Source organism: Nannobrachium achirus (genome assembly GCF_963921795.1).
Source record: "Nannobrachium achirus genome assembly, chromosome: 13".
Lineage (NCBI taxonomy): Eukaryota > Metazoa > Chordata > Actinopteri > Myctophiformes > Myctophidae > Nannobrachium > Nannobrachium achirus.
In genome coordinates this window covers 53609468-53753646 of record NC_137833.1, presented here as the reverse complement: position 1 = coordinate 53753646, position 144179 = coordinate 53609468, and the positions used below count along the sequence as shown (strand labels likewise).

The following is a 144179-nucleotide window of genomic DNA, read 5'->3' as shown; positions in this document are numbered from 1 at the left end:
TCATAATAAACCGACTCGTTGTCCACTTCCGCTCTCCGCCTTCTGGTGACCTGGAGAAACACAGAGGCAACCAACTTAAAACCACTGGATCACATCTGTTTGTCTGCCTTAAAGTACAATTTAGTTTGTTTTTACAAGGGTTCATATTTTAGATTGAATTAGAGAAAAGAAAAGTATTAGTATTAGTATTTTGATTTCAGTGTGTTATTGTGGTAGACACAATAAGCCGGCAATTTCTTTGTTACTACTTACACCAGCCCCTGAATGGGCTTATTGTGTCTAAAAATACATACTTATTTAGCCACTTGCATGCATGCATGCCCCCAACCTTCCAAACATGCATACAAATCAAAATAGTTAAAATCACTAAAACGATAGAAAGAAGTAAATGAAAACATTTTAACACTCATCTTTTCTTTTCTCTAATGACTATCTAAAATATGAACCCTTGTTGTAAAAAAACAAAGCTGTCCTTTAAATACATTAAAATTCCCTAAATATGGCTGCAGAAGTTATACATTTTAGTCCTTATCTTCATATAATTGGTTCTCACTAATGTTGATTTAAAGATGGGATAATTTCTGTCTCACTCTATCATAGTCTATCTCAGAGGAGAGCAGTGGACAGTTCGGAAACATGGCTACAGTACCATGCTAACTTTCCAGAAAGAGAAAGGTAAGGTTGTAGTTATCTACAAGCTTGCTTGGAATCTCCATCGATGATGTAATTGGCAGACAGGCTTCTGAAGTGTCCATAGCAAACCAATTATTATTATTTGCGTATATCTATGAATATCTATCTATCTATCTATCTATCTATCTATCTATCTATCTATCTATCTATCTACCTACCTACCTACCTACCTACCTACGGTATCTATACCAGTAAGACTCCCTAATCGGGAGATAAGCGACCGTCAGGTGACATTTATACACAAAGAGGGCTGTAAGTGGCATTGGTTCCTGTGGGTAGGGGGACGTGTAGACATAGTGTGTACCGATTTGTGTGATTTTAGGGCAAAATCTGTAGGAGCAGTGTCCAAAAATGTGTTTTGCAAGAATCGGCCTCATGGTGGCGCTAGAAGAGGGGCATGTGAGAAATGAGGGGTGGGGTCTCCGCGTTGCCTTGGCGGACGAATAGGTACCGGCCCCGGCTCTCCCGGACGCTCCTAGCCCGAGTTACGGCATTTTATGTGAGCTGCAGTGGAGGGGGTCCTCCACTGGGGGCGCCACCACTTTTGCATCCGTTCTGGAGCACCAGGAGTCGGTGGTCCCCGGGAATTCCCCGTGAGCAGCCCTGTTGGGGTGGTCATTTGGTCATTTTTGCACATTTGGTCATTTTTTACATCTGGGGGTCCCCCAGGGACCTGGGGGTCCCTGGAGCTCCGGGGGTTGTAGTTTGGCAGGCAAGGAACGTGTGTGCAAAATTTGGCATGGATCGGGGCAACGGTTGCGGAGATATGAGCAGGGCAAGAGTGTGACGTGTGAGGTGTGACAGACAGACGGAGGGACGGACGGAGTTACTTACACTTTGTGGTGGTTTTGATAGTAAGTGCGACCTGACGGTCGCAATAAAGTTGTGTAATTACCCTCCAGTGGCGATAGAGGGCGCAGATGGACAGCATCACCACCAGCAGTGGCACTAAGACGGCTGAGACGATGATGATGATGTTAGACGTCAGAGGTGAGGCTGAGAGAGGAAATAAGAACAGATCAGCAAACATTAGGGAAGGAACGGCTCTACATAAGAAACAAATACAACCAGTAAGACTCCCTAATCGGGAGATAAGCGACCGTAGGTGGCTTATCTCCACAAATAGGGCAAAAATGTGTTTTTCCAAAATCTTCCTGATCCATGTTGATGACATGAGTGTAGACATGCTGTGTAGTGATATTTGTGATTTTAGGGCAAAAACTGTAGGAGCAGTGTCCAAAAATGTGTTTTAAAAATCGGCCTGAAGGTGGCGCTACAATAGGGCCATGTGAGAAATGAGGGGTGGGGTCTCCGCGTTGCCTTGGCGGACGAATAGGTACCGGGCCCGGCTCTCCCGGACGCTCCTAGCCCGAGTTACGGCATTTTATGTGCACTGCAGTGGCAGGGGGTCCTCCACTGGGGGCGCCACCACTTTTGCATCCGTTCTGGAGCACCAGGAGTCGGTGGTCCCCGGGAATTCCCCGTGAGCAGCCCCGTTGGGGTGGTCATTTGGTCATTTTTGCACATTTGGTCATTTTTTACATCTGGGGGTCCCCCAGGGACCTGGGGGTCCCTGGGGCTCCGGGGGTCCTTGGAGGTTGTAGTTTGGCAGGCAAGGAGTGTGTGTGTAAAATCTGCCATGGATCGGGTCAACGGGTGCGGAGATATAAGCAGGGAAATAGTGTGACGTGTGACGTGTGAGCACATTTGGTCAGCCTGTGGAGGTTTTGGTAGTAAATGCGACCTACGGTCGCAATCATTTGATATGATAGGAATAGTCTCTTAAAGGAATACTTCACACCCAAACTGTTTTTGTTGCATAATGCAATATTGAAGTTAGTTAGTAGGAGACCAATCTTTTCTTTTTTTCTTTTTTTTTTTAACTTGAATCATCAGTGATTAACACTGTGATAGTTGTTTGGGAACGAGTATATATTATTATTTTACATTGTTAAACAGTGGTCTCCCACTACGTGCCACAGCAGAGTACTCATTTATTGAAATATTGGGTCAGGAATGAGACAAAAAAATAAATAAAAAAATAAATGTGATCGAAGTGAGTTTATAGATTTTTTTTTCTTTCTATTTCTGCTTAGCAGCAAAATAGATTAGGCCTCCACTAATTTCATTTATAGCAGGACAAATGTAAACGACGCCTGGAGGACTGAAGGAGGCCCACAGCCAAGCTCCCTACAGACCACCTGTGCATCCTGCTGGTCAAAGTCACCTTCAGGCAATGAGACCCACGACTGATTAGACTTCACCTCCACTCTGCCTGAACACAAACCAGTCCCATTCACCAACCTCACAGACTCTGGAAAGAGAGAGAGAGAGAGATAGAGAGATAGAGAGAGAGAGAGAGAGAGAGAGAGAGAGAGAGAGAGTTTAATTTATCTGCTTATTAAGCTGATAAAAGGAAACAAGTGGATATGGTCGACAGACATACAGACAGATATAGCCTCCAGTAGGTGAAATAAGATTGCCGTCATTGTTCAAGTCATTGTTTGTTACCTGAACAGATGACATCCAGTCTGAAAGTGTATGCAATATCAGACCCAATTGTTCCACAGTCCCTCAGTAAAGACTCAGACCCAACACACGAAGATGTAATCCACCATACAGGTTGAAATGGAGAACCAGAAGTCCACTCTTCTGAAACAGCACAGCCACAGTCCAGCTGTCTACACACTACAGATGATGTGTTCAGGGTCCAGTAGTACTTATCACCACCCACTGGTCTCCACTCTCCCTGGTGTTTCATCTCCAGTCTACCATTACAGTTATTGGTTCCTCCCACCAGCCTGACATCAGAATCTGTATAATAAAGTTATAATACTTTAACTATAAATACATTCATAATACTTTAAATAAAAAAATAAAAAATAAATAAAAAACAATCACAATCAAACCAAAAGTGTAGTTTGCCTTTTTTTTTATTATTATCTCAGGCTAGTGAAGTTAGTGTCATATCTTAAATCACTCAACATGTATCCCAATGAGCACGAGTCAAAATAGATTTATTTTCTGTTTTACTTCTACATTTTATCCATATCTACTTTTGCTTTTTGTAATATGCCTTATATTAATCATGTATCTATTCTATTTTATGTTCCTGTAATATTATTTAGTTTTGTAAAGCACAATGTAAGCTAGAATAGTAGTACGTTCATTACTAGTAAGACGCCTCAGGGCGACATGCACGCAAATTCTTGGCCATCTGGCCAGTGATGAGTGTATATCGGACCAGTTACCTATGGAGAACCCTGGTACCCATATTGTATGGAGATCCACTGTATATGGAGATATGCTGTGAGAGCCCAAACATGCTTACTCAGTTATTCATTATGTGAAAGTCCTATGATGTCTATAACATCTGACATCATATGCCCATACATGGCGATCCCTGTCTGTGGAACCAGCCGTTAGTGTGGTATGTGGCCAATGTGGCCTCCATATATGGGCATTCCCATATGTAGTCCCGTTAGATATGTGATGACATCAGGGAACTCCATATATGGGCATAAAAGGGATTCTGTTAGTGTGTCATCACAGTGAAGCCAGAGCGTGATGTCAGATCGGCAAACCCATTCTGTTAAGAGTGGTTCCCCAGACATCACAGTGACATCAGAGCATGATGTCAGAGCGACAAACCCATAGAACAACAGTGTCAGGCTTGACAGAGATACATACATACATACATACATACATACAGACAGACAAGCTGTGACCGTTCATATACTAAACTTGGGACCTACGGTCGCAATTATTACCTGAGCAGATGAGTCCAACATTCTTGTCAGGTGAGCAGGTGTTTCTAGTTGAGTTTGAGGTTCTACAGTCCAGGAGAAAAGACTCATTGCCTTCACACTGGAACTCTTTGGTCCACATTGTGGTTTTCACTTCTCCATAGAGCGCCCCCTGGAGGACTGAAGGAGGCCCACAGCCAAGCTCCCTACAGACCACCTCTGCATCCTGCTGGTCAAAGTCTCCTTCACACACTGAGACCCACAACTGATCAGACTTCACCTCCACTCTGCCTGAACACAAACCAGTCCCATTCACCAACCTCACCCCTGGAGAGAGAGAGAAAGAGAAAGAGAAAGAGAAAGAGAAAGAGAAAGAGAAAGAGAAAGAGAAAGAGAAAGAGAAAGAGAGAGAGAGAGAGAGACCAGTGGTGTGGTGTAAATGAAGGACTTCCCAGACGATTCGACAACAATGGCAGATCTTCAAGCTCACAATTACACTTTTAGCTTTATAACTGCCCAAACAACATTGTTTTCAGTGAGGGAAAAACTCAATAAAGAATGATATTAATTCACAACCAAGCAAAGCTTCCAAACTATTAGATTACTGTCATTGTTGAAGTAATTGTTTGAGTTACCTGAACAGTTAATCTCCAGTCTATAAGTAGAATTAGTCATAGTTACACACTCCCTCAGTGAAGACTCAACACAGACAGATGTAATCGACCATACAGGTTGGTATGGAGAATCAAAACTCATTTCTGTTGAAACAGCAGAGCCACAGTTAATCCGTCTACACACTACAGATGATGTGTTAAGGTCCCAATAACCAGCCACTGGTAGCCACTCTCCTTGGTGTTTCATCTCCAGTATACCAGTACAGTTACTGGTTCCTCCCACCAACCTGACCTCAGGCTCTGTACACAGATAAAAGAGTACACAGCAAAATGGTTATAGGATATTACTTTCTCTTCTTGTCTCTCATATACTTGCTTAGATCTTATGCCTTTTTTTTTGTTCTATTATTTGATACTTCTATATGTAATATTATGTTGTTTTGTAAAGGACAATGTAACTGTGTTTAGAATAGTGATAGTGATAGTGAATAGTGAGAATAGCCAACTTTCATTATTGTCTCTGTGCGTGCGTCTGTCTGTGAACAGCTAATCTCCGGCACTGTTTCACTGTTTGGCTTGATCGCAACAAAACTTTGCACACACACTCCCTGGATGCCAAAGCAGAACCTCTGCCATTTTCACATGGGCCTGTTATAGTGCCACTAGGAGCCCAATCTTTGACAGTACTCCTACAGATTTTGCACGCACATTCCCACTTACTTGGAAGAGGAAGAAATTGCACTTGAAAATCAGCATCATGGTGGCGCTATAACAGGCATATTACCTACAGTAACTGCACTGATCTGTGTAAAAAACCTTTTGTCCAAACATCACAAAATCGGTACACATTATCTCTATAGTCAAGTGATCAAGACGGATCCATACGATTTTATTCCATTCTGATTGGTGAATTCCAAACATTGCTGGCCCCTAATAACCTACCTGACCTGGCAGAGACCTGTGCACAAAGATTACTTTTTCTAGTTATTATTATTATTATTATTACCTGAGCAGGTGAGTCCAACAGTCTTGTCAGGTGAGCAGGTGTTTTTAGTTGAGTCTGAGGTTCTACAGTCCAGGAGAACAGACTCACTGCCTTCACACTGGAACTCCTTGGTCAACATTGGACCTCTCACTTCTCCATAGAGCGCCCCCTGGAGGACCGAAGGAGGCCCACAGCCAAGCTCCCTACAGACCACCTCTGCATCCTGCTGGTCAAAGTCACCTTCACACAACGAGACCCACGACTGATCAGACTTCACCTCCACTCTGCCTGAACACCTACTAGTCCCATCCACCAGCCTCACCCCTGAAGAGAGAGAGAGAGAGAGAGAGAGAGAGAGAGAGAGAGAGAGAGAGAGAGAGAGAGAGAGAGAGAGAGATCATCTAAATAAAGTTACTAAAGGAGGGTGTATTATGGAGACAGCAGACAGACAGACAGACAGACAGACAGACAGACAGACAGACAGACAGACAGACAGACAGACAGACAGACAGACAGACAGATAGATTACATTAAACAATGACAGTAATTGTTAGTCATATTTTTGTCACCTGAACAGACCACCTCCAGTCTGTCAGTGGAAGTTTCAAAGGAGGTTAGTTCACACTCCGCCAGTGAAGATCCAAAACAGTAAAACATCCATACAGGTTGTTCTGTAGAACCAGAACTCCTTTTTGTTGAAACAGCAGAGCCACAGTCCAACTGCCTACACACTTCAGATGATAACTTCATGTTCCAGTAAGCAAAAGAAACCGGTCTCCAGGCTCCCTGGTGTTGCATCTCCAGTATACCAATACAGTTACTGGTTCCTTCCACCAACCTGACATATTGCTCTGTATAGAGACAACGGTAGCAGTACAAATAAATAAATGTTTAGGACTTTATTTGTTAAAATGTAATACTTGTTCTTCCATGTTATATCCTATTATAATATTTTGTTTTGTAAAGTACCATTTACATTTGTTTGGAATAGTCATGTACAACTGAAGCTTATTTTATAAATATTTTTACCTGAGCAGGTGAGTCCAACGGTCTTGTCAGGTGAGCAGATGTTTCTAGTTGAGTCTGAGGTTCTACAGTTCAGGAGAACAGACTCACTGCCTTCACACTGGAACTCTTTGGTCAACATTGGACCTTTCACTTCTCCATAGAGCGCCCCCTGGAGGACTGAAGGAGCCCCACAGTCAAGCTCCCTACAGACCACCTCTGCATCCTGCTGGTCAAAGTCACCTTCACACATTGAGAACCACGACTGATCAGATTTCACCTCCACTCTGCCTGAACACAAACTAGTCCCATTCACCAACCTCACTGACTCTGGAGAGAGAGAGAGAGAGAGAGAGAGAGAGAGAGAGAGAGAGAGAGAGAGAGAGAGAGAGAGAGAGAGAGAGAGAGAGAGAGAGAGAGAGTTATTAGGCCGATACAAAGGAAATGGATTCATATGAAACTCTAACAACATAACAAAGCAATAAGAAAGAAATGAAAATAAACACACACACATGCACGCACGCGCGTGTGCGCACACACACGCACGCACGCACGCACGCACGCACGCACGCACGCACGCACGCACGCACGCACGCACGCACGCACGCACGCACGCACGCACGCACGCACGCACGCACGCACGCACGCACGCACGCACGCACGCACGCACGCACGCACGCACGCACGCACGCACGCACGCACGCACGCACGCACGCACGCACACACACACACACACACACACACACACACACACACACACACACACACACACACACACACACACACACACACACACACACACACACACACACACACACACACACACACACACACACACACACACACACACACACACACACACACACACACACACACAGATATATAGATAGATACAAAAACAAAAAACAAGAGACTTTAACAATTACTACAATTGTTGAAGTCATAGTTTTTGTTACCTGAACAGACCACCATTCGTCTGTCAGTGGAAATATAAAACAAGATTATTCCACACTCTCTCAGTGAAGACTCATTTCCAACACAGGAATGTGCAATCCTGCAAACAAGTTGATGTGGAGAACCAGAACTAATTGTTGTTGAAACAGCAGAGCCACAGTTCAGCAGTCTACAAACTACATCTGCTGACTTCATGTTGTTCAAAGAAGAACCAACCACTGGTCTCCAATCTGCCAGGTGATTTATCTCCAGTATACCAGCACAGTTACTGGTTCCTCCCACCAACCTGATGCCTGGCTCTGTACAGAGACAACAGCAGTAGTAAAAAGAAAAAGAAAAAACACATTACTTTTTATAGAATAAGAATCCAAAGCAAAAGTATAGTTTCTCATTTACCTTTTGATCTCAGGCTAGCAAAGATCTGTCTTGAATTATGTTTTAATGTGATTATTTTGATCATTAATCTATCTCATCCATGTTCCTATGATATTATTTTGTTTTGTAAAGCACTTTGTAACCTTGTTTGGAATAGTCATGTTATGGACAAATGATGCTATTTTTACCTGAGCATGTGAGTCCAACAGTCTTGTCAGGTTTGCAGGTGTTTCTAGTTGATTTTGAGGTTCTACAGTCCAGGAGAACAGACTCACTGCCTTCACACTGGAACCCTTTGGTCAACATTGGACCTTTCACTTCTCCATAGAGCGCCCCCTGGAGGTCTAAAGGAGGCCCACAGCCAAGCTGCCTACAGACCACCTCTGCATCCTGCTGGTCAAAGTCACCTTCACACATTGAGAACCACGACTGATCTGACTTCACCTCCACTCTGCCTGAACACAAACCAGTCCCATTCACCAACCTCACAGACTCTAGAGGGAGGGAGAGAGAGAGAGTTTAAATGATCTATCTGCAGGGACGGACTGGGACTAAAATTCAGGCCTGGCATCTTGGCCAGACCCGCCCCCACAACCAGCACGCGCGCAGATACTCTACCGACTCGTCGGGTCAAGGGTGGCACATATAAATACATAAGCTTTTAATACCACAACTTTTATAAATTGTTAGCATACAGTTCTCACCACCAACAAGCGGAGTATGGACATGATTAGTGCCAAAATGTGTCAGAACTTTGGCTAATTTTGACAGATATTTTTTAGTGATATTTTGACAGATTCTTTACAGATTCTTTTTTTTTTTTTTGGCCACCAGCCCCCCGGACCCCTAGCCTTCCGGCCCACCGGGCAAATGCCCTGTATGCCAGAAGGCCAGCGCCCCCCCCCCCCCCCGTCTATCTGGGCCTGGGCCACAGGGTAGTGGTCGAGGCACCTAGGCTGGTAATCCAGCCCTGCAGGTTCGAGTCCCTTTCCTGACGACCTTTGCTGCGTGTCAGCCCCCCATCTCTCTCCCAGTTTCCTGTCAGCCTACAGCACACCTATCACTAGTAAGACACCTCAGGGTGACATGCGACCTCAGGGTGACATGCAATTCTTGGCCATCTGGCCAGTGGTGTATATGGGACCTGTTACTCATATACGGAGACCCCTGCATGATAGTCAACAATGTTATGTCAAAACATGCCCATATATGGACATTACCAAATATGGGCATTACCAGATATGTCCTTAATATTGATAACATAATATCCTTAATAATGTCCTTAATATTGACAATATAGGAATCTCCATATATGGGCATAACACGTATGTTAATTAGTAAAGCCAAGCAGGGCCTTGGTGAGTTAGGACCTGGGTTTGATGCCTGGGGATCTCCATATATGGGCATAAGGGGGTACCCTAACAGGGCATCATCTGGGAATGCCCATACTGTATATGGACATTTTATTTATTTGATCCTTTATTAATATATATCCTATACATATATGGACTTAATATTAACGTTTTCGGCCTGGGATTGATGACATCAGAAATCTCCATATATGGGCATAAAAGGGATTTTGTTTCTGAGAATGACCATATATGGACTTTTTTATTTTATTTTAATCCTTTATTAATATATGTATCCATATACATACAATATATTTTATACCCATACATGGAGATCCCTATCTGAACCAGCCACACAGATACACGGAGATCCCTGTCTGAACCAGCCACACAGATATGGGCCATGCCTTTGCCATCTGGCCAGTGATATATATTAACTAGAAAATATTGTTCCTTCGAAACAATTGTGGGCTCGCTTCAAGCCAGAAAACAATGGCTATAAAAGTACAAAATGTCAAGATCGCAGGCAGTGCTCTCTTTGACGTTACTGATGTCAAAGATTGGTCCATTTTGTTCCAAAAATGTGTTGTGCAAAAGTTGACCCGCTGGTGGCGCTATAACAGGCCAATGTGAGAAGGGTGGTATCTGTTCCTTGACCTATTGGGAATGTGCTTGCAAGATTTCACGCACATTGCAGGCTGTGTTCATGATTTGAGGTGTTTTTGGCCTTGGCCACTTTATCGCGGCTTGCAGCTATATTTATTATTATTATTACTATTTTTGTGTGTGTGCACTTCATAGGCATATTAGATAAAGGTCCTTAGATTGTGTGTAGAATGGTTCATGCAAATTGCAAAAAAAAATCTTAACGGGTTTAAGCGTTTCACAAACTGCTCAAAATGATATAGCGCCCCCCTTTGTCCAATTGGGGTAAGATTGGTTTCAGTGATATTTGGAATAACACTCTACATCTTTGCCAAATGCCATGAATAATATACTTTGCATACATGATTTAGAGGCAGAATAATAATTTGCATAAAACTGCAATATTCATTGAATTTATTAAAAAAGCATGTTTCAATTTTAAAGAAATCCGATCTGACAGATCTTTAGATATTGGTCCAAAGTTCACGTAAAAAAAGTTTTGTGCACGTGATGCGAAAATTCCAGAATAAAAGCGGGTTTAAGTGTTTTACAAACTGCTCAAAATGGCGGAAAATCTAAGGGCGGAGCTTACTTAACAAAGACACAGATGTCTTCCGCTCGAGTCAAAGCACGCGTGTAAGCAATTTGCATGACTTCAAACGAAACGAGTCATGACTTATGCCCGTTTGAAGTTTGAATTTTCAAATGCTTCGTATAGCGCCCCCCTTTGGCCGATTGGAATAAAATTGGTTTCAGTGATACTTTGACTAACCCTCTACATCTTTGCCAAATGCCATGAACGTGTAACTTTGCATGTATGATTTAGAGGCAGAAGAATAATTTGCATAAAACCGCAATATTGATTGAATTATTAAAAAATTATATTTCACTTTAAAAAAAATCTGGTTGATCAATCTGACCGTATTGGTCCAAAGTTCATGTGAAAAAAGTTTCATGCGCGTAACGAAAAAAACCCAGGAGGAGATAGATTTTTACTGTTTTTCATATAATTCCAAATTCTGGGGGATCTAAAGGTCAGAGGTCAAAAGTCAGAGGGTAAAAGTTGTTCGGCATGAGGAGACGCATACGTGTATACAGGTTTCATGGCTGGACCTCAAACACAGCATGAGCTATACCTGTTCAAAGTTCGCACTTTCGAAGGCTTTCTACAGCGCCACCATTTGGCCGATTGCTGTAAAAAGTAATAGCACACGTCGCCACAGTAAGCTGAACACATTGATGTTTTTATTTTCATTTTCTCACTAAGTATGTAGGAGTTGAAAGCGGACAAAGTATTGAGGAGAACTTGATATGTCTGATAGATAAATAATGACAATATCTAGAGTGTGCTCGCCTTATAGGCGAGCCCACAATGACATCAGGGATACCCATATATGGACTGTCACTGTGATATCACCTGTGATGTCACAGTGACAGTATGAATATCCAGGGTTTGATCTTTGATGAGGTGATGTCACGTGACATCACTTCCTGTATGGAAAGACTCATGACATCACTTCCTGTACTGAAAGACGGACGGATGGACGGACAAGCTACGACATTTCTTATGGTATACTGCGACCTTCGGTCGCAATTAAATGCAGAAAAAGACTCAAAAAATAAAAATAAAATCTACCTGGTTATTAAGTTGAAATAAAACATGGAAAGGATTCATGAATCTCTAAAAACAGACAGACGGACAGACAGACAGACAGACAGACAGACAGACAGACAGACAGACAGACAGACAGACAGACAGACAGATAGATGTAAGCCATTTACCATGAGAGGGAGTGGGTTGTTGGCTGATTTACCACTGTTTCAGGGTTGTGGCACGAGGCGGAGCCGAGTGCCAAACAACCCACGACCCTCGAATGGTAAATTGCTTTTCTACCACTTCTACCATATAATATAAATGAAAGAAAACACAGTTGTAACTTGCAAGGTTATTTAGTTACAATCAACTGCAACACAACAGTGGGCGGGGTCCATGAGCCAGCTCAAGGTTGTTGACTGATTTACCACTGTTTTAAGCCAATCAGAATCCAGTATCTGAACATGTGACCACAAAAAGTGGTAGAAAGATAGATTTACAATTACTGGCAATGTTGAAGTCAAAGTTTGTGTTACCTGAACAGACCACCTTCAGTTTGACAGTGGAAGTAGCAGGTTCTATTGTTCCACACTCCATCAGTGAAGACTCGTTCCCAATACAAGAAGATGTAAAGTTCCATCCTGGTTCTGTAGTAAATTCAGAAATTGTTGTGTCAACAGCGGAGCCACAGTCCAGCTGTCTACACACTACAGATGATGACTTCAGGTTCCACTTCGAATCAACCACTAGTCTCCACTCCCTCTGGTATTTCATCTCAAGTATACCAGTACAGCTACTGGTTCCTCCCAGTCCCACCAACCTGACATCATCTGTCTCTGAGTCTGTACAGAGACAACAGAAGACATAGTTAGAAAAGAAGAAAAAAGCATTACTTTCTTTATAGAATAGAATCCAAACCAAAAGTATAGTTACACTTTTACCTTTTTATCTCAGAGGTTAGCAAAAAGCAATCTGAAAATGAACTTTTAAAGCTTTTTTATTTATCTTTTTTCCTGGTTTATCTCCTACCTACCGCACTGTTTCCCAAAACATGGGTCGGGCCCATTTGTGGCTCTCAGAGTCGCAGACATAATACATAGCAGTACAAAATAAATAAATCAATAAATGTGTAGGACTTTATTTGTTAAAATGTAATACTTGTTTACATTAATCTCTTCCATGTAATGTTCGTATTATAATTAATTTGTAAAGTACCATTTAACTTTGTTTGGAATAGTCAAGTACAACTAAACCTCGCATCACCAGGCTTTCTGCTGGGGGAAAGCCTGGTCTTCGTTTACTAAACGGGCCGTTTGATCCGGTCGGGAGCGGAAGGTCTCCTACGTTTTTCTGTAGTCCAAAACGGACTACACTTTGGCCGGAAACAACGACCGGAAACAGTTTCAACCCAGTTAGCGCATGCGCAAGTAGTTAGCGCATGCGCAAGTACGGGTTAAAACTGTTTCCGGTCGTTGTTTCCGGCCAAAGTGTAGTCCGTTTTGGACTACAGAAAAACATAGGAGCCCTTCCGCTCCCGACCGGATCAAAAGCCCGAAATTGGAAGCCAGCCCAGGCTATGTACAACTGAAGCTTATTTTATAAATATTGTTACCTGAGCAGGTGAGTCCAACGGTCTTGTTAGGTGAGCAGGTGTTTCTAGTTGAGTCTGAGGTTCTACAGTTCAGGAGAACAGACTCACTGCCTTCACACTGGAACTCTTTGGTCAACATTGGACCTTTCACTTCTCCATAGAGCGCTCCCTGGAGGACAGAAGGAGGCCCACAACCAAGCTCCCTACAGACCACCTCTGCATCCTGCTGGTCAAAGTCACCTTCACACATTGAGAACCACGACTGATTAGACTTCACCTCCACTCTGCCTGAGCACAAACCAGTCCCATTCACCAACCTCACTGACTCTGAGAGAGAGCGAGAGAGAGAGAGAGAGAGAGAGAGAGAGAGAGAGAGAGAGAGAGAGAGAGAGGGAGGGAGGGAGGGAGCGAGAGAAATAGAGAGAGAGAGAGAGAGAGAGAGAGAGAGAGAGAGGGAGTTTAATGATCTGGTTGCGACCGTCAGGTTGCACTTACTATCAAAACCTCCACCGGCTGTCTGTCCGTCCGTCCGTCCGTCCGTCACACGTCACACGTCACACTTTTGCCCTGCTCATATCTCCGCAACCGTTGCCCCGATCCATGCCAAATTTTGCACACACACTCCTTGCCTGCCAAACTACAACCTCCACCATCAATTCTCACATGGCCCTCGTCTAGCGCCACCATGAGGCAGATTCTTGCAAAACACATTTTTGGACACTGCTCCTAAAGTTTTTGCCCTAAAATCATGCAAATCGGTACACAGTATGTCTACACTCATCTCATCAACATGGATGTGTCCCATTTAGCGCCACCTTCAGGACGATTTTTTAAAACACATTTTTGGACACTACTCCTACACGTTTGGCCCTAAAATCATGCAAATTGCTACACAGTATGTCTACACTCATGTCATCAACATGGATCTGTCCCATATAGCGCCACTATCAGGCCGATTTTTTCAAACACATTTTTGGACACTGCTCCTACACATTTTGGCCTAAAATCACGCAAATCAGTACACACTTGCTCTACACTGATGTCATCAACATGGATCTGTCCCATTTAGCGCCACCTTCAGGCCGATTTTTAAAAACACATTTTTGGACACTACTCCTACAGATTTTGCCCTAAAATCACGCAAATCGCTACACAGTATGTCTACACTCATGTCATCAAAATGGATCTGTCCCATATAGCGCCACCATCAGGCCGATTTTTTCAAACACATTTTTGGACACTGCTCCTACACATTTTGGCCTAAAATCATGCTGCGACCTGACGGTCGCTTATCTCCCGATTAGGGAGTCTTACTGGTTATTAGGCTGATACAAAGGAAACATGAAGTATGGATTCATATGAAACTAACAACGTAACAAAGCAATAAGTCATGAATGAAAGACATGAAAACACACACACACACACACACACACACACACACACACACACACACACACACACACACACACACACACACACACACACACACACACACACACACACACACACACAGTGTGTAAGTATGTACAGACAGACAGACAGACAGACAGACAGACAGACAGACAGACAGACAGATAGATAGAGATAGATTTTAAAAATTACTGCCATTGTTGAAGTCATAGTTTTGTTACCTGAACAGACCACCTTTAGTCTGTAAGTGGAAATACCAAACAAGATTATTCCACACTCTCTCAGTGAAGACTCATTTCCAACACAGGAATGTGCAATGCATACAGGTTGATGTGGATAACCAGGACTATCTGTTGTTAAAACAGCAGAGCCACAGTTCAGCAGTCTACAAACTACATCTGATGACTTCATGTTCAAAGAAGAACGAACCACTGGTCTCCAATCTGCCAAGTGATTTATCTCCAGTATACCAGCACAGTTACTGGTTCCTCCCACCAACCTGATGCCTGGCTCTGTACAGAAACAACAGCAGTAGTAAAAAAAAATAAAAAAAAATCCAAACCAAAAGTATAGTTTCTTTTACCTTTTTATCTCAGGCTAGCAAAGATCCGTCTTGAAATATGTTTTAATGTAATACTTTTGATAAGTAATCAATCTCATGCTATTATTACCTGAGCAGGTGAGTCCAACAGTCTTGTCAGGTGAGCAGGTGTTTCTAGTTGAGTCTGAGGTTCTACAGTCCAGGAGAACAGACTCACTGCCTTCACACTGGAACTCTTTGGTCAACATTGGACCTTTCACTTCTCCATAGATCGCCCCCTGGAGGACTGAAGGAGACCCACAACCAAGCTCCCTACAGACCACCTGTGCATCCTGCTGGTCAAAGTCACCTTCACAAACTGATAACCACGACTGATCAGACTTCACCTCCACTCTGCCTGAACACAAACCAGTCCCATTCACCAACCTCACTGACTCTGGAGGGAGAGAGAGAGAAAGAGAAAGAGAGAGAGAGAGAGAGAGAGAGAGAGAGAGAGAGAGAGAGAGAGAGAGATATATGTTTAAATGATCTATCTGGTTATTAGGTTGAAAGAAAACATGGAAAGGATTCATGAAACTCTAAAAACAGATAGCCAGACGGACGGACGGACGGACAGACAGACAGACAGACAGACAGACAGACAGACAGACAGACAGACAGACAGACAGACAGACAGACAGACAGACAGACAGACAGACAGACAGACAGACAGACAGACAGATAGATAGATAAATGTACAATTACTGGCATTGTTGAAGTCATAGTTTGTTACCTGAACAGACCACCTTCAGTTTGACAGTGGAAGTAGCAGGCTCTATATTTCCACACTCCATCACTGAAGACTCATTCCCAACACAGGAAGATGTAATGCTCCATCCTGGTTCGGTAGTAAATTCAGGAATTGTGTCAACAGCGGAGCCACAGTCCAGCTGTCTACACACTACAGATGATGACTTCAGGTTCCACTTCGAATCAACCACTAGTCTCCACTCCCTCTGGTATGTCATCTCAAGTATACCATTACAGCTACTGGTTCCTCCCACCAACATGACATCATCTGTATCTGTACAGAGACAACAGAAGGCATAGTTAAAAAAACATTACTTTCTTTATAGAATAGAATCCAAACCAAAAGTATAGTTGCACTTTTACATTTTTATCTCAGAGGCTAGCAAAAAGCAATCCTGAAAATTAACTTTTAAAGCTTTTTTATTTATCTTTTTTCCTGGCTTATCTCCTACTTACCGCACTGTTTCCCAAAAAATGGGTCTGGCCCATTTGTGGCTCGCAGAGTCGCAGACTCGCAGACATATTTTTATGGGTCCTCTTGTTTTTGTCCTCCCTAAATTAAGTTTTTTAATCGTTCATTTTCTGAATATAAAAAACGAAATTAAATTCTATTATTTTCTTCAGTAAAAAACTAGAACACAAATGTTTAAGAAGAAAAATAGACGATCTACTAGCTCAAACTGCGGCGTGAAGTGATGCCTTGTGAGCTTAATTATAGTCAGATCTGCTGTTTTCACTAGTGTGGCTCCCAGGCAAACGTCTAATTTCTCTTTTGGGTCTCGAGGCAAAAGGTTTGGGAACCCCTGTCCTACAGTATACCTTTTTGTATGTCTTCTATTTGTTTTAATGTAATACTTTTGATCATTAATCTCATATGTTATCTTCCTATGATATTATTTTATTTTGTAAAGCACTATGTAACTTTGTTTGGATTTGGAATAGTCATATTGCCTATAATTGAAGCTTATCTCCAGTCTACCAGTAGCATACAGTAAGTTACTGGTTCCTCCCACCAACCAGACATCAGTTTATAATACTTTAACTATAAAATAACAATCAAAACGTGTAGTTTGTCCATTTTATAAAAGGCTACTGAAGTTAGTGTCATACATGTATTCATTTTGCTACAGCTTTTTTTTTTACATCTCAAATGTATCTGTATCTACTTTTATGCTTTTTGTAATATACCTTTCAATCATGTATCTCTTCCATTTTATGTTCCTGTAATATTATTTTGTTTTGTAACGCACAATGTATCCTAGAATAGTAGTACGTTTATTATTATTACCTGAGCAGGTGAGTCCAACGGTCTTGTCAGGTGAGCAGGTGTTTCTAGTTGAGTCTGAGGTTCTACAGTCCAGGAGAACAGACTCACTGCCTTCACACTGGAACTCTTTGGTCAACATTGGACCTCTCACTTCTCCATAGAGCGCCCCCTGGAGGACTGAAGGAGGCCCACAGTCAAGCTCCCTACAGACCACCTCTGCATCCTGCTGGTCAAAGTCACCATCACACATTGAGAACCAAGACTGATTAGACTTCACCTCCACTCTGCCTGAACACTCACTAGTCCCATTCACCAGCCTCACTGACTCTGAGAGAGAGAGAGAGAGAGAGAGAGAGAGAGAGAGAGAGTTGGGGGATGATCGGATTATGCCGATACAAAGGAAACATGCAAGCATGGATTAATAAGACCTCACTCATTCAAACATATACGTGCACAAAGACACGCACGCACGCACGCACGCACGCACGCACACACACACAGAAGTGATCAGACAGACAGACAGACAGACAGACAGACAGATAGATAGAGAGATCAGTATAAGACACTTTAACTATTCTGTCATTGTTGAAGTCATAGTTTGTTACCTGAACAGAACACTATCAGTGTGCCAATGGAAGTAACAGGCTCCATTGATCCACTGCACTCCCTCAGTGAAGACTCATTCCCTACACAGGAAGATGTAAAGCTCCATCCTGGTTGTTCTTTAGGACCAACAGTCCATTGTTTCTCAACAGCAGAGCCACAGTCCAGCTGTCTACACACTACAGATAATGACTTCAGGTTCCAGTTCGAATCAACCACTCGTCTCCACTCTCCCTCGTGTTTCATCCAAAGTATACCATTACAGTTACTGCTTCCCTCAGCCAACATGACATCAGCTGTCTCTGTACACAGACAACAGAAGCATGACAAAAGTATTATAAGATACAAATCCTCTACTAGATAGATAGATAGATAGATAGATAGATAGATAGATTACTGTCATGGTTTGTGTTACCTGAGCAGACCACCTTCAGTGTGACATTGGAAAGAACAGACCTGGTTTTTCCACACTCCATCAGTGAAGACTCATTCCCAACACAGGATGATGTAATTAACCATACAGGTTCATCTGAATAATAAATGACTGTTGAATAAACAGCAGAGCCACAGTCCAGCTGTCTACACACTACAGATGACGAATTCAGGTCCCAGTCAGACAAACCACCCACTGGTCTCCACTCTCCCTGGTGTTCCATCTCCAGTCCACCATTACACTTACTAGATCCATCCACCAACCTGACATCACCGGTCTCTGTACAGAGACGAGAGATTATGTAGTAAGAATTACTTTCAAGAAAATCCTTTAGTCTATAATTATCTGTTCTTTGTTTTTTTTTGTTTGTTTTGTTTACCTGCTGTGTTGAGAGCTGTGAAAAGGAGAAAAAAAAGAAAAAAGATAATGAGCTTTGTTATAACGAATATGGTTTATATGTTGCAGGACATGCTCTGTTTATATAATATATATATATATATATCTTTATTTTAGCCATTCATTGACTTTTAAACCTCAAATGTATGCAAATTTTGTGCTTTTTTTTTGTGAAAACAAAAGGTTTAAAACCTTCAAAGCACTATATTATGATAGTAATCCTTGCTATAGTATTAGTTAATTCACAGGGGTCTCCTGTGTCTCTTTAAGAGGGGTTGTCGCCCCATGTCTTGGCCATCTGGTCTGTGATATTTATTGGACCAGTTACCCATATATGGAGACCCCTGGTACCCATACATATGGAGATCCAAACCATGTACTGTATATGGAGATATGCAGTGAGAGCCCAAACATGCTTACTCAGTTATTCATTATGTAGAAGTCTATGACATCTGACATTATACATATACCTTTATTCCCATTCATGGAGATCCCTGTCTGTAGAACCAGCCACACAGATATGGGCTGTCTTGGCCATATATGGATTCTGGTGTATGTGGCCGATGTGGCCTCCATATCTGGGCTTTCCCATATGAAGTCCTGTTAGATATGGGCTTAATATTGATGACATCTGGGAACTCCATGTGGGCATGAAAGGGATTCTGTTTGTGTGGTTCCCCTGACATCACCCTGACATCACAGTGATGTCAAAGCGTGATGACAGCCCATAGACCGTAAAATGTCCAGCATGTGAGTCAGCATGTGCCGTTTCACATACTAAACTATGACCTTCGGTCGCAATAATCTCTGACATGAACTTTGACATGAACTGATATAAAAATATCGACAGTGATTATGTTGCTAAATTCCAAATATCAGAAAATTGCATGGCACCCCTGAACTGTTGGACTGGTGTCATGACAAACTGATCTGCACCATGGCACTCCCTTTGAATAGTAACACAACAATAACACACCTTAAAAAACAAATAGACTAAGAACATTGGTTTTAACAGTTTGTCCTGTCCTGAATTAGCCTACCTGAAATGTCAGGGTTCACCACATAGAATCAAGCCAGAGATCTATTTAACCCCTAACCTGAACCAAGCAGTTTACCAAATTGAACCATATACCGGTACACTTCGTCAACCGGGGTCCCCCAGGGGTCTATACAAGGCCCCCTCCTTTTTTCCAATCTACACCAAATATATTTGCCAACCTACAAGCTCCCAACCAGTCACATAGTGACGTGTTGGGAGTGGGTGGGCAACTTTGATGATGGAGAGGGCCACAATACAATCAGTCTGCAGTCTGCATAATACCATTGGGCAGAAACATCTTATCTCCCTATTTTAACTTTTTTTTCGTAACTGAATGCCCTACTTTGTCATTCTATGCACAAAAGGAGCAAAGATATCCGACCTACAAGCTCAAAAGGTGTTGCAGTGTGACAGACACACTTGGAACAATTTCTTTATTGGAATCCTGAATATTTTTAATCGGAATCTAAATAGTATTCTTTTAATTTCAAATGCATTTAAGTTATACTTATGTTAACTTTATGAACTTACATAGAAATTGGATTAAAAATATGTAACAAGCTAGTAATGTAGTCTGAAGAAATGAAAGTGTGTCAGCTGAAATAATATATCAGTATTACGTTATTAACCGGTGGGCCACATTAAGTAAAGGTGGGGGCCGCATGTGGCCCCCGGGCCGCTAGTTGCCCATCTATAATTGCCCAATAATTGCTCTTCTAGAGTGTTAGTTCACAGGGGTCTCCCTGTCTCTCCAGCTCTTTAATAAACAGAAAATACATTTTCAGGTGGATTGCACATTTCGAGCCAATCAGGAGAGAGTACCCAAATAAGACAGTTAAGTTTAAATATAGCACCTTACATTTATGTCAAAGAACAAAATCTTTCCCCATGAGACGAGATATGTCACAAACTTGAGGATACGTCCCAGGTGCATCCATGCAATGTTTTTTTCATTATAGTTATTCTATTTATAGTGACTCATAGGAATAGACTACGTGACAACCAGGAATAGTCTGGTGACCACCGGAGAGACGGGTGACAGCCGGAATGTAGACGGCACCCGGGAGCAGGTTGGGTTAGCGCCCCAGCCTGTGTCTTCTGTGAGGAAGAAGCCCAACAAACCCACGGTTAGGCCTTTAGGAGGGCCATTCAAGCCGCAAGCAGAGCCTGCAGCACCGCCGTTGGGCGAGGTGGAGTCTGCAGTACCATTGCGGTTCAAAAATTCACCACTCCTGAGTGAAATGTCTGGGGCTAAAGTCTGGTGCAACGCACATGTCCTGGACCTGGTGAGAGCAGGAGTGGACATGGTGAGACGTAGGAGGGGCCCGGACAGGAGTAAATCCACAGAGCCTAGTCCTTCCAAGTGCCAGACTTCTTTCCCTAGTCTTGGCAGAGTAGTTCTGGAGTGGTGGAGTGAATGGTCCTATCTTTCCCTAGTGGGACTGATCGTGGGTAGCTACTGGGACGTAAGTCGGGACTTGATCAACCCCGGCTGGGTCACCCAAGTGAGGGGTATGATGTTGCGAGACCCGAAACCCCAATGAGCTTGGGCTATATCACTGAGGATATGTCCCAGGTGCATCCATGCAATGTTTTTTTCATTATAGTTATTCTATTGTCTATTTATAGTGACTCATAGGAATAGACTATGTGACAACCAGGAACGGTCTGGTGACCACCGGAGAGACGGGTGACAGCCGGAATGTAGACGGCACCCGGGAGCAGGTTGGGTTAGCGCCCCAGCCTGTGTCTTCTGTGAGGAAGAAGCCCAACAAACCCACTGTTAGGCCTTTAGGAGGGCCATTCAAGCCGCAAGCGGAGCCTGCAGCACCGCCGTTGGGCGAGGTGGAGTCTGCAGTACCATTGCGGTTCAAAAATTCACCACTCCTGAGTGAAATGTCTGGGGCTAAAGTCTGGTGCAACGCACATGTCCTGGACCTGATGATAGCAGGAGTGGACATGGTGAGACGTAGGAGGGGCCCGGACAGGAGTAACTCCACAGAGCCTAGTCCTTCCAAGCGCCAGACTTCTTTCCCTAGTCTTGGCAGAGTAGTTCTGGAGTGGTGGAGTGAATGGTCCTGTCTTTCCCTAGTGGGACTGATCGTGGGTAGCTACTGGGACGTAAGTCGGGACTTGATCAACCCCGGCTGGGTCACCCAAGTGAGGGGTATGATGTTGCAGGACCCGAAACCCCGATAAGCTTGGGCTACATCACTGAGGATACGTCCCAGGTGCATCCATGCGATGTTTTTTCGTTATAGTTATTCTATTTATAGTGACTCATAGGAATAGATTACGTGACAACCAGGAATGGTCTGGTGACCACCGGAGAGACGGGTGACAGCCGGAATGTAGACGGCACCTGGGAGCAGGTTGGGTTAGCGCCCCAGCCTGTGTCTTCTGTGAGGAAGAAGCCCAACAAACCCACGGTTAGGCCTTTAGGAGGGCCATTCAAGCCGCAAGCGGAGCCTGCAGCACCGCCGTTGGGCGAGGTGGAGTCTGCAGTACCATTGCGGTTTAAAAATTCACCACTCCTGAGTGAAATGTCTGGGGCTAAAGTCTGGTGCAACGCACATGTCCTGGACCTGGTGAGAGCAGGAGTGGACATGGTGAGACGTAGGAGGGGCCCGGACAGGAGTAACTCCACAGAGCCTAGTCCTTCCAAGCGCCAGACTTCTTTCCCTAGTCTTGGCAGAGTAGTTCTGGAGTGGTGCAGTGAATGGTCCTGTCTTTCCCTAGTGGGACTGATCGTGGGTAGCTACTGGGACGTAAGTCGGGACTTGATCAACCCCGGCTGGGTCACCCAAGTGAGGGGTATGATGTTGCAAGACCCGAAACCCCGATGAGCTTGGGCTACATCACTGAGGATACGTCCCAGGTGCATCCATGCAATGTTTTTTTTTCGTTATAGTTATTCTACTTATAGTGACTCATAGGAATAGACTACGTGACAACCAGGAATGGTCTGGTGACCACCGGAGAGACGGGTGACAGCCGGAATGTAGACGGCACCCGGGAGCAGGTTGGGTTACCGCCCCAGCCTGTGTCTTCTGTGAGGAAGAAGCCCAACAAACCCACGGTTAGGCCTTTAGGAGGGCCATTCAAGCCGCAAGCGGAGCCTGCAGCACCGCCGTTGGGCGAGGTGGAGTCTGCAGTACCATTGCGGTTCAAAAATTCACCACTCCTGAGTGAAATGTCTGGGGCTAAAGTCTGGTGCAACGCACATGTCCTGGACCTGGTGAGAGCGGGAGTGGACATGGTGAGACATAGCAGGGGCCCGGACAGGAGTAACTCCACAGAGCCTAGTCCTTCCAAGCGCCAGACTTCTTTCCCTAGTCTTGGCAGAGTAGTTCTGGAGTGGTGGAGTGAATGGTCCTGTCTTTCCCTAGTGGAACTGATCGTGGGTAGCTACTGGGACGTATGTCGGGTCACCCAAGTGAGGGGTATGATGTTGCGAGACCCGAAACCCTGATGAGCTTGGGCTACATCACTGAGGATGCGTCCCAGGTGCATCCATGCGATGTTTTTTTCGTTATAGTTATTCTATTTATAGTGACTCATAGGAATAGACTACGTGACAACCAGGAATGGTCTGGTGACCACCGGAGAGACGGGTGACAGCCGTCTCTCCGGCTGAAATGTCTGGGGCTAAAGTCTGGTGCAACGCACATGTCCTGGACCTGGTGAGAGCGGGAGTGGACATGGTGAGACGTAGGAGGGGCCCGGACAGGAGTAACTCCACAGAGCCTAGTCCTTCCAAGCGCCAGACTTCTTTCCCTAGTCTTGGCAGAGTAGTTCTGGAGTGGTGGAGTGAATGGTCCTGTCTTTCCCTAGTGGAACTGATCGTGGGTAGCTACTGGGACGTAAGTCGGGACTTGATCAACCCCGGCTGGGTCACCCAAGTGAGGGGTATGATGTTGCGAGACCCTAAACCCTGATGAGCTTGGGCTACATCACTGAGGATACGTCCCAGGTGCATCCATGCAATGTTTTTTCGTTATAGTTATTCTATTTATAGTGACTCATAGGAATAGACTACGTGACAACCAGGAATGGTCTGGTGACCACCGGAGAGACGGGTGACAGCCGGAATGTAGACGGCACCCGGGAGCAGGTTGGGTTAGCGCCCCAGCCTGTGTCTTCTGTGAGGAAGAAGCCCAACAAACCCACGGTTAGGCCTTTAGGAGGGCCATTCAAGCCGCAAGCGGAGCCTGCAGCACCGCCCTTTGGGCGAGGTGGAGTCTGCAGTACCATTGCGGTTCAAAAATTCACCACTCCTGAGTGAAATGTCTGGGGCTAAAGTCTGGTGCAACGCACATGTCCTGGACCTGGTGAGAGCAGGAGTGGACATGGTGAGACGTAGGAGGGGCCCGGACAGGAGTAAATCCACAGAGCCTAGTCCTTCCAAGCGCCAGACTTCTTTCGGCAGAGTAGTTCTGGAGTGGTGGAGTGAATGGTCCTGTCTTTCCCTAGTGGGACTGATCATGGGTAGCTACTGGGACGTAAGTCAGGACTTGATCAACCCCGGCTGGGTCACCCAAGTGAGGGGTATGATGTTGCGAGACCCGAAACCCCGATGAGCTTGGGCTACATCACTGAGGATACGTCCCAGGTGCATCCATGCGATGTTTTTTCGTTATAGTTATTCTATTTATAGTGACTGATAGGAATAGACTACGTGACAACCAGGAATGGTCTGGTGACCACCGGAGAGACGGGTGACAGCCGGAATGTAGACGGCACCCGGGAGCAGGTTGGGTTAGCGCCCCAGCCTGTGTCTTCTGTGAGGAAGAAGCCCAACAAACCCACGGTTAGGCCTTTAGGAGGGCCATTCAAGCCGCAAGCGGAGCCTGCAGCACCGCCCTTTGGCCGAGGTGGAGTCTGCAGTACCATTGCGGTTCAAAAATTCACCACTCCTGAGTGAAATGTCTGGGGCTAAAGTCTGGTGCAACGCACATGTCCTGGACCTGGTGAGAGCAGGAGTGGACATGGTGAGACGTGGGAGGGGCCCGGACAGGAGTAAATCCACAGAGCCTAGTCCTTCCAAGCGCCAGACTTCTTTCCCTAGTCTTGGCAGTGTAGTTCTGGAGTGGTGGAGTGAATGGTCCTGTCTTTCCCTAGTGGGACTGATCGTGGGTAGCTACTGGGACGTAAGTCGGGACTTACCTAGTCTGGCGTTGCTCATACTAATTCCTCACTGCAGGGGGTGGTGTTGTGCAGTCTGGTTTATTAACCAGGCTACAACAAACCCACGGTTAGGCCTTTAGGAGTGCCATTCAAGACGCAAGCGGAGCCTGCAGCACCGCCGTTGGGCGAGGTGGAGTCTGCAGTACCATTGCGGTTCAAAAATTCACCACTCCTGAGTGAAATGTCTGGGGCTAAAGTCTGGTGCAACGCACATGTCCTGGACCTGGTGAGAGCAGGAGTGGACATGGTGAGACGTGGGAGGGGCCCGGACAGGAGTAAAGGAAGGATAGGACGGATAAAAAATCACTTTTATACTTTAACCACTTAAACCAGCATCAATATACTGGGGGGAACATTCACCAAAAATAGCCCCACAATGTTGTGAGATTTTAGATCGGCTATTTTTGGTGAAAAGACTTGGTGTGCAGTAGACAAAGAAAAAGAACGGACAAAGTAATGTGCAAGTGATCTTGACAAATTCAAAATATTATCTGAGGCACCTGTGGAATTAAAAGCACCAGGCCTATAGGGTGACATGGCAGTCACCCACTTTGAGAAACAATGGCATAGCAAAATGTTGTGATTTTGTAAAGCTGGTATTTTTATTGTATTTATTGTGGGCTCGCCTGGAAGGCGAGCACACGTATGTTATCTTCATTATTTATTTATTTATAGCTATATGTGTATCTCCTCAAAACTTTGGCGCGCTTCATCTCTTAAACGCTTACACCTTTCAACACCATTCAAATTTTTATGTGTTCAGCTTACTGAGGACACGTGTGCTTGTATTTTTGGTTTTGAAATGTTTTGTAGTATAAATATAAAAAAATAAAAATGTTTAACTTTAAGCACCCAATGCATTTCCAATGGGTTTAGTGAGTGGGGACAGAGTGGAGAGAAGGATAATAGACCCATGTTTATGTTAAGGCGCTGTGGCTGCAGTGTTCACACTTCAGATATGCTATCTATATCATTGCGTTCACACAGGTCTGCTCTCTGATTTGATCCAAATATCTAAGCTGTGTGATGTATATATTCTGAGTTAAAACTACAAATATCTATAAATGTCCCTCTCCACTCTACTGATTGAGACAGCTGTGATTAATGTCTGTCATTGGCTGTTCTGTGGTGCTGCAAAGTAACCAAGTACATTTACTCAAGTATATACAAGTACTTGTACCTACAGTACAATTTTGAGGTACTTTTACTCTACTTTCCATTTTTGTTACATATACTCTACTATAAATACAGCATTTGACAGCCTCAGTTACTTGTTACTTTGCAGATTTTATTATTAATAAAAAACATAGATGGACCACTTAATACTGCTATGAAGTTGATCTACAATGTGCACACACGCACGCACGCACGCACGCGCACACACACACACACACACACACACACACACACACACACACACACACACACACACACACACACACACACACACACACACACACACACACACACACAACTGTTACTGTGTTTGTGTTACTGTGGAGACGTTTGCTTGTATTTGTCTTTGAGACATGTTTTGTAGTGTTTTAGAAATTTTACTTAAAAAGAATAAGGTTTTAGGATCCCGGGCAATGGGATTTACAGTATATATCCTAGAACCCGCAGGGACAATCAGCCGTATTAGTGGTTGTTGTTGGTTTTCAGAGAGATATCACAACCAATGCATTTTCAAATCAGATCCACAAACACAATACAAGTCATGCTCCACTCCTCAGTCTGGAGTGGCCACATAGAAGAACGCCTTGGTTATAGACATAGTGGAGGACAGATGTGATCTGGGATTGTTAACCTACAGTATATGCACTCAATATACACCTCTAGAACACATAGAATATGTACAGTAAGGTTCAGTAGAGTACAGTAAAAGTACAGTAAGGTTCAGTAGAGTACAGTAAAGTACAGTAAGGTACAGTAAAGTACAATAAAGTACAGTAAGGTACAGTGGAGTACAGTAAGGTACAGTAGAGTACAGTAAAGTACAGTAGAGTACAGTAAAGTACAGTATAGTAAGGTACAGTAGAGTACAGTACAGTAAGGTACAGTATGGTACAGTAGAGTACAGTATATTATAGTAGAGGAAGGTACAGTACAGTACAGTAAGGTACAGTAGAGTACAGTAAAGTACAGTACAGTAAGGTACAGTACAGTAAGGTACAGTAGAGTACAGTAAAGTACAGTAAGGTACAGTAGAGTACAGTAAAGTACAGTAAGGTACAGTAAAGTACAAAACAATACAGTAAGGTACAGTAGAGTACAGTAAAGTACAGTAGAGTACAGTACAGTACAATAAAGTACAGTAAAGTACAATAAAGTACAGTAAGGTACAGTGGAGTACAGTAAAGTACAGTAGAGTACAGTAAAGTACAGTAGAGTACAGTAAAGTACAGTATAGTAAGGTACAGTAGAGTACAGTACAGTAAGGTACAGTACGGTACAGTAGAGTACAGTATAGTATAGTACAGTAAGGTACAGTAGAGTACAGTAAAGTACAGTACAGTAAGGTACAGTACAGTAAGGTACAGTAGAGTACAGTAAAGTACAGTAAGTTACAGTAGAGTACAGTAAAGTACAGTACAGTAGAATACAGTAAAGTACAGTAAGTTACAGTACAGTACAGTAAGGTGCAGTACAGTATAGTAAGGTACAGTACAATACTGTAAGGTACTGTACCTTACAGTACCTTAAAGTATCCTATTTGTTGGGTTGGAAGCGAGCCCACACTGTTTCGGAGGAACAGTATTTCTAGTTTTGTATTCCAAATGTTCGCTCCAGGATGGGGATCCTAGTGTTCAGGTGTTGGTTCAGGGGGTTAAAATATTTTTTAAATCAGTTTTATGAAGCAATTTGAGGATTTAAGTTCCCTTGCTGTCAGCCATGTTTTGCTGGCATGTTGCTATCTACTGTAGGCCTAACTGTACCCGCTCACCACATACAGTATGTTCATTTTTTTACTGAATTAGCCAGATTTGCTTTTGGCTACTACTAAATAAGTTGTTTTAAATGTATTTTATTTTCATATAATTTAAATGTAACGCTATATTTTAACAGTTTTCATTTTTAATACAAGTAATACATTATATCCCTTTTGGGAACCCTCCGTGTTCTAATGCCGTGTAGCCTTACCCATAGTACGGTGTACCTCAGCAACATTGAAAAAAGATAGATTTCAAATAAATGATGATGATGATGATGATAAAGAAGAAGATGATGAAGTGTCATTAAAACAGATTCCTACCTGAGCTCAGCAACAGAATGAACAACAGTAGTTGATCCATCTGTGGATGATTCAGTCACACTGGATCTGCTCTCAAGATCACCTGGATTCTATCTCTGTTTCACTGGATCTTCACTCAACAACCTGGATTCTATATCTCTGTTTCACATCTAACAGGATCACCTAGATTCTATCTCTGTTCTTCACTATCTAACAGGATCACCTAGATTCTATCTCTGTTTTTCACTATCTAACAGGATCACCTAGATTCTATGTCTGTGTTTCCCTGGTTCGTCACTAAACAACCTGGATTCAATGTCTATGGTTCTGATACAAATCAAATCTTTTCAACATTAACTCAGGTCACATTGAGGGTAGCCTCAGAAACCTGGGCTTTTATTTTGGCGATCGGGGGGAAAAAAACACATTGAGGGCACTAAAAGTGGGCAGTACAAGTTATTTTACTCATTAGAGTAGGATAACTTTTCCACCTGACCTCACGCTGTGGTTTCCCTGTACGCTAACTGTTTCTAACAGCAACATTCTAACAGGAAGCTCTTATCATTCACACATCTATAGTCAATGAAATGGAAAATTAAGTAAACCTACTCCAAATTATAAAATTATAACATTTATTTTGTAATTTATCATGTTTTATCTCCATCCACATGTTTTAAAGTTGCACAGGATAGAATAATTTTTTTTGAATATAGTAACATAATTGCTTTTTTAGTGATACATGTTGTCCCCTGTAGTTGTTTGACCTTCAGATTACCCTGTGGTCTCTGTAGCTGCTCATCAGGGAGGATGACTTGTGTGACGTCTCATTACTCCGACTGCGTGGTTATGCGTGTGGTAAAGGTTAAGGTCAATTCAATTTACCATTTAAACCCTCTATAATTGGTAACACAGACATGGAAATAACATACTTGATACAGTCTTTTTTCCCCTCTTTACCAAATCTCTTTGCCAAAAAAAAAAAAATGCTGATTTACAAGCTTTTTTGGCAAATGTTCCGCCCCAGGATAAGGTATATTGGGGATATTTTGATTATCCCGATAATATCGTAAATCGCAATTTCTTTGGTCACAATAATCGTGATATGACATTTTCATATCGTCCCATCCCCATCACACACCATGGCAAAGAAGGCCAAGGCAACCTCTGCTTCAAGGTTTCACTGAAAGTCCTGAGTGAGCCTTCTACTCCACTAGCAGAGCCCTGAACACATGCAGACATGGGAAAACTAAACAAACTAGAAAAGGAAATGAATGAATGAAAGATCTATCCTTATCTCCCCCTGACCTTTCTGTTGTAAATACCTTTTATTATGCATTGTGTTTTTTTATATTTTCTGCATAGTACTGTCTGTGTTCTATTTGTCTGTCATTCTATGCTATACAAGTTAAAACATGACCCCAATTGAAACAAGCCCAAAAGCTTTTTTGAGGTATCCTTTTACCTTGTATCAGTGAACTGTATTGTCATGAAACTGTACCTTTTCCTATGCAAACCATGCAAGGCACCAACCAGCTCATCGGGAGCAATTAGGGGTTCAGAGTCTTGCTCAGGGACACTTAACTCTGGGGGAGCCTGGGATCGAACTGGGAACCTTACGGTTCCCAAGCCGCCGCTCTACCTCCTGAGCCACTGTGTGTCACTCCAGAGCAGTTTACAGTAAGCAAGGACAACACAAGGTATGGGGGAACAATCCACATTGCAGTCAGAACTGCAGACTCACTCCCAATTTAACACACTTCTTCAGACTCCACTTCACTTGAAGCACTTGACCTGTAGTCTTGACGACCATGCAGGGTACATATGTCAGGTTCATTTGCATCCTATATATTTTGATATTATACTTTTTAGACTGTTAGGTGCTAGGTTATGATCCTAGATTACTCAGGTAGAGGCAGTATAACTGCATATGATGTATTTACCTTGCTTACTGTATTCTGATATTAACCAGCAGGCCGCATTAAGTGAAGGTGGGGGCCGCATGTGGCCCCCGGGCCGCCAGTTGCCCATGTATGCTCTGAATAGAGAGCGTCAGCTAAATGCCTAAATTAAAAACTCGTACGTTTGCAGTGAGTCAGAACACTACTGAACCAAACCCTTCCATCTTCCTCTGTGGTTAAACCGTCTTCTACCAGGCAGAGATGTCACCTGGGGTTCTTTATTAACACCACACACGCACGCACGTACACCCATACACACACACACACGCACACTCATCTTGATCTAGTAGTAAGATAACATCACTATGTGAAATGGGAGCATCAAAATCAGAAAGTGTCACATCATCAGTTTCACAGGTGGAAACCTGATTATATGTCCAAAACCGTGACTTTTCAGGATTCAAATTCAAAAAGGAGCAAAAGTAGCTGATCCACAAGCTCGAGCTAGCTTGTAGATCTGCAACTTTTGCTACTTGTGTGATGCTGAAGTAGTATGATGAAGTCGGGCGTTAATTAATTAATTTTAAAAAAAACTAAAAGTTAGTTTATACGAGAGAAATATGGAGATAAGAGGTTGGTGCCCAACTGGCTGCAACGATATACACAGCACACTCTATAGATTTCATTTCATCATGCTGCCATAATGAATATACTGTATAGCAAGGTTCCCCATTTAGTTTTCCCCAAGGGCCGAATTATGTCTAGGGTACCAAGCCGAGGGCCACAACATTGCAAGGGGCGACGGTGGCGTTCCCGCTACTCCAGCGACAGTATTCGTCGTTGTCGGGTGAAAATCTTGTTTGTCCAAAACCGTTTTGAATTTATCATTTTAAAAATGATTTAAACTAGTGACCGCGAAGCGTTGTGTGCTTGTAGATCGGCTGTTTTCACTACTTTTGTGCGACGGCCTTGTATGATTTGCGAAAGAACGTACACATTTGGAGATGCGAGATTTCCACCCGACAACGACAACGTGTTGTTGCTGCTCTTATACCACCATTATTACTGGGGTTGGTGGGGGCCAGACAGTAGCCCCCCGCGGGCCGCAAATGGCCCGCGGGCCGCCTATTGGGGAACCCTGCTGTATAGTATACCATCAAAATGAAAGAGTCCTTTATCATTACTTTTACTAGTACGGATTCTTCCCGAGCTTCTCCCAAAGGGTCAATTCATACTCCACTTTTAGAGCCTAATTTATTTCGGTTCGGCTCTGTCTAAACTATGATATGGCGTCGTTCAGAGGATCGGGGGGCGGGTAACGTCATTAATTCGGCTCCGAATGACGCCATATCATAGTTTAGACAGAGCCGAACTGAAATACATTAGGCTTTAAAAGTGGAGTATGAATCGACCCTAAGGAGGTAGGAACTCCTTATGTGCCACTGGAAGGAGACCTTCCAGTGGCACATACATGTTTTCTTTAAAAGTCACTTTAAAACAGATTCATTTTAAATAACCACACGCTTCAGATAGGATAAAATATGTTTCTTTTTTTTTCTTTTTTTTACTTAAAAACAATCTTCCTTTTCGTCACAGCCAAGTTAAGAAATGGATGAAGTTCATATTAATAAAAACATTGTCAAAATGCCTAAACTCAGTAATTAAACAGTATCGATCAATCATCAGACGATATGGCACAGAACTAAAGACATGGAATCTCAGAGTGGCAAAAAGAGCCAAAAAGGACTAATAAAGAGCATGTGAAATAATCATTTACTGTTATAATGTCTGCAGGCCTCGAGGGTAAGCATGTAGAATGCTTATAAAGTGCTATCATGTGTGTTAAATAAAGACACAGTAATTAATAACTGCTCTATATTCTGATCTGTTACTCTTGAGATGATTCTTTTGTTTGGAAGCTGATCGAAATCACTTTCATTTATTTTGCTCCTTTCGATTTTCCTCACAAGAATAAGCCACAGTATTTCATATAAATATTATATCAACAGTGTTATCCTTGGTCCTTCGATCCTTCTGTCTTTGAAATGACAAAAAAAGCATTTTTAATGCACAATAATAATTATTGTACAAATCTGGGTGATGGAAAACTGTTCAGTTCCCACCGAGCGCGTTCAGCGGGTCGTCGAATATGCTGCCCGGATCCTCGGCTGCGCTCGTGTCCTGCGACGGCGGGGTTTTCTTGGACTTGCTGGGTGCCTTTGTCGCCGGTTTTACTGAGAAGATGTCATCTTTGGGGACAAAATGAACATGAAATATTCTGTCAAAAAAACTTCCATGACGTATTAAAGGAGCACCCATTTTCAACTTTATCTTCATGTAATATTAGATGGCCCAATTTCCGTTTACTCTCTCTTTGTCTTGTTGGGTGGGCTGTGGACAATTCAGAATCCTGCCTTTTTTTTTGCTATGGCCAGGAGCGTCGCACCAAATTCTGGGCCCTGGGTACAAGGATTCACTGCGGGCCCCCGCACAATTATTTTGTGTTTTAACTATTGAAAATTTGCAGATATACTGCTATTTTTGGAAAATCGTGAACATTTGTGTCTTTGAATATTTCAAATCCTTCTAAGGTTTTTTGAAAAACCTACAGTATGTTTCTATGTCAGTGGTGCTCAAACCTTTTCATGTGAAGGACCCCCAAAATGATATGTATTTGGCCACGGACCCCTATCTCAAAATATTTAGTTCCAGGGACCCCCCAGCAAAATTTGAGTTAAAAATGTCCGGTTAAAAAAATACATCTATTCAAATATTTGCACACTTTTTGCGACTTTTCAAAAAGAACAGATCTACAAGCTTGCAGTGCGGCACTCTGTGCCATGCTGTGAGCTTGTATAATTATCTGCTATTTTTCAATAGCTAAAGTATAAAATAATTAAGGCCCCTCCACCTTGGGCCCTGGTAACTCAGTCCCACTCCCCCACCCCCCACCCCCCCTTGTGATGCCCCTGGCTATGGCAGATTCGTCTGGTTTCCAGGCTATTATTACTTACCCATGTCGTCGTCGAATATGGACTTGGTCTCCATCTTCTTCTTGGCCTTGTCTTTTGGTTTTGAGGTGGGCGTCAGGTCAGCGAAGATGTCCACGTTGTCGTCAAACAGGCTGGCGTCCACCGAGGGCTTCTTGTCAAACAGGCTGCCCTCCGGGGTCTGACCAGAGGGCTTCTTGGAAGCTTTAGGCACAGAGGTGACCTCGTCCTGGGGGACAGAACACACAAGCTTTAGGCACAGAGGTGACCTCGTCCTGGGGGACAGAACACACAAGCTTTAGGCACAGAGGTGACCTCGTCCTGGGGGACAGAACACACTAGCTTTAGGCACAGAGGTGACCTCATCCTGGAGGACAGAACACACAAGCTTTAGGCACAGAGGTGACCTCATCCTGGAGGACAGAACACACAAGCTTTAGGCACAGAGGTGACCTCATCCTGGAGGACAGAACACACAAGCTTTAGGCACAGAGGTGAACTCATCCTGGAGGACAGAACGCACAAGCTTTAGGCACAGAGGTGACCTCATCCTGGAGGACAGAACGCACAAGCTTTAGGCACAGAGGTGACCTCATCCTGGAGGACAGAACGCACAAGCTTTAGGCACAGAGGTGACCTCATCCTGGAGGACAGAACACACAAGCTTTGGGCACAGAGGTGACCTCATCCTGGGGGGCAGAACGCATAAGCTTTAGGCACAGAGGTGACCTCATCCTGGGGGACAGAACGCACAAGCTTTAGGCACAGAGGTGACCTCATCCTGGGGGACAGAACACACAAGCTTTAGGCACAGAGGTGACCTCATCCTGGAGGACAGAACGCACAAGCTTTGGGCACAGAGGTGACCTCATCCTGGGGGGCAGAACGCACAAGCTTTAGGCACAGAGGTGACCTCATCCTGGAGGACAGAACACACAAGCTTTGGGCACAGAGGTGACCTCATCCTGGAGGACAGAACACACAAGCTTTGGGCACAGAGGTGACCTCATCCTGGGGGACAGAACGCACAAGCTTTGGGCACAGAGGTGACCTCATCCTGGGGGCAGAACGCACAAGCTTTAGGCACAGAGGTGACCTCATCCTGGGGGACAGAACGCACAAGCTTTGGGCACAGAGGTGACCTCATCCTGGGGGACAGAACGCACAAGCTTTAGGCACAGAGGTGACCTCATCCTGGGGGCAGAACGCACAAGCTTTAGGCACAGAGGTGACCTCATCCTGGGGGCAGAACGCACAAGCTTTAGGCACAGAGGTGACCTCGTCCTGGGGGGCAGAACACACAAGCTTTAGGCACAGAGGTGACCTCATCCTGGGGGCAGAACGCACAAGCTTTAGGCACAGAGGTGACCTCATCCTGGGGGGCAGAACACACAAGCTTTAGGCACAGAGGTGACCTCATCCTGGAGGACAGAACACACAAGCTTTGGGCACAGAGGTGACCTCATCCTGGGGGACAGAACACACAAGCTTTAGGCACAGAGGTGACCTCGTCCTGGGGGACAGAACGCACAAGCTTTAGGCACAGAGGTGACCTCGTCCTGGGGGACAGAACACACAAGCTTTAGGCACAGAGGTGACCTCATCCTGGGGGCAGAACGCACAAGCTTTAGGCACAGAGGTGACCTCATCCTGGGGGGCAGAACACACAAGCTTTAGGCACAGAGGTGACCTCATCCTGGAGGACAGAACACACAAGCTTTAGGCACAGAGGTGACCTCGTCCTGGGGGACAGAACGCACAAGCTTTAGGCACAGAGGTGACCTCGTCCTGGGGGACAGAACACACAAGCTTTAGGCACAGAGGTGACCTCATCCTGGGGGGCAGAACACACAAGCTTTAGGCACAGAGGTGACCTCATCCTGGGGGCAGAACGCACAAGCTTTAGGCACAGAGGTGACCTCATCCTGGGGGGCAGAACACACAAGCTTTAGGCACAGAGGTGACCTCATCCTGGAGGACAGAACACACAAGCTTTGGGCACAGAGGTGACCTCATCCTGGGGGCAGAACGCACAAGCTTTAGGCACAGAGGTGACCTCATCCTGGGGGGCAGAACACACAAGCTTTAGGCACAGAGGTGACCTCATCCTGGAGGACAGAACACACAAGCTTTGGGCACAGAGGTGACCTCATCCTGGGGGCAGAACGCACAAGCTTTAGGCACAGAGGTGACCTCATCCTGGGGGGCAGAACACACAAGCTTTAGGCACAGAGGTGACCTCATCCTGGAGGACAGAACACACAAGCTTTGGGCACAGAGGTGACCTCATCCTGGGGGCAGAACGCACAAGCTTTGGGCACAGAGGTGACCTCATCCTGGGGGACAGAACACACAAGCTTTAGGCACAGAGGTGACCTCATCCTGGGGGACAGAACGCACAAGCTTTGGGCACAGAGGTGACCTCATCCTGGGGGACAGAACGCACAAGCTTTGGGCACAGAGGTGACCTCATCCTGGGGGCAGAACGCACAAGCTTTAGGCACAGAGGTGACCTCATCCTGGGGGCAGAACGCACAAGCTTTAGGCACAGAGGTGACCTCGTCCTGGGGGGCAGAACACACAAGCTTTAGGCACAGAGGTGACCTCATCCTGGGGGCAGAACGCACAAGCTTTAGGCACAGAGGTGACCTCATCCTGGGGGGCAGAACACACAAGCTTTAGGCACAGAGGTGACCTCATCCTGGAGGACAGAACACACAAGCTTTGGGCACAGAGGTGACCTCATCCTGGGGGACAGAACACACAAGCTTTAGGCACAGAGGTGACCTCGTCCTGGGGGACAGAACGCACAAGCTTTAGGCACAGAGGTGACCTCGTCCTGGGGGACAGAACACACAAGCTTTAGGCACAGAGGTGACCTCATCCTGGGGGCAGAACGCACAAGCTTTAGGCACAGAGGTGACCTCATCCTGGGGGGCAGAACACACAAGCTTTAGGCACAGAGGTGACCTCATCCTGGAGGACAGAACACACAAGCTTTAGGCACAGAGGTGACCTCGTCCTGGGGGACAGAACGCACAAGCTTTAGGCACAGAGGTGACCTCGTCCTGGGGGACAGAACACACAAGCTTTAGGCACAGAGGTGACCTCATCCTGGGGGGCAGAACACACAAGCTTTAGGCACAGAGGTGACCTCATCCTGGGGGCAGAACGCACAAGCTTTAGGCACAGAGGTGACCTCATCCTGGGGGGCAGAACACACAAGCTTTAGGCACAGAGGTGACCTCATCCTGGAGGACAGAACACACAAGCTTTGGGCACAGAGGTGACCTCATCCTGGGGGCAGAACGCACAAGCTTTAGGCACAGAGGTGACCTCATCCTGGGGGCAGAACACACAAGCTTTAGGCACAGAGGTGACCTCATCCTGGAGGACAGAACACACAAGCTTTGGGCACAGAGGTGACCTCATCCTGGGGGCAGAACGCACAAGCTTTAGGCACAGAGGTGACCTCATCCTGGGGGGCAGAACACACAAGCTTTAGGCACAGAGGTGACCTCATCCTGGAGGACAGAACACACAAGCTTTGGGCACAGAGGTGACCTCATCCTGGGGGCAGAACGCACAAGCTTTGGGCACAGAGGTGACCTCATCCTGGGGGACAGAACACACAAGCTTTAGGCACAGAGGTGACCTCATCCTGGGGGACAGAACGCACAAGCTTTGGGCACAGAGGTGACCTCATCCTGGGGGACAGAACGCACAAGCTTTAGGCACAGAGGTGACCTCATCCTGGGGGCAGAACGCACAAGCTTTAGGCACAGAGGTGACCTCATCCTGGGGGCAGAACGCACAAGCTTTAGGCACAGAGGTGACCTCGTCCTGGGGGGCAGAACACACAAGCTTTAGGCACAGAGGTGACCTCATCCTGGGGGGCAGAACACACAAGCTTTAGGCACAGAGGTGACCTCATCCTGGGGGCAGAACGCACAAGCTTTAGGCACAGAGGTGACCTCGTCCTGGGGGGCAGAACACACAAGCTTTAGGCACAGAGGTGACCTCGTCCTGGGGGGCAGAACGCACAAGCTTTAGGCACAGAGGTGACCTCATCCTGGGGGACAGAACGCACAAGAATACAAAACACTTTTAACAACAATAGTGTTCTGCTCCCAAGGGCGTGAGGCCTTGTTAGTTTGGTCAGTTTGGAGGTAGTCTAACATTTTAAACATGTTGCGACAAAAACCATAACATGCTTTCACCCACTTTCTGCCAGTGTGCTCTCAAATATACAATATATTTTTTTCCTTTTTATGAAAATGTATTACTTGTTATAATCGATTAAAGGACAACTCTCAACGAGGGTTCATATTTTAGATAGTCATTAGAGAAAAGAAAAGATGAGTGTTAAAAGGTTTTCATTTACTTCTTTCTATCGTTTTAGTGATTTTAATTTTGATTTGCATGCATGCCATTGCCCCCAGGTTGGGGGCATGCATGCAAGTGGCTAATTGTGTATTTTTAGACACAATAAGCCCATTCCCAAGATGCACCACAATCTTTCATGGGCAGATGTGACTTATGGGGGCTGGTGTAAATAGTAACAAAGAAATTGCCGGCTTATTGTGTCTAAAAAGTCATATTTAGCCACTTGTAAGCATGCCCCCACTCACTGAAATCCAAATACTATGGCTAAAACAATAGATAGGGGGTCCCTAGCTAAATGTTTGATAACTCTGAGAGTGTACAAATGGACTCCCATAACTCTGACAGTGTACAACTGGAACCAAATGGACCCATTAAAGGGATCCCTGGCTAATACGACAAATATGCCTTAATACATTATAATTGTCCTCTATAACTACAATGTAAAATTAAAAACACCTCAATTATTTTATTTCTTCTAGAAATAGCGAATCTTTCAGTCAATAGGGGAAATGCCCATCGCAAGTTGATGATGTCATAAATGTCATGTGTGATCTATCCCTATGGAATTTATGGCATGCATGTGCACATGCATGCCATACATTCCATAGGGATAGATCACACATGCCATTTATGATATCATCAACTTGCGATTTCTCCTATTGAGTGAAAGATTAGCTATTTCTAGAAGAAATAAAATAATGAAGGTGTTTTTAATTTTACATTGTAGTTATAGAGGACAATTATAATGTATTAAGGCATATTTGTCGTATTAGCCAGGGATTCTTTTAAGGGTCCGTGACCAAACGCATAGGAAACTGAGGGTCCTCCTTTTTGAGAATCACTGTCCTTACCTGGAAGATGTCCGGTTTGGCTGGACCACCGCCACTGCTCTTGGCCTCTTTGTTGACGGCGGGCGTGGGGGCGGAGCTCTTGCTCGTCCCGAAGATGTCGTCGTCGTCCTCCTCCAGGAAGGACGGCGAGGCCTTGGCCTTCTTCGCCGCCGTCGACCTGGGCTTGACCTTCTGGAAGAGGTCGTCCTTGCCGATGTTGTCGAAGAGTGACGGAAGTGCGCTTGTCTCCTTCTGCGGCCGCGGCGGGCGTTCCTGCTGTCGCGCGGCGGGCGTCTTCGCCGCGGTCTGGGAAGGGGGCGCGGCGTGTTTGGCGGCAGACTTGGGGCCGAATAGATCGGCGCCGTCGGAGGCGAAGAGGTCGTCTGGGTCGGGCGGAGGCGTTGCCAAGGCCTTGCGGTCGCTCCCCGTGGAAGAGTGTTTCTGTCCAGGGTTTGTGGACGCTGCTGGCAACGTGAGGACAGAGGGTCGGCCTGGAGGTACTGTTGGGACAGTCATGACATTTTAGTTGAACCGCTGAACCATTTTAGCCGGGGACACAGTCCCTCAAAATGGGAGAGGACCTGTGATGTTCTGCCATACTTTTTATTTCTGTTTTATCTATTAGTTTGGTCATTAAGGTCCACAGAATGAGAGGCCTGCTCTGCCGGAAACATCGCGAAAAAAAACGTTATGGCCATGTGTATATTCACTGTCCCATTGACTCCACTACCCAGGAACAGAAAAATATTTAAAAAATAAAAAGAAGCTGCTTTAAGTAGCATGTGAGGGGTCAAACTAGGGATTATTCATGATTCTGAATCCATGGCAAGACCTCTCATTCTGTGGACCTTATTGACCAAACTAATAGATAAAACAGAAATAAAAAGTACGGCAGAACATCACAGGTTCGACCCTATTCCTTAAGCTTTTGGGCATGTGGGTCCCCGACTATTTAGACCTGAGGCCGGTTCTACAAAATGTCTTCTAGATCCTTTTCATGTCAAGGACCCCCCCCAACATTATATGTATTTGGCCGTGGACCCCCCCATCTTATAATATGTTGTTCCAGGGACCCCGGGAACAACATAATTTAAAGATATTATATTCAAAGATTTGCACACATTTTCGATCTACAAGCTCATAGCATGGCACTTGCTATGAGCTTGTAGATCTGCAATTTTTTAATAGCTAAAGTATAAAATAATGGTTAAAGGGTTTAACATCTAAAGTGACACAGATGCGTTCCAGGTCTGAATGGGTTAATTGAACATTTAGAATTTATGTTTGTCTTTTAGCTTTGTGAACACATTGCACAGGGCAGATAATGTGACAAATAACTAGAATATACCAGTAAGACGCCTACAGTAAGGGCGACAAGCGGCCTAGGTCGCACCATGTCTTGGCCATCTGACCTCACCTATATGGAGGCCACATCGGCCACATACCACACTAACAGAATCCATATATGGCCAACACAGATGGCCAAGACATAATTATCTTTGTGGCTGGTTCTACAGACAGGGATCTCCATTATATGGGCATAAAAGGGATTCTGTGATTGTGGTTCCCCTGACATCACAGTGATGTCAGCATGATGTCAGAGCAGCAAACCCATAGACCAGGGATGAATACAAATACATTGGACATAAAAAAAATACATTTTAATACTACTATACTAGTCATTAAGATACTAATATAGACTGATGGAATTAAAGCAGGTCATGTTTGGAATCATAACAGCTGAAATCAATAATATATCCGTATTCCAGTATTAACCTGCGGGCCGCATTAAGTGAAGATGGGGGCCAGTTGCCCATGTATGTCATAGACCATAAAAAAGCGTACACGTCCAGACGGAGACGATGAGAGCCGCTCACCTGGAGGTTGAGACGACAGGACAGGGTCAGGGAGAGTCAGGGGACGGACAGCGGGGTCGTCGCGGCCGGTCTGGAGGACGGGAGGAGACGAGGCGACGGTGGGGGACAGAGCGGGGACACGTCCTCTGTCCCCGTCCGGGGCGTCCTCCTCCTCCGGTCTGTCCTCCCCGGACGCCTGCACAGCCTGCTGCCTCGCCGCTCTGGACTGGGGCCTCCGGCGCACCGAGCCTTTGGCACGACTCTGTGAGAGAGAGAGAAGGAGAGCAATGATGTACAGCAGGAAACAAAGAGTAAACACAGTACAGAGCAGTGTTGTTTCTGACAGCAAATTTTGATTTAGTTTTAGTCATAGTCTTTTAAATAACATGTCATTTAGTTTTAGTCATAGTCTTTTAAATAACATGTCATTTAGTTTTAGTCATAGTCTTTTAAATAACATGTCATTTAGTTTTAGTCATAGTCTTTTAAATAACAAGTCATTTAGTTTTAGTCATAGTCTTTTAAATAACATGTCATTTAGTTTTAGTCACCAGTAAGACTCCCTAATCGGGAGATAAGCGACCGTAGGTCACTTATCTCCACCATTAGGGCAAAAATTTGTTTTTCCAAAATCTTCCTGATCCATGTTGATGTAGACATGCTGTGTAGTGATTTTCGTGATTTTAGGGCAAAATGTGTAGGAGCAGTGTCCAAAAATGTGTTTTTAAAAATCGGCCTGAAGGTGGCGCTATATGGGACAGATTCATGCTGATGGGATGAGTGTAGACATACTGTGTAGCGATTTGCGTGATTTTAGGGCAAAAACTGTAGGAGCAGTGTCCAAAAATGTGTTTTAAAAATCGGCCTCATGGTGGCGCTAGAAGAGGGCCATGTGAGAAATGAGAAGTGGGGTGTCCGCGTTGCCTTGGCGGACGAATAGGTACCGGCCCCGGCTCTCCCGGACCCTCCTAGCCCGAGTTACGGCATTTTATGTGAGCTGCAGTGGAGGGGGTCCTCCACTGGGGGCGCCACCACTTTTGCATCCGTTCTGGAGCACCAGGAGTCGGTGGTCCCCGGGAATTCCCCGTGAGCAGCCCCGTTGGGGTGGTCATTTTTGCACATTTGGTCATTTTTTACATCTGGGGGTCCCCCAGGGACCTGGGGGTCCCTGGAGCTCCGGGGGTCCTTGGAGGTTGTACTTTGGCAGGCAAGGAGCGTGTGTGCAAAATTTGGCATGGATCGGGGCAACGGTTGCGGAGATATGAGCAGGGCAATAGTGTGACGTGTGAGGTGTGACAGACAGACAGACAGACAGACAGACAGACTGACAGTTTGTGCAGATTTTGATAGTAAGTGCGACCTACGGTCGCAATAATTTGGTCACCTGAAAAGTATTAGTTTTAGTCTAATTTTCGGCGACTAAATCTACAGTTGATTTAGTCAACTGAAAAGTATTTTGGCAGGCCTTGATGGCATCGTAATGACTGATTTTACACTTGGTTATGTACTTAAAATAGCAGATCTACAAGCTCACAACGCGTCACAGCGCCATCTTAGTACAATGTTTAAATCAGGCTTCTCTCTTCTCTGCTCCTTTGGCGGGAACCACTTCCTTGTGGTTTAATAAACATCTAGATCTAAATCTACCGCAGATTCAGAATGTTTGAGTCTGTAAAAAGTACAACATTTTGAAATGGAACGTCCCAGTAACAGAGGAGTAAACACCAACACACTGTTGCTCAAAGAGCCCGACACATTTTATAATTGACCTGTTACTACGTACTAGTAAACACCATTATTTTATGCTTTAGCTATTTAAAAAAAATGCAGATCTACAAGCTCGCAGCGCTGCGCAGAGTGCTGCGCTGCGAGCTTGTAGATCTGCTATTTTTGAAAAAAATTGTGCAAGTCTTTGAAAATGTCTTCCAGATCCTTCTAAGGTTTCTATCATCAGTGGTGCTCAAACTTTTTAATATCAAGGACCCCCAAAATGATATGACCGTGGACCCCCATCACAAAATATTATGTTCCAGGGACCCTGGAGAAAACAATGTTGCACATTAAATTATTTGATACTTTAACTATTGAAAAATAGCAGATCTACAAGCTCACAGTGTGGCACCGAGTGCCACGCTGCGAGCTTGTAGATCTGCCATTTTTTGAAAAATCGTGAAAATGTGTTCACATTTTTCTATATATATTTTTCAAAGCATACTTTTGTAACTCAAATATTTGCTTCTGGGGGGGGGGTCCCTGGAACAACATATTTTGAGATGGGGGTCTGCGGCCAAATACCTGTAATCTTGGGGGTCCTTGACATAGAAAAGTTTCAGATCCACTGATTCAGAGGAAGGATTTAGAAGTCGGGGAAAAGATCGGGTCAAAGATATTCAAAGACATTTTCAAGATTTTTCAAAAATAGCAGATCTACACTCGGTGCCGCGCTGCGAGCGTGGATTTTTCAATAGTTAAAGCATAATGGTTCAAATCTAACACGACATGGGCGCGTTCCCGGTCTTAAAAGCTTAAGCTAATCATCTAGGGACCCCCCACCAAAAATAAATAAATGTAGGGACCCCCCTGGAGGGTGGACCCGGCCTCCAGTTTGGGACCCACTGGTCTAAGGCTACGTTCATGCTTGGCCGCAGTCTCACTCCGACCCACCTTGGTGGCGTTCTGCAGCGTAGCGACCTGGACCGGACCCTCGAAGCTGATGCCTCCCTCCCCGCCATCCGTCGGGGTCCTCACGGGGGTGGTAGGGCTGGGGGTCAGACTGGAGCTGGACACCCCGGAGGAAGAACCCGTGGCTGGGCCGCCTGGGAGCGCCCCGCCGCCGGCCCCCGGGACGCGAGGCACGGCGCCAGGCAGCAACGCGGCGGGGTTGATCACCAGGTTGGCCTGGATGAAGGAAAAGGAAAGGAACAGGCTTTGGTAAAGTTAAAGGAGTAGTTCACCCCCAAAATGACTTTTTTTCTATTGATTAGTCACGCCATGGAGACTAGAGTTCAATAATATTTTTAGGTTTTTGTCGCATTCCTAAGACAAAAATGTGATAACAATAAATTTACCCCCATTCATTCCGGATCATCCGGAATCAATGGGGGTAAATTTACTCGAATCAAATTTTTGTCTTAGGAATGTGACAAAAACCACTCTACTCTCCATGGCATGAGTAATCAATAGAAAAAAAGTCATTTTGGGGGTGAACTACTCCTTTAAAGAGGCGGTGCCATAGTTCTTTTTCTGGTTTTCATGGGATTGTTTGTTCCCACCCCAACAAAATACCCCAGTAAAATGTCCACTGTATAAATATAGTATGGTCCATTATCAATACAATAACGCATATAGTACTAGCCCACAAATTCAAAGACAGTCTGGAAAAGTGGAGGCATGCACTGGAGAGAATAGGAATGAAAGTCAGCTTGAGTGAGACAGAATATGTGTGCGTGAAGAGGACAGTGGAACGGTGAGGATGCAAGGAGTAGAGGCGGATGAAGGTGGTGGAGTTTTAAATGCCAGATGTCAACTCTTCAAACTAACGGGGAGTGTGGAAGAGAGTGCAGGCAGGGTGGAACGGAAGGAGGAAAGTGTCAGGAGTGATTTTGGACAGAAGGGTGCCAGCAAGAGTGAGAGGGAAGATGTATAGGATGTACAGCTTGAGACCAGCCGTGCTTTGCGACCGCTCGGAAACGGTGGCACAGTGGCAATTTATGCTGCGGTGAAACAAGAGACTCTTGCACACCTACAAAAGCGACAGGTGCGTTGAGGAGAGTGATTCCCCATTAAATCCCCTTATTTGCATTTGAAGACGGTGTGCGTGGAGTTTTATTCAATGTATGCTAGGTTGACTGAGGAAGAAGACGCAGAGAATAGAAGCAGATGGAAACAGATTCCCTTAATGGGAATTACCCAAAAGACTAAAGGGAAACACACACCGGCGTGTCAAAACACACAGGCCCATTATTTTCAATGTACTACACACCGGCGGCGTCAGACACGCGCAAGCGAGATACACTGCTGTTCTATTTCTAGGCGCTGCCTTGTGGTGAAAATGTTTTTCCCCCACCAGGGGAAATGGATGCGGCGCATCGCCCAGCCCACATATCAAGCCAAGTACAGTGCATACTAAATACATAAATAGATAAATAAAAAGCAATTTTTACTACAGAAGGAAAGCTGCTCTATTCACACAGTTTTGTGTTGTATATCAAATTCTGAGAAAAGTAGTCGAGGATGTGAACTTTTGGAAAAATTGGAACAAAGGAAAAATTGCTTTGAATCTGGTAAAAATCAATAAACAAGCACAGCGTTATGTTAATTAACATAACAGTTAAACAGCCGTACTGTCCTGTAGACTTAAATCATTTAAGTCCACAGAATCTTTGCTTCAACAGAGAGAGAGCTAACAAGGTAAACATGCAGAGGAAACGTAGTGAGAAATACCCAAGTCTTTTCAGAGGATATAAAAGCAGAGAATGCCACAAAATAACTAGAAGTCAACAACGAAAAACAAAAACAGTTACTTGGAGTTTTCCAATCCTTGACGAGGGCTCTTTAGATTTTACAGGACTTGCTGCAGGCTTCTGTGCAGTTAAATAACAACATAACAGTTTCAGAATTAAACTCCAAGGATTTCCTATAACCGTTATAAAACTACTACATTGTCTAGTAACATTATTATTTTGAAGCACATGAAAAATAAATCAAATAAAATCAGTTTCTCTTCGTCAAATTTACAACCATACAAGTTGTGTATCTCTGCTGTCGGGGCGAAACCTCCTAACTCCAAAACTTTCATTTTCAGGAAAATGAGCTCAAGTGTAGTTAGGAGGTTTTGACCGAAGGGCTTTTTACTACTTTTCATTGGTTCAATATTATTTTAACCAACACACAGACGTAAAGGGTGTTCAATAGCACATATTTATGGAAAAAAAGAGAGGGCCAATCGGGTTGTTTGGCAGAAAGTGTGGAGTTAGGAGGTTTTGTCCCAAGCACTTTTTACTACTTTCCATTGGTTCAATATTATTTTAACCAACACTCAGCTGTAAAGGGTGTTCAATAGCCCTGATTTAGGCCAAAAAAAATCTAAAACCTCAAAAATTGAGTTAAGAGGTTTTGGCCAGACAGTGACAATATTGTCACTGTCGGGCAGAAACCAGCTATCTCCATTTTTCAACCTTTTCCCCAATTTTCTAATTAAAAAGTGCTATTGAACACCCTTTACGTCTGTGAGTGGTTTTACAAATACTGAACCAATGAAAAATATTCAAAAAGCTACTAAACCTCATAACTCCATTGGAGTTAACTTGAGCTGTATTTGGGTTAAGTGATAATAATATAAGGACACATTCGAGTAACTGACAATGTATAAAGTCACCATACCGACTTTGACGAGGCACTGTTGTTCTAAAAACATGCTTTTTCCTGAAAAGTAATTTTTTTGGACATGGTTTCTGACCGACAGCAGAGATATACAGTATGTGTGTAAATAATATGGGGTTTAATATGTTGAAATGCATCAATAACAAGGAGGTTTCCGGTATAGATATAATGCAAGCAGTAGTCACACCTCATTCTCTGGCACGGATGCAGGGCTGCTGGCTTTGGGAGGCTCTGGTTCAGTGCTTGCAGGTTTCTGAGGTTGCGGTGCAGGGCTGGTGGGTGTCAGAGGTGCGTCGTCTTTAGGTTTGCTGGGCTTCTCTGCTACCTTCTGCATACGGAAACAGGAGGTGTATTAGAAGCAGTTTACGATTTAAGCACACAATTTACAATTTAAGCATTTAGCAGATTTTGACCGAAAACTTTGATGTTGTTTTAGTCATGGTCTTTTGAATAGAATTCCATTTCTTATTTTAGTCACATTTTGGTCATCTGAAATGTTTTAGTTTTATTCTCGTTACCTACAGTATATACGGTTAATTTAATCGACTAATATGTACTGTATGTCGGCGGGTTTTGATGTGTTTCGTGGCGTCAAAGCGGCTGATTTTACACTTGGTTACATGCTAAAAGTAGCTGATCTACAGGCTCACAACACAACACAACGTGAGCTTGTAAATCTGCTATTTTCAGCGCGCAACAACCGAGTGCGACCAAAGATAAAATGACTTGTCTTTTAGTTCTATTGGATTTCTTCGCCACTAGTCCCTCCCTAACATTTGAGTCTAGTTTTTATTTGTTGATGAAATTGTCAACATATTTAGTCTTAGCTTTTAGTCATCATACAGGCAGGTTAGTTTTTAGTATTAGGTTACCATAACCCAAACAAACAAATAAATACATGCCACTCTCATTTCAATATAAGTACAGGCAGGATGTATGAAGGTTAGTAAAGGGAGATATATGGAATAATCCTGGTAATCACGTATTCAGTAAATCAATCAATAAATCAAAATCATCAACACTGTTATCATCTAGCCGTCTGCTTAGAATGTCAACCTCGGGAGCATCTAATATTGCAATTGGTGGAAAGTAACATAACGTCGTTGTCGGGTGAAAACCTTGAATGTCCAAAACAGTTCGTTTTGTATTCATCACTTTAGAAATGATTTAAACTAGTGAAAACAGACGATCTACAAGCACACAACGCCCGTTGTGTGCTTGTAGATCTGCTGTTTTCACTACTCTTGTGTGACGGCCTTGTACGATGAAGCAGGGCTTTACTTTTCGAAAAAACATACAAATGTGAAACTTGGAGATACAAGGTTTCTGCCTGACAACGACGATAAGTACATTTACTCGAGTACTGTACTTCAGCACACGTTTGAGACATTTTTACTTCATGGGAGTACTTCCAATTTCTTATACTTTTTGTCCACTACATCTCAGAGGCAAGTATTTTACTTTTACTCCACTACAATTGTTTTAGTGACTTGTTACTTTCTTTCTTTTAGATTATTATTACGGTACAAAACGTGAATTAACCACTACCAGCCCTATATATACATTGGCTAAAAAGACAATCTCGTTTTTTTTTTTCTGTTGCCTTTTTCTGTTATCATCTAGCTGTCTGCTCCAAATGTCAACCTCATATTTTTGAAGCGGTGAAAGCCGCTTCCAAGGAGTGGCTTTGTCTGTCCCGTACATGTCCCGTGCATGCAGAATTGAGGATTGGTCAAGCTTCACATGACAATTTGGCCCTCCAGACAAAATCATTCATTCATTCAGAATTCATAAAAAATATAGAACTAAAGCACATAGAAAGTATAGATCTAGAACACAGAATGAAATAAAATTCACCGCTTCACTTCGAACCGAGGTTTGATTATTTTACTTAATTTCCACAGGGAAGTAGCATTTGGTTCCTCAACTATTTGTCGTTTAGCCAGGGACCCCCCGGTTTATCAGGGGACCCCACATTTAGAAGCAGTGAAGTCATGTGTACCGGTGGAGCTTTAGGCTTGATGGAGGTGAAGAGGTCGTCACCGTCATCATCAGCGAACAGACTGGGCGCTGCCGCCTTTTTACTCTGAAAACAAAGACACACACACACACGCACGCGCACGCGCACACGCACACACACACACACACAAACGTTTGCATGACAATACTTTTTTACTTTTTTGCCATTTTAACGCTAATGGTAAAGGTTGAGTTAAGAGCCATTCCCACAAGATAACAAATATCTTTCTCTATTGAGAACACTATTTTGTATCTTTAGCCCGGTGGGAATGACCCTTTATACTACAGTAAGTATAAATAACTCCAGACCCTAAAACTAACCTCTACATGCTTCAACCTAACCCCAACCCCAGTCTGTTCCTAATGATAAGTCTAACGCCACAAATTGTTGTTAACCATTAAACAACCATATTTATTGTGAGAACCAGGAAAGAATTTTGTCCACACAATTGTTTGTTTCTCAAAATTCAACGCACGCACGCACGCACACACACACACAGTGCGGACTGACCACAGCTTTCCCTGAGGTGCTGAAGAGGTCGACGTCGGGGTCGTTGTCCTTCTGCTGTGTTCTGCTGAACAGCAGCTCCTCGTCCATGAACACTCCTGTGGTCTCTGCTGCAGCCTGCAGGGGGGGACAAACACACACCTTGATTTCATTGTTGTCGGGCAGAAAAATAAACTCACGCACAACGTCTGGTTTTAATGGGAAACAGGGCACACGAGCGGAGTGGAGCGGTGACAAAAGCCGCTCCGTGCTCCAGAGGGCTCTTGTCCCACTCGCTCGTCGCTCTAGTCGGCCACCGGGCCGCTCCGCTCCCCGCCGCGCCGTCGCTCACCTTGATTTTCGCATCTCTCGCTACGCACTCGCTCCACGCTCCGCTCAGGGTCGTCAATCAGAGTCAAAAAAGTAGTTTGCTACCATGTCCGAAACACTTTCTCCTTTGCCAGTGTGTTCCCAACACAAATGGCTGCGCTAACGTGAGCCTCGGCTTTGATGGAGACTTGGAGAGCTGTCCACTCGGCACTGTTTTGTTGGAAACATGCGGCGCGCGGCCCCAACAGGATTGGCTCGGAGCGGAGGAGGGTCGGCGCTCAGACCCATTATAAAAGTTGCTCGCTCACGCTCAACTAAAAAACGGCTCGCTCCGCTCCCCGCACCGCACGCGCTCCACTCTGCTCGCATGCCCTGATGGGAAATCCCAATGTTTCTGTGTTTTAGCTTTTTTTGGCTCAGGTCACCTGTGTAAATAACTTTATCGTCCATGGCACTCCTGAATGACAAAGAACCATATGTCATATATATGTGAAACCTTCCCTCTAAGATCCAGTACGTCATGAGGAGAACTTGGACAGCATTAGGACAGCCTTACTTCACGTTTAACCACTTGAACCCCAGCATCCCTATTCTGGGAGGAACATTCGTCAAAAATAGCCGATCGGCAAGTTCACAACGCGCCACAACGCGTTGTGAGCTTGTAGATCAGATTTTTGGTGAAGAGACTTGGTGAAAAAGAACGAAGTGCAACTCATGTCAACTACTAAGTCTAGACGGTCTAAGAGGTTAAACTGAAGTGATATTGATCAATTCCAAAGTATTCTGAGGCATCCCTGGACTTGACGGCACCCACTTTGAGAAACCCCTGTGTTAGACCTTCTCTTTTTTAAAGACCTTTTTTTAGGGCCATGGCATGGGGTCTACAGCACTGCCCTTGTGATCAACTGGTAGGTCTGGCAGATCTGCCGATATACCTTCTGGGCAGCCCTGTTTAGGGATGGGACGATAATAGTTATTGTTTATCGTGAAATTATACTCATGTACTGGGATCACTTCACCTCTTATGTGCCGAGCTGCAAATCTGGTACCCTCTATAATTGCTAAAACGGACCTTATGAACTTGATACGATTTCCACTCTCTAACAAATCTCTTTGACAAAAAATAGCCGATCTACAAGCTCACACCGTGTTGTCGTAAGATCTGCGTTTTTTTGGCAAATGTTCTGCCCCAGGATGACAGACGTTAGGAATATTTTGATTATCGTGATAAAATTATCATTATTGCGATCGTAGGTCGCAGATTAGTATGTAAACGTTTGGTCACAGCTTGTCCGTATGTATGTGTGTATCTCTGTCTATAACGCCTGGCACTGTGGTTCTATTGGTTTGCCGCTCTGACATCATGCTCTGGCTTCACTGTGATGTCACACTAACAAAATCACTTTTAAGCCCATATATATGGCGATGCCCATATATGAGGCCACATCGGCAACATACCACACTAACAGAATCAATATATGGCTAAAGGCTCTTTTCCACTGGCAGCGATAACGATGACGATAACGATTTAAAAAAGTGGGTTTTCAATTGAAGTGGATCAGCAGCATCCACCAAACACCGATACAGACAACGATAGCCGACAACTACATCGTTAGGATCAACAACGATGTGGTTAAGATCACAGTGATATGGAACTGGGTCTCTGACAAACAGCTCGAGGTGTGCTCTGAGCGAGCGGCTGTTAATTAGCGCCTCTTCACACTGATGTCCGATAACTTTATCAGACATCAATGTGAAGGCATAATTATCGCTGTGATATTTTATGGCTATCGTCATCGTTATCGCTGCCGGTGGGAAAGGGCCTTTAGACAGATGCCTAAGACAGCCCATATCTGTGTGGCTGGTTCTACAGACAGGGATCTCCATGATTGGACATAAAAGGGTATGATGTCAGATGTCATAGACATCATATGACTTTCACATAACGAATTACTGAGTAAGCATATTTGGGCTCTCACAGCATATTATCTCCATATACAGTACATGGATCTCCATATATGGGTACCAGGGGTCTTCATATATGGGTAACTGGTCCGATATACATTACTGGCCAGATCGACAGCCAGCCCCATGGCCTCCCCTAAGTAACAAGAAATCTTAAAAATAAAATGTGGCCAACCAATCATCAAGGACGATGATACACGAAAGAAGAAGACTGGCCAGATGGCCAAGAATTGGCACGACCTTGCCCTTTAGGGCGAGGTCGCATGTCGCCCTGAGGCGTCTTACTAGTTATATATCATGACATGAAATTGTCATACGGTCCCATCCCGACCCCCTGTTATATACACACCTTGAGCGTGTTCTTCTTAGCAGGCGGCTTCGGGGCCCAGCTCCCTCCGTCCTCCTCGTCCTGATCCTCGTCCTGGTCAAACAGACTGACCGCCTTCGTTTTGTTGCCTTTCTTCTCTTCCTTCGCAGCGGGGGGAGGCGGGGCAGCTGCTGGAAAGTAACATAACGCCGTTGTCAGGTGAAAACCTTGTATGTCCAAAACGTTTCTTTTTGCATTTTTCATTTTAAAAATGATTTAAAGTAGTGAAAACAGCTGATCTACAAGATCTGCTGTTTTCACTAGTTTTGCGCGACGGCCTTGTATAATGAAGCCAGGGCTTTACTTTACGAAAAAAAAAACATAAACATTTGAAACTTGGAGATACGAGGTTTCTGCTCGACAGTGACGATAAGTACATTTACTCAAGTACTGTACTTCAGTAGATAGATAGATAGATAGATACCTTTATTATCCCAAGGGGGACATTCAGTCACCCAGAGTCACACAGCAGTTAAGGTTACAGGATACAGGACATCTCAGAGGCAAATATTTTACTTTCAATCCACTACAATTGTTTTAATTGTTTTAGCTACTTGTTACTTTCTTTTTTTAGATTAATATTACCAGTAAGACTTCCTAATCGGGAAATAAGCTACCGTCACGTCGCATACACAAACTTTAGAAGGCAATGGTAGCCAATCAGGAGGAAATATGGGAAATGGGAAAAGATCCATGTTGATGACATGACTTTAGAGATACTGTGTACCGCTTTGGCCTCATGGTAGCGCTAGAAGAGGGCCATGTGAGAAATGAGTGTGGTGGAGGTTGTGATTTGCCATCCAAGGAGTGTGTGTGCAAAGTTGGGCATCAAAAGGGCCAACAGTGGCAGAGATAAGAGTAGCGGCAAAAGTGTGACGGAGGGACAGCCGGTGGAGCTTTTCACAGTAACTTGCGACCGTAACAAAACATAAATTAACCACTACCAGCCCTATATATACACACTTTGTGTATATACACTTATACAATTTGAAAATAGCTGATCTAGTTTTTCTTTGTGTGTGTGCTTGAAAAAAAAAGAAAAGAAAAGAAAAAAGTATTTCAGGAAGAGTTATCTAAGATGATCATCCTCTACCAATGCTTGCTATAACGAGTAACGACCCATATTGAGATGAAACTTTGTGGTAGGATGTACACAATTTTCTTAAATAAAGAAATGCAAAAGAAAAAAGAAAATAGCCGATCTCTAAGCTCGGCTTGCAGATAGCTTGTATTGTAGATCTTTCTACATTACAGTGTTGATACTTTAACTTTTTGATTAAAACAAAATGTGAGTACTTCTCCCATGGCTGGCCGGTGGTGGGGGGGCGTCACCTGCGTCGGTCTGGTCTGGCACCAGGCTCTTCTTGGGGGCCAGGACGTCGATGCCCCCGAACAGGCTGACCGCTCCGGGGGGCTTCTTTCTGCTTTCACTGACCGCTGGCAGGCCTGAACCATGGGGGCAACAACAAACAAAACAAAAATCTGAATGGGGTCTTTCAGACTAATTGGGATTCTACATCTACGTATAGGCCTGTCACAATGAATACATAATCGTCTAAATGCAATTATTTTGTCTTAATCGTTTCCATGTTCAAACATTTTCAAATTGTGGAAATAGCAGATCTACAAGCTCACAACGCGATGCGACTCGCGATGAGTTGTGAGCTTGTAGATCGGCTATTTCTAAAACACTAGAATACCTAGTTTAGAAGTCCGTTTTGGACACCTCTCTCTTTCATATAATTAATAGCAGCCTGAACGATTTGGAAATGGACTGATTTCGATTGTTTCTTTTGAATAAGTGCTAAGCCCTACCCCCTGGTGGTGCTGAGGGGAGTCGCGTCTCAGTTCCCTGGGGGACAGCAGACACCTCTTCCTCTGGAGGTTCAGAGTCAAACAGAGAGGGAGGGGCCGGCGTCGGGGGAGGGGAAGCAGCAGAACTCTGGAGAAAAGAGGCAGTAGAGGTCTTTGCTCAACAGGGGAGAAAACAAACAAACAAACACACGGGAAATAGGCCCTATGCAAAGCAGCCATTTTGGAGAGAAGTTGGGTCGCTTCTCACTTCCTTCACAGGTGTAACAAATGATACTAATGAAGGCTCTGTTCCACTCCGGTCTAACAGAGCGAGGGTGCTGATACTGTTCATGTTGGCTCACTGGAAACGAGAGAGTGTTTTCTGCTGGTGATTCAGTCAGAGTGTATCAAAGGGTGCGTTCGTAAATGCGCACCGGGTGTGGTAGAGCGCTCGTTTTATGGTTAGATGTCACAGTTATTGTCCACGACATTGCAAGCAGCCAATCACAAGCCGCGCCTTCTAATTTATGTAACCCGTCTCCTACGGTAGGAATACTCGCCACCTGGTGCGCATTTCCGAACACACCCTTTGATACACTCGGACTGAAACACCAGAGGAAAACACCATCCCCACTGGAAACACTGTTTGAAAGTGTGGTCCAGTTGGGGGTTCCAAATGACCCCTTAAAACTCTGAGAGCATACATACAGTTATGAGTGTCCTTGAAATAAAAGGTTTGAGAACCACTGTGCTACATGAAATGGAACAGAGCCTTCATTAGTATCATTGGTAACAGCTTTGAATGAAGTGAGAAGAGACCCAACTTCTCTCCAAAATGGCTGCTGTGCATATAGCCTATTACGTAACAGTGGCTCGGGAGGTAGAGCAGCGGTCTTGGAATTCGAAAGTTCCAGGTTGGATTCCCGGCTCGTCTTGGCTATGTGTCGAAGTGTTTGAGGCTTGAGCAAGACCCTGAACACCTAACTGCTCCCGTGGTGCCTTGCATGGTTTTCTCCGCCATCGGCGTGTGAATGTGAAGTACGTTGTAAATCACTTTGGAGAAAAACGTCATGTAAAATGCAGTCCATTTAATTTGATATGTAACCCCCATCTGAGAATATTACCCACAAAAATGATTTGTGTAGTTCCAAAAAATGTTTGATTGATTGATTGAAGAATTGGTACAATAGTACACGGTCAACTAAAAGGATAAGCTCAAGTAAACACATGACTTATTTAAAATTAGATGTTTTTTTTTAACTCATATAACATTGAATGACAGACAGATAAAACACAGTACTGTGCAGAGAAAAACTGTGGTAAAAACACAATGCAAAATAAATGGTATTTACAATAGAAAGGTCAGGGGGAGGTAAGGATAGGCTAAGTTTATGAATTTGACCCTTTGTTTGAGTCGAATCTGGGTTGAACGTGAACTGTGGAGCTGCCTCTGGTGTTTGTAATTGTGGACATCCTTGATGTTTTGGAAGTATTTTGCCAGGTACATGGGTATCTTAGTGGTGTAGTGTACAGTATCTTGAACACCAGGCCCATTGCAAGTTGCTGTACTCTGTCATCTACTCTGAGCCACCCCACGCTTTAAAAGTGATTCGCGGTGAGGTGAGTCCAAAAAGGAAGGTTAAGCAGGACACTAATTAGTTGGGCTGTTTGAAGCCTTGTTTTTAGGGCCTTCGTCACATTTCTTTCAAGATCTTTTTCTTGAAAATAGCAGATGAAAGTTTTTCGTCACAGTTTTAGTCGACGAACTGAACACTGCCTCACACCAGTGTTGATTTTGTCGCCTAAAACTATGACGAAAAATGTTTGTCGACTGTTTTTTTCACTGACGAAAACTAAATCAAAACTAAACAAAAACTAAGCTGTGGTGACTAAAACTAAGACTAAATATATTGACAATTTCGTCAACAAAATAAAAACTAGACTAAAACGTTAGGGAGGGACTAGTGGAGAAGAGAGTAATTTTATGTTTGGTTACTCTCAGGTGTTGCGTAGCACACAACCGAGTGTAAAATCAGTCATTACGATGATATTTAGTCGACTAAAATTAGACTAAAACTAATACTTTTCAGGTGACTAAATTATGACTACAACTAAATAAAAATTTGCTGTCAAAAACAACACTGCCTCGCACTCACCTTATTGGCTGGAGCGGCGGGAGCACTGGTGATGTCAGCTGGTGTGGAACCGAACAGAGAGCCTTTACCTTCATCTTCATCATCATCATCATCATCATCATCATCACCTCCCTCATCTTCAAACAACAGAGACACTCTCTGGTGTTTCTTCTGACTGGAGCAAGGACAGCAATGGAGACACGTTAGTTAATACACCATTATTAAACCATTAAGACAGGGGTGGGCAACTTTGATGATGGCGAGGGCCACTATATTTCCACCTTCACTCCAGAGGGCAACATTGCATATTGCTACGTCCTACTTTGTCATTCTAGTATCTCATAGAAAAAAGAAGCAAAAATAGCAGATCTACAAGCTCAAAACGCATCGCGCTGCAATGCGTTTTGAGCTTGTTGATCAGCTATTTTTGCTTCTTTTGAATTGGAATCTCTGAATTATTTTTTGTTATTTTTTAATTGGAATCCTGAAATGTAACATTTTGATGAATTTCAAACGCATTTAATTATATATACTGATGTTAACTTTATGAACCTAAATACTGTACAAATACATTGGACATAAAAATACATTTTAATACTACTATACTAGTCATTAAGCTACTAATATAGACTGACGGAATTAAAGCAGGTCATGTTTGGAATTGTAACAGCTGAAATCAATAATATATCAGTATTCTGGTATTAACCTGCGGGCCGCATTAAGTGAAGGTGGGGGCCGCATGTGGCCCCCGGGCCGCCAGTTGCCCATGTATGCATTAAGACGTTGAGAAGACACCTTCAGGCTTGTGGCAAATTTTGTTGTTTTGTTTGGTTGTTTCGTTTGTTGTTTGTTCATTGTGTTCAGTTTTTTTTATGTAAAGCGTCCTTGAAAGGCACAATATAAAGTCAAGCTATTATTATTATTAGTATAGAGACCACCAGGGACGTGCAGAGAATGTTAAGAGAGGCAGGGGCTGACATTTCTAAAAGGGCCTTTTGGTGGAAATATCAAAATAGCAGACCTCCAAGCTCACAGCGTGTCGCACTGCGACGCATTGTGAGCTTGGAGGTCGGCTATTTTTGGTGCTTGATACCACATTAAACTAAGCATAATCAAGTCAATACTGGAGATGTGGCGTTATGGCATGGATTTCTACACAGTGAGGGCAATTCTTTCAACATAAGATGCTGCATTCAAGTTAAGGAGAGTTTGGACAAGGCAATTCTCTTGAATCCTGCCTTCAGGTATGGCATGGAAAGAGAGCATTTGCATTTCTTTCACCATAGTAAAAACTGCATTCATGTTCTAGAGAGGGCACTTTTTACAGGCCGATAAAAGGGCAGGGGCTTGAGCCCCCTTTGATGTCTATGTGTGCACGTGCCTGATAGCGACCACAGTCTATACAGCCTATGCTGCACTGAGTGAACTATCTGACCTCCTTAAACAGCCTGCTGTTTTCTACACCATAATATACCGGGGCAGTGATATTATAAGGCTGTTATTTACGCATTCACAAAGTTGGCAAAATCTTTTTGTCATGCATTTGGCAGCTGCAACTGGCTTCCCTAATTATGTACAGAAATATTCCCATTTTGTTTAATATTATCATTACGTTAAGGATTTGGTCGGAGGTTATCTCTAAATAATACATTGAATTAACGTAGATGCATTATAATCATTATTATCGATTGTCTTTTATTGGATCACTTGCAACTTCTGGTCCGGATTGCGTTCACACCTACAGTGAACTGAACTATGGAGCACCTGGAAGTGAACTGAGACCCCGTTTGTTTGGTCAGCACCAGAGTTTGTATGACTGTTCACACCAGTGCAAACAAACCGGCAATACACTCCAGGGTTCGTTTTAAACCGAACAAAAGCCCCCATGTGTGAATGCACCCCAATAGAAGTCCATGCCATGTTGCTATGAAGGGAAATGAATCAGTAACACATGTTATTTCAATGTGAAAGCTATGCGTATGTGTTCATCTGAATACCTGGACACTTTAGTGGTAGCAAACAGGTCATCGTCTTCATTGTCAGCAAAGAGACTGCCTTTCTGGGATGTAATGGCGCTGGGGAAACTAGAGGGGGCGCTCACACTGGACTTCATCCCTCCCGTCTTGGTCTCTGAGCCGGCTTTGGAGTTCAACCACTGGTCCTGTCAATCACATGTGTCAATGTCATAACGGCACATAAACACAATAAATGCATGCAATCACATTTCTGTGGAGTGCCGACTTAAATGTGTTTTTTTGTATTTTTTTGTAGCCTGCCATTCAACCACAACCTATTTTATACTTCGGCTAATAGAAAATATCTGGGTAAGAATGCATTGTAAACACATTTATAATGGACACAAGCTATGTACACAGAGCCCTTGAAAATCAGGTAAAAACTAATCACCCCATCATGCTTTTCAAAATATATATTTTAGATAAATATCGGTCCATAATACGGTTTTATACAGGTTCTAGCCTAAACAACCACTCAGATATTTAAATTTCATGTCTCTAATTAAAGTCATTTCAGATGCAATACCAAAATGCCCTTTGTTGGCAACGGGGTGCTGTCTTTGGGCTAAAATTGGAACGATACAGAGAAGATTAGCATGGTACCACGTAGAGTAAATTTTAGTACCACTTTACCTCATGGTTCCACCTCATATATATAGTCTCAATAGAATATAGCCTGCCAAAAAGAACGACCCCCTTCTCTAGGGGGGCCCTTTGTGACATAAACAAGGGCCTGTGACATAAACAAGGGCCTGTGACATAAACAAGGGCCTGTGACATAAACAAGGGCCCGTTTCAAGAGAGTATCGTTCAGACACGCCCATTCAGAAAATCACTGAAATGAAAGGCTAGGCTTAGAGTTAATGAATGTTAAAGAAATGAAAAATTTTAAATTCATGATGGGGCCCATTTAACTAAAACATTTGAGAACTTTTTCCACCACTGGAGCATACAGGCTTACCTCGTCATCACTGAACAGGGAGCTGGCTGCTGTCTTCTTGGGCTGTGGCGTCGTTGCTTTACCTTGGTTCACTTTTGACTTCGATTTAGCCGCCGACGCAAACAGATCCTGTGTGGTTAGAACCAAAGACAGGATGTTATGAAGACAGTTGACTGAAAAAAAGAAAAGAGAAAGAAATACCTGGATGTGCGTGTGGTGTGGAGCGTGTTTCTTCACCTCTTCCTCCTCGTCATCAAACAGGGACAGAGGGGCCTTCTTGCTGGTCTTCCCCTGGCTGCTGGGCTCAGGCTGGGACCGGCTCTTAGGGAGGCTGGGGAATATCTGCATGGACGGGACACACAGAATGAATGAACCCATTTAAGACCTGAGACGGATTCAACAAATGTCTTTTAAATCCTAACAGTTTTCTGAAAATATTTTACCGCTGATCAAAATATTTTTCACAATTTATCAAAAATAGCAGATCTACAAGCTTGCAGCGGCACTGTGGACTCAAAAAAAATAAAAATAAAATACCAATTGTTCTATCATAAGATGAAAATTAAGTTGATAAAACGGCTAGTCCGGAATTCTCCTTCAACGTTGTGGTGAAATGGCCTTTTAGGACATTTTTTTTGAAGTTTCAGTCTGAAATGTTGTCTCAACCTGGTCTCTCAGCCAATCAGAAAGTCCCATCCTGGAATCTCACTCAGTGCAGCTGTGTGGGCTACCACAGCAAGCTAGGGGTTTTAGCCTGCCGTTCAGGCTGGCCAAGGGAGAGAGAGGTGGCCAGGCAGTGTGAAGCATATTTCGTCACTGTCGGGCAGAAACCTCATATCTCCAAGTTTAAAATGTGTACGTTTTTTTCGCGAAGCCCTGCTTCATCAGACAAGGCCATCGCACCAACTGCAGATCTACAAGCTGTTCGGCTTGTAGATCTTACTTTGTAGTAACTGTTTTCACTAGTTTAGTTCATTTTTTTAAGCGGTGAAAACCGCTTCCAATGAATGGCTTTGTGTGTATCACGCCCATATATGGTCATTTCAGTCCAGAATGAACAGGCTTTTTCAAAAACAGAATGTCCGTTTAATTACCATATATGGTGATGTCAGTCCAGAATGAACAGGGTTTTTCAAAAACACAATGTCGGTTACCTCATGTCCATATATGGTCACTCCAGGCCAGAATGAACAGGTTTTTTCTGTCCCGTACGTGCAAAATATCAGTCCAGAATGAATAGGCTTTTTCAAAAAGCAAAATGTGTGTCCCATGTCCATATATGGTCATTTCAGTTCAGAATGAATAGGCTTTATCTGTCCTGTACGTCCAGAATATGTGTGCGGTGTCCCTCCCGGTCAGATGAATGGATACTTTGAGGATTGGTCAAGCTTCACATGATAATTTGGCCTTCAGGGTTTATCTATCAGTTGTACGACACCACCAGAAGGATGTCGGGTAAATGTGGTAGGCCACAAAGACTGATCAGGGATAAAGATCAGGAAAACTGTACACCAGCTGAGAAATAGACATAGAGAGACTACTTGGAAGTTATTGAGACACCATGGAGTGCCCACTAAACTAGTGAACATAATTAAAAACAGTTATACTATAATGAACGATAAAGAGGAGCATTAAGGCAGACAAGAGGACATACATTGACAACCTAGCAATATGCCACCATTCTGTAGTAGACAGAAGCCACTGTGACTAAATCAGAGGAAGCAACAAGACACGGAAACATGAAACAGATGTACGACACCACCAGAAAGATGTCGGGAAAATATAGTAGGTCACAAAGACTGGTCAGGGATAAAGAAAGAAACAGTATTAAAACAAAGGATGGCCAAATACACAGATAGGTAGAACACTTAAAGGAGATTCTACCTAGAAAACCCCTAAAATATCCATATGCTGTTTTTGCTTCCTCTGCTACTAAGATTCACCGCTTCACTTCGAACCGAGGTTTGATTTTTTACTTGATAAAACGAATGGTTTTGGACATACAAGGTTTCCACCCGAAAACGACGATTTGTTGCTATGTTGCTTATGATCTACTGTAACACTGTTCCAACCTAAAATGTTTTCAGATAGTCCGGCAGTCCATTGTTTCCGAAGGCACACTTTATAACTAAGTCTAACCCTAAACCTTAACCCTAATCGTAACAGTACTTTAGTCATAAATTAGACTGCACTTTGGCGAGATGCCAACTTCCGCCTTTTGTTCTCTAGCCCATGTTTACTGTAATTGTGCATCAGCACAGTTTCATTTGAAAGTACTGTAAGTGTGTGGGCAAATTGGTACTTAATTGATCTGACGAAGTAGTGCGTTGTGCAGTTGAGGCCATTAAAGGCATACTTGAATGACACCAAAACGTGCAAGTATTCTAAAACGGTTCTGAAACAGTCGATCGGTTGACAGCGTTTGAACACAAGTAAAGATAAAGTTCTGGGAAATTGCTAGTGTGGTTTCCTATTTATAGTCTGGATAGCGTTGTTGGCTATTTATAGTCTGAATAACCAATTTATTTATAGTCTGGATAGCCTCCAAAGAGGACGCGACATGAAAACTGAAAACAGTACGCCTTGCTTCACTGGCTGGTACAAGTAATTAGCAATTTTTTCCTGTTGACTCTTTGATATATAAAAAAAAGAATGTATTTAAAAACGTGGTTCAAGATTATTTGATGAATTAAAAACAAATGACTATGAAAATAATGGATGAAGCAGTTGCGGCTCTAGTTTCAACATCGATAAAATCTTACTTGTGAATCTTCGTCGTCAGAAAATAGGCCTCTTGTGGCGGGTTTCTGTGTCTGTGCGCTGGGAACCTTCTCCACGTCTGGTGGAGGTCCATTCTGAAAGCAGAGAAATACCTTCATCAATGGAAACAATCTGCAATGAAACTATGTATATATGTATTTTTAAGCAAACATTTAAAACTCAAATTTTGCTTCTGGGGGGTCCCTGGAACTAAATATTTTGAGATGGGGGTCCGTGGCCAAATACATATAATTTTGGGGGTCCTTCACATGAAAAGGTTTGAGCACCACTGACATAGACAACAAGCTCGCAGCGCGGCACTCGGTGCTCTGCAGTGAGCTTGTATATCTGCTATTTTTCAATAGTTAAAGCACAAAATAATGCACTGAATCCTTGTACCCAGGGCCCAGAATTTGGTGCGACACCCCTGAATATAAGGACACATTAGAGTCACTGACTTTGATGAGGCAGTGTTGTGTTTTTCTAGAAACATGTTTTTAGCGATGGGGTTCCCTGAGTCCCTGGGTAGTGTACATTGTGGGTACCTCGTCAGACGGGTCAGAGTCGTCGCTGGTGGACGGCTGTCGTTTCTTCAGGCCCTCAGAGAGGAGGCTCTTGGTCCCGGGGCCAAACATGGAGATGGCCCCTGCAGGCATCTGAACAACAACAACGACAACACCAACGCTTTATCCTCAGCAATCCTTAAAGGATCCTCTACTGTATAGACCATAGACCAGTGGTTCTCAACCACTGGTCTATACAGTTGAAAGCGTATTTTTCGGCTTTATTTTTTCAGAATGTCATTCATAAAGCCACTGGTCTAAACTGTTAATGTCCTAAAAGTATAGTAATACAACCGCTGAACCGTGTGTGTGTGTGTGTGTGTGTGTGTGTGAGAGAGAGTGTGCGCGTGTGTGTGCGCACCTTCTTCTCAGGAGCTTGGGGGCGGGGCTGCTCCTCCACCACCTTGACGCTCTCAGGTGCAGGGGGCGGGGCGCTCGACTTCTCGCTGAATATGTCACCTTCGTCCTCGTCGTCCTCGTCTTCCTCTCCGCCGAAAAGGTCCACCGTCTTCTTCTTGGCTTTGGGTGGAATAAAAGTCATAAGTGGACAAACAAACAAAAAACTGAAAGGGAAATAATCGGTATCGAAAATAATCGATTGTATGTAAACTAAGTATTTGTGCCTTGTATTTAGACATTTTAAGAGGGAAAATGAAAAAGAGGGGTCTAATTAACTTTCCATTCCATATAGCTACTCTTGGTCTATTGATAAATGTGTGTAATCTCTGTGTTCATGTCAAGGTTCGGGTTTGTCCATGTGTTGTAAATATAAAGTCCATGTATTTTCTTAAGAATCACAGTGTTTACTTATTTATATCCATAATAGATTTTCCCCTTAAAAAACTGCTCTAATGACACGTTTCATACAGATGTATTGTCTTTGCTAAATAGTTACTGTATCGATTTTAAATCATTGACTCGAATCATATCGCCATGAATGAACCAACATCGTCCATGTATCGTATCGTCAACCATGCATCGTGATGCGTATCGAATCGTTGTTCAAATGTACCGCTACACCCCTAGTACGTACAGTACTCAATTAAATGCACGTATTTGTGTGTGTACTGTCCACCATCGACAAGAATCAAAGCAAACTGAAGCAGCAGTCATCAGTCATACATACCAGAGTTGGATGTTTTCGAGCTCTTCTTCCCTCTGAAAAAGTCGTCTTCCTCTTCGTCATCGTCAAACAGCCCTCCTCCCCCAGAGACAGGTTTGGGGGCTGAGGCTGAGGAGGGGGTCCTGGGCTTGGCTGGGGTTCCATTCTCTTTGCTCTTTGCTTCTAGCAGCAAAGAGAAAGTCGATAAGTTGTTGTCCACCAAATAGAAAGCCAACATTATGTCTGTTCTGCTATCAGCGGTCAACAGAGGAGAACACTGGTTGACCTCTAAGCCCCTTTTCGACTGCAGCTTTAGCACCACACCACATAAAAATATCTACATTTTCCATTACACAAAAGTACCCCTATCGGTAAGAAACAAACTGACCCTTTTAACTGTGATTATAATACAATATAAATTTGTATTACAACTATCCTAATTATAATACAATATAATGGATTATAACTGTGATTATAATACACTATAAAGTATTAATAGATTACTATGATAACTATAATACACTATAATAAAGTATAATAGTGGTTATAACACAATATAATCTATTACCATGTATTATAACTATATCCTGGTGGTCTAAATGAAAAGTCAGAGAGTGATCAGTCATTATGAAGCGTTTGGCCCAGTTTGGCCTAGCTCAGACCTACTCTAGATTGTATACTTTTTAGTACCACTTTCACACCACTCTACCCAGGTCCTTGTAGTGGGAAAACCTGGCACAAGTGGGCGGTGTGGAGTGGTGTTGGACCATGTAAGTGGAAAAGGGGCTTAATACTAGCACAGGATTCAGATGAGATAAGACTGCCTAGTTTTAGTAAGAGAGTCTGAAAGATACTGTAACAGATTTCCCCTATCCTATAATAACAACAACTATCTACTATATCTACTATAACAACTGCTATATTTATACAGTATGGCACTTTACTCCAAGTCAGAAATCAACTATTAAAAGGCCTAATTCAAGCCAACTAAATTAAAGGCCTTTTACATTTACCAATCCTACCTTACCTTGAGGGTTAGGGTTAGGGCGTATCTGAGACATATAGTATGGATAAATGATGTGTTTGATGTTTATACTGTAAAGGGCTTTGCAGACAGGTGCGGAAAAAAACAGACGATTTCATTTTTTTTTAGAAAATGATTCTCTATGATCGCATGCACAGATTGCACACCTGCTCCGAATTTGCCGTGGGACAAGTGGCTGCGGCAGTGCGTTTTCTCCCAGATCGAACCCAGTTCGATTTGTGCGTCTTTTCGCATGCGGTAAAAACTCATTGACTCCTTTTATGACTCCTCTTCGGCTCCGCAGTGTGGATTCCGCACAGCCTTGCACACCAAATCCAATGCGTTTTAATCATGCAGCAAACGGAAAGAAACGCAACGGTCCTGTGTGCAAAGCCCTTAACTTTCCCTCTCTCTTCCAATAACATATTCTGCATTAGGGAGTAATTAGGCTCAACATTGTGCATTATTTTTGGATAACCATGAAACTTGTCATGGATTATCTCTCACACACTGTAGAGTAGAGTGTGCTACCTGTGGTGTGAGCGCTGCTTTGGGCCTTCTCTTCAGGCCTGGCCGGTTTCGGTGCGTCAGAGAAGAGATCCCCCTGGACAGTGAGAACGGCACCCAGCAACCATGAGATCAAGATCAATAAAAAGATATCAATCACTAATGATGTAATTGTAAGGTTAATGGGTATCAAGGACGGGGTACCTCGTCTTCGTCATCGAACAGGCCTTTCCCTCCACTGAAGAGACCTCCTCTTCCTCCAAAGGGAGAGAAGTCGTCGTCCTCCATCTTGGGTGGCTTGAACATGTCATCGCTGTCGTCTTCTACTGCTGCTAGGGGTGTACAGTGATATTTGTTCGTTAAAATATGTGTTAAATACTAGCTCTATATTCTGATACTAATCATTGCTATAGTGTGTTTGTTCGTTCAAGTGGTTATGACAAAAAAAAGGTAATATAGGTAAATAAATAAAGGCTAATATTGTTGATGACGTCACGGCACGCCTCTACTGCACTTCACTGTACTGTACGGTACTGTCTCTCGGACCGTCCGTCTCCCCTTGCCCGCACTATGAAAACCAGGAAGTCACCTTACGTGAAAATGTATTTTATAGTTTTAGAAACATTGTTCATGTCAAGTAGTTTGTTTATGCTTAATTTGTTAAAATTATGAAAATCGCTATCCCCCCGGAGGTCTGCCACGATTGGATCCAACCCCGGGAGGAGAGGGGAAACGCCGGGTACATATGGCTCTCGCTTACCGCCAGAAATGTGGCCCTGCCGCATTTCTGCATGTAATGAACGAGATTTACGATACAACCCGTTTGCATCGTTGGAACAGAAACTCAAGAGAATGTCAAAATCCATTGCAATGCAAAATGTATATGAAAACATGAAGGTGAACATGTGATCCTACCCGCAGCTCTGGGAGGCTTTTGATCTTTCTTGCTTTTACTTTTCTTCTTAGAGGTCAGCGCTTTGGAGACATGACATGAAGAGAAAGGCATGAGCATGCACACACACACACACACACACACACACACACACACACACACACACACACACACACACACACACACACACACACACACACACACACACACACACACACACACACACACACACACACACACACACACACACACACACACACACACACACACACGAGACCACCCACTTCATCCATTTGCAACCTCATCTTCACATATTTGGTCCTCACTATCGCTCATTCTAAGATGCCACCGTTTCTGTCTACTCACTGTGTCTTACTGGTGGCTTGTGGACAGTTTCAGTGCCCAGGGGCCCTCAGAGGTGTTAATCCTGGCCTGGCCACAGCCCACCAATGAGGCACAGAGTGAGTGTGAGTAGACGTAATGGTACCATCTCATGATGAGCATTCGTAAGGACCATTGATGACGATCAAAGACTGAGGTTGAAAATGGGCGAAATGCTCCTTTATCGTGGTAGGATCGCCTCAAGAGTAAGATGAAATGAGTGAGGAACTAAAAAGTAAAACAATTATAATAAGAACCATAAGAATAAGAATAAATGGAGTGACAATTGGTAAATAATGAGCTAGAAATATGGCTGTCGATTATGACATTTTACATGACAATTAATTGTCACTCAAATAATTGCAATTAACGATTTAATTGTGTTTCTGTCGTTGACAATTACATTCCTGTTTGTCTTGTAGGCTTTGAAGTTGCACATGGCAGATATGACACATAACCTAAATATACAAAGAAATGACTTGTATATTTGACAACTTTATACTTGAAAAAGAACATTGATAGTGGAAATAGCTGATCAAGCTCACAATGTGTCACGTTGTGAGCTTGTAGATCTGCTATTTCTACTATTTTTTGAAAATGTTTGAAAATATGAAAATCTTTCAACATGTAAATGATTATGACAATTATGACAAAATAATTGTGATTATGTCAAATAATTGCGATTAGACGATTATGTAATAATTGTGACAGCCCTAGCTAGAACAGTAAGCAGTCAAGAGGACATACATGTGCGATCAGCCTCCGTCTTGCAGACAGGATCTCCTTTGATCCGTGCAGCCAGCTCGTCCGCAAACGTGGCCTGGTGTCCTGCGGTCTGGATGTGACACAGAGACTTCACGTATAACCACACACACACAGAGACGTCACGTTAACATTCCCTCCTGAAGACAAACTTCGCAGGTAAAAGCTTTCACACACAAAGTCTGACACACTGTTAACAATGCTGCCATAGTTTTGCCGTAACTAATGTAGATTAACTGCCAATTCATTGCACTTTATCACATACAGCAGTCTCTCAACTATCATGGTTATAGCATAAACACATCCTTCTCTGTGTTGCTGTTCCATGTCACCTTTTGGTCGTCCTCTTCGTTATCGTCATCCTCTTTGTCCGACTCTCCAAATATGTCGGAATCTTCGTCCTCCTCCTCGTCATCGTCGTAACTCAACATGGACGACTTCTAAAAAAACGGATACGAGTGGGGGAGGGGTCAGCATGTTCAACGGTTTGCATGTCCTCTCTCATGGATTGAAGCAAAATAAAATCTCACGATTGAAAAGTGTTTGTTAAGCCAAATCCTAAAAATCGGCGATGTATGAAATATTTGAGGATTAGGATTTTCTGGAAGATATATTTAAGATGTATTCTTCAAATACTCTTTAACAAATACCCAGAAATAAGAGATCTACAAGCTTGCAACGCGATGCATTAGAAGCTTGTAGGTGGCCTATTTTCGGGGCATGAAAAGCTTCCACAGGAAGCAGGTATGCAACGGTTGCCACCACATGCTGATAATACTGTGACTACAGTTAGGGGCCGTGTCAGTGCAACAAGATGTTCTTATTTTTTTCCTGAAGTGTTTATGGAGTTTTTGGAAACCCCAGCAGTGTGATGAGGCGCAGAGTATTTATGTTGCTCACGTGCGTTCACATATGGCATTTTCTATCTGCTTGCTGAGTTGAAATATGTTCAACTCGGGCGTTCGGACGCAGTGTTAATTTTGTCGACTAAGACTAAAAGACTACAAGATTTTTATATTTTGTCGATAAGACTAGACTAAAACAATTTCAGAAGACTAAGACTATTATTTGTGTTATTCAAAAGACTAAGACTAAATCTATGTCTAAGACTAATGGCTGTAAAAATTAACACTGGCATGTAACTGCAATGAAATTAAAACCAAATACATCTTTTATGTATGATTTATTTTGACCAAGTAACAGGCAGAAGACATTCAGAATTATGTGGTTATTTTTAGGCTAAAAGGCTATATATGTATCCTAAAAGACGAAAACTAAAAGTCTAAGACTAATCCCAAAAGACTAAGACTAAGACTAAAATGTTTCGATATTTAGTCGACTAAGACTAGACTTGACAAAAATAATTTCAGAAGACTAAGACAGGACTAAGACTGAATGGTGTGTTATTCAAAAGACTAAGACAAAGACTAAATCAAGTGGCACCGAGTGCCGCGCTACAAGCTTGTAGATCTATTTTTGAAAAGTCGTGAAAATTTGTGCAAATCTTTGAATACATTTGTAACTCAAATTTTGCTTCTGGGGGGTCCCTGTAACTAAATATTTTGAGATGGGGGTCCTTCACATGAAAACGTTTGACCACCACTGACATTGAAACATGGATTTGAACCAGGATTTGAAATATTCAAAGACTTGCACACATTTTCAAGATTTTTCAAAAATAGCACTCTGTGCCACAACGTGAGCTTGTATATCTGCTATTTTTCAATAGTTAAAGTACCCAGGGCCCAGAATTTGGTGCGACACCCCTGACTGTGACCTTTGAACTGTTGAGGTTGAAGTGAAAGGTCAGCTCACCTTCTTAATGCTGCCGTTGGCCTCCTGCTCGAAATCCTCCTCCGACTGCTGAGCGACACAAACAGCAATGAGGAAAACACTTTCACCCATGAGATGGGAACTAATTATTTCCTCCTCCAAATATTTTGGGTGGTGTCCCCAAATGATTAGCTTAATGTTCAACGCTGTTTTCTCATTCAACAGTGAACAAACCATCATACTAGTATAACTGTATACAGGATATGCACATTTCTAAAGTTACAATTTACTTACTACCTCGTCTTTTTCATCCTCGCTATCCAGCACACTGTCACGATCGCTGTCCAGGGACATTTCTGAAAAGGTTGGCACAAAAAAAAATAGGGATGGGCGATATGGAATTTCTGGACAATATGATTAAAACACAAACAAAAAGCAATGCCTCTTCAGGGGTTGACACCAATGTCTCAGAGACACTTGCCTGTTGGGCAAGTACAGGTCATGTTCTACTTGCCAAAAGGTCATTCCCACCAGAAAAGTATACATTTTCCGTTATAAAATGATAGGTATCATTTCACCTGTTGCAAAAAATCATGTTAAAATAAACTCGATAACTGCTGAGTGTCGACAGTCATTTTGAAAAACCAGTGCAGAATGCTAGGTAGTTGAAAAAATCTACCATGGTTCTTCATAATTAGCCTATAATATATAATGAAGACGGAATGCACTTGCCCATTAGGCAACCTGAAAGAAAACTCCACTTGCCTGAACTTTTTATTTACTTATCACTTATTTACTTTACTAGTCGGGCAACCGTTAGTGTCAACCCCTGCTTCTTTATTCCAAAACTAGGCATGCACCGTTACTGAAATGTTGGCCCATATCCCTACATAAACAGCTTTAATGTAGAGTTTTATTTTTAAATGTTCCAACTCTTTGACCCCTTTGAAAGCTTCCCCAGAAAACACTGATAGAATCTGCAGCTTTCATCATCCAAAAATACCTTTTCAGGGATTATTTATTTATTTTTCAACATATTTATTATAAAATAAAATATCGTCCAAAACCGATAGAATCTTTGATATCGGTTTCGAAACTAGAGATTGCGATTTTTGGGGCCGATACGATCACCGATCAACTGGAATCAGTATCTGCTGATACTGATATCCCCGATCACAGCGTCAAATCCATAAATTTGTCTATTTATTGTGTTACTGTAGCAGCATTTATATATTTAATGATTCTTCTTACAAAACTTTGACATTGTAAATTAAGTTTAAACATTAGGAGGTTACAGGCTGAGGTCCTTTAGTATCCAATTCAACTTGTAGGAGTTGAAGCTGAGGTTACATTCAGTCAGATTAATCTATCGAATCTCTATTCGATACCGATATTGCATTTAAAGGCCAATGCTGATATGATGACCGATTCATTGCCCATCCCTAAAAAACAATAAAATAAAAACATTTTAATGGTTTAGGGTTGAAACGTTATTGCTTTGAATTACCATCACTCGATAGGTCGCCCAGTCCAACGTCATCTTGTTCCATGAAGGCCTGGGAGCCAATCAGGTATGGCAGGGGTCTGTCCACGTAAAGATCCTGGAAGGTGGGGACAGAAAACAATACGTTATAATTAGGGATGGGACGATATGAAAATGTCATTTCACGATTATTGTGACAAAAGAAATCAAAATTTACGATCATCAAAATCCATTATCCGGGAAGCGTTTTGGCAAAGACATTTGATAGAGAGTGAAAAAATACTGTATCAAGTACGTATATTATAAGTACCTTTAAACAATTATAGAGGGTTTAAGTGGTACCAGATATGCAGCTCGGCCAATAGAAGGTGAATTGATCCCAGTGCATGACGGAGGACAATATCACAATAAATTAAATCTCCACGATACGATCATCGTGAATGTTTTTTTAATCACAATAAACGATAATATCGCTTATCGTCCCATCCCCAGTTATAATATTCATATTTTATTAGTTAGCACTACCCCTTGATTGGGATCCAAGAAGCTTGAGCCGTTAAAGGGTATGGAAGCAAAACTAGTCTCTGTCGGGTGAAAATTATGTCCAAAACGTTCCAAATCTATGAGCTTGAAACGCGGCACAAACTGATCTGCTACTTCTGATGCGTTTGTGTGACGCTGTAGTATGATCAAGTAGGGCGCTAATTCTTCATTAATTATGTTTCCCAGACACTGGTTCGAGACCCATTTGTGGGTCACGGACAGGTTTTTATGGGTCGTGATAAATATCCCTTTTTTGGTTTCCTAATTATATATCTTTTTTGCAATTGTTTGATGAGATTTTACAACAAATCACGTCCTTGGCCTGAGAAGCACTGAAGGCCCCTGGTTAGGGCTGTCACGATTATGACATTTTACATGACGATTAATTGTCACTCAAATAATTGCGATTAACGATTTAATTGTGTATTTGACAATTACATTTCTGTTTGGCTTTTAGGCGTTGAAGTTTCACATGGCAATCATGACACATAACTTAAAAATATACAAAGAAATGACTGACATATTTGCCAATTTTATACTTAAAAATCACACCCGTGTGAACTGAGCGGTGGAGTCTGTGCGCGCGCGCGTGTGTGTCTGTGCGTGCGTGCGTGCGTGCGTGAGTGTGTGAGTGTGAGTGTGACTTGCCTGTTCTGGCCTGGCCTGAACAACAGCGCCCCTCCCTTAACATGTGTGGTCAGAAAAGGTACTACACCACAGGCTTGAGGCTACATACAGACCCACCCACCCACATACATACATACATACATACAAACAAACAAACAAACATACATACCTACACACACGGCCACGCTATGGAGACGGTGTGACCACCGCTCAAAAAAAAAACATTGATAGTGGAAATAGCCGATCTACAAGCTCACAACGCGTCGCGATGCGACGCGTTGTGAGCTTGTAGATCTGCTATTTCCACTACTTTTTGAAAGTGTTTGAAACCATATTATATTTCTCAACATGGAAACGATTATGCAAAATAATTGCGATTACCTCAAATAACTGCGATTAAACGATTATGTAATAATTGTGACAGCCCTACTCCTGGTCTCAACGACGGTAACGCCACTGTACCTTGGGCTCCAGTATGGCGTCCACTCGGTCCGCGGTGTCGTCGTCCTCAGAGTCGGAGTTTCCTGCTTTGATGTCCAGTTGCTCGAAGGCAGAGTCCAGAACCTTCAGACCGTAGTTCACTGCTTCCTGCATCTTAGGGATCAACTCTGCCTCTTTCTGCTCCCGAGTCTTCTCCTACAGGAAAACACACATCTACGTTTATACAATGTACACTAGGTATCCCCATACATACATACAATACATGCATGCGATTCCTGTCTTGGAAATGGATATCATTCTTCAAGTAGTGTTGAATGTACATTCAAACAGATTGAAATAATAAGGAGGATATCTTTGCAAAAGAATGTGGGGGGAAATGGTTAATGTATAAATTGAACAAAAGAGAAGGACAGAAAAGGAGATTTAAAAAAAAAAAAAAATCTATGTACTCCCATAGAGGATTTGTGCAAGAGGATTTGCGTGTTGTTGCCATCCCTATAAGGCAATCAGTCTATGGTTCTTGTCCCCCAAAACCCCAAAGGTCCATTGAGTTGAATGGACTTTTTCTGCTCCTTTTCTGATTGGACAACATAATGTCCAATCAGACAAGATTGGTCAAGCTTCATGTGACATCACTATATTGTCACTGTCGTGCAGAAACCTTGTATCTCCAAGTTTCAAATTTGTACGTTTTTTTTTCTCGCAAAATAAAGCCCTACTTCATTAGACAAGGCTGTCGCACAAAAGTAGTGAAAACAGCAGATCTACAAGCACACAACGCCTCGCACCGCGAGGCGTTGTGTGCTTGTAGATCGGCTGTTTTCACTAGTTTAGTTATTTATTTATTTTATTATAAAAACAAATAGTTTTGGACATTCAAGTTTCCGACCGACAATGACGATATATAAGCAACTACATTTGCAATTTCCCAGAACTGCACCTTTCTAGTTGTTTTTTTGTTCTTGCGATTATTACGACGATTGTAAAATCTCAATAAAGAAAAGAAGAAAAAAAAACAGATGGAATCTGGAAACATCACAGAGAAGTAAATATTAATCATAATTTATATTCATGGAGAGGAAAGGATGAATTATGATGTATTGATACCGGTTCTGGTTGTTTGTCCAGGGCCTCAGCTTTGGGTGCAGGATCTTCGATCTCCTCATCATAAACTCTCTGGTACAGGAGACACAATCACAAGATTCATGTTTAATAAACCATCATTACCCTGAGGACATTTCATGCTTGTGTTCCTTTAATTCTTCTGTGTGTTACTGTATACTACTACAGATCAATCTCAGAAAATTAGAACCTTTTTGTAAAAGTAAATATTCTTGAGGCTTTCATAGATTTCTTGGAACTTTCATATATTCTAGATACATTGCACATTCAGTGAATTATTCCAAACCTTTTTTTTGTTCAAATTTGGAATTTTATGGCATACAGGAGCTCATGATTATCAAAAGTACATATTTCAAAAAAGTCAGTAATGATTTGGGGTTCTATTGCATCTGCAATGCTTTTTTACACAATATTATAATTTTCTGAGATTGATCTGTACATCTTTTCTAATTCATGGAATTTCTTTGATTTCTTTTTTATGCATTAATGACATTCGTGAAGAAAAGAAAATCACAGAATTTGTTTTTTAATTCATTAAAGATTTAGCTTTTCTATTCGTTTTTGAGCATGTTTTGATATAATAATTTAAAGCAAAACGTAGCAGACAAAAAAGGGGATATCTATGTAAGGATGGGACGATAAGCGATATTATCGTTTATCGTGATAAAAAACATTCACGATGATCGTATCGTGGAGATTTAATTTATCGTGATATCTGTCCTCCGTCATGCACTGGGATCAATTCACCTTTTATTTGCCGAGCTGCATATCTGGTACCACTTAAACCCTCTATAATTGGTAAAAGGTACTTATAATATACGTACTTGATACATACTTGATACAGTTTTTTTTCCACACTCTATGAAATGTCTTTGCCAAAAATCTACAAGCTCAAAATGCGTCGCAAACGCGACGCGTTGTGAGCTTGTAGATCTGTTATTTTTTGGCAAATGTTCCGCCCCGGGATAATGAATCTTGAATATCGCAAATAATCGTGATATGATAGTTTCATATCGTCCCATCCCTATATCTATGATGGTGACTAGGGGTGTAACGATATAGTAACTGTATCGAAATTTCGTTTTTAACTTAAAAGGTCGAAGTATATCGAACTGAAAACAGCTAAAATTGAATCGTATCGTTTTATTTTGTATCGTATCGAATCGGCAGTGCAAAGAATCGATTGTATCGATACTACCTACTTGTGCATTGTATTTGGCATTTTTAAGAAGAAAAAACTAAAAGGAGGGGTTTAATTACTTTTCCTTTCCATATAGCTACACTGGTCTATTGATAAATGTGTGTAATCTCTGGGTTCATGTCAAGGTGCAGGTTTGTCAATATACAATGTCCATGTATTTGGCAGGTAATCACTGTGTTTACTTATTTATATCCATAATAATACATGTTTCCCTTAAAAACCTGCACTATCCACACCTTTCACACAGATTTAATTTCTTTGCTAAATAGTTACTATATTGATTTTAAATCATTGAATCGAATCGTATCGTATCGCCATGAATGAACCAATATCGTCCATGTATCGTATCATCAACCATGAATCGTGATATGTATCGAATCATTAAAATGTATCGTTACACCCCTAATGGTGACCCATGAAAATGTGATCCAGCGTTTGGGGAAACAGCGTTTTTTTTAAAAGATCTCACGTTCTCTATGAACTGCGTGTTGGACAGCATGAGGAAGTCGTTGAACACGGAGTGCAGGCAGGCGTCGGTGGCCTTGGTGTCTCTGATCAGGCCGTCCAGCTGCTTCTCCATCTCGTGGGTCTTGGACAACATCCTCTGGGAGAAGTCTTGCAGGAACAGGAACAGCTGTGCACGGGAAGCACGTCAATGCAACGTTAGCCACAGATACAGTGTCGATTTTGACAGCACGTTTCTGAGCAGTTTTAGTCATAGGCTTTGTTGGTATAAAATTACATTTTAATATCAATTATATTTTAAACACCAACTTCAGTGTTACAGTGTCAAAGATATGTCTGTTTTGGAACAATATGATTTATACATTTGCGGAGATGTGCTCCACTGCAGGTCCATGCAAAGATGACCAGAGAAATGTCAAAGATATGTCATAATGTCCCAGGACATTGGATAAAGTGAAGCCAAAACATTCATCATCCTTGGGTATTGAGCTCACAAAGACTCAATCACGACACAAATTCATGATTCATTGTATGTTTTAACTGTCCAATCAGGATGTGATTAATATACCGGTATAACCATTCTGTTCCTCGTACTATATTTGTGAAATGAATATACATTGTATTCAGAAAAAGAGAAGAGAGGAGAAACGTGATTATTGTACCACTGGATATTATTATTATTTTGTATGCCGATTGATTTATTATACAATAAGAGAAAACGGATACAGTACACAGTGTGGACTCTTTTCTTGTGTGGGAGTGATTTGAATCTTTTTGGGAAAACTGTATTTATTCTTGTCTTGTGATGGGAAAAAATACCCATCGGGCTTACACTTGGTTGTATGCTGAAAATAGCACGATGCGTTGTGAGCTTGTAGATCGGCTATTTTCAGAGCGCAATGGCCTGGCGCAACCAAACATAAAGTGACTTTTCTTTTAGTTGTACTGGATCTCTTCTGTAGTAGTCCCTCCCTAACATTTTACTTTACAGTAGTTTCTAAAAGGCAAAAAGTGGGATTAGAATTAGGCGAGTTATGACAAGCTGCCCCTCTTAACGCACAGCCCCAGTTGGTCAATGCAGCCCCCGAGTATTCATGTGGATCAGTGGCGGAAAAAGTAATATACTGTTCTGTCACAAGCAAAAGTCTGGAATTCAAAATTTACTTGAGTAAAAGTACCAACGCATTGGCATCAAAATGTACTTAAAAGTACCAAAAGTAGAAAGTACTAAATATGCAAATGTCCCGATTCACAATCTTTCAAAACATAAAAATCTTTAAAAAGAAAATAGCAAAAATCTACAGTACAAGCTTTGCGACACATTGTGAGCTGAAGTAGAAGTAAAAGTACTGCAGTGCCGCAGCCCCGTTATCACATTCAGATGCGTTAACTGGTTACCATGGTAACCGATAGCCCCCGCGTTGCCGCGGCCGGGAGTGAGCGAAAAAACTCAGTTTCCCCATGACTCCTTGCGGAATACAACTTCCATCTCCCATTGAAATGTATTCCTCCTGGCTTCAGAAACATGCATATCTCTGCTTCTTTTCCCCTTATCGCCCGTTTGGTCAAAACGGCCTGTTTTCTATGGAACATATATCCGCGTGAAAGAAAAGACTTTCGCCGGTCGGAACACCCGCACACACACCGAAAATCTGGTAAATACTACATTAGTTATGGCAAAACTGTGGCAGCATACGTGTTAAGTACTGTACGTGTCTAAATGCACTTAGTTGCTTTACACCACTGCATGTGGATGACGTTAGCTCATACAGTAGCATGCTTAATTTAATTAGGAGCGTTGCAGAGCTCATTACACACAGACCTTTCCAGAAGGGACATTCTTGAAGATGATGGAAGGAAGCAGTTCATGACAAGTTTAAAGTGCTCATGTGGCCTATTATGCTCGCTTCTTTTGGGCTTGTTTTCACAGACCTGGTTGCTTCTTTCCAGTGGTGGAAAAAGTACTCAAATTCTTTACTGAAGTAAAAGTACCAATACTGCAACAATGTAGAAATACTCCATTAGGCTGCGCATACACACCAAAGAACCTATGAGAGCGGAAAGATATTCTATTTATGTGAGTGGATTTCGCCAATGCATTTCAATGGAAATGGCATGGATTTATGGTCTTGCGCAGCTTTCAGTGTGCTGCGCGGACTTGCGTTTATGCTCACAATGAGTCGTCTCTTGTAGATCGACTATTTACAATTAGCCGAAATATATACAGTATATGGCTCAAGTGGTTAATGTATGTTTTGTGATATTTTTAATACATTTCCAAATAATTGTAGTAGAGTAAATGTACAAATACCTCAAAATACCTAAAAAAAAAGTACTTAAGTAAATGTACTTAGTTCCTTTCACCAGTGGTTCTCAACCTGTGGTCAGGGGGGTCCCCAAATTATTTTGGGGGGTCCCCCGATGATTAACTTAATGTGCAAAATTGTTTTCTCACTCAACAGTAAACAAACCAACATAAAGTTTAAGTGTATAGTGGGTATCTGCACATTTCTAAAGTGACAATTTAAGGACTTTTTAATACCTCGAAAATGACAAATTAAACATCGGCCAAATTGTCAAATATTAGAGGCAGAAATCGTGAAAATAGCCGATCTACATGCTCACAACGCCTCGCAACGCGAGGCGTTGTGTAGCCCTGTAGACATTTTCACAATAGAACCGTGTTATACAAAATGTAATGCCTCAACTCTTAGTGCTCGTCAGGCAGGGGGGTCCCCAGTTAAAATATGATTATTTTGGGGGTCGTGGCCTGAAAAGGTTGAGAACCACTGCTTTACACCACTGCTTATTCATGGGTTTCAAATGTAGTCCTACATGGCCATGATGAGGACCAACACACAGGTGTTCTGGTTGCTCTCTGCCTTACCCCAGAGTCTGCAGCCAGAGACCAGGTGGCGCTGCTCTGCCGTATCTCCTCCAGGCTCCAGGCTCTCTCCCAAACCTGGGTGTCTCCTCCCCCCACGTGGTTGGTACTCTGGCTGGGGCCGTTCGCCATGCCGCCGCCCGCTGCCTTGCTCATCTGAAACCATACAACGTTGATGATGAGGATGATGATTTAAAGGGATATTTAACTTTCAATAAGAATAATATTTTTTTATCATTTTTTGGGAAAATTGCAAAAATGTGATACAATAAAGAATAAGATTTTTTTTTTTAAACACGTATTAGGAGGGGGGCTTCAGGACTCAGGAGTCACCAGGAGGGGAAAAAAAAAAGTTTTGAGAATCAATTATTTAAATGACCCCAACTTGACCTGTGATCATTCAATTGCTGTGTCCATCAGAAATACCAGCCTACATCCATTAGTGATATTTTTCCAACAGGAGCCTCCCTGTCTCTCCAGTTTTAATAAACAGAAAGGAAAAGAAATCAGGTGGGTTACAAGTTTAATCCAGTCTGGAGAGAGAACCCCACAAAGGTCACTATGGCTTTGTTTATTGTGTCATCACGTCCAATTTCACTTGTTTATCCTGTCATCTGGTATGTGTATTGTGTACTCTCTCCTGTCTTGATTGGATTGTCCTGAGTTGACTTGAAAATGCGTCTTCTGTTTACTAAAAAGAGCTGCAGAGACAGGGAGACCCATGAACCAACACTCCACTGCATGGGTCTCCAACAGGGGGTCTGTGACTTTGGGGGTCCTCAGAGTTACCATAGGAGGGTGTCCGCCAATTTTTTTTGTGATAAGATATTTCGTTAACCACCTAGCAGCCTAGCATCCATACTCCGAGGAGAACTTCTGAAAGCTTGTAGATCTTGCAGATCGGCTATTTACGGAAACAAGCTTTGGTGGTGTAGAGGGAAAAAAAGAGCACATGAACTTACCACTGTCGAAGCGTTTATAGCCTGTTTAAACGGTAACCAGTCACTTCGCCAAAAATCCAACTCGCCAAATTGTCCATGCTCATTGGGCAGGCTTGTCAATGCTCCTGGATTCGCCAGGATGATTGGCAATTCAATCTACTAAATATTTTCTTGGGTAGGACCCCCAGATGAGAAGTCATTATTAAGGATGTCTTACTTTGCTTCAGTCATCAAATTTGTACACCTACATTTGGCATTTTAAGGCTGAAATTGTACCCATGCTAGTAAAGTAAGCTAGATAAAAGTATCAAACATGCACAAACTTCAACAGAACACAGGAAAATACATCTGTTAAGAAGTTTGGGGGGGAGGACCACCAGACCCCTGTTGGGGAGTTCCGCGCACCCCCTAAAAATAAATCTCCTGGATTCTCCTGGACTGACAGTCCAATGTTGACAACCCTGCTCATTGGCGAGGTGTCCTAGCAAGTTGATTTGGCGAGTTGCATTTTTGGCGAAGTGACTGGTATTCGTTTAAACTACAGTAATACAGCCGATCATCATCGTGCTAAACAGTGGTTCTCAACCAGTGGTCCGGGGACAACCAGTGAGTGGTCGGTTCTTGAGGGGGTTCCAGCCGGTCCCCATGCTAAATGATGGAGAGTTGGTAACCAAACGGGTCCATTTGGTTACAAGTTACGTTCTCTCCAGAGTTAAATCACTGTTAAACATCCGCATTAGTACATTTACAAGAAGTCTACACCAGGGGTCTTCAACAGGGGGTCCTCCAAAAACTGTTTTCTCCTTTTTTATATTATCCACTTGAACCCTAGTGCAGGGGTCTTCAACGTTTTCAGGCCAAGGACCCCTTAGTTGAGAGAGATATGAGGCAGGGACCCCCACAACCTTTTCATAGATTCCATATAGTTTCATCGTTTGACAGCACGATCATCAGTGTATTTTGGATTCATGTCAATTTGTGTTTTCAGATATTTGACCACTTGAGCCATCAATACTGTACTTAGTCCGCTCTTTTTCACCCTCTATACCAGAGCTCTTTGCCAAAAATAGCAGATCTACAAGTAGATCTGCTATTTTTGGCAAAAGTTCTCAGAATATGGACACTATGGTTCAAGTGGTTGATATAAAAAAGGAGAAAAAAAATCTGTCATTCAAATATTTGGAGGACCCCCTGTAGTAACTCTGAGGACCCCCTAGGGGTCCCAGACCCCCTGCTGAAGACCCCTGCCCTAGTGTCCATATTCTGAGAACTTTAGCCAAAAATATCCTATCAAAAGCTTGTAGATCGGCTATTTTTGGCAAATGTGTTTTGTGTTGTAGTCGAGAAAAGGAGCAGTTTAAATACAGAGTGAAAGGTCAAGTTTATTAAGTATTGACGGTTCAAGTGGTTAAATATCTGAAAACACAAATTGACATGAATCCAAAATACATTGATGATTGTGCTTTCAAAGAATGAAACTATATGGAATCTAAGGTTGTGGGGGTCCCTGCTTCATCTCTCTCTCTCAACTAAGGGGTCCTTGGCCTGAAAACGTTGAAGACCCCTGGTGTACACAGTTAGAGAATGTAGAATAACTGTTACTTTGACACTGTATATTGATTGATCAACGCTTTTCCTGTTATACGATCTCTCCTATTGGTACCACGTCAACACAGCATGGTTGGAATTGTGGACACAATCTTTATCAAACTTAAAGGAGCTATAGTCAACTTTTTCTTGAAAAACGGATGCTAAAATAAAAATAATGTTTCGAAAATATTTTATAAAAAAATAAGCTTCATATATGTGTTTCAATTAAAAAATGACCACAAAAAGCGGAAAAATAAAGATAAAATAATCATTTTGGCCCTTTGTTTACATTTTTCGGACCCTGTAAATGTAAACAAAGGACCAAAATGATTATGTTATCATTATTTTTCCGCTTTTTGTGGTCATTTTTTTTATTGAAACACATATATGAAGCTTATTTTTTTATAAAATATTTTCGAAACATTATTTTTATTTTAGCATCCGTTTTTCAAGAAAAAGTTGACTATAGCTCCTTTAAATACCCATAATAGAGTTTTGAGAGGCTAAATCTCATCAAACGGTGGTCCGCAGCTCGTATTCCCGAACAAATAATGGACCATGTTATGAAGAAAATAAAAGAAAACCACTGTGCTAAAAGGCTTGTTGCTAAAACTAGCTGCTATAACACAACGTCAGATGTTCAAATGCTATCAAAGTTAAAGTAATACATAAAAATATAATAATCACCTTGGATCTCTGCGGCTAACCGGGCCGTCCTCCTGCGGACCACACACACACCGTGGTCACACCAACACGCCGTGGAAAAGGAATAATAGTTAAACGTTTATATTTATGTTGCTGCTCATTTAGGCTGTTATTATTGTGACAGCTCGAGCAGCCATGTTCCTTTCTGCCCTGGTGTCTGCAGACAGTCACCTGACTGCCCGTTACCATGGCGACCCAGTGGAAGGAGGAGGGGTGGGGGGAAAGGGAGTATAGGCACGTGCACACACATAGCCATCAAAGGGGGCTTGAGCCCCTGCCATTTTATCTGTCTGCAAAAACTGCCCTTTCCAGACCATAAATGCATTTTTTTTACTATGGTGAAAGACATGCAAATGCCCTCTTTTCATGCCATAACTGAATTGCCTTGTCAAAACACTCCTGAACTTGAATGCAGAATCTTATGTTAAAGAATTGCCCTCACTGTGTAGAAATCCATGCCGTTAAGCCACATCTCCGGTATTGACTTGGTTATGCTTTAAAGGAGTAGTTCACCCCCAAAATGACTTTTTTTCCCATTGATTACTCATGGCATGGAGACTTGAGCTCAATAATATATTTTTGTAATTATCGCATTCCTAAGACAAAAATGTGATTATAGTAAATTTAGCCCTGTTGATTCCGGATGGGGACCCGAATGCATTTGGGTCCCCATCAATGGGGGTACATTTATTGTAATAAAATTATTGTCTTAGGAATGCGACAAAAAACTAAAAATATTATTGAACGCAAGTCTCCATGCATGGGGTAAGTAATCAATGGAAAAGTCATTTTGGGGGTGAACTACTCCTTTAATAGTTCAGTGTGGTTTCTTTCACACACACCGAAATTAGCCGACATCCAAGCTCAAAACGTGTTGCACCGCGACGCGTTGTGAGCTTGGAGGTCTGCTATTTTTGGTGCTTCCACCAAAAGGCCCTTTTAGAAATTCCATGCCCCTGCCTCTCTAACATTATCTGCACGTCCCTGAGAGGGAGAGAGGGTGATTGAACAGTGATGTGATTCATTCCAAACAGATTTTCTTTCCTTCTCTTTTTTTTATGTTAAACTAAATCAATAGCCAGTGGTGGAAAAAGTACACAAATGTTATGTTTACGTAAAAGTATCAATACAATGTACAAATACTCCATTATTTACAAGTAAAAGCGCGTAATTCAAAGTACAAATGTACTACAAAGTAAGTAAGTAACTAGTAACTAAAGTTTTCAAATTAATGTAGTGGGGTAAAAGTACAATATTTGGATCTGAGATGTAAAGGAGTAGAAGTAAAAGTAGGCTATTGGAAATTGGAAATACTCAAGTAGCCTAAAGTAGGCCTACAAATAATGCAAAAATGTAGTACTGTATATTAAGTACATTTACTTAATTTTAAAAATCGAAATCAATATCAATGTAGAATGGTAATATTACAGCTAAAGTAGACTATTATGTATTCGAAACTGTACTTAGGCCCTAAAAAGAGTAGGCCTATTCCTACTTAAAGTTGTACTATGTAACTTTTTTTATAAAACAAATCTTAAAATTCTCCTAACTATTAAATCACAAAAGTTTTAGAAGATCCGCGCCGTGAATTTCAGCCTGTAAAGCCTTCTCTATATGTAAACTGAGATCCTTGCCGTGGACCGGATCTCGCGCCAAAATTGCGTCATCACACTACCGGCCAATCACAGCGAGGGTTATACAACTGCCGGCCAATCACAGCGCATCTTGAAGTGGGGTCGCTATGGCAGCCATATTTGTTGTCGCCCGTTTGTACCATCCCTTCTCTAGGTAATTTCGCCTACCAGGCAGGGTGAAGGAGTCCGTATCTCTGGAATTACTGAACGCACAGGAACAAGGGACCCCTTAAAAGATAGATCTCAGCGAGGTGGAGGCAGACGCGGGGGTCTGAAGGTACGAAAAACGGACGAAAGACGCGGACGCGACCGCGGTTTGCTATAGGGCTAATGACCACTAGTTGGGCAACTTACACAGTATGGCTTTAAACTTTGGACACGCAAATTATGATCCCCAAAACAAACCTGCATACTAATGACTATGGCATTTTTCAAAATACTTTGTAGTTTGTAATGTATAATGATAATACTATTATCATTTGTACATACTAGCCCTTACCCGTTCAAAGATATGAGCTCCAAAATGATGTGCAGTGTGTGGGTTATGGGATGTGCACTGTGCACACAGTATATGAGGGATGGAAAGTAACTTTAACTGGTGCTTGCATGATGTAGGAGCATCAATGTAAGAAACCCGTTTCGTTTAATGGCTACAGAGATACTGTTCCCCCCCCCCCCCCCCCCCCCAGCCCGCCCGCCCACCCGCCTGCACACACACCCGCCTGCCTGCACACACACACACACACACACACACACACACACACACACACACACACACACACACACACACACACACACACACACACAGAGCTGGTTAAACATTTTGCCTCAAGCTAGATGCAGAATAGATAGTAGATACACCATAAAAATGCTAATATACAGCATACGATTTGTGAAAGTGACAAACGGGCTTCACAGTTATGTCAGGTGTGTTCATATGCTTATGGTGATGCGATTTCAGATCAATTGCTCCAGCCACCGAGGAGAAACGCTGTGACAGACACTCAGACATTCGCAAAATTATAGTATAGACTAGCCCTTACCCGTTCAAAGATATGGTGCTTGCATGATAATATGTAGGAGCATCAATGTAAGAAATACCCGTTTCGTTTAATGGCTAACCCCCCCCCCCCCCCGCCCGCCCGCCTGCACACACACACACCCCCCCCCCCCCCCCCCCCCCCGTGTGTGTGTGTGTGTGTGTGTGTGTGTGTGTGTGGGTTTGTGTGTGATTGTGCATGGCCTGAACAACAGCGCCCCTCCCTTAACATGTGTGGTCACAAAAGGTACTGTAGGCTAAATAGATATAGATACACCATAAAAATGCTATTATACAGCATACGATTTGTGAAAGTGACAAACGGGCTTCACAGTTATGTCAGGTGTGTTCATATGCTGATGGTGATGCGATTTCAGATCAATTGCTCCAGCCACTGAGGAGAAACGCTGTTTCATACAGACACTCACTCAGACAGACATTCGCAAAATTATAGTATAGATAGTAGTGACAGCATTCAGACGTACACTGAGACCTGACAGAATGTTGGGAAAGTGCCCCATCTTGTGACAAAACAGAGGTACTACACAGTATATTCAATAATGTCATTATTTTGAGAAGTCATATTTGCTCTAATTGCTACCAAAGATATTGGTATAGTTAGTTAAGTAGTAATTATTTTTTACAGATGATTCCCCACATTTACACTGGCCACCTCCTTTAAAAAAAGTTAAGTAAAAGTTTCTTGGACCAACAATCTGATGAACCAGATTGAATGGATTTGAATTTGTTCCCTGAACATGGATGTTATTTTATTTGGAAGGCTAATGCCCAGGCATCGAGTTTACGGTCAGCGTTTAATCCTGATGAGTCAGGAAGATAGAATACTTTGTGTCTGTTTCATTTTAAATAGGTTTTGAGATTTATTAACGGATTAAGATATCCAACATTTCTTTCCAGATGCTCTTGTTATGGTTTCGTCTTTGCCGGACAAGCATGTTTTGTTTTTATCATCAAATGATATAATCACCCATGACAAAGATTGAAATTGCAGGACCCACAGAAACAAGAATAAATGGCACCATAAATGATGTGCTTTAAAGCTATGGCATATTAGAAACATATTGCACGCATTCGAGTGCTGTCAAAATGTCAGGATGAGTGCATAATAATGTTGCTTTTGACCTTTTAGACCCAAAAGTGAATACTCTTTCCAGGACTGATCTCTCTCACTAGTTCCATGACAATCCAGACATCCATTCGAGTTGATTTTGTTAAAAATCAGGGGCGTCAATTGGGTATGGCAGGGGTATGCAGCTGCCATACCCTGGGTCCAGGGGTAAAATAAAAGTTACTTTTAAATATAAATCCATGAATGTCTCTGTCTATCTGTGCTGGTTATCATGTTGTTAAATTACACTACAAATGCAAAATGTAACAAAATGGTCACTTCAACAAGGTATTGTTATTATATTCTCCACACTTGTTCTCCCCATCTTGACAACATTGTATATTCCCAGGTTCCGCAGGTCAGCTGCACAGGTGCAATGCATTATTGTTAATTGTGGCACGTTTACTAACATGCCAAGTTTAGCTGCACTTGAACAACCATTCCAGGCTGCCATATCCAGCACAAGAAACCATAGAAACGGGGGAAAAAACATAAAATGTACTTCTTAAAATAAATGTATCATGCCTGTTGCTACGGAATGGCAACATGATTGGTTTCTTGCACACGCGCCCATACCTTAGCTTTTTCTGAACTGACGCCACTGCATTAAATACATACCTGGGGGGTAGCAAACCTTGTCCACGTCATCTGATCTTGCTGCATTTGTTCCTTTCCTGAGATACAGCGCTTCTTTCTCCAAAGTTTGCGCTGGTTTTGGCAATTTAGATGTCATACTTTATTTCATATTTTAATGCCACTTAACACATTGACCGCCATTTTAACATACCTCCGTACTCCCACCTGCCATTCGTCTCCATAGACTTCCATGTAATTGGGTGTGCACGGATCATGCACACCCATGCCTAGATAATGCACCACGTGTGTCCACATTGCTCACAGCTTTCAAACAAAAAAATCCGAATGGAAATCCGTTCAGGCATTCATGAGATAACAGCCACTATGTTTAACAAAGATGGCTGCCAAAATGGCTGCCATGCTTGAAAGATGGGGTTGCTATGGGGGTTAAACATGCAATTTCGCGATTGCTATCATGCCTACTCCATTTTTTGGGGTTTTTTTTTTTCTTTTTTAATTCTCGGGACTATCGGGCCTGGCGGGGAAAGACATTGGAATAATCTCGGGACTATCGGGCCTGGCAGGGAATGAGTTAAATTAAACCAATTGAACCCAAGTGAAAATCGACATTTTGGGAATTGTCAAAACCATTTTAATTAAATGTTTTTTTGAATATCAAAATCAAACTCCAACAGAGTTATTATTATAAAACAAAACATACAGTATGTCAATAAATTACAAAGCTATGAACTCATACTGTAACACATTTTTTTATTTAAAGGGATCCCTGGCTAATACGACAAATATGCCTTAATACATTATAATTGTCCTCTATAACTACAATGTAAAATTAAAAACACCTAAAATATTTTATTTCTTCTAGAAATAGCTAATCTTTCACTCAATAGGGGAAATGCCTGTCGCAAGTTGATGTCATAAAACCGTGTGTGATCTATCCCTATGGAATTTATGGCATGCATGTGAAAATAAAAATAAACGTAATACTTCCTATGGCTAATATGAGTATCAAATACATATTTGTGTGTCTTTTTATTTTCACATACATGCCATAAATACACATGGTTTTATGACATCATCAACTTGCGACAGGCATTTCCCCTATTATATATGAATAAAAAATTTAAGGTGTTTTTAATTTTACATTGTAGTTATAGAGGACAATTATAATGTATTAAGGCATATTTGTCGTATTAGCCAGGGATCCCTTGGCACTTGAATGGCACGAATAATCTTTCATATAAACAAACCCTTTGGTCAACAATTGCACATCCCTGGTTCTGGATATAAATGGCAAACAAACATAAGAGCAAATCACAGAACATCAGCAGGTTCTGGAAACAAGTCCCCATGATTCATTGTGTTATACTTTTAGCCTAAATGTGTGAACCTTGAACTATTTACATTTGACTAATTCAAATAATCAGTCAATCAAAAAAAAAAAAAAAAAAAGCCATGACTGCTCCTGTTCAGCCTTGCAGTCAGGGGATATCTTCGAAAATAGTGTCAAATCCTGGAATAAATTCCTTACTAAAAAGTCTTCACCAATGTGTTTGTAAAGGTCTCTAGTAACACATCCCACAAAGACTGAAATTCAGTTTCCGTAGGAGAATCCTTGACAGCTGCTGAAAGTTGGGGTCCCATTAAATTAACTATACAGGATAAAACACACCAAAATAAATATGCTTTCAGTAGCATGTGAGGGGACAAACTAGGTTTTTTTTAATCCATTCTGAATCCATTGCAAGCATTTGTTTTGCACAAAAAAAAACATTCCTTGGCCTAAAAACGTCCCCAAAAAAAACTGTGGTTTAGTGACGAGTCATCACTTTTCACAGTTTTGTGGGAGCCGCCTTTACCCCAAGGAATGTTTTTCGTGCAAAACAAATGCTTGCAATGGATTCAGAATGATAAAAAAAAACTAGTTTGACCCCTCACATGCTACTTAAAGCATATTTATTTTGGTGTCTTTTATCCTGTATAGTTAATTTAATGGGACCCCAACTTTCAGCAGCTGTCAAGGATTCTCCTAGGGAAACTGAATTTCACTCTTTGTGGGATGTGTTACTAGACAACTTTACAAACACATTGGTGAAGACATTTTTTGGTAAGGAATTTATTCCAGGACTTTTTAAGATATCCCCTGGTTATCAGCTCTTTCCTCCTCCATCTCCAGGTCTGTGAAAGGGGGGTCCTCCATCTCCAACTCTGTGAGGGGGGGGTCCTCCATCTCCAACTCTGTGAGGGGGGGGTCCTCCATCTCCAACTCCGTGAGGGGGGAGTCCTCCTCCAGCTCCGTGACGGGGGGGTCCTCCATCTCCAACTCTGTGAGGGGGGGGTCCTCCATCTCCAACTCCGTGAGGGAGGGGTCCTCCTCCAGCTCTGCGACGGGGGGGTCCTCCATCTCCAACTCTGTGACAAGGGGGTCCTCCTCACCCTCAGCGCTGCTCTGACTGCCCATCCGAATGGGTTTCCAGTAGTCGTACAGCTGCCCCTAGAAGAGGACAAAACGCATGATTATTAACCAGCCGCAGGGGTGAAAATAATGACTCCATTTAAAAGCCATTTAGGCCTCGAATTATTGAATGCTTTAACTATTGAAAAATAGCAGATATACAAGCTCACAGCGTGACACAGAGTGTCGCGTTGCGAGCTTGTAGATCTATTTCTAGTTCCCTGCCCTGGAACTAAATATTTGGGTGAGGGTGAGGTTCTATGTGGGGCTAAAAGCAGAGCAATTCATCCATTCAATTCAAAGAACTTTATTTTCCTTTCAGAACTTTGTTTGTGCAGTGGTTAAAAACATACATTCACAACATAAAAACATAAATGTCACTATGGTAAAAAGCACTACTACGTTTAAAAACTAGTTATTTAAAAAAAAAAATGTAAAAAAATCATTATAGAAATTAGTATGTATGTATGAACAAGTAGGTCGGGAGTGGCTTATTGTCGGTATCAGCCGGTAACACGCGGGAGTCTGTCCCCGTTACAATGCGCTAGACCCCTGGGAGATGGACTGCTGAGGTGGAGCGCCACACCTACCTTCAGCTCCCAGTACTTGCCGCACGACTTGCCAAGCCGTGCTACTCATACGCTGAGTTGGCGGTGCCCGGAATCGAACCCATGACCTTGCGGTACAAAGGCGAAAGCTCTACCGACTGAGCTATGTATGTATGAATAAATTAATAAGCAAGGTAAATGACAAACTGCAAAACATATGTTCACTAGAGTCCATCAGGTTGGGGGGGGGGGGGGGGGGGGCAGTCCAGACATGCTCCACCAGACCTAGCTGCAGCCGTTGTGAGTGACAGCATGGAGTGCAGATTGAAGGAGACTTACGTTCAGAGGTCTGGTCCTCAGAAGCAGCATCTGCCACCTGGTGTAGATCCTGGCCACCAGGTCCTTTACCTGGAGGGAGGAGGAGTAGCGAAGGGACGTTATGAATATTTCATATCACCATTATTGTTGTGACAAAATAAAATCGCGATTTACGATATTATAGTGATAATCAAAATCCATTATCCTGGGGTGGAACATTTGCCAAAAAATAGCCGATCTACAAGCTCACAATGCGTTGCGTTGCAACGCGTTGTGAGCTTGTAGATCGGCTATTTTTTGGCAAAGACAAATTGATAGAGAGTGAAAAAAATACGTATATCAAATACATATATTATAAGTACCTTTTACCAACTAGAAATACTGTTCCTTCGAAACAGTGTGGGCTCGATTCCAACCCAACAAATAGGATACTTTAAGGTACTGTGAGGTACAGTACCTTACAGTATTGTACTGTACCTTACTATACTGTACTGCACCTTACTGTACTGTACTGTACTGTACTGTACTGTACTGTAACTTACTGTACTTTACTGTACTCTACTGTACTGTACTTTACTGTATTCTACTGTAACTTACTGTACTTTACTGTACTCTACTGTACCTTACTGTACTGTACTCTACTGTACCTTACTGTACTGTACTGTACCTTACTGTACTATACTATACTGTACTCTACTGTACCGTACTGTACCTTACTGTACTGTACTCTACTGTACCTTACTATACTGTACTTTACTGTACTCTACTGTACTTTACTGTACTCCACTGTACCTTACTGTACTTTATTCTACTTTACTGTACTTTATTGTAATTTACTGTACTCTACTGTACCTTACTGTACTGTATTGTACTTTACTGTACCTTACTGTACTGTACTCTACTGTACCTTTCTGTACTGTACCTTTCTGTACCTTACTGTACTTTACTGTACTCTACTGAACCTTACTGTACTGTACATATTCTATGTGTTCTAGATCTACATTTTTGATTCTGTGTTTGGGAACCAGCAACTGTCAAATGGACTCCAACTGTAGTGGAGTATATTGAGTGCATATACTGTAGGCTAACAATCCCAGATCACATCTGTCCTCCACTATGTCTATAACCAAGGCGTTCTTCTATGTGGCCACTCCAGACTGAGGAGTGGAGCATGGCTTTTATTGTGTTTGTGGATCTGACTTGGAAATGCATTGGTTTTGATATCTCCCTGACAACCAACAACAACCACTAATATGGCTGACCGTCCCTGCGGGCTCTAGGATATATGGCTATGGGATTTACATCCCATCGCCCGGACTTGATTCTTGATCACAGCTGTGTAATCAGTAGAGTGGAGAGGGACATTTATTTATAGTTTTAACTATAACTATAGTTTTATACATCACACAGCTTAGACATTTGGATCAAATCAGAGAGCAGACCTGTGTGAACGCAATGATATAGATAGCATATCTGAAGTGTGAACACTGCAGCCACAGCGCCTTAACATAAACATGGGTCTATTATCCTTCTCTCCACTCTGTCCCCACTCACTAAACCCATTGGAAATGCATTGGGTGCTTAAAGTTAAACATTTTTATTTTTTTATATTTATACTACAAAACATTTCAAAACCAAAAATACACGCACACGTGTCCTCAGTAAGCTGAACACATAAAAATTGGAATGGTGTTGAAAGGTGTAAGCGTTTAAGAGATGAAGCGCGCCAAAGTTTTGAGGAGATACTGACTGACTGACTGACTGATAGATAAATAAATAATGAAGATAACATACGTGTAGAGGGTTTAAGTGGTACTGGATATGCAGCTCGGCAAATAAAAGCTGATCCCAGTGCATGATGGAGGATGATATCACGATAAATTAAATCCCCACGATACGATTATCGTGAGTGTTTATCACGATAAACGATAATATCGCGTATCGTCCCATCCCTAATGAAGGAGAGGAGAACTTCATGTACCAGAGTGCATCTTACACCCCAGCCTTGATGGTCAGATGTAGCAGATTAGGCCTAGAATTATTGAATGCTTTGACTATTGAAAAATAGCAGATATACAAGCTCACAGCGCCGAGCTAGTAGATCTGCTATTTTTGAAAAGTCGTGAAAATGTGTGCAAATCTTTGAATATATTTATTTTTAAAGCGAACATTTGTAACACAAATAAAAAAGTTTGAGCACCACTGACATAGAAACATAGGTTTTTCAAAAAAGCTTAGACGAATTTACAAGACACTTATAGAATCGGGTCAAAATATTCAAAGACTTGCACACATTTTCACAATCTTTTTTCACAATCTTTCAAAAATAGCAGATCTACAGCGCGGCACCGAGTGCCGCACTGTGAGCTTGTATATCTGCTATTTTTCAATAGTTAAAGCATAAAATAATGGTTAAAGTGTTCAGGCCTAAATGGCTTAAATCAGTGATTCTCAACTTTTGTCTTCTTTTTCAGCTGTCTCAGTTTCAAGCCACAGACCCCATTTAAGTTGATACAATATGCCTCTGTGTTATTTATTAGGGTTGTACAGGGAGAGAGAGATTTTTGGTGCAAAAGGTTGCGAACCACTGTTTTCTACAAGATAAACCGTCTTTAGAACATAGCAGTGGTGTGTGTGAACTAGAATAGAATGACAGAAAGACACAGACAGAGAGAAGAGACAGACAGACAGAATGACAGACAGACAGTCTGAGAGACAAAGAAGAGAGATACTTGTAACAGATACGCCAACCAGAGTAAATCAAGATTAGCAGAACGGTGTTGGAGATGGATAGGCCATACTCTCAGTAAACCAGCCTCAAACACCACAAGACAGTCCCTCAAGTGGAACCCCCAAGGGAAAAGAAAGTGAGGGTGGCCACGAAACACCTGGCACAGAGACTTGGAGGGAGATGCCAAGAAAATGGGCCACACTTGGGGACAGCTGGAGCTGTTGGCCTAAGCCCCAGAAGGGGTAATAGACATGTAAGTAAGTATCCTTACCGTGCTGCGGTAGAGACACTTCTCACTCTCTCTGATGTGAGACTTGATATGGAACTCCAGTTCAGAACACAACTCAAGCAGCTGCTCCTGAGGACCACACAGCAAAGGAGGCAGAGACAACAGTCAGAGGACGTTTTCTTAAATTATTGATAATTTGTTTTTAAATTGCTAATTAGTTCAATTAACTGTTTTCACCCCTACAGTATACGCATCGTACCTTCTGATGAGCAGTGTAGAACTGGAGATTTGAGGCCTCGTTCATCAGCGTCAGAAGGCTGTTGCAGAGGTAGTAGCTCTGAAACACACCATGAAGAAAGCATTTTAAAAAGACATTCAGAAGAAGTGAAATATTAACTCATTTACTGCCCAAAAACGAAAGAGCCATTGGTCCAGGCTGCCCCCCCTCGAGAAACATATTACTGGGCGTAAATATGTCAATCTTTCCCACTGAGAGACACGGGAAAAGCGTAAACACGTGTTTCCTTTACGACAGATTGAAAATAACGTCATACTTGCCAAAACTAACAAGCTCACAACACCTCACGTTCTAACGTTTTGTGGGCTTGTAGGTAACTTTTGGTAAGGAGATTTGGAAGTCTGTCTTACTAGGTATAGGGAGTTTAAAGGGATATTTCACTTCAAAATTAGTTTTTTTGGTAATTTTATTGTCTAATCAGGCGTTTATGAACACCCTGAACAGATTTTAATGTGCTTGATTCAATATTTAGATATTTGATGTAAATGTTATCAGGCCCTCCTCCTGCAGGACGCCTCCCCATACACCCATTGTAACTTCAAACTCCATTTTAACCATGATAAATTCATCGAAAACACCCATTATTTTGACTCATACTACCCTCCTAATGCAGGCCGTGCTTTTTGATAACCTTCTTAAAGCTGTATGTGTAAGTTGCTCAACTAGTGGTCAGTAGCGGTACAGCAAACCGCGGTCGCGTCTGCTTTTTTTGGCCGTTTTTCGCCGCGGACCGGGCATTCAGACCACCGCGTCCACCTCGCATCCGTAGAGGTCTCTCGTGTCCCTCTGCGGACAGGCATTGGGGAGTTACATGCTAGACTTCTAGACCAGCGTAAACAACACTGCTGTTGAAAGCAAGCTTCCTGAAGAGACGCAAGATGCGCTGCAAGATCCCCGGTAGGGAGACAAGTGTACAGAATGATGCAGATGACACAATTTTGCGGGGAAAAACAGTCCCGGTCACGGCCACAAGGGCTCAGTAGAACACATATAAAGAAAAGGCTTTTGGGGCTGAAATTAACAGAGTGGATGTTCTAAAACTTTAGCGATTTAATAGTTAGGACAATTTTAAGATTTGTTTTATTAAGAAAGTTACATAGTATAGCTTTAATTTATTTTTAATAATTCTTTTGAAAAAAAAAAAAAGAAAATATCGAAAAAACACGGTCTGCTCACATTTCGAAAACGATCAAAGTATTCTGTGGCACAGCAACCACCTAAATGGCTAAATAGTAAATGCAGTAAACCCCTGACCTGCAGGTCCAGGTCATCGTCCTGGTTGGGCTCCCTGGCGTTGCTCCTCATGCCCTGGAGCAGCGTGGACGGTCGCATGCGAGGAAGAAAGCGCCGAAGCTCAGACAGCTGTGACAAGAAGGCAGGATAAAGAAGAGTCAAAAATCCATTACAGAGCTCAATGGACCGTACCACCTGGGAAGTGAATGGTCACACGAAGAGAAAGCAGCGTGAACGGCCATTAACACAACGGCTGCCGCCATTCACTTATGCTTTATTTTGAAGAGCCCCGGAAGCTTTCTTTTACATGACAAGAACTCACCTGGAACTCTCCGACGGCAGGCTGGTACGTGCAACTTCCATCCAGGAGCGTGGAAATCATGCACAAACTGAGGTGTCTGCGCAATTGCCTACACACACACAAAATTAGAAATCAAACCCACAAAGGATCAAAAAATTATACAGTAATTGCACTCCATGATTGCACTCATGCATCGATGTAAATTTTCAACTGTCTACTATAGCGATATGCAAACAGTTAACTATCATATAGTTTGCGTATGGTGGTTATAATGTATCGTTACACCACTCTGAGAATCGTCGTTCTCAAAGTGGATTCCAGGGACTCTGTGGGTTCCTTTAGGGGGTCTAAATTGCCTCATACCAGTCTGTAACTCTTGACAGTGTTCCACCCGTTAGGGTTCATTTGGTTCCATTTGTACACTGTCATGGAGACCATTTGAAAGTTTGAGAAACACTGCTCTAATGAATATTGTCGCTGTTAGGTAGAAACCTTGTATGCCCAAAACCGTTTCTATTCAGGATATAGAAATAAAATAACCTAATGGATCCTAGTCATTTACAGTTTAGGCATTTAGCAGACGCTTTTAATCCAAAGCGACTTACAATAAGCAGATAATACATCACTATAATAAACAAGATAACATGTCAGAACATCAACAACAATACAACAAATGCATATGAATATCAATCTAAAAAACCAATACAATCAGTAAAGAAAAAAGGATTCTAAAAAACCTAAAAACAAATGCAAACTAGCTTCATGTATGGTCATTGAGTGTTTCAGTAGTGCTAAGGGTTTAGGTGGAGTATGAAAAGGTGAGTCTTCAGTCCACGGCGGAAGCTATGGAGTGAGTCCGTTGTTCTAAGTGCGACAGGGAGTTTATTCCAATAAAAAGCTGTGTAATGTCTATGCAGAGAGCCTTACTGTCCACGGCTGTGACGAGGCAGCTTGTTGACCAGACAGCACATGTTGTGGTGGTCAGCGGTCAGCTCCACCAGAGCCGCACACGTCCTGGGAAGCTGGGGGGACACAACATCACAGCGTTATCATCAGCAGTACCATGGATTAAAGCAGGGGTCTTCAACGTTTTCAGGCCAAAGGACCCCTTAGTTGAGAGAGAGAGATGAAGCAGGGACCCCCACAACCTTTCCATATAGTTTCATCGTTTGACAGCACAATCATCAGTGTATGTTGCATTTCAAATTGTCTTTTGAGATATTTAACCACTCGAGATGTCATTACCTAATAAACTTGACCTTTCACTCTGTACTTAGTCTGCTCTTTTTCCCCCTCTACACCAAAGTTCTTTGCTGAAAATAGCCGATCTACAGCATGTAGATCTGCTATTTTCACAATAGAACCGTGTTACTCAAGATGTAATGCCTCAACTCTTAGTGCTCGTCAGGATGGGGGTCCCCAGTTAAAATATAATTATTTTAATATTATATAATAATATTTTGCGATGGGGGTCAGCGGCCAAGTACATATAATAATTCTAGGGTCCTTGAAAGGGGACATGAAAATGTTTGAGAACCATAGAAGGGTTTAGAAGACATTTATAGAATCGGGTCAAAAATATAATTCAAAGACTTGCGCTCGCAGCGCAGCACTCGTTGCTTGTATGTCTGCTATTTGTTAATAGTTAAAGCATAAAAGAATGGTAAAAGTAATAATGCCTAATAATGTGTTCGAGGTCTAAATGGGTTACGGGACCCACACTAATCCAGGGTTCGCGGCGGGATTAACGCCGACGGGACATGACATGCCGCTGAACTAGGGCATTCACGAATAGTGATTTTTAGTATTTGAATAGTCGAATATTCAACAGGACTGGCCAAACTGTTAAATATTAAGTAAGCAAGAGGCGAACATTGTGAAAATAGCCGATCTACATGCTCACAACGCGAGGCGTTGTGAGCATGTAGATCTGCTATTTTCACAATATTTATCTGTGGAACCGAGTCACATTAAATGTAATACCTACCAAGTGCTTGTCAGGGTGGGGGTCCCCTGTTCAAATATGTTTATTTTGGGGGTCACGGCCTAAAAAGGTTTGAGAACCCCTGGTATAGAGCATTAACAAATTCATCCACCAGGGGCATACTGTATGACAGCTCATTCTTATGACTTCCTATCTAGCCAAGTTTTATAAACTATATATGTTTTAAAGAGAAAACAATTCGGTGAACAACGTCGAACAGTGACTTTGATATTCTAATATTCTAATATTTGGTGAATGCCCTACGCTGAACTTGTTACTGGAATAATACAACTTTGTTGGTTCACAAGATAAGTTTATTGTCCGCTCTTCCAATCGCCACCTGCACGTACACACAGTAGTTTCAACAGAACCCCCACACACATCCGGCCCACCGGTTCATACCTTCACAGCACACATCTCCCCCTAGCGGTTTACAGGAGACACAAGAGTGTACCAATATTAACAGAACTCACCGCGGCGTCCCAGTCGCGGACGTTGGCGACGAGGCTGTCCAGCAGACGGCACAGCTCCCTGTGAGGCTGCAGCACCAGCTGCACGTCCAGACTCAGTCTGCACACCACCGTCAGCAGCAGCAGCAGCTCCTGGTCGTCGTACGCCTGTGGACACAGGCGCGTGCACAGGTCCAGGTACTGCACACAGAGAGAGAGAGAGAGAGAGAGAGAGAGAGAGAGAGAGGGGGGATGGGGACATTTAAACGATTAACAGTGTTGGGGAAGTTACTTTGAAAGCGTAACTTGTACAGTTACAAGTAACTCACCATGGCAGTAACTTGATCAAGTTAAAGTTATACCCCTGGAGAAATATAACTTATAGTTTCAAGTTACATAGAAAAAGTTAAATTGAGAATTGAGAATTGAGAATGTACATTTGGTGTACATGAAACAAAATATAATATTCTACAAAAAAAGTCACATGCCAGCAGAAATATGCCTCTCAACTGAGTTTTTATGTTTTATTTCAAAAAGGTTGACATTTTCTTTAGTAAACATCTGTGTTCCTAAAATAAAGTAAAAAAAGAAAATAAAATAAAATTATGATCTGGACATTTGATCGTCAATCTTCACAAAACTTAAATGTAAAATTATAACTTCGCTTGTAACTTCTTGTAACTTGTAACTTGAGCCAAAAATGACCCAAAAAGTATCTCAGTTACTTGACGAGTTACAGAAATATGAATGTAACTCAGTTACCAGTAAGTTGCAGCAAAATGTAACTTAGTTATGTAACTCAGTTACATGTAACTTTAACTTCCCCAACACTGACGATTAATGTGTGGCTACAGGCTCTCCTGTGTGCCCTTTTGGGTGTTTGAGAACCATCTAACAGATATATCCGTTTTATAATCATTACATTGTTTCAAGTTTTCATGTAGGTGACAGGCAGGGGCCTTGCTCCAATCATGATCGCCCCCACTCGACCATGATTGTAGGGAGACCCCACTCTATCCTGATTGGGGGAAAACCTGTCTCCCAACAGTTTGTGGAGCAACTGAAACGGCCCTTTTCTCCTCACAGGGGATAAGGTACATGAAAGCAGATATACAGCTCAGCTGCGAGCTTGTAGATATGCTATTATTGAAAAACCATGAGTATTTGTGCATTTGAATATATTGACCGGATTCTATAAAATCTCCTCTAAATCCTTCTAGGGTTTTTGAAAAACGTTTGTTTATATCAGGATGTCAAAGTCAAATACAAAGAGAGGGCCAAAAAACTAAATTTGCTACAAGTCGAGGGCCGGACTGGTTCAATGTTTATTTAAAACTCACAATGTGTCTGTCACGGATCGCGGTAAGCATGCAGAGTTTATTTATTTTGATGGGGAAATTACTTTCTTCTCATTGAACTGTACAGCGTTGCTTGTGTTGCTTTGCTTCGATGTGACAAGGCGGGGGACGGCACGATTCACGGCCGCATACACAACACATGAACGTGCTGTTTTACATCCTCAATTTTAAATCCAAATTTCCCTTTTTGGTTTGTGATTGGTTGGCTTCAGCTGTCTGTCTAAGGAAAGCATGAAATGTGGTGTGGTTGGCTGGCCTTATCTGTACATTTAGCATGTTGTGTTACGCTGTTTTGCGTGCAGCTGCGACCTGCGGGCCGGTTCCAATAGTAATTAAATATCATCCCGGGGGCCATAGATAATTCATTCGCGGGCCGGATCTGGCCCCTGGGCCTTGACTTTGACATATGTGGTTTATATGATCAGTGGTTCTCAAACCTTTTCATGTCAAGGACCCCTAGAATTATATGTATTTGGCCACCGACCCCCATTTCAAAATAGGGACCCCGAGAAGCAAATATTTGGCAGATCATAGCGCAGCACTCCATACCGCGTTGTGAGCTTGTATATCTGCTATTCTTTAATAGTTAAAGCATAACATAATGGTTAAAATAATAATGTGTAATAATGCGTTCCATGTTTTCTTTACCTGGAGAATGTAGTTAAAGTTGTGCAGAGGGAATGCACTTGGTTCCTCACTGCTTGATGGGCTCTCACTGCCTGACGGGCTCTCACTGCCAATATGGATACCTTCCCTAAAGAGAGAGACACACACACAAAGAGAACTGGGTCAAACAAAAATGTTTAAATCATTAGCCCACCTTGATTTGGACTTTTCCTTTGGTCCAACTCATGGACCTATTTGCAGATTATTATACCAGTGTCAGTCTACCTTATGTGGCTTATGCGGTCGACACACACTGACATTTTGCACATTAATTCCACATACAACGCACTGACATTTGTGGCCAGCTACAGCGAGAAAAAGAGAACTTGCGAGTTGTTAAACGGCAGAAAATTTGAAAATACATTCCAATTTCTTCTCAATATTAATTCATTCGCTGCATTTTAAAAAATCTCTTTGAAGTTCCAGGTTGCCACAAGTCTCCATAGACTTCAATGTAATGCATAGTGCACGGATCATACACGCCCAGGCCTAGATCATGCTCCACGTGTGTGCACGCTGTTCACAGCTTTCAAACAAAAACATCCGCTTGGAAATCCATTCAGGCATTCATAAGATAGCACCCATTATGTAAACAAACATGGCTGCCATGTTTGAGAGATGGGGTTGGTATGGGGGTCAAACATGCAATTTCGCGACCATACCTAGTAGATAGAAGGTCCAAAAACGGCCCAAAACTCGGGAAACTCGGGCGTGGCAGCCTGGACATATGGGATAACTCGGGAAACTTGTGGTAAAGCAGTCAATGAGTGAACAGTCCGATTGTTTTACCATCTTCACTGCAACAGGTAAACATTGTGAGATCTGCGAACGCATTTATGTTTACATCATGTATACATCAGTGTTGATTTCGTCGACTAAAACTATGACTAAAAATGTTTGTCGACTGTGTTTTTTTTCGCTGACGAAAACTAAATAAAAACTAAGCTGTGATGACTAAAACTAAGACTATATATATTGACAATTTCGTCAACAAAATAAAAACTAGATTAAAACGTTAGGAAGGGACTAGTGGAGAAGAGTGTCATTTGGTTGCTCTCAGGTGTCGTGTGCTGAAAATAGCCGATCTACAAGCTCACAACGCGTCGCAGCGCGACGCGTTGTGAGCTTGTAGATCTGCTATTTTCAGCACACAACCAAGTGTAAAATCAGTTATTACGATGCCATCAAGGCCCGCCAATATACATTTCAGTTGACTAAATCAACTGTAGATTTAGTTGACTAAAAGCGTATGATATTTAGTAGACTAAAGGTTTACTAAAACTGAAACATTTCAGGTGACTAAATTATGACTCAAACTAAAAGACATGTTATTCAAAAGACTATGACTAAAACTAAATCAAATTTTGCTGTCAAAAACAACACTGGTATACACGTTTATGTATGAGAATATAAAGGACTCACAGAACGTCTCCCTCTGTGAAGGCGGGCTGGAGGGTCTCCTGAGGGTACAGGCCCACAAAGGGAACGCCCATGTTCATGAAGACCATCGTGAGCTCCGAAATGCTGGGGACCCACACTGCAAACTGCTGGCTTCCATTTCTCACTGCAAACACACACACACACAGCAGGATAGACAAGGGTTCATTAATATCCCTTTCTGAGCCCGTAAAACAAGACATATGTTCTTGGCAATATAAATAAACAAAAAGGAATGTCACAGTGTGCGTAGGGCTGTCACAATATGACATTTCTCACTGCAAACACACACACAGCAGGATAGACAAGGGTTCATTAACTCATACTCTGCGATCCCCGTCGAAACCGGAGATTTCCCGCTGTACCGAGGCGCCATGCCCATCGATCCCGGAAGTTTAATTAGCTTTAATCATTATGAAAGGATCAAAAGTATTATCGCTGATTTTCGCTGATTCTGGCTCTTTAGGCCCGCCCCCCTAACTGTATCCGGTCATTTCCGGTCTGGACAAGATCTAGCTTTCCGTATCCGGTCTGCGCCTGGGCCATAGTCCCGCCTCCATTGGTTTACATTGTAACAGAAGAGGAAGCTACTCGGCGATGGAAAGCTCGTTTTTCGATCCGATTTTTGCGTTTGGAAACTTTGATCCAGTCTCTACACGCCTGGATTATGATCCCCGCACATATCGTGCGTTTTGTGCGCGAACGTGTCCACGTGTTACCATAGCGCACAGCTGGCTTTTTTCAATGTTTTTTCATGTAAGCACTGGTTCGGATAAGCAGGGATACAGCGTGGCAACGGATATGTCTATTTCAATGGGGGGTTTTTTATTCGAAAGCTGTCACCGAGTCTACACGTCTACTAGATGAGTCGCGCACAGATTGTGCGCGATGCGTGCGCGTGCCCACGTTAAAAGGTAAGGACAATTTGGCAGCTGCTTACTACAGCTATGTTTAAAAAGGCAGCAAAATTGTTATCAAAATGTATGTTCTTAGCAATATAAACGATCAAAAAGGAATGTCACGGTGTGCGAACGCAAACCTCTCTCATCAGCAGCAGCGATGGCAATGTTGTTGAGGGAGCTCAGCGTCAGCGTGGCGGCCATGTTCTCTTTGTGCACCGACATGAGCTGAGGGGAGAGAAACCACACAACAATGACTACACACTGACGCCACATTTGTGGGGTCCGATGATGATTTCGGAGAGTCCTAGACCGTCAATAAACTTTGTTCTGATCAATGTTTTCGTCATATCATTTGCTAATACATTTAAAAAACTTGATTTGATTCAACTTTGAGAATATCAAAAGTTTACGTAAAAGATTATATACATATACAGTTTATCAAAAATGTAAAACATATATTTATGTATATCAGACATGCAAACAGCCCCGAGGTGCTGGTGATGTTATGTCCAAAAGGTTTATATATGCTTGTTCACTATTGCTTCAAATGTGCATGTTCAAATCTGAAAAGCAATAAAAAGTATTATCACACCGCGGCACGTCATTTTGGACCTTTTCCGGGTCAGGTCGGGTGAATTTGCAAGATTCTAACTCGATTAAACAGTGACGGAGCAGAGTATAAGAAATAAATGCTCCTGTTCTCACTGCTGCTCTGACGACATGACACCCCCCAATTTGGATTCAAAACAGCGGTTTTCACCGAAAAGCTACAAGTTTGCATGCCTGGTATATATACAGTGAATGCCTATCTACAAGCTCACAATGCATCGCAACAACATGCGTTGTAAAACTTCTGCGATTTTCTCTGACAAACCCGAGATAAGTTGAAAGTTGGAATTTCAAATTTGGAATGTCAATAATAATAAAAAAAGGCAAACAGTGCCTGGGTCACCAGCGGTTGGGAGCGTGCGGAGAGACGTTACCTTGAAGAGGAACAGCGTGACGTCAGGGGGGCAGGGAGATGAGCTGTAGGCGAAGGTAGGGAGATCAATTCTCAGGTGTTTTCTGAACTGAGAAGGTCCGGAACTAAACAGAGGGAGAACATAGAAACGTAAGGAGTAGTTGACCCCAAAAAATGACTTATTTTCGATCAATTACACACCCCATGAAGAGACGCTCTCAAGAGTTAGAGACCTCACTCTCTCAAGCGTCACAGACTTATACGGGTCCATTTGGAACCCCCTCAAGTAACCCCAGAGGGTGCCTGTACCCCACTTTGAGAACCAGTGAGGAATAGGAATCGTCTCAGGCGACCTTGAGCCACGTGAGACACCACAGAGCGAGCGAGTTTAGCGTTGCGAAGGTCGCATGAGCCGACTCAGCAGTTAGAAGTTGTAAACCAGGGGGCCAGAATAGTAAGTATTGTGTTGGCTGCTTTTGCGACCGACTGCACTAGAAAAACAAGCGCTCCTTTTTCAATCGTACTGGTTCTTCAAACATACTGGAAAACACACACACACACACACACACACACACACACACACACACACACACATATACTATACAGTACACACTAGGGGTGCAACATATCGAACCGAAAGACCCTGTACGGAACAATACAATACAATACCACTCCACATCCCCCTGGAACCCCCTCCACAGAGCCCACTTAGAGAACCACTACCATAGAGGTTGGGTACCATATTGTTCAAAGTTAAAACAAAAAAATAAGTAGTTATAAAAATACTTTCATAAATCAAGGACATTTGTTTATTTTTTGTATCGCAAAGGTATCGAATTGTGACACCAAAATATCGAACCGTACATTTTGTAAACCGTTGCACCCTTAATACACACACACATACATACATACAGTACATCCACACACACGCACACAGTAGCTCACCAGAGCAGAGTTTTCTGCAGCGCCCCCTGTAGAGGGACGACCACGTTGCACTGGTCGGGCTGCAGGGAGAACTGGGTGAAGAGGCGTCCGGCGGTGTCCAGGTTGAACACCACATCTCCTGGATGCACCACCGGCATGCTGCTGGGGGCCAGAGCGTAGCGCTGCAGGAACTCCCTGGGAGCACACAATCATATACCAAACATGGATTAATAACCCATTAGGCCTAGAATTATTGAATGCTTTAACTATTGAAAAATAGCAGATATACAAGCTCACAGCGCGGCACCGAGTGCCGCGCTGCGAGCTTGTATATCTGCTATTTTTTTTAAAAGTCGTGAAAATGTGTGCAAATCTTTGAATATACTGTATGTATTTTTAAAGCGAACGTTTGTAACTCAAATTTTGCTTCTGGGGGTGGTCCCTGGAACTAGATATTTTGAGATGGGGGTCCGTGGCCAAATAAATATCAGTTTGGGGGTCCTTCACATGAAAAGGTTTGAGAACCACTGACATAGTAGTCCCTCAAGAACAGACTAACTGAGCTCCAGTTAAGTGAAAAGGACCTTTTCTTTGACGATGGCTGGCCAGATTGCTGACATAGAAACATAGGTTTTTCAAAAAACCTTGTATATCTGCTATTTTTCAATAGTTAAAGCATAAAATAACGATACACAATAATGTGTACCCGTTCTAAATGGGTTAAAGCAGGGGTCTTCAACAGGGGGTCCTCAGAGTTACTAAAGGGGGTCCTCCAAATCTTAAGTGTGATAAGAACAGTAGCGCTTTCGGAGCCGGACGTTACCGGACTCCGTGTGGCCAATATATTTCCCACATGCACGGCAAGGACGGCACGGAAGAGTGCTAGAACCATAGAGTTATGGGCTATACGAGTGACGCCCATGGTAATCGAATGGCTATTTGCATAACACGTTTACCAGGCAGGCAGTGAGTGGTGGGCTTGCGCATCCCCCCCTAGATTCAAGTCCAAAGGCTACCCTATTCATAATGGATAGGCTACTTTAACACCTGTAGGTTTCCAGCGGTGACTGTATGTGCATTGTGCATGCGTCAGGCTACATGGCCGATGGCTCCATTACTGTGATAGATGAGATTCGTTGCAAACTTTTAGTTTCTCTACTGCAGTGCAGTATTTTCTATTTCCATGTAGGCACACGCACACATCTAAAGGCACATGTGCATGTGACATCAATAAATGACCGTCCGCCCTGAAAAGAAAACCCCAAAGCACCACTGGATAAGAACTTTATTTTTTCTACACTAACCACTTGAACTCTAGTAAACCTATTCTGTGTGGAACATTAGCCAAGAATAGCCGATCTACAAGCTCACAGCGCGAGGCGTTGGCTGCTATTCTTGGCAAAGAGGTTTGGTGTAGAGTGAAAAGAAAAGCAGACTAGAGTATTGACGGTTCAAGTCGTTCAATGTCTAAAAATACACATTAAACCAACAACAAAGTGAACCAGCACCGATGATATTGCTGTCAAACAAGTCTAAGCTGTCTCAGAAATCTATGAACATGTTTAATCTGCAACACAATTTAATAAAATACATAGTGGGAGTCCCTGCTTTATCTCTCAGTCAGCTAAGGGTCCTTGGCCTGAAAACGTTGAAGAAGCCCTGGATTAAAGCAAACGTGTCCAGGAGGACACACAGCACTGAAGAACGATAGATAAACAGTGCATCAAACAAGCACTGCACAGTCCAGCTGTGTCAGCCTAAATGGAGGGCAGAGCTGCCAACCCTCACGCAATGAGCGTGAGACTCACGCAAATGATCCTCTTCTCACGCTCTCACGCCACACATCGTATTTCTCACGCCGTCATATCACCAGCTGTCACATCACCAGCTGTCACAAAGTGGAAAACTGCGTCAACTTAAGTGTCACTGAGACATCCACTTTGGCCGCGATTTGAGCAACAAAGGGCTTATAATACTGTATCTGATTCTGAAGTAATGATTAGATTCGTCGCTGTGTGTGCGTGAGCGTCTGGTGTGAGGAACGCTGCGTGCACGTTCCCTGCGCACATCATTCTCTACAATAAGATCGACAGGCGACAGGAGGATCTACAACATTAATTCAACAGGAGAGACTTTTGGATGGATGCGTGTGCAAAAAGAACAGATCTTCAAGCAAAAGACGTGTTACTTGCAGCTTAATGTAAACATTTATCCATAGTTTTCTCATCCTAGTAAAGCCAGATAAAAGTATCAAACTCCCTGTAAAATGCAACTGAATATAGGAAATAACATCTACTCTTTTAATTTTTCTGGGGGAGGACCCCCAGACCCCCCACCAAAATGATCCACAATATAGGCTATTAACTACGTTTCTGCCTCAAAATTACATATTCATTATTGAGGGTTAGATTTGGAGAATTAAATAACACCCACCCAGTGCAACATACTGTACCTGGTTGGTGTAATAGTGACTCCAAGGGTCGATAAAATCAAACATATAATTTTCGGAATGTCTGAGTGAGTGTCTGTCTGTCTGAGTGTCTGTCTGGGGGGGGGGGGGGGGGGGGGGGGGGGGGGGGGCGGGCGGCCATGATTTTGTCCAAAAATCATGCAGATCGGTACACAGTATCCGATGTAGCCATTAAACGAAACAGGTATTTCTTACATTGATGCTCCTACATATTATCATGCAAGCACCAGTTAAAGGACCTACACCATGAATTTTCACTTTTTCTATTTTAAAACCTTTTTTTGGGGTCCCACTATCCTCACTATCCTCACAAAGTCCTATTTCTGACCATTGTGTCTTTCTCTGGTTTTGGGCAGACAGAGATGAAAAGCTTTCCACGGGTTCTCAGAACAGTGCTGGAATTGACTCTCGGATTCCCGTTTTTTTTTTCAGAGTAAAAAAACTTTTTTTTTTCAAACTTTTTTTTTCCAAAAAAATGCAATGCAGTCCAAAAAAAATTTTTTTTCAAAAAAAACTTTTTTCAAAAAACTTTTTCTTTTTCAAAAAACTTTTTTTTTTCTGGAAAAACCCCACTAGATGCGCCCCTGAGCAAACAGAGGCCGTTTTGGTATTGCAGCTGGAGAGCCTCATTATAGTAGAGCTAGAACAAACAAAAAGCATGGTCAGAGTGTTTTTTGAGGGTTAAAACCTGTCTAAGACTCAATTTTGAGCATATATTTATACAAAAAATATAGTTTTAAAAGCATGGTGTAGGCCCTTTAAAGTTACTTTCCATCCCTCATATACTGTGTGCACAGTGCACATCCCATAACCCACACACTGCATATCATTTCGGAGCTCATATCTTTGAACGGGTAAGGACTAGTTATAATAATAGCCTAAATTATTGTAATATTTGTTGAACATATAGGCCTATATATCATTTTTTTATTTTATTTTGCAGGTTGTCTACCCAGGCCTGTGAAATTCATAGGCAGTCATAGGCCAATTGGAATGGAATCTGCTCAAACTGACTGATAATTCCCTGCCAAAGACTATGTTTACGTTTGATATAACCCAGCTGTTAACCCAGCTGTTGACTGCCAAAGATGTTTAAGTCCTGCCGTTTTTGGCCACTAGAAGGTGCTGTTCACTAAAAGTCACCAGTCTGCTCTCTGGGCTGTAGTGATTGTGGTCATATGACACTGAAAGTATACTTCGCTATAGTTCCTTTGGATCCAAGCTGGAACGCAATCGATTGAATGGTCATTAAAATAAACATGCTCTTTGAGACTTTCAAGTGGGCCTTGATCCAGAAAAAAGGTAGACAAACCACTAACGTGCAAATCAGTGTTACCAGATGGGAAATGTTGAATTATCGTACCGGAGGCTCAGAATTATCGTATTTGACATGAAACTATCGTACACGGCCAAAAAAAGAGAAATCACTCGCGTAAAAACGTAATTTCACCAAAAAATGCGTCTTTAGTGTAAGAAACGACCTCGTTTTAGACTCCTGCGTGACAAAAACGCATCAGATATGATGTGTGGAGGCAGGCAACTTCTTGGAGCTTACACAAATAAAAGCCTGAAACTGGTCTGGAAAGATGCAACCACAGACCTGCCAACCCTGGGAATTTTTTTTGAGTACTCATGCGCGGGCACGAAGTGCCCGCGCGGCGCCCGCAGCGCCCGCGCAGCGGGTGCGGCGCCGAATTTTTGTTGTTTTCCCGCACAAAACAGCGTATATTTTGGGGGGTTCCATGCACCTTTTTGGGTGGGACCTTTACAGTTATGTTAACAAAATTTCACACCAGAAATGTAGCACATTGCATGTCTTGACTTACACTAATAGGAGGAGGCAAGATGTTAGAACAACCTTTTAAATAAAAATGCCATTTGGTCTGGAGAAAAGGTAGGCTAGTATTACCAGGCAATACAGTAATGTTGCTTTGGCAATATTGTTGACAAATCTTTAATAAAATATACTAACTGCACTTGCTCAGAGTTAGTTAACAATTAGCCCAATAGACTAGCAAAACAGTCTCACCAGTGACTTAATGAATGAACATACATCAACATAATCATGTTATTCAAATAGCAAAATAGCTTTACATTGTCAGGTAGGCTATTTACCTTTAAATATTTACCTGTGTCTTTGTTAAACATTGTTAATTGAGCAGCCTAAATAAAACCACCTTTCTGTGCATGATTTGCATGAAGTTGAAAGTATTCAACTCATGTAGGTTTCTAGTGCATTCATTAATTGATATATAGGCCTACATTGTGTATAGATCAAATACCGTCTAGTCTGTATATTCATTCATAGAGGATACAGGCTACTCATTGTTAACAAACCATTAATGTCTTCATATATTCACAGGTGATAAATAACTTGTTCACCTTTAATGTTTTTGACAATACACATAGTCCCCCTATTAAATTCCTCCATTCATACTCATTTAGAGATAGTGGAACAGGGAGCCCAGTATTTTATTTTCATTCGTTTGGATCTTTACTCTAAAGCCTAATCATGGTCAATGTATGCTACAGTTCATTGTACCTGGTCACAAGTTTTGACATTTCCCGACTTCGCTCACGTGCAACACCGTCGTATGACGAAGTATAACACAGGCTTCATACACAACAAGCTGTCGCGGGGGCGACCGCAGTTTAATAGTATAATATTATTGATTCACTTGATTAAAACCCTAACCGCGTCGCGGAGAGGAGCGACAACACCATAACAACCATTTCATTCTCACCATCGTGGCTGCTGACATGTGAATTCACCTTAGCTGAGTGTTATCTTAATATATTACCTGTTAGTCAGACTACTCGTTGCACGGCAGCATTGTAGGGGCGACACCGATGAATGGCACAACACGGCCATTCTCCGTTTATCTTCTTTATAAATTAATCGTATTAATATCGCCGTTGTACAAACCGGGCGGCGATAGCTATGAGATGAGATGAGTAGCTTCTTATTATAACTCTATGATGAGTACTGTAGCGTAAGTGTACATGCTGCACCGCGCTGAAAACCAAAACACACGCATGGCATCCGGTTCAATTCTTCTTCTGCCGAAAAAAACGAGCATATCTTCTGTTCTAGTGCTCCCCAGCGCCATGCGCCCCATTCACACACCTTTCAAGTGGTGCCTGGGAGGAACTACACGGCAGGTTGCAAAAATCTTTGCCTCGTTTGCTGCTGCAGAATGTGTTGTTATACCACGCCGCGGGCCGCGCCCATTCCCCGAAATTGCGTAGCAATGAGGGGAAATATCGTACCTGCGTACAGAGCCTTAAAATGCGTGCTTAGTACGCAAAATGCGTACGGGTTGGCAGGTCTGCAACCAGTGTTTTTAATGCCTCCAAGTACAGATCTAGGGTCAGATTGACTGATTTCCTGGCTTATTTTGAGAAGCCAAACCAGATCCCAGATCAGCAGCCAGGGAAAATAGTGAATTCACGCTCTTTTTGATGATATGCCGAAATTATCGTACATTTGGGCATTTTTGGAATTATTGATTGTACATCGTACAGGGGGTCAAATTATCGTACAAATACGATAATTATCGTACGTCTGGCAACACTGGTGCAAATACTGCATTCAAGGCTGTGTGCTTCCGACAAAATGAATACTGTCGTTAGCTTACTGCTGTTGTGCTGAGATGGCGTCTTCTTGCTCGTCCTCTGCCTCTACGCTCAACAGATCCACTTTACAGTCTTCCAGCAACCTGGTCTCGAACGCCTTCGATCTGAGGGACAAACAAAACACATTTTGTACAGAGAGAAAGTTAAGTTTACGTTTGGTAAGCAATTTTAGTGGAATTAAATTATTATTATATACAAACGTTATTAGCTATCGATAATCTTTTTTTTATCCCACAATTTTAACCCATTTTTTCACCCAGTGCCAATTGCCTATGTAATCCTGGGCTCTGCTCTCCCTCTGCTGCGCCTGGGGAGACAACAGACTGACCTCATGCTTCCCTATCGATAATTTTCTCTCAAGAAGCACACTTTAAAATATATTTGAAATAAAATGGATGGATGGAGGTGGAAACAAATCGATTAAACACTTTAAAGTTTAAACGCCATTTTATACTTCACTGCATAATGGCGTCATTATAAAATCTCCATAAGATTAAGATGAACGATTGACCTCTTATTAGGGATGATTTAGGTACGTTTTCTTTGCTGGTAAAAGTTACAGGAGTTCTTACTCTTTGGTGTGTGAGATATGAAGCCGTGTCTGCTCCAAGGTGTTCATGTAGTGGATCATCTTGGACGACACAAGTTGCTGTGTGAGAGAGAGAGAGAGAGAGAAAGGAATAAAAACAGATGTCATTTAGAGCTGTGGTTCTCAACCTTTTCAGGCCGCGACCCCCAAATTAATCATATTTTAACTGGGGACCCCCACCCTGACGAGCACTAAGAGTTGAGGCATAACATTTTGTAAAACACGATTCTATAGTGAAAATAGCAGATCTACATGCTCACAACGCCTCGCAATGTAGATCGGCTATTTTCACAATTTCTGCCAATTAAATGTTTATTAATTTATCATTTTAGAGGAGATACGGGGGAGAACATAGGCCCGACCCACAGGTTGAGAACAAACTGATTTAGATCTGAAGATCCAGTCCAAACTGGGACACTTCTGGACAAATCAAACAGAGTGTTGAACCACAGTCGGGTCCATTACACAGGCTCACTAATCCAGTGGTTCAAGGACCCCCAAACTGACATGTATTATTTGGCCCTATCTGAAAAGAGTTTGCGCCAGGGACGCCGAGAAGAGAAGATTCAATCATTTGGTTTGTTTCCTAACTATCAACAATTTAGCAGAGGGGAACCTCTGCTAAATTGGAACAAGATTCAAGGACCCCAAAGTGCACTGCACTAAATACCTACCGCATTGGAGCGCTCAGGCTCTGGCGCAGCCGCCTGCCTGGTGATACGGTCCATGATCTCCCTCATGGAGCGCATCTGCTCCTCGTCATCCTCACAGCTGCTGCTGGAGGAGCTGCTGGAGCTCCGGGACAGGTTCATGTCCAGCTCAAAGCTCAGGCCCAGCTCCAAATCCAGGGGGTCATGATCCTCCGCCCGCTTCTTTGCGGCTCGTTCGCCGCCGGCCGGACGGGACGCAACCGCAGACGCTTTGGGAGAGCGGCGCGGCGGCGCGGAGGTCGAGTCGCGTTTGTCGACGGCGGCGGCTTCTTTTTTCACAGCGGCGCTCTTGCGAGGCGATTTGTGCTGCCGAATGAGCGCGGAGACAAAGAAGGGGCCGTGTGTGAGACTGCCGCCTCTTTTAAGACGCACTTTTTCCCAATCTATGCGGTCCAGTTGGACCACTGCCATCATTTGCAGTTTTGGCAGAAGCACTGGCAACAAGGCAGCTCTTTTCGTGTCTAATGCGCGTGGGTTCAGCGTTACCCCACCCGGCTGTGACCCGACTCTAAACGTCCCAGAGCCTGCCCCGCTGCCGTAATCAGAACCGCAGTCTTCGTGCACGGCAGGGGGATCCAGTTCTCCAGTGCCAGGGTCTGCTGCTTCGTCATGTACGTCAGGAGTGAAGTATTGAGATATGTCATTCCCCCCCGGATCCAGTTCTCCAGTGCCAGGGTCTGCTGCTTCGTCATGTACGGGGTCAGGAGTGAAGTATTGAGATATGTCATTCCCCCCCGAAGCCGCTCTCCTGTGTTTTAATGACAGTCTTCCAACATGTCCAGTGTTTGCTTTTGGGCTAAGTTTAGTAGGCGTGCCATCTGTGATTCGCCTCTCCTGTCCCCTTGTCTGTCCATTTGTGTCAGGTGTTTTCTGATACTTGACCTTCGTTTCCTCTACCTTAACTTCCTTTTTGCAAACTGTAAGAGGAGGGCGCAGCTCTCCTTCATTAACCTTCCTTCTGTAATCATAAATCCAGCTCTTCAAACTCCCCTCTTTTCTTGAACGTTTGTCCTTCTGCTTCGCGGTGGAACCCAGGGAGGCCGGCTTCACCCCTGACGGGGACTGTCTGAGTGGCTGCGACGAAGACAGTTTGGTCACGGGAGACTTGAGTGTCTGTAACAATGTCTGTCTGCTCGTTGTAGACTTGGACGGCTGTGACAAAGCCTGCCTGGCCAGAGGCGACTTGGGAATGAGTCCAAAGGACATACTGGTCAGAGGGGACTTGGGATTGGGCGACATGGGCAGTCTGGTGAAAGGAGAGCTTGGAGGCTGTGGCGACGATGGCGCTCTGGTCACGGTAGACTTGCGCGACGGCGACAGGGACAGTCTGTTCATGGGGGACCTGGATGACGGCGACAAGTACTGTCTATCTACGTAGGGAGACTTGGATGCTGGTGACAGGTACAGTCTGGCCAGAGGTGATGACGACTGTCTGGCCTGAGGCGGCGCGGGTGGCTGTGGTGAGACCGACAACTTGGTCTGTACAAGTTTCTGCGACAGCGCCAAGCACGTCGATCGGCCAGATGCTGGTGCTGTATATGGACGGCCATGGGTGGTCTTGGGTGACAAGTCTTTGCTCTGCGGAGGCGTCAGTGCAAGTGAAGGCTTAGGTGCCAGTCTGGGGTCTTTGCTCTGCGGAGGTGTCAGTGCAAGTGAAGGCTTAGGTGCCAGTCTGGGGTCTTTGCTCAGTGGCGGCTTGGGTGCCAGTGGAGGATTAGGTGCCAGTATTGGGTCATTGCTAGGTGAAGGCTTGGGTGCCAGTCTTGGGTCTTTGCTTGGTGACGGCTTGGGTGCCAGTCTTGGGTCTTTGCTTGGTGACGGCTTGGGTGCCAGTCTTGGGTCTTTGCTTGGTGACGGCTTGGGTACCAGTCTTGGGTCTTTGCTAGGTGCAGGCTTGGGTGCCAGGGATGGGGAGAGGGACTGCCCAGCACTGGTACAGACTTCTGATGGTGTTGATTCACAACTCGGGTCCTGGACGCATAACTTCTTGGCAGAGTTGTCAGCGGATTCAGGTTCCCTGGGCCTCTTCAAAGGTGAGCCTGTTCTCCACCCTATTAGAGAGAAATGGACATGAGCATTAGCTTTACTTACCGTGTCTATAGCACCCATTTTTTCACCCAGTGCCAATTGCCTAAGCTGTAATCCTGGTTTCTGCTCTCCCTCTGACACACCTGGGAAGCCCCGGCTTGCCAGGGGGAGGGTATATAGAAACCAGAATTACTGCATGTTTTTTGTGAGGGTATCTACCCTTGGAGACATGGGGAGAACATGCAAACTCCACACAAAAGCCCTTTCGCCAACCCCACCCGCGTTGTAATGGTGTGGGTGCAGATGACGCGGAAGAGGAAACACGCCCCAGTGCCCACAGCGCCCCCCGGCGGGAATCCAGGACCTTCTAGCTGTGAGGAGACGGGGACATGTCTCTTTTCCGACATTGACTTCTTATTGTCGGAGTGGCAACACTTCCATAGAGGTTAAGTTTAGGGTTAGGGTTAGAGATAGGGTTAGTGTCGGAATGGAGACATGTCGGAAAGGAGACATGTAACCGAGGAGACAGCGCTACCAACTGCGCCACCATGCCTCAATATCTTTTGAAAATAACAAATCTACAACCTCACTGTGAGCTTTTAGTGCCGCTATTTTCAAATAGCCATAAAGCGGTAAAGCACAGCATGGTTGCTTCTTTTGGTCTTGCTTTCATAGACCTGGCCACTTGTTTCTCTTGTGAAATCTGGCAACACCGGTCACAACAGCAACTCGTCAGAACGAAAACACAGGACAGGAGTTAGGCTACAGCTAAAGGCCAGTCCATATTCTCTCTGAAACCGAACTTTTTATCGGAAAGGTCCGGCTCAACTACAAAATGACGTCACTCGCAAAACTTCGGAAAAGCATTACCCCGAATTAAGAGTTTGGAAAGCTGCACGTCAGAAAGTCTGAACTTTCTGTTTTGGAGAGAGTTATGAACTGGCCTTAAGAGGAACAGGAAGTGATGCCCAACTTTCACTCTCATGTGACACTGGAAAATTGTGGATAAAAACAAAATGGATAGTAGAACAAGATACAGTATATAAGTTAAACAAAATGTTGTTTGATTGAAGGAAACCCAAACCAACAGTGCCATTATGCACCGACCATTTCCTTGGAATTGCATCTTACCCTTAGTTTAAATGCCATGTTGAGAGCTCGCATAAAGAAGAGTTTCACTCTTTCACTTTGTAACTGTGTGACTTGACCATAAGGTTTGGTTTGACTAACTGACTGCCGTCAACGGCAGTTGGATCAAGTATTAATTTTGATTTAGTTTTAGTCATAGGGCCCCGATTCACTACGGTGGTTGTAAATAACGTGTAAATAAAGTCACTAAAGGAGGGTGTATTTTCTCTAAGCAAAAAATGCAATTCACAAAGGGGTGTGTAAGTCCCTGAAGCGTTATTAGTTATCAGTTCTAGGCAAAACCCGCTGTGATTGCAACTATGCCTAAAACTAACCTTAACCATGTTGGAAAGTTGGAACTCTCCGACGAAAAGTTGGGTTGTCAGAGACAGTATGGACAGTCCTTAGACTATGCCTAAACCTAGCCTTAACCCTAACCTCAGTTAAATTATGCCTGCCAGGGAGCCAATCAAGACAGAGCTGAGGCGGGGCTATCCTAGAACTGATGTGAAATTCATAATCACGCGTCCTTGAAATGTGCGGATTGTTAGCTGATCGCAAAATCAGAGAAGTTCATTTTCATTGTTCCACACCCCATTTCCCACAATTAAAAAGGTGTAAGTCTGAATCAGATCTCTGTAGTCTGCGATTTGGTATCTGGCACCATGCCCCATTTCACACCATATAAGGCAACAGGAAATAAAACTTCACCGTGCTGAAAAAGTTCAACTTCGTCTCTCGTCAAAAAATACAGATCGTCGTCGCACCGCCTTGACAACTCGTCAACGTGAAGTTCTGTCTGGAAGCGAGTCCAGGATGGATCAGGTGAACGTAATGCTGTGTGATGAGAATAAAGAAGTTTATAATGTTTAACCCCACCCCCAAAATAATAGGCTATAATGAACATGGAAAGGATATTATATAATCTTTTTCTACTGAACATTGCTCACCTTTACCGAAGTAAAACCGTGATGCTAGGATCAAGCACTGGCACACTGCTATCCGATAGATTATGGACGAGAACTGCCAGCTATTTTTCATTTGTTCTTACCTTTTCAAGTTGTCACAGAGAGACTATGATTCCATTTAAACCTGATAGGGCTTTTCGCTGACATTTGAAAGATGCAATGCAAACAAACAAAAAGATGTGCTTAGATGTGTTTGGCGGTATGGGCGCTTGAAAAACAAAGATGTGGCAAGAGGTTTTTGGCAGAGAATGAGTTAACTCATTGACGGCCATTAATAAATGGCGACTTTTGCGGGTTACTGCTGCCATTTTCCTACCCTTTAAAACACACTGATTGCCAAAAACACACCAAACGCCTTTTTTCCAGATCGCCCTTGATGACAAAAACGCACTAATCGTCTTTTTATTAATGTGATTATGAAAAAAACTCAAACTATACAGTTTTGCTGAAATAGGGCCCACAAGTGCCCACTTTGTATCTACTCTCGGATCATACCCTTTGAACCGGAACTGTAAGTGCCAATCGGTTTCGAGTCAATGTTGTTGTAGTTTTGTATTAATTTCTAGTATAAACATTCGGGCATGTTTTGTATTAATTTCTAGTATAAACATGCGGGCATCTATCTCCTCAACCGTTTGTCCAAAATGGATGGGGAAAAAGAGTGTGGAACGTCCGGAACACGCGTAGCGCACTTTCGTGCACCGACGTTGATTGTTTAGGGAAGAATTGCTATGAATGCTATTCCTACTGTAGCTAGCCAGGGGAGGGAGGGTGATCGAGGGGTTCTGGTTGACTCACATAGGCACAGACACACGACCTTTGGTGGTTAAATGACGATCGATAAATAAATACAGTCTGTGGAATGTATCATGTCTATATTATGCATATGCTGCACAAACAATACGTTTGACCTAGTTTTTTTATGTGTTGACAAATGTTGGGCATATCCATATTTAGTTTGATGTTTGGCACTACTGTAATTGATTTTGCATGTAGAATAAAGCATTCTAATGGCATACGCAAGCTTTGATCCCTGGTAAGTCGAGAAAGAGCAGCCCTCTAGCGAAAATCCCAGACGAAAAAATTAATGAATTAGGGTGTAAAATTGCTAAGTGAATCGGGCCCATAGTCTTTTAAATAAAATGTAATTTAGTTTTAGTCATATATTAGTCATCTGAAAAGTTTTAGACTAGTTTTAGTCAACTAAATCTACAGTTGATTTTGGCCAAAGAAATGGCAGCCCTCAATGGCATTGTAATGGCAGATTCTGACTTGGTTGCATGCTGAAAATAGCCGATCTACAAGCTCAAAAAGCGTTGCAGCGCAACACATTGTGAGCTTATAGAGCTACCATTTTCAGAGCACAACCAAACATAAAATCACTTGTCTTTTAGTTCTACTGGATCTCTTCTCCACTAGTCCCTCCTTAACATTTTGTCTATATATTTTTTTGTTGATGATCTATTGTTATATTTAGTGTTAGTTTTAGTCATCATAGCTTAGTTTTTATCTAGCTCTGGTCAGTGAAATAATGTTTCGTCATAGTTTTAGTCGACGAAATCAACACTGGTTGGACGGGCCTGAAACCTTGCCCAAATTCATTTATTTACTCTTATATTATTGTTATAATAAGATGACATGCAAACATTAAGATCACCAAATAAGAATCTGATCAAATACTGAAAAATCAACAAATAAATCAGTTAAAACAGTTGCAGACAGGCAACCTGTTCCTTCACCAAATGTCCATACTTCTCCAGTTCTGAGCAGCCAAGCACCCACCTTGAATAATCCAAACGATAAGAAAATACAACAATACCTGGTACTGACTCCTCGGTTGAAGCTTTGTCCCTTTGTTGTTGGGAGGCACAGTCCTGAGTCTGACAAAAGAAGCAAGCAACTCGTTTGAAATATATATTCAAGAGATATTGCCCAGCAGCACTCCCTCAAATCGGTTTATCAACTTTTAGTGTCATTTCTGACACATTATAGTTTAGTATGCACTAAACTATAATGTATCAAAGGGGGAAAAAACTCAACTTGACCTCATCTGCTAGCAGTGCCTTCACACTTTAATTCAAGCAGAACGACTAGTTCTTCCTCAGATTCGTACATTACAATATTTCAAGGGCTGAAAAATGAGCCAACAGCTTAACAGAACCACTAACAAATGCTTTCTAAACTGACGCAAGACTCACGTTTGTGACCTGCCAAGCATGCTAGTACACTAGCATTCTCCTGGGTGCAACATCCATTGAAGGATATATTGGTCATCGAGCCAAGCCCCAAATTAAAATACATTTCACCGTCACATAAAGGGCTTTTTACCTGATGACCGACCATAGGCCTGCTTGGAAGAGGAGACAGTGAAGGGTTGCATGCAGTGGAGGATGGCGATGGACTGGGTCGGGGGGACAGTAAAGGACTGGGTGGGGTAGAAGACAGCGATGGACTGGGTCGAATAGAGGACAGTGATGGAATGTGTGGGGTAGAAGACAGCGATGGACTGGGTCGAATAGAGGACAGTGATGGAATGTGTGGGGTAGAAGACAGTGATGGACTGGGTCGTTTAGGCGACAGGAAATTACGCATGCATGCGGTAGAGGACTGCGAGAAGGTTTTCGGGGTAGTCGACAGGGTTTTGGCCTTGGAAGACGCTGACGGGTTGTTCCGGGTAGGGGAAAGTAAAGGGCTGCCCGCTGCGGGGGACGGCGACAGTGGTTTGGGGGTTGTCGACAGGGTTTTGGGGGTAGTCAAAATGGTTTTGGGGTTAGAAAACGGGCTATTCCGGGTAGGGAAAAGTAAAGGGCTGCCCACTGTAGGTGACTGCGACAGTGGTTTTGTGGTTGTCGACAGGGTTTTTGGGGTAGTCGACATGGCTTTTGGGTTAGTCGACAGGGTTTTTGGGGTAGCAGACAGCGTTTTGGGGTTAAGAAACGGGCTGTTCCGGGTAGGGGAAAGTAAAGGGCTGCCTGCTGCAGGGGACTGTGACAGGGGTTTGGGGGTTGTCGACATGGCTTTTGGGGTAGTAGACAGGTTTTTGGGGTTCGAAGACGGGCTGTTGCGGGTAGGGGAAAGCAAAGGGTTGCATGCTGCAAGGGACTGCGACAGCAGGTTTTTGGGGGTTGACGACAGAGTTTTGGGGTAAGCGGATGATGGCAACAGGCTGTTCCGGGCAAGGGGCGGTAGCGGGCCGCATGCTGCCGGAGAATGTGTTTTGGGGGTATGCGACGGTGACGAGCCATGTCGGGTGGGTGACAATGAAATGAGGTTCCTTTGGGGGAAAGTTATAACCTTGGAGGGTTGGCCAGGCCACGGATGCGGATTCCATTGTCTGTGTTCAGGGTTCCAGCTTGGGAAGGTTGGGGGCAGGTGGCCAGTGTTCGGGATGTGGAAAGGCGGACGGACGCCAGCCCCGTGGCCCTTGTTCTGTGTGATGTAGGTTGACGGCAGAGCGGCCCTGTGCGGCTGGACGACAGGAATGAAGCTTCCTATGCCGTTGGGTTTGGCCTAACAAGAGAACAGACAGGGGAATCAATCATACGAGACACATGAACGGGCCAAGAACATAACACTTGATAACACAATGATAACACTTAATCTTGTCGATGTCGAGAGCCTTGCTCATGCATTTCCAAAATCTGTTTACTTCTCAGGAAATGGGAGGGAAAGAAAACAACAACGAACCTGTGGATCCAATGTAGTTATTATTTAGTCACAAGCTCTAGTTAATATACTAGTTAAATATTTCTAAAAGCCACAGAGACTTTTTTTTACAGACGCCCCAGAGCCGGGGGAGGCGTCTACCTTTTTATTAATATGCTACAGCCCATAGCAGACTTTCCCAGGGGAGAGTCTGGGAGTTCTCCATAGACAACGCATTACGCGATGACGTAGTTACTCACTTTGACTGACAGGTCCAGTCAGTAGTCATCAGCGCATCAAAACATCGTCGGGAGAACATCAAATACGTCTTTTCCAGACAGAAATTCCAAAAGTGCAAACTGTTGTTCTTTTTTAAGTTCTGAGATTCTGTTGATTTCAGATAAAACTTCGCTTAATGCAGCTTTCATTTGCGATTTGTGAACTTGCGTCGGGCATGGGGAACGCCATGTTTTTTTTTACAAATGTGAGAGCTGCAGCAGCCGCTCGTCCAATAAGGAGCGCTGTGAGGCGGGTCGCTCCAAATGCAGCCATTTGATTGGAAATTAGAATAGAACGTAAATTCTCATAAGGAGCAGACCGAGAAAGGAAGCACATTGGTGATGACGTAGCTCGGGATGGCCTGCGAGGCTAATAGCAGCCTGCTTTGCGGCGAGAGTAAAGCGTGACTTCTATAGCACTGAGGTAAACAACTGCCGTGCTTGATTCCTTGGCCTGGGTGGTTGCACCACTTACCGTTCCATTGGGAACCGAAGACACCGTAGGTTTGGTCAGCTCATCTGTGCTGCTGCTAGGGAACAGACATCGCTGGCCCAGGTTCTTCACTGAACCGAGGCTTTCAGGAGTCTCATGCGGCTTAAATAAAAAAAACGAAAACACCAGTGTTGATTTTGTCGACTAAAACTATGACGAAAAATGTTGTCGCATACCTTTTTTCCACTGGCGAAAACGTAATAAAAACTAAAACTACGATGACTAAACCAGTGTTTCTCAACCACTGTGCCCGGGGACCTTTGGTGTGTCCCTGAGAAGGGTCAAGTGTGCCCCTTGAAACTGCTGGAAAGCCAATATTGTATTTATCATTTTAAAAATGATATAAACTAGTGAAAACAGCCTATCTACAAGCACACAACGCCTCGCGGTGCGAGGCGTTGTGTGCTTGTAGATCGGCTGTTTTCACTACTGTTGTGTGACAGCCTTGTATGATGAAGCAGGGCGTTACTTAGCGAAGAAACGTACACATTTGAAACTTGGAGATACAAAGTTTCTTCCCGACAGTGACGATATTTACACCCCCGTAGTATGTTGGTGTGCCCATGGATTCTTGGGACATGAAAAGTTTGCCCATGCAGAAAAAAGGTTTGCCCATGCAGAAAAAAGGTTGAGAAACACTGGACTAAATGACTAAATATATTGATATGTTAGGGAGGGACTAGTGGAGAACAGATCCAGTAGAACTAAGGCGCCGTTTACACTGCGACGTTGCGACGAGAATTCTGCAAAATGAAAAGTCAGATATGCCTTCCGTTCAGACGACAACAGCATTTTCGGGGGTTGAAAACTGAACAAAGTGAAACTGGAATTTCGGGTGGACAGGTTGACAACGGTCTCCCCTCGCGTCACCGCGTGAACCACAGAAACGCAAGAAACGACAACACACGTGATGTGATGGCTCGCATGCAGCCTACTGCAGCCACGTTACCATGGTGAATGCTAAACAAGGAAGTAGAATGGTCACCGCCACCTAGCAAAATTACATGGACACTACATCATTTCATGATCCGACGTGGCTTCATATGAACGCTGGATGTCCCGGGACCTCGCCGTTTTCTCTACAGAGCGGTGTCGTCTGAACATGGCCTAAGAGACATGTACTTTGTTTGGTTGTTCCCAGGTTTTGCGCTCTGAAAATAGCAGATCTACAAGCCATTTTCAGAACGCAACCAAGTGTAAAATCTGACATTACGACGCCATCATGGCCTGCCAAAATACATTTTAGTCGACAAAATGAACAGCACATTTAGTCGACTGAAATCTTATGATATTCAGTCGACTAAAACTAGACTAAAACATTTCATATGACTAATATAAGACTAAAACTAAATCAAAATTTGCTGTCAAAATGAACACTGGAAAATAGCAGGTCTAAAAGGTCACTACGCGCCACATCACATTTAGCAATCCCCACTAAAAACAAATTAAACCAAACTGAAATTTAAGTCCAAATGAAATGGGGAAAAAAAGAAAAACAGGTAAAAAATTCAAAAGCTCTAATAACAACCTGGAACACCCCTCCGACGGGTCTGAAGTAACTTGACTTGTAGGGACCCCTCAACCGTTGAGATTGGGGGGAGGACGGCAGCGACCCACTTCTGGACTGCATTGTTGTGGCTATATCGGGTTCAGCAACCAGTTATGATCCCAGAGGTCATCATCATTGGGACCTGCTGGATGAAGAAAGGTAGCTGGAATAAGGTATGGGTCAGAATAACCAAATTGTTTTTTTAGGATAAAAAGAAAAGGCTGTTGCAAAGGCTATATTGTCATCCAAAACCTGGCAATAGTAACTACATTTTAAAGTTTACCTAGTATGGGTGTAATATTTATTTATTCTCTATTTTGTGTTTACAAGAAGTAATACAAATTTGAATTTTAGGTATTTCCGACTTTTGAAATAAAGAATTACACAAAATTGACTGATCATGGGTATGCCGACTACAGTTAGTATACTCTAAAAGTGGGGAAAACATTTTCACCACATCTTTAATAGTTTATTTACAATAATGTAAAAGATGCACATGCTCCTGTCTGTTTATTTCTGAGAACCAGTTTATAGGTCAAGTCAATGTAATATTGTTATTGTGAACTATGATGGTAATTCGAATGTTATTCACCCAAACAAATCCCCCCAAAACATTAAAAAAATATTAAAAAATCTTAAATGTTATGCACAGATTGCATTACTCCAAGGTATAAATGAATAAAATGTTTCCAACTGTTTCCGTACTTGTGACAGATGCAAAGTCTCCAATAGCGGGGCTGTTAAGGAGAACAATACTTCAGTTCTGGAAAGAAGCACCACAATTTTACAGAGTGTACCTCTTGGGTCATTCTTTAGAAAAATCACATTAGACACTTAATTTTCAAAATGTCCGCCAGTTTTAAAGATGTCCGCCTTTTCGGATATGTTTTACAGTACGCCAGCCAGTTAATATCGAATTTTCATAATATTAGAGTTGTTTTGTAGGTTTTAAAACATCCTGAGTTCATTTATTACACTTTTAAAGCAGCCAGAATAACCTTTCTGACTTTTGGTTGGGGTCTTTCCTCACCTGGGACCCCCCAGACAGACCCCTGAGCCTATTTCAGTAATCGCTCTGCTCCTGCACCAGAACAATGTTAAATTAGATCTGAAATATGCTCTGAAATAAAAAATGACTAGTAGCAAATAACAGAGGTCTTCCACGGGGGGTCCGGGACCCCTGGGGGGGTCCTCAGAGCTATTACAGGGGGCCTGCCAAATCTCGATGAGATCTTTTTTTTTTCTTTTTTTTTTTACATTTGAAACTTTGAATGTTTTTATGTATCCTGGTTTTATGTATTGTACTTTGATGGTTTATTAGTATTCTCAGTATTATTTATAATGTTTTTTGTGTTAAAACAGTTATGGTTGACAGATGTTACTGCAGGGATTGCAATAATGAAGGTATTGCAACTTTTCACTTTGGGTGCAGAACAACATTTCCATTTATTGCACTGCACTCACACTGACAACACACACACACACACACACACACACACACACACACACACACACACACACACACACACACACACACACACACACACACACACACACACACACACACACACACACACACACACACACACACACATTTTAACCATTTATTTATGTCCACACAAAGTAGATGCATACAAGGACACAAATAGTATAGGTGCAGTAGAGTAACATTTACAAAATCATGGCATTATGTCTTCATGATACAATAGCAAGGCACTCTACGGGTATAAGTAACAGCGTCTCCGCCATATGTGGCGGCTGCCGATTATAGCGGAGACGGAACAATACTTTGCCAGCCTTTTTGCCTCTTTTTTAGGCACTCCAAGTTGTTGAAACCCTCTAACAACCAGCCTGTGGGTATGTCCTAGGCTGCCAAATATGAAAACAAATAGTCTGCACCTGTACCCCAGCTCTGAGATCGTATTTAGGAGAGGTTGGTATTTAATGACCTTGGTCATGAAAGCTTCCTCTAGGCTAGGGTCAAAGGTGCAGGCCATCTCCAATACAGACACTTCCCTGGACTCTTCATCAACCACAACAACATCTGGTGTATTAGCTGTCAAAGATGCAAACATTTCCAAGTTATCACAGAGATGAAACATGGATGGAATGACACGGGAATGTTTGTACACACACACACACACACACACACACACACACACACACACACACACACACACACACACACACACACACACACACACACACACACACACACACACACACACCTCTTTGTTATTGTCACCCCAAAACCCTCAACTTATCCTCTTATAGAGCCCATGGTTAATTACGCCCAAAGAGATTCACTACACTACAGTAATTTCAGACATGCAGGATATATTCGTCTTCATCATCATCATCATCTTCAATGTCCAACCTAATAGTGTTGACACAGTCTCCACCATAGCATAGAGTGAAAGGCAGGTTATTTGAGCAGCTGCACCGTCCCTTACAACCTGCTTTGCAGACACATTTGATGGGCTCAAGTACTGCCTTTGGAGCAGGGAGAGCAAGAAAACTGAAACCTGGAATATACCCTCCACTCTCTGAATTCCATCTATTTTCTTCGATTGGTGGAAGCACAGGGAAATTTGTCAGGTATGATTTATCCTGCATTGTGACGGAGTTGGCACGGAGGTAATGTGGTAGCAGTGCAGCACGAGTTGGAGGTAGCATCTCACCCTCCAAGTTATTTGACAGAAATAGTTTCCATCTGAGTAATCCCAGGGTTGTTGGACCTTTTGAACTGTAAACATGGCATGCAAAATGTTCGGACTGCAATGTTGATGGAAGCTCACAATTTATAAGCTCAGGAGGAATGGCCAATGACCTTGCCAAGGTCCTTGAAGCGGTTAGTGGCTTGGTCATCATCATCATCATCATCATCATCATCAAGTAGGCATTGACCCATGTCTTTTTGGTGATTCCAACAAATGTTCTTCCCCAGTCAACACCTGAAAAACGCAAAGGAACCCTTGACATTTGTAACATCAACTTGAACTCACTCGAATATATCAATTTCCTTTTTTTGTACCGGAGGCAAGGACTTGATAAGGAATCGGGGTATCAGCCTCTTCATGTGTTTGCACTTCCTCAAAATCATGTCCCTTGATGAAGGTATCGTATTATGATGCCTACTTCGTCATACCTGACAAATTGCCCTGAGCTTCCATCAATTGAAAAAATAGATGGAATTCAGAGAGTGGAGGGTATGTTCCAGTCAGGTTTCTTGCCATCCCTGCTGCAAAGGCAAAGCTCATCAAATGTGTTTGCAAAGCAGGTTACAAGGGACGGTGCAGCTGCTCAAACAATAACCTGCCTTGCACTCTCCTCCCTGCAAATGATATAGTGGAAACTGTCAACATTATTAGGGAGGACATGTATAGTAGTGAATTTCTTTGGGTACAATTGACCGTGAGCTCTTTAAGAGGATAGGGTGCGGGTTTTGGGGTGACGATAACAAAGAGGTGTGTGTGTTGTGTTGTCAGTGTTAGTGCAATGCAATAAATGGACATGTTAGACTGTGCGCCCAAAGTGAGAAGTTGCAATACCTTAATTCTTGCAATACCTGTGAACCTGTCTGTCTAACACACACATGTTATAAATAATACTGAGAATACTAATAAAAAACAGTTTCAAATGTAAAAATATATATACATATAAAAAAAAGGAACTTCCCCATCAAGATTCGGCAGGCCTCCTGTAGTAACTCTGAGGACCCCCTAGGGGTCCGGGACCCCTGTGGAAGACCCCTGGGTATTTGCTACTACTCATTTTTGCTTTCAGAGCCCAGTTACAACTTTAATGCTTCAGTTATGATCTAATTTAACATTGCTCTGGAGCAGGAGCAAAGCGACTACTCAGATAAGCTCAGGGGTCTGTTTGGGGGGTCCCAGGTGAGGAAAGACCCCAACCAAAAGTCAGAAAAGTTATTCTGGCTGCTTTAAAAGAGTAATAAATGAACTCACGATGTTTTAAAACCTACAAAACAACTCTAATATTATGAAAATCGGACATTAACTGGCTGGCGTACTGTTCAGAGGCAGCCATCTTGGAAACATGGCAGCCATTTTGATTTTTCAGTGTCTAACGTGTTTTATCATAGGAACAACCCCTAAGGAGTACTTGTGAAAAGTTTTAGGTTTCTTTCCACTTGTGAAGTATTTTAGTGCAAAAATGCATTTACCTGCCCCGCTACAAGGGCACGCTGGGACACACTTGCTGGTCGTGCCCAAGGATTGTTCCATTCTGGCAAAGCATTTTTGCTTAGTACAGCAGAGTATACCATATTCATATTGAACCTGATGAACTAACTGTCTTGTTTGGTTGCTCCGAAGCTTTCCTTATGTTGCCATACTCTGTCAAACAGTGTCATGGTACACTCATAGCCCAAACAATAACAAGAGTGGGAGACTTCTGTCATTCCATGTTTCACTAGTTTCACCCGGCCCCTTGGGTTTCTGACAACGTGACCCTCTGAACATTTTAGTTGAATTCCAATGGCTTAGGGCCTAGCCGAAAGCAACTTACATGCTATCTGCATCTAGGTGCGACACCCTCTATTGACAGCCCATTCTATAAACAGAAAAGTCCTATCTGATTGTATTACACGCCGATAAAATCAAACAATATTGCAGCTGTACACAAAGCTCGGTTTTGAAATTGCACATATGCAGTCAAGAGTGATATAAAATGAATGGTTCCAAACTCTTACAACAGAACAGAGTTTATTGACAGAAACTAAAGTTAACATGGCACCAGTGGATTATTTTCAAACAAAAGCCCTTGACTAATATACAGACCTTTCAGTTTCATGAATGGGCTGTCAATGGAGGGTGTGGCAATTTGCATCCAAGTTTCTTTCGGCTACGCCCTATTTTAAATAGCCGATCTACAAGCTCACAGCTAGTACATCGGTTATTTTTTAAAGATGTTGAAAGATTTCCACTTATGACATGCCTAAAATAGGGAAGGCAGAGTTTAATTGGTTACATTTAAATTTTATAGAAGAAAAGTAGTATTAAATAAAGAAAAGACGGCCCTGGGAAGGCTTTATCCTTAGTGTTTTTTAGTGTGTAATTAATTTAACCCATTTATTTGTTGTAACCCAATACGTTGTTATACCTTTCAATCCGGGAGACACCTCTGTAGCTGTTGCCATACATATTTTACATGTAGTAACTGCATGTATGATCAACAAAATTAAGAAATAGAAGACTGTAGCTTCCTTCAATAACTTGTATTTTGGCATACGCCTGAGTGAGTGATGTTTTGCCTGACTGAGTGATGTCCCAAACATCAGGTGGAGGCCAAAATAAATTAATGGAAGGGAGCTAGCTACAGCATGTACCATCTTCTATTTCTCTGATCTTTGTCTCCTGTGAAGTTCAGCACACGTGCCTTTAAATGTAGGTGACCTGCTTTGATGTCAACTATACAAGAGGAAAATGAGAACTCTCTCTCTGTCTCTCAGAGCACAGGCTGCTTTCCTGCACCTCAAGATAAGACCTAAAGGCAGAACAATCTTGAGTGAGAGTGCCTTTTATTACCCTGACACGTTAAAAGAGTTGTTCCGATACCAATACCACAGTATCGGAAAAGCTGCCAATACTGCCTAATGCTGGTATCGGAGAGTATGGCAGTCTATGCCATTCCAGTACCATGTAATTTACCACATGAGATTTCATTTATAGTAAAAGAAAATTATTGATGTTGCACTACTGTGTTATACTCTTACAGTACAATTGAATTTGCATTATTACAGACTACGTTGGAGCTGCAATTTAACTATTATTAATAAATAGATTTTGCATTAATTCCAAGATTAACTTTAATTCCAAAGACTCCTGTAACTCTGATTGTGTACAAATCAGAACCAAATGAACCCCATAAGGGTCCAATTGGTTCCATTTGTACACTCTCAGAGTTACAGACCTGTAAGAGACCCTTGGAACCCCCCCACCCCCCAAGGAACCCTGGGGGTCATTGGACCCCACTTTGACAACCACTGTCCTCGATTTTCCTTTAAATTACACAATGGTATCGGATCTGTACTAGTCGGTATCGACTGATGTTCTAGTTGTGGAGTCGGTATCAGGAAGAATCACAATGCAACGAAACCTTTACAACACGTTGCAGCGAGAACTTGCCCCATGAATTGACCCATTGGGCAATTTTGGGATAATGTCGCAAGCCCTTTACAACTCTGCATTGCGAATCATTGCACACCATGATTCGCAACGCAGTGAGGACTCTGGGCTTTCGGGCAGAGTGGCCTTGAGTGAGAGTGTTGTATCAATAATGCATTGGGGAGGGAAAGGGGAAACCTGCATTTGCAACACCTGTGAAGGAAGTATGCATGCACTGCAGCCCAATTCAGCCGACTCCCCTCTGGAATGCAATGCACTCCCCTAACCACCTCAGAACAAAACCTCACTCAAAACCCACCTCTTCAAGATACCTTTTCCCAACACACAGGAGGTGGCCAAGTCACCCATGTTTTGTGACGTTATGTTAGTTGTTAATAATATAACAGGATAATTTTAATGTGCAACATAAGTGGGCCCCCAGGGGTCCCTGACGGGATTCCTAGCTAAATGTTTTAAACATTTTCACTTTAAGGACTTTATCCTGACTTTATATTGGCCTTTTGATTTGAATGCATAATTTCAAAATATTTTAGAATAATAATAATAAAATATGAAGGATTTTGAGAACTTTTGACATTCAACACAGTGAATACTTTATGGTGGGTGCCTGGCACAAAATATTTTCAGGTCCTTGACGTGGAAAAGTTGGCCAACAGATGTCATAATATAACGGGCTTAAACATCTGTCCTGTCCAGAACACAACACAACAGTACACAAAGTAACAAACATATTCCATATTATGGCTCTTCTAAAAGAGGAGACAACCTAAAAAGCACCATATTGACTCATAGGTCCAAACAAAAAGCTGTTATTAACGTTCCCACTTCGTAGTCGTACATTTGACTTGAATAACCGTTTAATGACGGCGTGTTCTCGATTTTAGAATCAGCAGCAAAACACCAACGAACATATCCGGAAGTGCCGTTCAAAACAGGTCACGTTAGCATCATAGCATAGCATAACAGCATTCCAAATAAACAGCAAGATAAATTAACGGTTTTTCTTACTTTACAGGTCCTTCAATTGTCGCTCTTCTGCTTCGGAATGCGACGCGACACACACCACTGAAATGAAATGACAAAAAACTTCACTTTTAAACCCGCTTTCAACTCGCAGGAATGTAAACACAAAGTGGGCTAAACATGACAGGAGTTTCTCCCTCTGCGACGTCTCTACATCCCGCCTCCGGCTGCTACTCAGCGCATGCGTATGATGAGGGAAACAACGATGCATTGTGGGACCTGGAGTCTTCTTGTGGTTTTATGTTATGAGGAGGGATAGAATTCGTGTTTCTCAAACATGATTTATTTTCATAAAGGACCCCCAACTTAGCATATATGCATTTGGCCACGGACCCCCATCTGAAATTATATTTGTGCCAGGAATCCACAGTTCCACACACAAGATTTATTGAAATGTCAAAAAAATAAAAATCCTATTTGTAATAGGTCTTATATTTTTCTAGGGGGAATTCTTGAAAATATTTATCTTCACGCTCAGTTATTTTCTTCCTAGCTTGCCTTTCATTCAGTTCACCAACATAGCTAAAATAATACCAAAATACAATAGCATCAACAAATAGGCTATAAAATACTATTATGTACAGAGCAGAAAGGGGAGGGGGTGTTGGCAGTGAATGCCAATATGCCATCACATCACCTGGGGGAGAACTGAGAAGTGAGATTTACATATTTTGCACCACATGTTGAACCGAAACTGTACTTTTTAACATGAGTCATAAAATCACAAGTAGAGAAGATATGTAATTTTGCATTGTGTTTTTCTTAAACATAGACCTATATATATTTTTTTTAGGTATCCTTTTAGTTGACCAATGAACTGTACTGTCATGAAACTGTACCTTTTCCTATGCAAACTCTAATCAATGAATGAATCAATCAATCAATAATATAGTGACATACACATACTGAAAAAAAACAGCAAAGATGGCTTCAACGTACGTTTACTTGTATACTTCAGGATACAGAATACACAGCAGGTTGCAGTGAACTACAGCAGGCTGCACACACTCACAAGGATAAACACATTAAATTGCATATTTATGCCACAAGGTGGCAGCCAAAGACCACACTCTTACAAGATGCATAACATGACCTAGGCCTAATACATAAGAGCAAACTGACAGAAAGTGTGTGTGTGTGTGTGTGTGTGTGTGTGTGTGTGTGTGTGTGTGTGTGTGTGTGTGTGTGTGTGTGTGTGTGTGTGGGGGGGGGACAGTGGTTTGAAGAAAACATTGAAAACTATATATTATAAAAAGTAATGTGACAAAAAAAAAACTATCTGAATAAGGGCCCATTCCCACTGGGCCAGATAAACAGATAAAAATACCTGTCTCCATTCAAGTGGATGTTAAAACAGATAAGAAATGACATATATGTTCTATATCTGTATCTTACCATTGATAATAGTAAAGCAAATATTGTTGAAATATAATATGGGCGGCATAGCTCAGGGGTAGAGAAACCTGCACGAAGGGTTCCCGAAGGGTTCCCAGTTCGAATCTGGGCTCCCTCTAAGTTAATGTCGAAGAGTCCTTGGGCAAGACTGTGAACCCCTAATTGCTCCCGGTGAGTAGGTTGGTGCCTTGCATGGTTTCCTCCGCCATCGGTGTATGAATGTGTGCGTGAATGGGTGAATGTAATGCACAATCTATGTAAAGCGCTTTGGATAAAAGCTATATAAATGCACCATTTACCATTTGAAATGATAAATCTAACAGCAAGGACAAAATTGGTTAGAGATCCAACATAAAAAAACACTACAAACGATTCTCATGTCCTGTTCTACCGAAGCAGTCTTTGTGAAGACTACAGGAAACAGACAGAGGAGAAAGTGGTGAAATCAGCTGGGGCAGGACATCAAGGCCACTTTGGCATCAAGGCAGGATGCCAAACTGAGGGGCAACACAGCTGCCATTGTCTTCATGGTGTTATTAAATTAATCTTCCACAAGGATGAAGAATTGACGTTTTATTTAAAGGCCAAAGAGTCAAGCAGAATAACAGCATTACAGATCAGTAGAGCCAGGCCTCCTGGCCTCCCCTGGCAGCCCCCTCGGGACACAAACCTCTCGAGCACCCATCTCAGACCCTTCTTATACTGTCCATTCGAACAGAAATGCTTTTCTACGTCTTACAAGGATATGTGCTAAAGATAAACATACAAATAGATACAGAAGTCAGATTCGCTGATAGTAAGAGAGTAAGCGTGGGGGCGACATCTGTTAGCTGTAGTTGAGTTGGAAATAGAACAGTGATGTCAAAGCTTGCCGACTTTCCATTCAAATGACGAATGGAAAACCAATTAATATATTTGGCAATCTACAAATTTCTGCCACCACAATGGTGGTGGAAAAAAGTACTCAAATGTGACAGATGTTTGGCTATCCACAATATAAGAAAGGTAGAACATCCCAAACTTTAAAGTCAGAGGACAGAATAGTCTCATTCCCCACTTGTTTACTTGGCATACAAAAGAGAGACTGATGCAGTTCAATCCATGATCCAGTCAGGAGAGAGAACCCCATACAGATAATTTATCAGATTCTGTTTTGTGTTTTGTTAAACATTGATTTATCATCACTTCCAATTTCACTTGTTTATCCTGTGTGAGTAGTCTCCAGTCCTGATTGGATGACATTGACCTGAAAATGTATTTTCTGTTAAAGAGCTAGGAGAGAATCTCATAGCAAGCCGTATAACAGCAGCAAACGTCAATCCAATGGAGCGTGTTCATGTTTCTTTTCTCAAAATGTACATGGGGTTATCAAACTGCAATCTCACTCACAACTGCGATTACAGCCTTAGCCTCACACAGGATGGCACCATTGTGTCTTTAATATCTCCTCTAAGAGAAGCCAGAACACATAGAGAATAGGATATGCAATGTATGTGACCTGAAAGATGTTGAAAATGAATTTCATTTCATGTTTTATTGTACTCTATATGATGATTTGAGGGTCCCTTTGTTTGATGTAATGCAAAAACAAAAACAAGCTGTTCTGGGATGATGAAGTTGGAATGGTTGTTTAATGAAGTCTTTAAGACGGCACAATTTGTTTCTAGAGCCTGTAGTAGAAGACAGTCTCAGCTTTTCAAACAGTAGCTTGAGTCTTAAAGTTGGTTATTTGTTTGATCATTGTTTGCTTGAATTGTTATGTTGGTGAACTGTTTATGTCAAATGAAATGTAAAAATGTACTGTAAATCCATATGGGCTGGGCTGCCTTGGAAGCATGACACTTTAATAAATAAAAAAAAAATCAATCAATCAATTTACAACAATTAAAACCACAGACTTCATCAAATTGGCATGTAATTGTATATTTATTACGTCAACGGTCTAAGTGCACATTCAGATGATACATTAGAATTAAACACAACAAAAACAAAAATCTGGGTATAAAACATGACGGAATACCTCAAAGAAACATCAATGGTCCCATTCCTTGACGATGGCTGTGTGAACGTCCTATTGTACCCACAGTTGTAGTGGACAGCATTCTACACAAACAGGTGCTGAGGTACACCGTGAAATTATTTATCCATGTGTATATAACCTCTAATGCATTTATTTTCTATTAATCAATGTATAACTCTGAGAATAAAAATGGCATTTACTGTATAACTCTGAGTGTATACTAAACGCAGAGTTAAATGAAGTGTAAGTGATATTTCCTTGTTTAACAAAAATGTTTTTGTTATAAAGCACTATATTCCGATAGTAAAAAATGCTAAAGAGAGTTTGTTCAGTAACAGGGGTATCCCTGTCTTTCCAGCTCTTTAATAAACTCATTTATCAGCTTAAATATACTTTTTACTATTTGTTTCCTCACTTCAATGTCACCTGCACAAGTTCTCTCTCCTGATTGGCTAAAATTGGTATCCCCACTGGCCACCGTAAAATGTATTTTGTGTCTACTAAAGAACTGGAGAGACAGGGAGACCCTTTTGAACACACACTCAGTGATTACAATTAGAGATATTTAATACTTATTTGAACAGAGAATATCACTTACTGCATATTTAAATGAACACTGTATTTGACAGTGTACCAAGATATTGTATGTAGTGTACTGTAGGCAATTGGATAAGGCAGTGAGTTTTACTGAGTTGAAACGACTGGTCCCTTTTAAACAATATTTCCCCCTGGGTATAACGTGAGTTTTGTGAATTGTAATCCAAATAATTACATTTTCACTGTCATAACAGCCATGCACAGTGTCTGGTTCCATTAAAAAATAAATTGATCTTGTTTCAATAACGCTGGGAGGAAATGATATTATTCCAGGAATCAGGATACAGACAGCAACAGCACATTCAAGACACAAAACACAAGTACAGTACCATTCACTGAGGAGGTAATTAAGATGGTAAACAAATCAAAACGATTGCTTTGCAACAGATCTCAAGACATGGTAAGATTATCTGACACAACTTCCTCTATCGACAGAATGCATCGGTTCAATGTAGGTATACATTAGGAATTAAAAGAAAGTCCAACCACTGCAGTATTTTTGCTGCAGTAGTTGATTTTTCTGTGGTCTATTTTATGAAAAGCTGTAAAAAAAAATGTCTTTTAAAGTTAAACCATCTAAAACAGCAGGCTTTTCAGTTAAATAAATTAATATTTAAATTAGAAACAAAAACAAAACAAGAACATATTAAATTCATTTCTCCGAATAACTTATTTCTTTCTTTCACATCGTATTTTGAGTAAAAGTTTGTTAAGACTTTTATGTAGCTACTGTGACAACAAACCAATTGTCTGAGTAAGTATGTAAATACTTTACTTAACAGGAGATATCTTCTCAGCTATAATGTTTAGGATCATTTTACCATTATTGAGAGCTAGAGCTGAACAGAGAGATGCTCCGCCTTTCCCTTCAGCTTAAATCATCCTCCGCAGCACGACGGCATCGCTTGCCGACAAGAACCGATCTTCGGGCTAACAACAACAAACACGGGCGACGTGTTCTTTACAGCAGTGGTTCTCAAAGTGGATTCCAGGGACTCTGTGGGTTCCTCTAGGGCAGTGGTCCTCAACCTTTTCAGGCCGTGACCCCCAAAATAATCATATTTTAACTGGGGACCCCCGCATAAGCACTTGGAATTGTAGGAGTTGGCATTACATTTGGTTTGACTCGATCATTGTGAAAATAGAAGATCTACATGCTCACAACGCCTCGCGTTGCGAGGCGTTGTGAGCATGTAGATCGGCTATTTTCACAATTTCAGCCTCTAATATTTGACAATTTGACCAATGTTTGACCAGAGGATACTAAAAAGGTCTTTAAAGTCCTTAAATTGTCACTTTAAATATGTGCAGGTACCCTCTATACACTTCAACTTTATGTTGGTTTGTTTACTGTTGAGTGAGAAAACAATGTTAACATTTAGCTTAACATCTGGGGACCCCCCAAAATAATTTGGGGACCCCTCTGGGGGTCCCGACCCACAGGTTGAGAACCACTGCTCTAGGGGATTCCAAATTGACCCGTACAATTCTGTAACTCTGACAGTGTACAAATGGAACCAAATGAACCCGTTTCATTTGTACACTGTCAGAGTTAAGGGGAGACCCTAAAATTCGAAAGTTTGAGAGACACTGCTTTACGGCAAGTGACGCACGTTTTAAGCTTCCTCCCTACTTCTTGGCCTTGCCCTGGGCGGCTACGGCCGCCATGGCTTTACGCACGGTCTCCTCGTCTCCCAGGAACTGCATGGGTTTGACGGGCTTCAGGTTCTTGTCCAACTCGTACAGGATGGGGATCCCCGTGGGCAGGTTCAGCTCCATGATGGCCTCCTCTGACATGCCTGCACATGCACAGCAAGGACAGAGAATACAATGGAGACAGTCAGTAGTGGTTGGCATAACCTTTACCAGTCTTGGCGCTCCTGTACGCTCACAGCAGAGGCAGAGCGGGTGAAACGTGGATTTGGGTTTCGGTCAATTGATTTAGTTTGTTTTCATATTACATGGACACAGAGCTGTCACCGCAACCTGCACACCCTTTTAACGTGCACGATAGTGCGCGGAGCATGCACGGATCATGCACCATGTGTCTGTGTGCGCGCCGTTCACAGCTTTCAAACAAAAGAATCCGTTCATGAGGCATTCATGAGATCGCAGCCATCATGTTTTCTTCAAATGTAAACAAACATGGCTGCCATGTTTGAAAGATGGGGGTTGGTATGGGGGTCAAACACGCGATCGCGATCATGCCTAGTAGATAGTAGGAAGTATCTTTTTTTTTTTAAACACATTTTCAAATGAAATGCAGTTTCCCAACTTGGGAAACTCGGGCCGCGGCGGCCCATAACAACGGGAATAACTCGGGAAACTCGGGATAGCGCAGTCAATGAGTCAAGTGAATGGGAGGAGCATGCAATGCACTCCCCTACCTTCCAGGTGCTTGACGATGCCCCTCAGACTGTTGCCGTGGGCAGCTATGAGCACCCTCTTGCCCTGTTTGATCTGCGGGGCGATCTCCTCGTTCCAGTAGGGCAGCGCCCGGGCAATGGTGTCCTTCAGACTCTCACAGGACGGGAGCTGGTCCGCGGTCAGGTCCGCGTAGCGCCGGTCCTGTAAGGAGAAGAGGCTTATCGTGTGAAGGTAGATAAGATAACACCAGAACAAAGACACTTTACAGCTTTCTACACTCCTTCCCCGCGTGCACAGAGAGCTTTTTAAAACTGGGAACAAAATCCTGATTTTACTGTTTATACTGTGAATGTGAATGATGGAATGTTAAATTCCTGGTTCATGGTTCCAATGTGGTATGCACTGATCATTATTTCACAACAATCTGTATTATTGAATCATTTAAAACCTATATAGGGGTCTCCCAAGTTGGTCCCCTCCTTTTTTCCCTCTATACCAAATATCTTCGCTGAGAAAAGGAGAAAACAACAACATCTAAAAGCTCACAGCACACCGTGTTGCGATGTAGCCTGGCTATTTTTCCCAGAATGGGTGCCTAGTCTGCCTACTATGACGGGAAAGTGTTTTTTGCAGGTCATTCAGTCCGAGTGTGGCAGGGTTAAGTCAGACAAAAGCTTGTGATTGGCTGTGCGGAGGTGATGAAAGTCTGGGGGACGGAGATACACCTAAACCTAACCTTAACCCTAACCTCAGTAAAACTAACGCTGGTGAATGCTTACCTGGTGAATACTAACCTGCCGACGCTGGTGAATGCTAACCTGGTGAAAAGCTAACCTGCCGACACTGGTGAATGCTAACCTGGTGAATGTTAAACTGGTCGGACCAACTGTGCTTAACCCAGTGTCTTTTTCGATACACTCGGACTTAATGACCTGCAAAAAATACTCTCCCCCACTTTGACATGCTAAGGTTCATGTGGTTAAGAGACTGAAAAAGACCTGTAGGTGTCAGTGTTGGCCCATTAAATATAGATATCTAGATATATTGTATTGCCTTGCTTTATTTCATCAGCATACAACAAGGCTAATGAGCGGCACACTAATTAGCAATAGTTACTACTGTGCGTCTAAACTCTCCATTGAGCGCCTGCACAGAAGGACTTCTGACCCGTTTCGGTCCCATATTACCCTGAACTTTGGACTTGAAACCTAAATACCTTGTGTATGTCAGTTATATATTAACCCACCATGGAACAAATACATATTAATATGATGTTTGCTAATAATAAGGAATATGTTCGGTCTGCCATATTATATTAGCTCCTGGGTTTTTCTGACTAGAAAATACATTTATGGTGTAGTTATGACAGTGTGTTGTAGTTGTTGCAAACAATGTGATTGCATAACTGTCCAGGCATGTCTGCTGCTCATCCCTTTCCCACTGTGTTTGTGTAACATCCAGTCCAAAGACAACATTCCTGGCAAAATGTCCAATGGGAGAGCTTGGTACTAGGACACCTCCTATTTGTGAAATCAGGGGGAAAATTGCTGGACTGAATGCATGCATGCAGTCCTGACAACTGCACAAACCAAAAAAAATCACCTGCAAGTGACTCTGGATGAGAGCGAGCGTCTGCTAAATGCCTGCATTCTGAGTTTCGAATGTGAGGTAAACTGGAGCAGTACAGGGGTTGAATGCAATGCTCAAAAACTGCGGCCACTTAAAGGTGCTGTGATATGTTTTGCTAAAGCTCAATAGTCTATCATAGGGGTGGGCGAAATGGAAAAATACAGTATCACAATATTTTCCCAAGCTGTATCACGATATTTTCCCAAGCTGTATCCAAAAGGACCCTTACGGGTCCATTTGGTTTCATTTGTATGCTGTCAGAGTTAAGGGGAGACTGATTTGGACAAAAATGCAGGTTTAAATGGATTCTGGCAAATGGTGGAGACATTGTATTGTCTCAACGATGTCTATCACCATATCGCCCACTCCTATTCTATCATTGATGCGTTCAATAAAAGGAGAATCTGTCTCTCCAGCTCCCAGAACCCATCTATGTTCCAATGTCCCCCGCTTTTCTTTTCTCCCATCACCGCTTGTTTTTCCTGTATCCTGAATGAGTTCTGATTTGACAAAATTGTTATCTCAAACTGAACAGTTATTTTCTGTTCACAAAAGAGCTGGAGAGGCAGGGGAGACCCCTGTTACTGAAGAAACTATTTCTAGAACACGTATGAGAGCTATTTAACACTTATTCCAACAAGAAATATCACTTACACACCAACTTTAAGATGGTGTGTAAGTTAGTGTGACATCACAGGGTGTGTGGACATCAGGGGTGTGGACACTTCAGGGATCTCCATAATATGGGCAATGGGCATAAAAGGGATCGTTCCCGTGGCATCACAGGGATCTCAATATATAGGCATAAAAGGGATTTGTTCCCCCTGGCATCACAGGGATCTCTCTAACAGGGCATCATTAATATTGACGACATCAGGGAACTCCATATATAGGCATAAAAGGTATTCTGTTAATGTGACATCACAGTGAACCAGAGCGTGATGTCAGAGCGGCAAACCCATTCTGGTAGAGTGGTTCCCCTGACATCACAGTGACATCAGAGAATGATGTCAGAGCAGCAAACCCATAGACCAGGGGTCCTCAATAGGCGGACCATGTCCGGACCGCGAGGCACCGCCCTGGAACAGTGATGTATTGACAGCGAGCACGTCGAGAAGTTTTCCCCGACTTAGCCTCTCACCAGCTATGTTCATATTGATAGTTACACTACAACCTGAGTCGCCCAGAGGGGCCGATTCTAGTGTCCCTCGCTTTTCTTTTTTCATATTAAGAGGTGGTGCCATCATTTTCTACCTTTTCTGGTTTTCATACTGTATGTTTATGATGTTGACAGTACTTCATTAGACCCCCTGGTGTGGTTGTTATGAGCAATTATTATGTGGTCCCTCTGTATTTTGTATTTCTTCCTGGAGGCTGACACGTTGTGGGTCAAAAGTGCCGATCCAAAAACAGTGATTAAATGACATCATATAATCATCCCCTTTTACCATTCACCCAACACCCACCTGACAACCAGGCATACTTAATGAACTGGTGGGTGTGGCCACATAAAAACCAAATTTTAGAAGGCACGGTGGCGCAGTGGTTAGCGCTTTGCCTCACAGCTAGAAGGTCCTGGGTTCGATTCCCGCCGGGGGACGCTGTGGGTGCTGGGGGTGTGTTTCTCCCTCCGCATCATCAGCGCCCACACCCTGGGTGGGGTTGGCGATAGGGCCTTTCTGTGTGGAGTTTGCATGTTCTCCCCGTGTCTCCTAGGGTTGATACCCTCACAAAAACATGCAGTAATCCTGGTCTCAATAATGCCTCCCCCTGGCTAGCCGGGGCGCCTGATGGAGGGGAAAGGAACTGGTTGGAATAACGTCCATCCTGGGGAAATCCCCCCTGTCAGGTGAAGAGAAACAACTTGGACTACTCATGCATTGAAGGAAGCATGAGGTCAGTCCGTTGTCTCCCCAGGCGCGGCAGAGGGAGAGCAGAGCCCAGGATTACATAGGCAATTGGCACTGGGTGAAAATGTGTAGCAAAATGGTGGGATAAAAATTATTAAAAAAAACTTTAACTCTTTCTGTGTACACTCTTTTAGAAAAAGTCCTCCTCCTAGTATAATCATAATACCTGATCATCATAAATCATGGCACTGCATCTTTAAGCTGCGAGAGAAGGCCTCACCTTGCCGATGATGGTGTAGAAGTCGTGGTCGGGGTCCATGGGGGGAGGCGGGGTGTCGAAGGAGCGCCTCCAGATCTTCACCTGGGCCTCTCCGTGCTTGGCGGCCGTCTCCGCCTTGTTCAGGCCCGTCAGGCCGCCGTAGTGGCGCTCGTTGAGCCTCCAGGTGCGGTGCACCGGGACCCACATCTGGTCGATGGCGTCCAGGGCCAGCCACAGGGTGCGGATGGCCCGCTTCAGCACCGAGGTGTGGCAGACGTCAAACTCATAGCCAGCATCTGGGAGGGGTTCGTAGAGCAAGAGGAATATGGTGTGACGTCATGGAATGTAAAGGTTTGATTTGTCTTTAGTGTAGTTTTTACAGTGATGTCCGTGATTCTAGACACTTGCATTTCAATTTGATGCTTATTTTTTTTAATTTTTATTATTATTATTTGTATTCATCATAAAGGGGATTCTTAGGCAGGGAAAAATACAGTATATACCGGTATGCTTCTTTTTTCCTTTTTTAAAAAAAATACATCTACGTACAAACAAACATACAGAGACTAGGCTTTGCACTCAACAGATGACAAATGTGAGAAAACATGGATGGTTTAAGTTGATGCAAGCATTACAAACAAGACAAAACTTGGAACATTGGCTCATTCATATTTCACCATACAGGCACAAAGAAAAGAGAGAGGCAAGTAAATATTTGAATGAGTTAGTTGGAAAGGGTTGACCTCAAAAAGACCCCAATCTAGTTTTGTCTCCACCAGCCGAAAGGCATGGGGAGACTATGTTTTGGGCCCTGTACGTCTGTCTGTCTGTCCGTCCGTCCGTCCGTCCGTCCACATTACCAGTGTGACTAGGTCAAGGAATAAATGCCACTCTTTTCACATTGGCCTGTTCTAGCGCCACCAGCAGGTTGACTTTTGCCAAACTCATTGCCTCAAATCATGCATGCATCACATAGGCCGAAGAAGACTTGGCACTCTTCTCACATTGGCCTATTATAGCGCCACCAGGAGGCCACACAATAACATACCTGACCGGGTGGAGACCTGTGCTCGGAAGACCACTGCTTCTAGTTTCTTCTCTTTCTTTTGAATGGCCAATCATTTTATGCCAATTAATTCCTCCCCACAGTCACTGCTGTTGTATCCTACTGCAGTGGTTCTCACAGTGTACAAATGGAACCAAATGAACCCTGCCAGAGTTCAGGGGAGACCTTGAAATTTGAAAGATAGAAACACTGTCCTACTGACTCACCTGCCAGTAAGGTGAGGAGCCCCCATCGGGAGGACGAGGACGTACCGCCTCCATCATCATACTAGCCTATTCATAAAGACACTCAACCGAGCAGCTTGCGCTAAGTTGCTCTGGATAAAGAGACTAAATTGTAATTGTAGACTGAAGCTAAATGAAAACATGCTATAATTTAGCTGGGGACCCTCTCTGGTACCCTTGGAAACCTGGGGAACCCATGGACCCCATGTTGAGAACCAATGGCTTACATAATGCATATTTTTCAGTACAATCCTAAAAACACTTTTGTATGTCTTTAAGTCTTAATTGGGAGAAGACACAAAGTGAATGGGGGCTGAACAATGAATCACCCATTTGCATAATTCAATTGAATTCGCATGTTCCTGTGTGTGTGTGTGTGTGTGTGTGTGTGTGTGTGTGTGTGTGTGTGTGTGTGTGTGTGTGTGTGTGTGTGTGTGTGTGTGTGTGTGTGTGTGTGTGTGTGTGTGTGTGCGCGCGCGCGTGTGTGTGTGTGTGTGCGTGCGTGCGTGCGTGCGCGTGCGTGCGCAGTGCCACAGCCATGGCCACAGCCCACAAGCACATCACGTCTCGCACGTTCGCATCCAATAATGACGCTTTGGTAAGCTCGATTCTAATTGGTCAACGCAATAAAAAAAATAAAAAAATAAACCAAAAAAGGGGGGCGGTCTGTTGGATAACGTGTTGAGTAACCATGAATCAATGAAACTTGTCTGCAGTAATATTCTGTATGTAATAGTAAATCCCAGGTGCACAGAATACCATTTCTTTATTGATTATAGTCCTTTGATGAAAAGCATGAAGGAATCCAAACTGAAAATTCGCATATAGATCATAAAGTATCGATTGTCTTGCCATCAATGCCATGTAGTTCAGTAGTTCATCACGCCTGGATATTATTGAACACATGTATCTTTTGTCACAATGTGTCATCATAGAGTCACCTTTGAGCGCCTGGCCGCCTCTCCTCGCCTCTTGCTCTCCAGTCTCGCTCAGATCAGCATCGAACCAGCCGCAGAACCTGTTCTCCTGGTTCCAGTTGCTCTCTCCGTGACGGATCAGAACCAACTTGTAGGCAGCCATTTGTCACTGTTCTTTAATGTGTTGACAGTACAGAATGCTAAGGTTTTGACTCGTCTCTTTGACAACCTGCTGCTGCTGCTGCACCGCTGACTGACGCCTATGTGAAGTGAGCTGTATTAGCGTTAGCTGCAATAAGACTTCCGGTGCCGATCTCTTCAGAATAAGAGTACCCCTGAGGCAATTGAAAAATGTTGAAAAACGAGTAATTGTCCCATGATATGCACATTCAAAATATAGATTAAGCATTAAAACGAACACACACTATGCTAATTGTCATGAATCATAAACGTATTTTTTAAATACATTTGTGTCTTTAAAATAAACATTATTTAGTGGACTTTTATTTTGAAGGCTGGAGCTTGGCTTATTGCAGGCTGCTCCCATGCCGGAAACGCTAATGCAGCTCACTTCACGGACCTCTGACTGACTGACTGACTGGCTGCACCATAGAGTTATAATGGGCTGCACGACCAATGTCAAATGGCTGTCTTCTTCTACTGTTGACTTTTAGGGTTGCAGGGAGATATGTGTCGCATTGCCGCCATCTACTGAAGCTGAAGGTGTAACAGAGTTGGAATATCCCCATATTAATTTCTACAAATAGACACAACCCGTTACAGAGGCACATGTCAATGACCCCCAAATTGATAATATCAACAATTGATAATGTCAATTTGGGGCAAATAATTATTATGTGTTTGTGTCAGAGACCCTCCATAAGAGAAGATTAGTCAAGCTTAGTAAAACAATCTAAATGTTTCAATCTACAAGCTCACAACAATTTGCTGCCTAAGAATTTAATAAGGCTTGTTTATTTAAACGTTTTCTCATTTCGATGGGAGCCCCTAAACACCTACCAAGGACCCCCAAGGGGTAGATATTATGTCTGCAATTATGTTATGTGAACAATTTCCTGGCTGCATCCGGCACCAAATTGTAACCCTTATTTCTAAGGTCACCAGCCCATTAGCCTATAACTTATTCGCCACAACACATTTGGTCCTTTCGCCTGGCACTTTCACCGTGGAGGAGAGCCTTTTCACCAGGCCTGTCTGGTCGATTCACCACTGTTGAAGAGCCATTTCGCCTACCCTCAGACTGTCCATGTTTGTTCAATTGCAAGCATTTGTTTTGCACAAAAACATTCCTTGGGGTAGAAACAGCCCACATACAATTATTGTTTAGTGATGAGTCATCACTTTTCAAAGTTTTGTGGGAGCCGCCTTGACCCCAAGGAATGTTTTCCGTGCAAAACAAATGCTTGCAATGGATTCAGAATCATTGCGACCGTCAGGGAGCAGTTTACTATGAAAACCTCCACCGGCCGTCCGTCGGTCGGTCGGTCACACGTCACACGTCACACCTTTGCCCTGCTGTTGGCCCTGCTCATATCTCCGCATCAGTATGACATCACACCACATGTGTACACAAACCTTTGTGTATGTTGCTGTGGCAACAGTCTGTTGTTGCTGGTTTGTTAGTGTACGTTAGCAACCACCTTAGCAACCATGGTTTTACCCTAGCAACCAACTGTTTACCCTAGCAACCAACTGTTTACCATAGCAACCATGTTTTTTTACCCTAGCAACCAACTGTTTACCATAGCAACAAGATACGCAGAGCAGGGATCTCCATATATGGGCATAAACAGGTGACATCACACTGATGTCAGATACTCAGAGCAGGGATTTCTCCATAATATATGGGCATACAAGGGATTCTGTTAGGGATCTCCATATATGGGCATACAAGGGATTCTGTTAGGGATCTCCATATATGGGCATAAAAGGGATTCTGTTTGGGATCTCCATATATGGGCATAAAAGGGATTCTGTTGGAATGTTTTCCGTGCAAACAAATGCTTGCAATGGATTCAGAATCATTAAAAACCCCTAGTTTTACCCCTCACCGCTACTTAAAGCATATTTATTTTGGTGTGTTTTATCCTGTAGTTAATTTAATGGGACTCCAACTTACATCAGCTGTAACTGATTCTCCCAGGGAAACTGAATTTCAGTCTTTGTGGGATGTGTTACTAGACACCTTCAAGGTTCAAGGTTGTACTTTATGTGTTCATCTTTTGTACAGGTACATAAGAGTAAAACTTTTGTTCGGCTTCCTTCAGACAATGCAGTGGTAGAACAACAAAAAAAACACAACACATCTAAGATAAAAAAAAAAGTAATAATGGCTTAGGAAAGAAAGAGTGCAAAAGGCAAAAGAGCAAAGAATGTAAAAAGAGCATCCTCAGCTGTACATGTGCATAAAGTTTGGTTGCGACCGTAGGTCGCATTTACTATCAAAAGCTCCACCGGCTGTCCGTGCGTCAGTGAGTCCGTCACACTTTTGCCCTGCTCATATCTCCACAACCGTTGCCCCCATCCATGCCAAATTTTGCACACACACTCCTTGACTGCCAAACTACAACCTCCAAGGATCCCCGGAGCCCCAGGGACCCCCAGGTCCCTGGGGGACCCCCAGATGTAAAAAATGACCAAATGTGCTCACACGTCACACTTTTTCCCTGCTTATATCTCCGCACCCGTTGACCCGATCCATGCCAGATTTTACACACACACTCCTTGCCTGCCAAACTACAACCTCCAAGGACCCCCGGAGCCCCAGGGACCTGGGGGTCCCTGGGGGACCCCCAGATGTAAAAAATGACCAAATGTGCAAAAATGACCACCCCAACGGGGCTGCTCACGGGGAATTCCCGGGGACCACCGACTCCTGGTGCTCCAGAACGGATACAAAAGTGGTGGCGCCCCCAGTGGAGGACCCCCTGCCACTGCAGCGCACATAAAATGCCGTAACTTGGGCTAGGAGCGACCGGGAGAGCCGGGGCCGGTACCTATTCGTCCGCCTCGGCGGCGCGGAGACCCCACCCCTCATTTCTCACATGGCCCTCTTCTAGCGCCACCATGAGGCCGATTCTTGCAAAACACGTTTTTGGACACTGCTCCTACAATTTTGCCCCTAAAATCACTCAAATCGGTACACAGTATGTCTACACTCATGTCATCAACATGGATCTGTCCCATATAGCGCCACCTTCAGGCCGATTTTTGAAAGCACATTTTTGGACACTGCTCCTCCAATTTTTCCCCTATTATCACGAAACTCGCTACACAGTATGTCTACACTCATGTCATCAACATGGATCCCTCCACATTTTTTGGGGACACTGCTCCCTACTCTTTGTGTATACATGTGACCATACGGTCGCTTATCTCCCGATTAGGGAGTCTTACTGGTATATATAAGTTCGGCTAGCTCTGGACCGTTCTCATCTTTGACAGTTTGTTCATGTGCCTGATTGTTTGTGGAAAGAAGCTTTTTTGCAGTCTGTTGCTAGTAGCTTTGAGACTGCGTAGCCGCTTTCCATGCGGCAACATCTTGGGATGGTGTAGATCTTTGATGATTCCTTGGGCTTTTTTGACACAGTGTTCGTCGTACAGGGCTTGGATTGGTGGGAGATACAAACACAAACACATTGGTTTACAAACACATTGGTGAATAAATATTTTGGTTATTCCAGGATATGACACTATTTCTGAAGATATTCCCTTCTTATAAAGAAACCAGTAAGACTCCCTAATCGGGAGATAAGCGACCGTAGGTGGCTTATCTCCACAAATAGGGCTAAAATTTGTTTTTCCAAAATCTTCCTGATCCATGTTGATGACATGAGTGTAGACATGCTGTGTAGTGATATTCGTGATTTTAGGGCAAAAACTGTAGGAGCAGTGTCCAAAAATGTGTTTTAAAAATCGGCCTGAAGGTGGCGCTAGAATAGGGCCATGTGAGAAATGAGGGGTGGGGTCTCCGCGTTGCCTTGGCAGACGAATAGGTACCGGCCCCGGCTCTCCCGGACGCTCCTAGCCCGAGTTACGGCATTTTATGTGCGCTGCAGTGGCAGGGGGTCCTCCACTGGGGGCGCCACCACTTTTGCATCCGTTCTGGAGCACCAGGAGTCGGTGGTCCCCGGGAATTCCCCGTGAGCAGCCCCGTTGGGGTGGTCATTTGGTCATTTTTGCACATTTAGTCATTTTTTACATCTGGGGGTCCCCCGGGGACCTGGGGGTCCCTGGGGCTCCGGGGGTCCTTGGAGGTTGTAGTTTGGCAGTCAAGGAGTGTGTGTGCAAAATTTGGCATGGATGGGGGCAACGGTTGTGGAGATATGAGCAGGGCAAAAGTGTGACGGACTCACTGACAGACAGACAGACAGACAGACAGCCCGGGGAGGTTTTGGTAGTAAATGCGACCTACGGTCGCAATAACCTTGGCTTGCCCTCCAGGTCCAGGTTAATGCACAGGCTTTAGGGACTGCATCCATCCAGTTCCAGCAGAGAGCTCCTCCAGACTTCCCAATATCCTGAGCGACATTAACCTCTTCCTCCTGGAGGATCCTGTGAGGCGTTCTAAGGCCATTGTGGAGATATAATCACCCCCACCTGGTCCCCGGTCTGCCAGGGGGTCTCCTCCCAGTGGGACGTGCAACAAGGACCTCGCTAGATAGACACTCAGGAGGCATCCGTACTAGATGCCTGGACCACCTCAGCTGGCTCCTTTCCAAGTGAAACGCCTGGAAAGACTGAAATACAGTCTGGGGGCTGTTGAAATACAGTGCCAAATAATCGGTGCCGAAATGTGTTGGCACTTGGCAGCAGTGGTGTAACTCATTAGACTTGCTGTACTGTACTTAAGTACAATCTTGAGGTATTTGTACTTTACTTGAGTATTTCCAGTTTTCATTACTTTTACTTCTACTCCACTACATCTCGGATTCAAATATTTTACTTTTACTCCACCACATTTATTTGAAAACTTTAGTAACTAGTTAAGCATGAAGAGTGTTCACCGCGCCTCTAGCCTGGTTTAGGCTGGTCCGGTGCATCTCAGGAACAGGACTTGAATGGAGTCCCTTCCTTCTACATTTAGATACTAGTTAACTAGCTATTTCTTAGCTTTTTAAGCATTTTAGGGTTAGGGTAACCCTAACCCTAACCCTAACCCTAACCCTTTTAAGCGTTGTTTTAATGTTGTTGGTGTTCTTCACAATGATGTTACATGTGGGAGTTAGCTATGAATGTGTGCAACATGTTAAAACCTTTGGACCACCTCCAAACAGACATGGCCTAGTGAAAAACACAGCTGCTGCCAGCCTGTCCTTGCACACGGGTGGGGGTGCAAGAACTGGTCCATGGGCCTGGTGGGGCCGGGCCACTTTGTCAAGGGCCGCAGTTGTCAAGACTCTATTGCGGTTCCAGTAAGTAAGTATAAGCCTTGCAGAGAAATGAGGCCCATAGGAGCCTGTCTCCTGTTTCTGTAGCGTGAGGCATGAGGTACAAGAACATGTCACAGGGACTTACCACCAATCCAACCCTTGATGCTGAGTGCCAAGCAGGGAGGCACTGGGTCCCTTTTATCAGAGTCTTTATGACACGGCCGGGATCGAACCACGGCCTCCCAGTCTCAGGGCGCGCCTCTAGCCTGGTTTATAGTGCCTTCCTTCTACATTTAGTTACTAGTTACTTTGCAGTAATAAATGATTGTATTATAAAACATACATTAATCCACTTTAGCGCTAATTATACTTTGGCTATTTGAAAATAGCCGATATACAAGCTTGTAGATCTGCTATTTTCAAACATTTTGTACTTTTACTTATGGTAGCCTACTTTAAGTATACTCAAGTACATATTGAATTCCAGACTTTTACTTAAACAGAGTATTTCTATATTGCAGTATTCCGTCACAGACAGTACAAAAGGTTTTCCTCCCTGTTGCATTTATCCTCCCCATGACTCATTAAATGTCTGTCTGAAGAATGAAGCACATGATGATGATCAGAGTAAAACCACATGTTGTGAAATGTTGTCAAAACAAAAGCAATTACGTATAGCAGCCACACATTCACATTAATCAATCACATACTCTAATAGCACCCAGCCATACTATTCGTGTCTTTTTCCATGAACTGGGTGGAGGCTGGCACGCATAATGAGTAATATGCACTTATTGACGCAGTTAAAGGTTAAAGAGAACTAGGCAGTGCGGCCAAACTTGTTTTCCTCTGAACTTCCCCTTGTTACATCTCACAAAAGAGGATGGGGCCCCTGGGAGGATCCAGGGGAATCCCTCCTTGGTCAGAAGACTCTGAGTCACTCTGCTACACTGAGAACCCCACACATACGGGCTACATACAACTCATGCAGGTATACG

At 43.0% G+C, this 144179-nt stretch overlaps 3 protein-coding genes across 12 annotated transcripts; all 3 read right to left on the bottom strand.

The window, feature by feature from the left end:
• Positions 1 to 31974: 31974 nt before the first annotated feature.
• On the bottom strand, positions 31975 to 79750 carry washc2c (WASH complex subunit 2C). 7 transcript variants are annotated; one of them, XM_080740956.1, is made up of 33 exons: positions 79591 to 79750; positions 76376 to 76528; positions 73493 to 73657; positions 71808 to 71876; positions 70722 to 70895; positions 69114 to 69207; positions 67901 to 67962; positions 67649 to 67696; positions 66166 to 66273; positions 65819 to 65924; positions 64714 to 64773; positions 64003 to 64130; positions 63823 to 63895; positions 62292 to 62450; positions 61527 to 61684; positions 61148 to 61258; positions 60605 to 60697; positions 58080 to 58184; positions 57864 to 57971; positions 56885 to 57048; positions 54909 to 55062; positions 52774 to 52900; positions 52255 to 52404; positions 50941 to 51089; positions 48321 to 48434; positions 47793 to 47876; positions 45978 to 46118; positions 44932 to 44991; positions 43073 to 43306; positions 40430 to 40670; positions 38574 to 39052; positions 33361 to 33565; positions 31975 to 32595 (listed from the first exon to the last, which is right to left on the bottom strand). In XM_080740956.1, exons 2-33 carry the CDS (start codon positions 76526 to 76528, stop codon positions 32459 to 32461), a joined length of 4413 nt encoding a protein of 1470 aa, XP_080597082.1. In that variant the 5' UTR covers positions 79591 to 79750; the 3' UTR covers positions 31975 to 32458. The 7 variants fall into 7 exon arrangements, with proteins under 7 accessions (XP_080597082.1, XP_080597086.1, XP_080597085.1 ...); XM_080740960.1 differs by having other exon boundaries at positions 50941 to 51086; XM_080740959.1 differs by having other exon boundaries at positions 62292 to 62447.
• Positions 79751 to 84632: 4882 nt separating this feature from the next.
• On the bottom strand, positions 84633 to 125588 carry slf2 (SMC5-SMC6 complex localization factor 2). 4 transcript variants are annotated; one of them, XM_080740983.1, is made up of 22 exons: positions 125450 to 125588; positions 118272 to 118437; positions 116726 to 116845; positions 114656 to 115837; positions 114147 to 114207; positions 112071 to 112196; positions 108168 to 110254; positions 107477 to 107553; positions 106907 to 107008; positions 100820 to 100993; positions 99897 to 99999; positions 99051 to 99138; positions 97997 to 98138; positions 96557 to 96662; positions 94575 to 94751; positions 93045 to 93139; positions 92139 to 92226; positions 91838 to 91945; positions 90545 to 90622; positions 90328 to 90414; positions 87347 to 87415; positions 84633 to 86498 (listed from the first exon to the last, which is right to left on the bottom strand). In XM_080740983.1, the coding sequence occupies exons 2-22, from the start codon at positions 118371 to 118373 to the stop codon at positions 86136 to 86138; spliced, it is 5535 nt and encodes a 1844-aa protein (XP_080597109.1). In that variant the 5' UTR covers positions 118374 to 118437; positions 125450 to 125588; the 3' UTR covers positions 84633 to 86135. The 4 variants fall into 4 exon arrangements, with proteins under 4 accessions (XP_080597109.1, XP_080597110.1, XP_080597112.1 ...); XM_080740984.1 differs by having other exon boundaries at positions 118272 to 118434; XM_080740986.1 differs by lacking the exon at positions 112071 to 112196.
• A 2467-nt stretch (positions 125589 to 128055) lies between these two features.
• On the bottom strand, positions 128056 to 138036 carry LOC308296841 (phosphoglycerate mutase 1-like). The gene is made up of 4 exons (XM_080740183.1): positions 137813 to 138036; positions 135603 to 135877; positions 131864 to 132044; positions 128056 to 131275 (listed from the first exon to the last, which is right to left on the bottom strand). The coding sequence occupies exons 1-4, from the start codon at positions 137949 to 137951 to the stop codon at positions 131106 to 131108; spliced, it is 765 nt and encodes a 254-aa protein (XP_080596309.1). The 5' UTR covers positions 137952 to 138036; the 3' UTR covers positions 128056 to 131105.
• Positions 138037 to 144179: the final 6143 nt, after the last annotated feature.

Excerpts from the sequence above, each read along its gene's own strand:
- washc2c (XM_080740956.1), bottom strand. The coding sequence starts at position 76,528 with ATGAGCAAGGCAGCGGGCGGCGGCATGGCGAACGGCCCCAGCCAGAGT. Across the intron at positions 60,698-61,147 it reads ACTCTGACCCGTCTGACGAG|AATGGACCTCCACCAGACGT; the intron begins GTACCCACAATG and ends CTCTGCTTTCAG. Across the intron at positions 33,566-38,573 it reads CCAAACCGGACATCTTCCAG|GACGAGGTCACCTCTGTGCC; the intron begins GTAAGGACAGTG and ends TCTGTCCCCCAG.
- slf2 (XM_080740983.1), bottom strand. The coding sequence starts at position 118,373 with ATGCAGTCCAGAAGTGGGTCGCTGCCGTCCTCCCCCCAATCTCAACGG. Across the intron at positions 116,846-118,271 it reads CCGTCGGAGGGGTGTTCCAG|CCGCATGAGACTCCTGAAAG; the intron begins GTTGTTATTAGA and ends TTTTTATTTAAG. Across the intron at positions 114,208-114,655 it reads GGCCTATGGTCGGTCATCAG|ACTCAGGACTGTGCCTCCCA; the intron begins GTAAAAAGCCCT and ends TTCTTTTGTCAG.
- LOC308296841 (XM_080740183.1), bottom strand. The coding sequence starts at position 137,951 with ATGGCTGCCTACAAGTTGGTTCTGATCCGTCACGGAGAGAGCAACTGG. Across the intron at positions 132,045-135,602 it reads TCTACACCATCATCGGCAAG|GACCGGCGCTACGCGGACCT; the intron begins GTGAGGCCTTCT and ends TTCTCCTTACAG. Across the intron at positions 131,276-131,863 it reads CATCGTCAAGCACCTGGAAG|GCATGTCAGAGGAGGCCATC; the intron begins GTAGGGGAGTGC and ends GTGCATGTGCAG.